Raw genomic sequence first — 134,542 nt, 5'->3', positions numbered from 1 at the left:
AAGGAAATGTGAGTAGTTGGTGTTAATTTCTTCTGTTGCGATGGTGTGTAATTGATGTTCTTGATCCTTTTTATTGCCATATTTGGTGAGGGAGATATTGATTTTTGGCTCTTCTTTGGTCCAAGGTTCGATTCCGAAGTGCTTGTTTGTTTTATGTTTGAGGTTTCCAATGTAGAGTTGTTCTATAAGTTCGCTCACTAATTTCCCTGTAGGGGTTAGGTGTTGCAGTTTATTGCTAAATGGTTTGTCACATTTTTCTATCGCTATTCTAGTGGGGTGGGAATTTGAGTGGGATGTTAATCTGGCTGCGTATCTTAGAATCAGTTCTTGTCGTCGGAGACAGAGCGGGAGTTCTCCGGTTAGTACTAGGAGTTCTTCATTGAGATGTTGATGGTAGCGCGCCAGTGATTGTAATGAGGGCTTTTCTTTGTATAATGTCTAGTTTTTTTAGATGCTGTTTAGGTGCTGAGTTGTATATTTGGCATCCGTAGTCTAGGTTGGATCCAATCAGTGCCCTGTATAGGGTTAGCAGTGTTTCTTGATTGGATCCCCAGTCGGTTCCTTTAAGTTTTTTGAGGAGGTTGAGGTCCCTATTACATCTTTTAATTAATTCTTTGATGTGGTGTCCCCAGCTTAAGTGCTCATCGTAATACATTCCCATGAATCGTGCAAATTTTTCGTACTTAATTTCATGATTTTGTATTGCCAGTGAAGGGAGATGCTTGTTTATTTTACGTTTTGGGGTAAATATTACGGCTGTAGTTTTTCGTGTGTAAGTTTGAAAGCCCGTTTGTCAGCCCACTTTCCTATGTTGTTTAAGCTATCTTGTAAGTCTTTAATTATTTTGTGGTTGGAGGGGTTTCCTGCTCTACATATTCCACTATCGTCCGCAAATTGCGATATTTCAGTTAGGTTTGATGCCAAGTTTTTATCTAGGCCATTGATCATGCGGTTGAACAGAGTGGGACTGAGTACACTCCCTTGTGGAGTTCCGTTTTCTAAGGGTTGTAAATCAGAGCGAGTGTCACCGACTTTGGTTATTATCTTGCGGTTCGTTAGGAAGTATTCGATGAAGTTTTACATTCGGCCTGTTATGGCGTAGTGATTTAATTTGACTAATAAGCATTTAGTCCACACTAGGTCGAATGCCTTTTCAAAGTCTATGAATACCGCTTGAGGTTCCTGTCTGATTTCCTTTTGGAATGTTGAATAAGTAATTATTAGTAGAAAAAAGTGAGTGTTTCTTTCAGGTCCGAGCGTTTTTCTATTTTTTTTATTTTTGTGGTAATCATATAGGTAATGTAAGATTTGGGTCTTAGGGGATGTTTTCCTTCACGTCCGTGCTGCAAGTTTATATACGGAAATAATCGTCAGTCTGGCTATCCATTGTCGACGAGACATCAGAGAAGAATGAGAAGTAGAATAAGCAAACTGTTCGAACTCCAGATGCACCTGTAATATGCCAGGCGCCTCCTAAATGAACTGGCAGCGGAGGCCATTGTAGAAGAAGGAAGAATGAAAGAGGAGGAGGGGCAGAGAAGAAAGAAAGAAGAGGAGGAAAAGAAGAGAGGGATCAGGTCTCACCCTATGATGAGACCTAAGTGTGAGGTGAAACCTGAGGCGAGGACGCCTCCACAAATAACAGTAACAGTACCACAACGTCAACCGCAGCCACAGACTCTTCCACCAGTGGTACAATTACCTGTGGTTCGCCCAACTGAAAGCTGGGAAGAAGAAATAAGGAGGCAACAACATCCTAGACTGCGACATAGAAGAAGAGAGAGGGAAGTTTATATTATCCCAGAGACAGTAGATTGGGGTGCTGAGGCTAATCATCAAGCCTCCGCACTCCCATCTACTACAGTCAACTGGGATAATTACTGGAGCAGAAGACGTGTTGTGGAGCAAGACATGGAAGGTGCCATCACTAACAGGTGTATGTGGAGTTCCAAAACACAGCCCTTTTCAGGGCTAACCAAAAACTCAAAAAAAGAAACACTATTCAATTTGCCAATGTGAGAATGTGAAATAGTGTTTATATAAACACTCCCTCCTTTCCTGGTGTAATTGTGTGTGTTTATGTGTTTGTAAGCGCTCACGTACGTTTGTGTGGATGATAGATTATTGGGTTTTGTAAGCGCTGAAGTAAGTTTGTGTAGATAGTAGAGAGTATGGTTTTTTAAACCTTCACGTGTGTGGATAGTATATAATGGTTATGTTTCTGCTTTTCATTGTGTGGATAGTAGATTGTGGTTAAGTTTTCAGCTTCTCCCTTGTGTGGATGGTAGATTTTGGGGTTTGATTTGGCATCTCTGCGTGTGTGGGTAGTAAATGGTGGGTTTGTCTCTGCTTCTTGGCGTGTGTGAATGGTAGATTGTATGGTTTGATTTGGCATCTCTGCGTGTGTGGATAGTAAATGGTGGGTTTGTTTCTGCTTCTTGACGTGTGTGAATGTTAAATTTTGGGTTTGATTTGCCTTCTTCTCGTGTGTGGATAGTAGATTGTGGTTATGTTTTGGCTTTTCTGCGTGTGTGGATAGTAGATTGTATTTAAGTTTTGGCTTCTCAGCGTGTGTGCGTAGTATATTATGGTTATGTTTCTGCTTCTTCGTGTGTGGATAGTAGATTATTGGGGTTTGTAAGCGCTCACGTAGGTTTGTGTGAATAGTAGAGTGTGTGGTTGTTTAACTTTCCTTTTGTGTTAATATTATAATTGGGTTTTGTTTTGCTTTCCGGTGTGTGTGAATAGTATAGTTAGGGTTTAATTTAGCTTCTCCCCGTGTGTGGATAGTATAGTTTGGGTTTGATTTGACTTATCCGCGTATGTGGATAGTAGATTTTGTGTTTAATTTGGCATCTCTGTGTGTGTGGACAGTAAAGGATGTGTTTGTTTCTGCTTCTTGACGTGTTTTGTGAATGGTAAATGTTGGACTTGATTTGGCTTCTCAGCGTGTGTGGACAGTATATCATGGTTATGTTTCTGCTTCTCAGCGTGTGTGGATAGTAGATTGTGGTCATGTTGTTAGGTTCTCCCGTGTGTGGATGGTAAATTTTGGGGTTTGATTTGGCATCTCTGCGTGTGTGGATAGTAAATGGTGGGTTTGTTTCTGCTTCTTGCGTGTGTGGGTGGTAGATTTGGGGGTTTGATTTGGCATTTCTGCGTGTGTATAGTATATAATGTGGTTAGTTTTTTGTTTCATTACCTTTGTGTGAATAGTAGATAATATGAGAAGACAAAACTAGGGGGTGTTTTCCTTCACGTCCATGCTTTAGATATAAATGTAAAAAGGGACCGTCATTCGCGCCATTCTACGGAATAAGCGAAAAGAAGATGGTAGCAGTATCTGACTTGTTTAACCAGTTGAAGGAGAGTTGATATTGGATGATAGATCCGGAGTATGTAGTGGAAAGACTTGAAAGAGAATGGAAGTTCCCAGGCAGATTGGACTTTGCAAACAATCTGAAAATAGCCAGGGAGAACACTGAAGGGATGTTAGAAGAAGAGGTAAAAAAGTTGAGAGGTTTCATCTCGCCTAAATATGTAAGAGTCGGAACATTGAAGCAGTCTCTTGAAATTATTATCAAAGTCAGGTGATTCTTGGATGATATATTCAATTTGACAGAGTGGGCTTTTGTCAAAAGGGGACGGGGCCAAGTCCATAAACCAGAAGAAATTATGAAAAGGGTCTTGGAAGAAGAAGTCAAGAACGTTAAAGACACATGGGCAAAGATAGCCGCGGCCGCGTTATGGGCTGTCAGAACTGCATTAGGAATGACTTATTTAAAAAATGCTCGACTGGTATTTGGTTTTCTTGCAAATGTTTTTGATAGAGCTAGAAGTCATAACTTAAAGATCCGATAGTCCGGATGATACCTGTTTATCATAACAAGAAATAATGTCAGTCAGCATCATCTTGGCTTGACACAATAAATGCCACAAATTGAAAGTCCAACCTTAATATAGACACAATTTGTTTTATAGGAATTAACATCTATCCAGGATGTTACTTTTGTAATTAAAAAAAAAAACGTCTTCGGTGTTTGTGTTTAAGATAAGATTTATCATTACATACAAGTAATGAATTCTGAACGCGGTGATGAAGTTCCGGATTTTTTTTATAGAACATTTCGCAGCGGATGCTAACACTAATTGGGGTTTTGCTCCACGTGTCGACGAACATCTTTGTCAGAGTGGTGTTACCAGACCTTCGTGTATTATCATATATAATCTTGAAAACAGGCAAATATAAATCAATAATTGGAACCACCTTAACGTGCCAATACCAACTTCTGCAGTCGCCTATTTCTTTGTCTGTGAGGTGATAGTCCGTTCGATGGAACTGAAAGTGAAAGAGAAACTTCTTGAGTTTGTGATAACCGTTACATCACTGGTGCGTATGGAGGAGACGCACACAGCGGATGCAATATACAGCAATGAAATTTTATTTAAATAAAATAATTTTTTTTTAAGTACTTCATAACCTGCATAGGTATGATGGCCACCTGGTTATGCAAGCTGTGACATCAGCGTCAAAGGCACCAATAAGTGGTAGTACACACAATATGGTCAAATACATGACGGTTATACTTGGACAGTTAGAGTTTATCAAATTGTTACTCTTTCTCAATTCGTCTTTGGACAAATTAAAGAGAAATCTAGCGGCAGAAAACCTCGAAACCACTACTCGATATTGTGCTACCAATACAGATTTGTTGACAAGATAATGGGTGTATCTATACGAGTACATGAAATATTGGCACAAATTTGCCGAAACTCATTTGCTACATATCGAAGTGTTTTATTCATTGCTTTCGTATGAAGGTATCTCCTTCAACGACTATGCGCACGCAAACAAAGGTATGCTCCGTCTTACATTGTGAAAATATAGGTGACTACCGTGATTTGTATTTACGCATCGATGTGTTATAACCCATTGATAAGCTTGAAAAATTTCGTGATACTGCCATGCACGTCTAAAGGACACGATATCTGCCGTATGTAATTGTTAAAATTCGAACGGATCCCAGTGATGCCGTCGTGAACGCTTTCCATGGCTCTCGCTCTCACCAAAGTAGTCGCTATAGGAAATGATATCGTGTTGCTCACAGCGGCACAACAAAAAGAGCTATACGATACCGGCATGCGGATACCAAGTGGTGGTAACGTGCGGACACGAGTACGATCACCGTTTTAAAAAAAAGATCCCTAGTTTAGACGCATCGTGGAAAGTTACAAGTTGGCGAATCCGCGAGACAGTTTGTACGAAGGACGGACGAATGCCACCTGTTTTCGTACGAAACCGACGAAGAAAAAGGTGAAGAAATCAAATATTTGGAAGTGTGTTCGCTGTATTCTTACGTGTGCAAATAGTGTCGCTATCCCACAGGGCACCCGCAAATGATAACGGAACACATCGACCTGGACAACTTTTGATAATACGAAGGGTTGATCAAGTGCAAAGTCTTGCCTCCCATGGACTTGTACCATCCTGTCTTACCTCACCATTGCCAAGGCAGACTGATGTTTCCCTTGTGCCGTACTTGTGCCGAAACGTGCAATCAAGACCAGTCTTGTCAGCACACCCAATAAGAACGCGCCTTGACGGGAACATGTGTTAGCGTGGAATTGTTTCAAGTTCTCGACTTGGGTTACCAACTGTTAGAAGTTTATGAAATTTATCACTTTCCCAAAACAGAAAAATACCACAAGGGTGACTAAACTCAGAAAGGCATTTTCGCAGACGACTTGGATGTCTTTTTGAAAGTGAAACAAGAAGCCATTGGCTATCCTTGCTAGTGCCACACTCCCGAAGACCAACAGAAATTCAAAGACAAATACTGGGAGCAGGAAGGTATCACTTTAGACCACGTGCAAGAAAACGATTGAAGGCGATCGTTTCCTAAAGCGATGTTAAATCGCTTGTAGGGCAAAATGTCACAACGAGGTTGTTTACCCAAGACAGAGTATTTTACAGAACCCTCCTACTACTTCCAGATGATTCACAGGAAAACTAAAATGCATGAAACACGTTGATGTCCTTGGTGAGGATTTGATCTTAGTCAAAACCGATGAGGAACTGGATTTTGTAGAAGCAGATGAATTTGGAAATGTCATCATTGCAGCCTACGTTGCAGTCCATGCTAGCTTAAAATTGTACAAAGTTTTAGAACTGTTAGGAGATCATGTGCTATATTTTGACACGGACAGTTGCATCTACATCGATCTCCTGGGTCACTCTTACACTAAAATCGAAGGAGACTGTTTAAGAGCATGGATGGACGAGCACCCCGACGACGAGGTTTTAAGTTGTGCTAGTGGTTGACCTAATACGAATACCGGAACAAAAAAGGAGAAGTGCATTCTGAGTGTAAAGTATCACATTGAAAACTTTGGCATTCTCATTGAAAATCACACCTCATTGGAAGTCAACACTTGAGACCAAATACTGCTTCTGATTTGCCCTAATTTGAATTTCTGTCCTATAAGCGGTATACTTGTGTAAAGAATTGATTCAGGATATGGAGATCACTCTCTGAACCAACAACTACCATATCTAAAAATAAACGTTTTGTACCATTCCATTACACAAACAATGAAGATTTCCTGACCTAAGTAAATCTTTTTGGTAACTAATAACTAGAGGTCTGGTTCCATGATGTCATTTCTAAATAGAACAAAATGAAGAAGAATAATATCCCAGCAACTTGATAAACTTAATTTACGATCAATTCCGAATCAAGAGAGCAAGAGTATATATAAAGCCATGTTAACTAGAGCAAAAAAATTGTATAGGCTTGAATACAAGCTATTTGAAACAATAATATTGTATAGGCTACTAGCCAGCTGTTATTACATGCTTAATGTAAAGGTTCTTTCAGATTATAAATTTGGTTGAAAAATAGGCAAATCAAGGATAATCAGAACTGAGGTAAGCCATCTTATTTCTGTTTAATGGAAAATCTGCCTAAATGCTGATTCAGCTGCTTCATATACGATTTTAAGAATATATTAAGATATGGTTTGATTTGGTAAGGATTAACTCCATTTCTCAGCACATGTCAGCCAATACGTTTCTCGGGGCCGAGAAGCTACTGACGTACTGGAAGCCACTAGTAAGTTCTCTCACATTCCCAAATTGGACGAACCAAGACTAAAAAAATATAAACCCATTTAGATAAATGTGTGATTTGATTTATCAATGATGGTGAACCATACCATTAGACCATTGAGTGCCCCCATAAAAAGTTCCAATGGTGTGACATGCCGATTTGTACTATGTGCAGATAGATTTTATATTTTCAACATATGCATGTCAATTTTATACAGTTACATTTGTTGTAATGTTCATCTGCTTTATTTTATGATCTGCTGATTTTACTTGAATAATCTTTGCTGAATTTAATGCCATGTGAACATTAATGTGTCCAATGAGTCAATGAATGAATGAGTTATGTGACAGTGAACATTATTTTCAACTGAAGAGTGAGACATGATAGTTCCTTTGTATATCCTGAGGCTGATAGCTTGCTTCTTCTCAATTGTAAATGAGACTGAATAACCCTTATTTATATATCAGATAACTCTGAAAATCAAGTTCGATTGTAGACAAACAGTAATGTCATATTTACCAGAGAGATGAGTTAGAAATATTTTCAATTCTAAGCATATTTTCTGTAAACCAAAGATTTCAAAAGATTCTAGTGACATGGAGGGATGATCTGTAAAATATGACACTGAGAGGAAGAAATTTTTGTTGAAGTCAGATTTCTCTGCTGCCACAATTACCCAAATATAACAAAGAAACTAGATGTGCCATTTTTCATATATACTTTAAATTTCCAACAAACATTTTAAACCCGATTGTTGATGATACAACTTTTCAAAAATCTTAAATTTCCTCAACACTATGCTCGGAACACTTGATTACAACTGTCCTTAAGTTATCTCCCCTGAAATCTTGAACATTTCTAAACAGATTTTGATAGAGTTTTCACTACTGTTCATATCAAGATGTCACTTTTTTCATTATTTCTAGATTTCAGTGTAACTTTCTTGAAACTAAGCAAATTTTCACCCTTAAATCTTAAACATGAAAGTTGATGTGCTAACAAAAATGTGAAACAGAGTTAATAGGTCATTATTTAAGGACCCATCCCACATCATGAACTATAGTTGATAAGTCGATAGTTAAAGGATGGGACCCATCCCACATCATGAAATATAGTTGATAAGTCAATAGTTAAAGGATGGGACCCATCCCACATCATGAACTATAGTTGATAAGTCGATAGTTAAAGGATGGGACCCATCCCACATCATGAAATATAGTTGATAAGTCGATAGTTAAAGGATGGGACCAATCCCATATCATGAAATATAGTTGATAAGTCAATAGTTATGCATCCATCGAATGTCAACATTTTGTAAGGATGTATAGGTTAGAAAGAGATCAGAAGATTATAAATGTCCTACGTGAGTTGAGGTCATGGATGGCTATCAATTAAAGTCTACATTTATCAAAAGCTGCAGCCATGGATTTTGTACTCTTAAGTGATTAAAGTTATGAAAATGCATTTTGTAAGATAGATGCATGCAGCAGGCAGACAGATGTAAAGAGAGATGAATATACATCTAGTCATATATACAATATAAGGAGCAATTCATTGTTTCAAAGACTCATAAAATACTGCATTATTGTTGATGACATGCTCAAATTACAACATTATTGTTGATGACAGATGAAATGCTCTAATTACTACATTATTGTTGATGACATGCTGTAACTACTACATTAATGTTGATGACATGATCTAATTACTACATTATTTTGGATGACATGCTCTAATTATTACATTAATGTTGATGACATGATCTAATTACTACATTATTTTGGATGACATGCTCTAATTATTACATTATTGATGACATGCTCTAATTACTACATTATTTTGGATGACATGCTCTAATTATTACATTATTGTTGATGACATGCTCTAATTATTACATTGTTGATGACATGCTCTAATTACTACATTTTTGTGGATGACATGCTCCAACTACTACATTACTGTTGATGACATGCTCTAGTTACTACATTATTGTTGATGACAGGCTCTAAATATTACATTATTGTTGATGACATGCTCTAATTATTACATTATTGTTGATGACATGCTCTAACTACTACATTGTTGATGACCATGCTCTAATTACTACATTATTGTTGATGACAGGATCTAATTATTACATTATTGTTGATGACATGCTCTAACTACTATATTGTTGATGACATGCTCTAATTACTACATTATTTTGGATGACATGCTCTAATTACTACATTATTGTTGATGACATGCTCTAATTACTACATTATTATTGATGACATGGTCTAATTACTACACTGTTATTGATGACATGCTCTAATTACTATGTTATTGTTGATGAGATGTTCTAATTACTAAATTATTGTTGACAAAATGCTTTAATTACTACAGGTCTAATGTAGTTTACTTCAAATACCATGTTAATCGCACATGGTCTGACTCTCCCTGTACGATGGACACCATTTAGTATAATCCACATCTAACAGATATCACACTTTCTAAGCATTCCATGTGTATGCCAATACTGATAAAACATGTGTTTGGAATAACAGATTTTAGCCTCCACTGGGATTTAAACCTTTGACCTTTTTGACCAGAGGCCAGTGTATTAACCACTAGGCCACCACCTTATATTTTTTTTTGTTGGAATGGAGTCAAGACTTATAGTTTAATGACAGTCATTGGTGTAGGCATACAAATGATACCATCTGTTAGAAAATGTAACTATCTCCTGATGTTTACAAGGACACCTTTAATGCAAATTCCTGCAGAATATGAACAGTGGAAATAGCAGTTCTAACAAATGAATATAATCTACTTTCTATTTTAGTCATTTTAATCATTTTAACACCAAGTTAAACAGTTTTAAAGACTGTCAGTCTAATCTGTTTTACTGTGTTTTTAAATGGACTGAATCTGGCATGCACTACAGAAATTGATCTTGGTGAATGGCCAACATCACAATACTTTGATAACATCATCCACTGCTTGAAGACAAAAAATTACCATTTATAATATCTTGGTATAGCTAATATAAAAAACAACCTTATAAATAAACAAGTTTTCAAATTGGCAAGAATGTGAAAAGTGAAGCATGCAGTACAAAATAATAGGTAAAAGAGACAGAACATTTGATAAAATTTTATTTGATCAAGTACAAAATGTTTATTTTTTAACAAAAATCATAAGTACATACTCTAGTATTGTCTTAAAGGACTAGTAAATATTTTGATCATGTATCTCAACACAGATATAAATACAATAAACCAATGACTAGCATGTAAATTAAAACAAATCTATCATGGAAGACAGTGTGTTGACTTTTAATGACACTACCATGATGAAGCTTACTGCTTCCATAGGTAAGACATTAATATTAGTAGACACTGATATGATCACAAAGTTTTCACTTTAATGCAGCAAATGGAATGGAAGACATTATTCAAAATCTTGGTACCAGCTTTCTGCTTACTGAGGCAAGACAGGAATTCTTAGCATATCAGATACAAATCTCTGTACCACAGCAATACTATCCCAAAGTTTAAGTTAAAAGGTATTAGAATTATGATAGGAAAATCATACAAAGCACCATACAATTTTTGTATGATGAAAACGATGCTGTCACCTATGGGACTCATTCAAAACAGTAACTTAAAAATGTTAACGATAAGACTTGAAATGGACACAGTATCTTAACATCTTTAATAATAAGGCTGGAAATGGACACAGTATCTTATCAATTTTAACAATAGGACTGGAAATGGACACAGTACCTTATCAATTTTAACAATAAGACTGGAAATGGACACAGTACCTTATCAAAGTTAACCATAAGACTTGAAATGGACACAGTATCTTAACAATTTTAATGATAAGGCTGGAAATGGACACAGCACCTTATCAATTTTACCAATAAGACTGGAAATGGACACTACTTGGGCATATTTTGTGATAAGGCTGATGCCATGATCAATGGAAAAAGTGACTTTTAAGGTTGGACATAACAAAAATAGCTTATGTTTTATTTTTGCATCAATATACTTACTGTTATGAAATTGAAATTAATTATACAACTTGAAGAAAATCTGTTTCTATATCAGTCTTATCAAAACATTATAATAGGAAAGATCACTGAATAAATCAGATAGTGAGATTACTGAAAATCATATTAACTCCAGATTCAATATATTAAATAGGTTCCAGACTTACATAACTAACTCTATGACTTTGAGTGCGATTTTGTTATTTAAACTATAGTTTAACACATTGATACCAGTGAACCAATGACTAATTCAATTCCCTTTCAAGATATAATTTATTACATAGTTACATAACATCTAGTAGGTTTTAGATGATTGGAGAAGAGCCAGAAAGTAATCAATTTCCGAGTAGACCTCTTTTCATAATTATATAAGAACTGGTATGATTTGGATGACTGGACAAGAGTCAGCAATTAATCCAATCCGAGTAAGAAATGATTCATTACATGATAACATCCTGCTTGTAAGGTTTGGATAACTGGACAAGAGTCAGTGAATAGTCCAGTTCCTAGTAAGACATGGTTCATTACATAACTACATCAGAGCTGGTGGGATTACGATGACTGGACAGGAAGTGGGCAATCCAGTTCCCAGTAAGACATGGTTCATTACATAACTACATCAGAGCTGGTGGGATTACGATGACTGGACAGGAAGTGGGTAATACATTTCCCAGTAAGACATACTTTTTTTACATAATTACATCTGAACTGGTAGTGTTTGGATGACTGGACAAGAGTCAGTGGGTAATCCAGTTCACAATAAGATATGATTTCTTACATAATTACATCAGAACTGGTAGTGTTTGGATGACTGGACAAGAGTCAGTGGGTAATCCAGTTCACAATAAGATATGATTTCTTACATAATTACATCAGAACTGGTAGTGCTTGGATGACGAGAGAAAATATCCTTGTACATGTAGTATGAAACTAAACAATTCTAAATCCTAACAACTTCAATATTATTGAAAATATTCACCCTATACATAAAAAGGCATATGTCAATAGCAAGGGAGTTTTTAATACAATACATAAATCTGATTCACTAAGAAAGTTAATTAGCACCTAATCAAGTCAGTAGGAAAGAAAATTTTGATGTGATAGTTACAATATATTGTGTACATTTGCAATCTGATTCCAAATTTTTCCAATATATTTACTAATATTACATTATCTTCAAGAAAATATCCCAGACAAGTTAAAAATCAAAGTGAAATTCTGAAATACTGGTATATCATGGAGGAGGGAATAGTAGTTTGCAAGTATTTGTACATGATGTATTCAGCTAGGAAAGCAAGAGAAAATAATTTAATATTGCAAGAGAGTATAAACAATAAAGTAGAAAATAATAACAATTAGTGTAACAACAGATCATGCACAAGTTTGAAACAGCAGAAAAATTAATAACAAGTGTAAATACAACCCTTAAGTAACAATATTGAACAATATCTCTTGATAACTATATCACAGTCAATAAGTTTGCATCTGGTTAGATAGCTTAAATTTTATTGTGAAGTGTTGGCCCCAAATAATTTTATCATATAACAATCAGAACAGTATATGTTAAAATAATATTTAAACATCCAGTACAATCTGACAAAAAATGTGAAGTATAAAGTTTCAAGTCCTAATGACCTTTGAAATTCATGATCCAATTATTATCAGATAAAGCAGATTCCATTATCATGGAGAAATATCATTAGAAAGGATACAAACCAAATGAAGATCATATTTTCATGAATGTGAAAACAATGCATGTATTTTGATTTCTAAACTGGAAGGTATGTAGAATATGACGCAGATCAGGTTTCCATGCATCTCAATGTTCTGTGTGTATGCAGTATTAATGATGACATATCTAACTATTGTGTTTACACAGTATTAACAATGGCATATCTCATAGTTCTGTGTACACAGTATTAACAGTGACATATCTAATTGTTGTGTGTACACAGTATTACCTATGATGCATCACATTGTTCTGTGTGTACACATTATTACCAATGACATATCTCATTGTTCTGTGTGTACACAGTATTACCAATGACATATCTCATTGTTCTGTGTGTACACATTATTACCAATGACATATCTCATTGTTATTTGTGTACACAGTATTACCCATGACATATATCATTGTTCTGTATGTACGCATTATTAACAATGGCATATCTCATAGTTCTGTGTACACAGTATTAACAGTGACATATCTAATTGTTGTGTGTACACAGTATTACCTATGATGCATCACATTGTTCTGTGTGTACACATTATTACCAATGACATATCTCATTGTTCTGTGTGTACACAGTATTACCAATGACATATCTCATTGTTCTGTGTGTACACATTATTACCAATGACATATCTCATTGTTATTTGTGTACACAGTATTACCCATGACATATATCATTGTTCTGTATGTACGCATTATTAACAATGGCATATCTCATTGTTCTGTATGTACACAGTATTAACAATGGCATATCTCATTGTTCTGTGTACACAGTATTAACAGTGACATATCTAACTATTGTGTGTACACAGTATTACCCTTTGATGCATCACATTGTTCTAAGTGTACACAGTATTACTAGTGACATATCTAATTGTTATGTGTGTACACAATATTAACAGTGGCATATCTAACTGCTGTGTACACACATTATTACCAATTATGCATCACACTGTGCTGTGTATACACAGTATTAACAGTGGCATATCTAATTATTGTGTCTACACAGTACTATCAATGATGCATCACATTGTTCTGTGTGTACACATTATTACCAAAGATACATTTCATTGCTCTGTGTGTACACAGTATTACCAATGATATATTTCATTGTTATGTGTGTACACAGTATTACCAATGATGCATCACATTGTTCTGTGTATACACAGTATTAACAATGAGATATCTCATTGTTCTGTGTTCACAGTATTACCAATGAGATATTTTATTGTTTTGTGTGTACAGAGTATTACCCATGATGCATCAGATTGTTCTGTGTGTACATAGTATTACCAATGAGGCATCACATTGTTCTGTGTGTACACAGTATTACCAGTTACATATATCATTGTTCTGTGTGTACACAGTATTACCAATGATGCATCTCATTGTTCGGTGTATACACAGTATTACCAATGATGCATCATATTGTTCTGTGTGTACACATTATTACCAATGATGCATAACATTGTTCTGTGTGTATACATTATTACCAGTGACATATCTCATTGTTTTGTGTGTGTAAACAGTATTACCAATGATGCATCACATTGTTCTGTGTATACACAGTATTAACTATCAGATATATCATTGTTCTGTGTGTACACAGTATTACCAATAATGAATCACAATGTTATGTGTGCACACATTATTACCAATGAGATATCTCATTGTTCTGTGTGTAAACAGTATTACCAATGATGTGTCACATTGTTCTGTGTGTACACAGTATTACCAATGACATATCTCATTGTTTTGTTGGTACACAGTATTATCAATGACATATCTCACTGTTCTGTGTCGACACAGTATTATCAATGACATAGCTCACTGTTCTGTGTGTACACATTATTACCAATGACACATTACACTGTTATGTGTATACATATTATTACCAATGACACATCTCACTGTTCTGTGTGTACATATTATTACCAATGACACATCTCACTGTTCTGTGTGTACACAGTATTACCAATGAAAAACCATGATTATCATCATTAGATTATTTACAGAATATCACCCATTACAAAATACACTGAAATAGCAAGCTAGAATGATTACTCAAGTAACAGATAAAAAAACAACCCTTTTTCAGTCACCTACTAGAATGAGTCAAAATGTGCTTTTTGATTGGCTGAACATCTGTGATGATGTCATAGTAAAATTTCAGCTATATATATCCCTCTGTATTATATGCAAGGGGGATAATAAAGTGGATTTTCATAATCTCTTGGATGGTATCTCATAAACACTGCTTTATGATGTAAGATATGTAACAAAAATATAAAGTCGATTCTCATTTATCTGATAATATTGCTGCCTTTAACCTTTTTTGCAAGGCTTTTGGATAAACAAATATTGCAGTAGAGCTAATGGACCTTCATTGACCGTTCTGTACATTGACATTCACAAGTTCGTTAGAATAGCCACTAATTGGATTTCATTATTAATATGACCATTCTGTACAATGACATTCACAAGCTCACAAGTTCATTAGAAAGGCCACTAATTGGATCTCATTATAAATAGGACCATTCTGTACAATGACATTCACAATCTCACAAGTTAATCAGAAAGGCCACTAATTGGGTCTCATTAATAGGACCATTCTGTACAATGACATTCACAAGCTCACAAGTCAATCAGAAAGGCCATTAAATGGATCTCATTATTAATAGAGCCATTCTGAACACTGACATTCACAAGCTCACAAGTTAATCAGAAAGGCCACTAATTGGATTGCATTATTAATAGCATAGCCATGGAAACCATTTGACTATAGCACTGGATGAAATCAAATTTTTCGTTTTTGATTACTATGCATATCATTCAAACTTAATTGGCCTTACATTATTGGACACAATGAAAATGTAATGCAAACATTTAAAGCACTTCATAGTCAAATATGCCAGAGTTGGAACACAAACTTATTGGTTTCAACTAGTCATTTTAAGAAAGGAATACGTGTTTAATACCATTTTATCAAATAAATGCAATAGCCACATAAAATGGAGTTTTCATAGTCCAGCAAAAATGTCTGTGTTAAAACTCAAGACTGTTGGTTAAAATAGTAGTTGTCAGTCAAGACAACCATTTAATAATGTTAAATCAATCAATGTTACAGCCCATTAAATGGTTGTAATTCAAGACAACTATTTAATAACGTTATATCAATCAATGTTACAGCCCATTAAATGGCTGTAGCTCAAGGCAACTATTTAACAACTTTATATCAATCAATGTTATAGCCCATTAAATGGTTGTAATTCAAGACAACCATTTAATAATGTTAAATCAATCAATGTTACAGCCCATTAAATGGCTGTAGCTCAAGGCAACTATTTAATAACTTTATATCAATCAATGTTACAGCCCATTAAATGGTTGTAATTCAAGACAACTATTTAATAACGTTATATCAATCAAGGTTATAGCCCATTAAATGGTTGTAATTCAAGACAACTATTTAATAACGTTATATCAATCAATGTTACAGCCCATTAAATGGTTGTAATTCAAGACAACTATTTAATAACATTATATCAATCAAGGTTATAGCCCATTAAATGGTTGTAATTCAAGACAACTATTTAATAACGTTATATCAATCAATGTTATAGCCCATTCAATAGCTGTAAGTCAAGACAACCATTCAATAATGTTATTCCAATCAATTTTATAGCCAATTAAATGGAGGCTGAATGAAGTCAAGCACACATTATAAATTACTATTTGAACAAGATGTAGTTTACAAGTTAAAAATTTGTAGGTGGGGTTCAGAGTGGTCAGGATTGAGTTTTATTCTTAAATGATGACACCACCCAATCAATGTTTAATTTCTTGTGGCAACTTAAAACACCAAGACTAGTCTGTTTTACACCCACCATGCATTTCCTATGTATTAATTCAGATAAAGGGATAAATGGTTGTAAATAAAAAGTATACTTAAATAAGAAACAGAGACATATAGGTAGATATTGTTTTAAAGATCAAATATTGCAATAAAAAATGTTGATATACATCTGTCTAAAAAAGACAAAATTGCATTTCAATACATGTTCAAGCACCCATTCTGAAATCAAATGCATGTGCAATATGCAAGCATAAAATTCACACAAAAAAAATCAATAGTACACAATCGTTTGAAAATAAAATGATATTGTTTGTTACAAGTAAAGCATTAATTAAATTAAATAGTAGTTTGTAAAAATAATGAGACTGTTTGGGACAAGCAAACATTTAAAAGGACAAAATATAGATTGAACATTTTGACTGTTTTAAAAGAGCATATATTTGGCTTACAGTAAAGATTTCACATTTTAAACTGCAAAATGAGGTTAAAAATGCAGAAATATTGACTACATTTTTAAATCAACCTATTTGAAAAATTGTGGAAAACTGAAATTATAGACAGCATAAAAACAAGCATGAGAAGTGATATTCCAATACAAATGTTGTAGCTCTCCCTCTCTATAATACCCCCAGAACTGTATCTCTCACTCATTATAACACATTCATGACATACAACCCTCCTTCAATACAACACACCTCCAGATATACAGCTTATTATAACCTGCTTCCAGATATGTATTTTAACACAGACATACAACTCTCCCTCACTATAACACATTTCCAAATATACAGCTCCCTCATTATATCAAATTTCCATATAAAATCTCATCCTCATTATACCACTTCATATATTTTTCTCTCATTATAATACACTACAAGATAAAATGTTCACTCTTATAATACACATACAGATACACATATATCCCTCATTATAACACAGCCTTATATATACATATCTCCCTCATAATAATACTTCGAGACATACATCTCTAGCATTATAACTCACTCCCTAGATACAGTTATGCTTATTATAACACTTATATGTACAAGATCTCCCTCATTATAACATAAGTCATGTATACATCCATCAGTATAACACTTCCATATAAACAGCATGCCATCATTATAACATGCCTATGTATAGTGCTCTCCCTCATTATAGCACACTTGCATATATAGTTATCCCTGATTATAATATTTCCAGATTTACATTTCTCCTGCATTATAACATACTTTCAGATATAATAAGGTACCACTGTGAGCCCCCATCTCTATAACCACACTAATGTTACAGATTTTAGGTTAAAATGACATTCTCCTGCATGCAAATATGTTTTGATGACTTCTTTCAATGGCTGTAGATATATATGTATACATAAGTTATAATAATTTATCTATTATTGTATGTTATGTAAGGGCTTCACTGAAGATGTAATGACAGGGTCATGGAATAGTACAAAAACATGTATTGAAAATATGGTAATTCTGAGGTATTTCTTTGCTTTGGCATTCTATTTATTTCTATTCAAAGCATTAGTTATATATTCACAATAAAACTTGTCTAGAGAGCAAATGATATTAGAGATCATTTGTCTTGAGAGACAATTGCAATGATACATCATTTGTCTTGAGGGACAACTGCTATGAGAGATCATTTGCTTTTTTTTTTTTTTTTTTTTTTTTTTTTTATTAACCCCGTAATAGGTTGACCACTGGGTTGGGGAACCATCCCAGGATCACCTTACAATCAAACATTTCTGGTTATCAGATAATCTAGGGATAATAAATATAATCTACAGAGAAAGTAAAAAAGAAAAACACACACACACACACGCATATACACATGCATATGGCCAAAATCTAGGTGACATGGCTTTTGTGATATTACAGTATTTTGTTCCTGTTTACCCTCAAGTCAGAGACAAGTTAAATGTTCATTGTTGAGGTCCATTTTTGAAGAAATTGGTCCTCTTTTTTATTTACCTTGGCAGTGTAATTTTCAATGTTCTTATGCATTGCAACTATTTGCTTAAAAGCAAAAATAGAAGGATTTTTCATATTGAATCTGCAAGTATAAATATAATATTTTGCCAAAATAAGCAGAAAATTACCCAAACTGTCCAGTTGTTCACTTCCTAAAAATGTTTCTTTTTTGGACAGATGTACAATATTTGGGCAAAAAGGTGCAAAAACTTCATTAAAACGGTACCAAAACTGTGAAGTAATACTGCAGTCATAAAAGAGATGCTCAATACTTTCAATTTCACTCTTACAGAAAGTACATTTGTTGTCATCAAATATGTTAATTCTTTTAAGAAAATCATTAGTAGCGATTATTCTATGGATTAATTTAAAGTTAAAAGAGATCAACTTGGTATCCTTGGTACAGCATTTTGCCCGGCTATATATATCAGACCACTCCTCACTACTTATATTTTTATTTAATACTTGCATCCAAGTTTCTTGCTTCGCAGTGTGTTGCCTTTTAGCTTCCTGTAAAAGATCTTTGTAAATAAACTTGAGTGAATCTTGTTTTCGCAAGTTCGTTATTTTATCCTCCTGCTTATCAAAATTATTATGTACTAGGTGGTTTTTTATGGCATCTTTCCATGCTTTAGGAATTCTGGATATTAAGGAGAAGTATTTCAAGAAATCATCGCTTCCAGTTTTTTGTTTTATTATCTCAAAAGGTATTAAATTACCGTGAACATCTACTAGATCGTTCAGAATTTCAAAACCAGCTTCTGTCCAGGATTTGTATTGATAGATCATTTTAGGGGGGACAAAATTTAAAATACTCATGGATAGATACTCGTTAGGATTTTGCGGTTCTTCTTTCCATTTAGATACTGCCAAAATTACATCTCTCCAAAAACTGTTTTTAATGAACTTACAAAATTCTTCTAATTTTCTTCTCCCTAAATTCCAAATATCCTTTTTATTTCTGAGTATAGTTGTATTGACTAAGTTCTGCCACGTTCCATTTTCCTTTTCCAGCAATCTTTTAACCCATCTTATCTTAATATACCTAATGAATGAAAATATGTGTATCATATTTAGTCCTCCCTCGTTTTCTGGGGAAACTAGTATATCACATTTTATCCTCTCTACTTTTCCACCCCATACAAATTTAAATAACATGCGATTTAGTTCTGCTTCAACTTTTGCTGATGGGTTAGGAAGTGCTGAAAAAAGATGTATGAATATGGGCAGAACAAGAGTCTTTACAACAATTACTTTACCAACTATTGATAGATGTCTTTGACTCCAGCTTGCCAGTATTCGTTTTGCCTTTGTTAGTTTCTTCATATAATTGATTTCCACCATCTGTTGTAAATCTGGAGAAAATTCTATGCCAAGGAGTGTAAAGTTAGAAGAGGACCAAATTAGGCCCATTTCGGGACATATTCTTTCATTAGAAAATTTCCTGTTTCCAATCCAAATAGCTTTTGTTTTTGTTATGTTACATTTAAGTCCCGATAATAGAGAAAAACCTTGCAAGATATTCATAGTTGCTTCAAGAGAAAAACTAGATCCATCAAGAAGAATAAAAGCGTCATCGGCATACTGACCCAATTTATATTCACTGGCGTCAAAGATTACTCCCCGTACATCCACGTTTTGCTTTAAAGTTATAGCTAAAATCTCAACTCCAATGATAAACAAATAAAGTGCAAGGGGATCTCCTTGATGACATCCTCTTTCAAGTCTGAAAAAAGATGACATATGTCCATTATTTATAACACAACTATTAGAGTCATTACAAAACAGTTTAAACCACTTACAAACGGAATCACCAAAATTAAAAGATTGTAGAGCTTCTTCTACAAAGATCCAGTTAATTGAGTCAAAGGCTTTTTCGAAATCTATTAACAATAATAAACCATATCTGTTTTCATTCTCAAGTTGGTCCATGATATCATATAATAGTCTGGTGTTTTCTCCAATGAATCTACCCTTCATATATCCTTTCTGAGTATCGCTGATTATTGATGGAAGAACCTTTTTAATCCTAGCTGCAATTGCTCCCGAAGCAATCTTATAATCAGTATTTAAAAGTGATATAGGTCTCCAGTTTTTAAAATATCTTCTGTCTTTTTCCTCCTTTGGTAGACAGGTGATGACTCCTTGAGTCTGAAAATCTGAAAGTTTTCCTACAGTATATCCGTAATTTATTGATCTACATATAAATCCCCCCAGAGACTTCCAAAATAATTTATAGAACTCTACAGTGAATCCATCCGAGCCAGGACTTTTTCCATTTTCCATCTGTTTTAGAGACATACCAAATTCATTAATTGTAAGCAGACCCTCGCATGATTCTCTTTCCTCTCGACTAAGTTTAATATTGTGATTAAAAAATCTATTTCGAGTTTCATGAATGGCCTCATCATCAAGCTGAGCAATTCTACTTTTGAACAATTCCATATAAAACTGTTTTTGTGCTTCTAAAATATCTATTTGGTCAGATATATTTGTCCCATCATCTAAAATAATTTCCTTTATTGTCTTATTAACATAGTTTCTTTTTTCAAGATTTAAAAAGTACTTTGTGCTTTTTTCCCCAAATTCATACCATCTAGCTTTAGATCTTAATATAACACCTTCTATGTATTTTTTCCTAGATTCCTCTAATTCTGCTTTTTTTCTCTCTAAATTTTCCAGAATTTCCCCATTTATGTTATTCGACAGTCCCCCTTGAATTTCTATTATTTCCTGCTCAATTTTCTTTAATTTTTCCTGTTTCTCTTTTGATTTCCTAATAGAATAACCTATAGTTTCAGATCTTATTTTCATTTTCAAAATTTCAAAGAACATTTGGTCGTTACAGGAAAGAGAAACATGGAGAGAGTCATCTTTATTTCCCCCTACATAATATTCATTTACAGTGTCAGTTATACATTTTTTGACCAAATCAGTATACTCAATGTTCCTCAACAGTTGGTTATTAAATTTCCAATATCCTTTTCCCCTTGGAAACGTTGAAAACGCCACACTCAAAACAATAGCTGAATGATCAGTCTTGTACCCTGGTAAGATACATGCATCTGCTGTATTCATATGAATGTCATCTGATACAAGAAAGTAATCTAGTCTACTTTGTTTCAAGGGAGATTTTTGCCTCCAGGTATACATCTTTAAGTCTTGGTTGGAATTTCGCCAGGGATCAATTAATTCCAATTTGTTTTTCAGGTCTTGAATCGCTGCCCTAGACTGTTGGTGTTTGTCATGTAAAATATTATAAGTATCCAAATCTAAGTCTTGAACAGTATTCCAGTCTCCGCACATTATAATTGATGAGTTCTCAAAACATAAAGTCTCCTCCTTTAACTTTCTAAAAAAGCTAGGATTATCATCATTATAACCATACAAATTCACGAGGGTTATTCTGTTGCCATTAATTGTAATATCTAAAATAATAAATCTCCCTTGACTGTCACATCTTTCTCTATGAATTATAAATTCAAAAGTATTTCTAAAAAATATTGCAACCCCAGCACTCTTAGTAGAGCAGTGGCTAAATATACATTTGTATCCCCATTCAGCTGCCCAATATATTTCATCGTTCTTTGTACTATGAGTTTCTTGCAAGCATATTATAGATACATTCTTTTGTTTTACCCAGTGAAAAATATCCCTTCGTTTTAAGACTGAACCTTGCAGGCCTCTAACATTAATAGATATAATTTTTATTTTATTATCCATGAAAACAGCAGAAATTTTACACATACATATTCTTGTACAGGAATGTATGAAGTAATTATCACCTTGAGTTTATCATATGCATGGCTTTCACACTCACACTCACACAGAATACAAACATCCATAATAAAATCATCCATGGTGTTACAGTAAAGGCTGTAGCTTTGGCTGCTTTTGACATTGATACAGTATACTATGGACAACAAGTGAAACAACTCCATTTGTGATAACTCTTATGCACCTCTGACAGACCTTTCTGGAGCTAGAGATAGTTTTGTAAACCAAACGGCACAGATTAAAAAGGATATAAATTACAACTTAATGAATGAAAAAAAGGGGTAAAAGGGAAGAAAAAGAAAGAGTGAAAGAGCGCATACAAGGAAGTGGTGGGTAATTGAATGTATGAGCAAAAAATGTGAGACTGAGAGATTTATCATGGAAGAGTAATGTTGAGAAAAGTGAGTAAACAACTTAGTAAATGTGTATATGAGAGTATAAGAGTGAAAGATGATTTATAAACTAGTGAGAGAATTTATTAGGGAGAGATATAACAGTGGACCAGTGAATCATCAGACATATAAATTATGGATAAAATTGGTGAGGGAAAGAAGTGTCTTATACACAAAATATTAAAACAAACTAGAGTAGAAAAAGGAGTATAAAAACGAAAGTTCACATACCTATTCGGTCAATTTCATAAGTTCACAGAATTGCTTATTACACTTATAATCTAATTTTCTCATCAATTTCATCATAAATGTCAAATTTTATCCTTTTTCCTGATTTGGTTTTACCATACACAGATCCATTAAAGTACCATGCCCTGTCAATTTCTTGATGCCTAGATAATTTATTTATAAGTTCAGTATTCAGCCTGGTTACATCCTCTACCAGTCTAATTCCTTTGTACTGCAGAAAATCCTTCCGCTTCTTGATAATTGGAAGTTTACAATCCAGACTCCAGAATTTGACAATCACTGGCCTTGGTTGTCCCTGTCGACCTGGAATCCTATGCACAGCCACTATGTCCCTGTTATCTAAATTAATTTTTGTGACTTCCTTCACCAACTTCGGAATTCTTTCTCTCAGATTTTCATTTTCCTCCTCCTCCAGCCCTAAAACTTTTATGTTCAGCTTCCTTGAATATTGTTCAAACTGGTTTGAAGCTGCACTTGCTTGCTCTGATCTCCTCTCATAATCTTTCATATCAATCCTCATTTTATCATTTTCCTTCTTTGCTTCTTGTAATTTTTCTAACAGTTGGTGGTTTTCAAATTCCAGTGAATCCACCCTGTCCATCAACTCTCCTGTCCTCTCCTTTATTACCCTCTCACTTTCTGCTACTATCTCCTTTCTCAGATCTTCCTTCACATTCTCTAACAGTTTCCTCACAACAGTTGTAACAATTTCTGCTAGGTCATCCTTTTTCACCAAGTCAGCAATAGCAGATGTAAAATCTGCTTTTGAAATGCTCCCTCTGAGACTTTGCTTTATTTCATCCAAGTCCAGCTGAATTGTACTCAAGGTTGATTCACTCATACTTGTGTCAGATGTCTCCATTAGGGTGCCACTTTGTAATCTGGTTTTTATTTGTTGCTTGCCTTGATCTTTCTTTCCACTCATACTTGTAGATAATCTTGTTTGGACTAATTTTTTCTCACTACTCAGTTGTGACACTGACATTTATTACTCACCATGTGCCAAACAATTCTTACAGTTGAAGGCAAACTACACTGAAGTAAGTAAATGAGTCAAACAGATCAGGTAGGGAATGTCTCAAAACTGCACCACTAAACTTCCATCTCTATTCCATCATATTTGAATTTTGAATGGAAAAACATATTTTTTTTTCAAAACTGATTAAGATCTACCAATAATGTTGTATGTCCTGCATTCCTTGAATATTCACACATAATCCCAACAAGTATGAACCATTTCACTGTAAAAATAACCACTTATAACTGCCAAAATCTACAGAGCCCACTTTACTAGCTTCCACCTATAGCCGCCATTACTGCAGAACCTCCGAGATCATTTGCTTTTGGAGACCAGCTTCTCCATGCATAGATTCATTGATTATATAGTACTATAACTTGTCATAAGAATTCACCTGTCTTAAGAGAATGTTATCTTTGGAAGAAGTAGTGTTCTTTCAAGACAGGTTCTAGTATATGATCATAGGCCATCTGTAGTGCATATTGGGAATTTTGAGTGTGTGCATGTGATTTGGATTTTTACGTAGCTTTAAAAAAAATTCAGTCATATCTCTATGATGTCTGCAGTGTGGCAGTTTATAGTGATGTCTAGCACTGGGGCATCAAGCCAAAGACATATAGCATGATGTCCCACCCAGTCATATTATCTTGACACCAGACCAACCAGTCCTAACACTAACCCCTTAATGCTGAGCACCAAGCAAGGCAGATGTTAGTACTATTTTTTAAGTCTTTGGTATGATTCGGCCAGGGATCGAACCCACGCCCTCCCACATCCAAAGTGGATGCTCTAACCACCAGGCCGCTGGAGCAGTTAGGGTATTTTTACAATATATGTGTATATCATCATGCACTGCCCAAGTTTATGTTGCCATGGAGATTTTATTGCATCATATGTATAATAAACATCCTATATTGAACAATGAATAGATACAATTATCTTGGAAAACATTTATTGTTATGCATAAAAAACAACCTGACTGTATTGAGCGTTCAGTAGATATAATTTTCATGGAATGCATCTATTGCTAAAAACAGTTATAGAACTTTCTTAAGATAAACACTGATAGCTTACTTTTGTGCTGGAACAAATGTAAGGGATTTAATGTTACAACTTCCAAGACTGTTACCCAGAGAACATCCTTATGTTATATCCCCAAATATTACATTAAATAACCCTGCACAAATTTAAGCTTTCAGTGCTTATCAAGTGAAAAATCTATAACTGTCCTACTACATGGTCACTAAATAAATTAAACAAGAAATAATAAATTTAGCTTGCAACACATTCTGACTTTTCCCCTAGAATTGAACATGAAACACAAACTGTAACCGATGTCAGTGAAGCACAAAATAAGGTCAGTAGTGACTAGTTTAGAAACATCATCCTCTATAATATAGATTCAGCCTGTAATATATCAGACACTGCCTGTCATATATCAGACCTAGCCTGCTGTATATCAGACCCTTCCTGTAATATATCAGACCCAGCCTGTAATATATCAGGCTCAGCTTGCTGTATATCAGACCCTTCCTGTAATATATCAGACCCGGCCTGTTGTATATCATCACACTCAGTGCCTAACATACTACTGTTAAAATCAGACCACAAGCCATTTGAGGACAGAGCAGGTTCCACTCCTTCAAGGTACAGTATGGAGTCTGCTAGAGCTGTAGAAAAAGATTAAAATTAACCATGTCAATGGCAGAAGTGAGCACTGTCACACATCAGCTGTGAGAACAAGCACAAAATCAGTGAAAAGAAATATAACAGGTATGAGGACAAACACAGCAATTTTCAAACAATTAAGCCAAGTGTTCCATAGAATGAGATCTGAAAAAGGTGTTATTATAATATCATAAGCTGTATGCTAACATGGATGAGACAGAAAGTCTTAGTGCATCAGAATAGAAGTGTCATCTACAAATAAAACAGTAACCATGACATAAAATAACTAAATTATTATTTCTATAGTAAAACACTGATTAACCTCAGTCAATACAGAATTTGTAGGGACATACACATTTGTATCACTATGTGTTTGTATCATTACACATTTGTATGATATCCCCATGTATTAACATACCAGTGGACTAAAGTGTGATGATATACTAATAATCTTCCAATTAATCACAGTAATATAATCCAATATGTCCTTGTCTGAATTCAATATAATACAAAAGTAATACTTCACTTTAATATTTTAGATTTGAGTGGAATTATTTATTCAAATTATTATGTCTCAAATTACAAAGTGCTCAATAATTATTGTGGAAAATGTGATGTGTGTTGTGATGTGATTTAGATTTTTAACACAACTTTAACAATATTTCAGTCATATCGCTATGACGTCTGCAATGTGGCAGTTTATAGTGATGTCAACTGTGGCATCATGCCACAGACATGTAGAATGATGTCCCGCCCAGTAACATTATCCTGACACCAGTCCGACTAGTCCTAACACTAACCTCTTAATGCCAAGTGCCAAGCAAGGAAGCTATTAGTATCATTTTTGTAAGTCTTTAATACGACTTGGGCCAGGGTTCGAACCCACTACCTCCTGCATATGAGGCAGACGCTCTAACCACTAGGCCACCAGAGCAGTTTTTGTGGACAAAGACATTTACTTGATATAATAGTGAATTCAAACCAGGACATCTGGATTATATTACTGTGATTCATCAAAAGACTGTTAGCATTTCATCACACTTCAGGCTGCTTGTACATCAGTACATTCAAGACTATTGACACATCAACACCTTGGATCTTTATTGAACATCACTGGAATTTAATTAGAACTTTATTCATTATGATTGGTGATATAAATATTTTGATTTATATGGGATTTAATTACAATTTTCTGTGAAACATAAATTATGATATTTTCAAATATCTTTCAAAATTTTATTCTCTGGACAGCATCAGAACTTGAAGGTATTCTTACTAAAATCATTTGTGTCAAGTATCTTGTATGTGAGCCTGTTGTAACCCATTTTTAAAAATTATTGCAGAGAGTTCCTATCACTGTAATCATTACCTCCATCATGAACTATCAGACATTCAAATACAGAGACAGATTCATCTTGCTAGTCCTGTACTGGATGGTATTCATTCTCTCTGTGAGGAATATGGTTCACTTGATTTTCAGTCCTTTGGCTTAATGGAATGGGGGTTGAAGCTTTGGTTGGAGACAATTAATTTCAAACTGGTCTTTCATACAATTTGTTGACAAGTGTTGATAAAAGAATTTACCAATACTGAACATTATGGCTCTTTTACATGAATTGTTTTTGTGTGGTGAGTTTTTGTGCCAGAATATTGTTCATCCATGGATTGATAAATTAATGCATTATGTATTTATCCACATTGGAAGTGTAGATTCTCATCCAAGAATTTCTTGCTTTTAAGACTTTTGTTTGAGTCAGCTGTGACTGCAGTGCTCTGTATCTTATGTTGGATGCATAGAAAGCCTAATGTGAATGCAACAGAAGCGTCAGCCATAGTTGATTTTGTTTCTTGTACAATCCTGCCAAGTTGCACCATTTTCAGGAGGAAATTTCAAATTTAGTATTGAATGTGCCTATATTCTTATTACCAGCTCTTATATCATGTCAAAAATCCAGAAAATTAATTTGACGTGTCAGATTTGAAAAATGAGACTAGATTCACTGAGATAATGAAGAAGTGTCCATTTTGTTTTATTGCCCCTGGTATGAGCATGCAAGTATGATATTTCCTTGTAACCAGAGATTAAGCTAATAAACACAGGTTTACACTTTATGCACAGTCTAAATTTATCGCAGGTAGCACCTAGAACCAGTATATGTTCCTCAGGACGGGTGCATATCTAATAGTATTTTTAGGAGCTGGTAAACAGCTCCTACCATGGTGGCCATTTTTATACTGATGGTCTCATTTAAAACAAAGGGTCAATACCTTTAATGAAGACAAGTCAAACATTTTTTTAAAAAATATGTAAGAAAGGCATCTGCTTTTGGCCAGTATTCTCCCTTTAATTGGTAGTGAAATGTAAATACATAAAGATGGTAACCATGGATACTGACAGGCACTAACTTCTTTTCTGCATAGAGTCATATCATACATTAAGCTGAGGTAACTGTGCTTTTATGGGAGAGCTGTATTCTGCTTGTGCCTGAAGAAAAAGCTCCATTTCTCCTCATTCACTTTAATGGTAGGGGGTCTCCCTAATTGAGAAAAATTTGTCCAACACGTGTTCGAAAGAACTGTTTCATTCTAAGAGATTGTGTAATATAAACCTAGCAGGCACAGCCACATCTCTTAGTCCATCTGTATTTAGGAATGTTTTAGCAGACGTGGAGAATGCAGAGTCTTCTGGTAATCTCTTCTGCTTTTTGAGTCCAAAATTCATGAGTTCATAGATTTATGATTGCTTTCTACCAGATGGGAGCATTCAAAACTTTCCAAATCAAAGGGATTGAGAGAAAAGAGTATGCATCAGGACCATTCTTGAGTTGGTGTTGAATTTACAGGCTTTCAGATCTGGGATTGGCAAAAAAAAAAAGTCTGGAGACTGGCATTCTTTTCTTAAATATGTCCCCAAGCAAATGACTTCAGCAGGTGTATGTTCAATTGAAGACCAATGGATGAAATGAAAGAACCACTCAGAATGAATTAGCTGATTCCACTGGAAAATACAGCCCACTTGGACAATGAGGCTATCTGGAATGTTGCAGATTTCAATTTATATTTGTTGATGATTACACCACCTATGAAGACCTCATGCCTGAAGGAAAAGGTCTGGAACATTGGTGATCCATTGCCTTCTTATGAAACTAACAACAACTGAGTCAACAGACAGAAAGAGAATGAGTTTTTCAGACAGCATATTCTGCCCATGACTGAAAATGCATTTACTGTGGCCTCCATCTACAGAAGATTGATTAGTAATGAGTTCTCTTGAAGGTTCCAAACCCCACCAACTTCTTGAACAAAGTGCAAGAGGATAATGATCTCAAGTAGTTTATATTGCAGTGTGATACCTGCTCTAAGCTAAATAGGGTCCTCCCATTCGCAGATGACAGAACACATGTAGTCCAAAATTCTGATTATTTTATGAAGAATGCACCATTTTGGCTACAAATGGGATCAAATGATCATCTGCAGAGATCTCACAAACAGCCAGTCCAGGACAAGGGGATCCTGTGCTATACTTTAGAAGGCCCAAGAGGAAAAGAAATTCACAGGCTGAAATTTGATTCTGTAAGAACGATTAACTCTACCAATATGATTTTCAAAGTACATTCAGAAAAATAGACTCAGTTCCTGAGAGTTCAGAACTCCATACCTTGGTGGAAGAAATGCAGCAATAGAGTGATGTCAGATTTGTTGACAAGGCATGACAAAGATGGGCAACAAGCAGGCCATACTGTACATCAGATCTGCATCATTTTTATTCAGTGTGAACCAGACATACTGTACATCATCAAATCTACATCATTTTCATTCAGTATGAACCAGACATGGTAAGAATTCCTTTGGTGAAACTCTACATAGCTATGTCATTCATTTCATTTAGGACATGAAATAAAGCTCAGGTGGCCATCTTGGAGGTCTGACTGACACCATTTTCATCTAGTACTAAAGGGATAAAACAGATTTTTCAGTGACAATCCTGTGTAGATGTGACAATATATTCAGGAGGATAAGCAATAGGGAGATTTTAGAGAGGTCCACCAAGCCATCCATGCTAGATGTCAGATAGTGTGTGAATTTCATTTAGGTCCAACTAGACTTTACATTAACCATGGGGTTAAAGTTCAGTAAAGTTTGATGGCAATCCTCTCAATAGTTCAGGTGGATTAGCTATAACATCCTTGGTATTATGGATGCCCAATGCCAGACTGGATGAGAGTCCATTACACAAATTTTTGTCTATGATTACCAAAGTGACAGTGCATATGTAGAACCATCTCTCCATCTCTATTCAATTAATTATAGGATCAGCTCTGAATAGATAATATGAATTAATTTTATTTCTCACTATCACATTTTCATGGTAACCTGAGACCTCTGTGTCCTTCACTTAATGCTCACCTATTCCTAGACTGCTTCAAACATTCTTGAAAAATTATTACGGTGGGTCCTACAAGCATGCATTGATAATGAGTCTCTACCAGCCAGATGTATGATGATGATAATCAAAAACTGAAAATCAAAATCAATCTCATTCAACCAGGCTCCTTGTGTAGATACATGAGATCTCTGGCAAATGGATTGAGATTTCACAAATTGTCATTTAAATGGAAATGTATGAGAATTTTTTTAAGGTCAGAATTTACAGGTACCCAATTACATTGTTTTACTTTTTCAAGGAAATTTATTTTATTTTGCAAGCACTATAATTAACTTTGTAAAAACGTTGAAAGAATGGTGATTTTGGTATGTATATTCCACATAATTTTCAAATTACTTGTTTAAACAAATAACTCTTGAATATTTATTGTTCAAATGGACCTAGAAAAGACACTGAAGTAGAGTGGACTCTGGGGCACGAGATTATAGGTGATGTCATCTTATCTACATCAGTTTGGGAGTTAGCAGTCTCATTATAATGAGTTTCAATCTCTTGGAGTTTTTACAACTTTAAGCAAAAAATATTCTCAATCCATTCCCATTGTCAATATGTCATTCTGTTTTTGCTTTTCATTCTTGCCATGACTTCAGAGCAGTTTCACTCACTGACATAGCCGAGGTTATCATATCTCAGTTCCTAGTTATACTGATGGTAGTTTTTTTTAAGAGCTAAAGTCAAATGCATTGACATTTTCAGCAGAGTTGTCAGATCCTGTTCATCTACAGTTTGTGCTGTTTCTTTATTTCTTCATTAAGTGAAATGAGTAAAAAGTGTTACTATAAACAGTTACCTACTCATCTCAGGCCACAATTGTACCATTTTGCGACTCTTTTGATTGAGGGTATAGTCCCCATCATCAGTAAAACTTGGGGACTTTCAGGGCTAAAGTAACCTGTGTCACCACTGATCCAATGTCTTCCGACAAACACAAGACACAATAATTAGTTTATCACTTGGCCTTACCCATAATATATACAAGCTTAGTGCTTATGGCATTATTCTTTGAAAATAGCCTCCCATCACTATAAACAATATCCTACTCATCAAGGGCCCCAAACATGTCCCATTTTAGGACTTTTTTGATTATGGGGAAGTTGATGGCATTTTCCAAACGGGAAAACTTGGGGACTTGAAAGGCTAAAGTAACCTAAGCCACCATTGATCTAACATCCTCTAACAAATAAAAGACACAGCATTTAATTTACCAATATGATTTACCCATAGTATATATATGTTTAGTAACATGGTATTCTTGTTTGAAAATACACATCCCATCATGAAATACTTGACTGAGTTTTGATCATCAGCACTAATGAACTGAACAGACATGATTGTTTCATTTTACAATATCAAACTCCTGTGCTCAGTTTATCATCTTAATCGTTGAGAGGGCTCTGGTGTGCTTTTATCAAATTCGTCACAATTATACATCATTTATCAGACTGAAAATCAGCCTCAACTTTTGGCTTTGAAGGGCAACATTTAGGAAAGAATCACTGAAATTTCTTAGTAAACAGCAGAGACACGTTCAGAATGGACAACATGAAAAGATATTTGAAAAACTGAACTTGCCAAATTACTGAAATAGTGGACGAAGTTTAGGTTTTAAGTCTTCAAAATAAGAAAAAGCTCCAGTTCACTTGCTGTGCAGGACAAGTGGCTACATTAACCTTTTCAAGCCCTGGGATAAAATAACCTATGGGAAATTGGTTTCTTTATTAGATATCCCCACCCCTCCCATTATACATATACAACTGTCACCTCCCATCAAGATACTGTAACACACTGCATGGATGAATCAAAATTCTCTTAAAGCTGAGCAATCAAAAGACAAATGCCAATCATATCCCAAAGTCTATAGTATATATCTTTGTTGATGGATGATTTGAGTCACAGTACCAAGATGCATTCTGGTAGGCAGCATTGCATAATCATGATCTTTGTTTTCAACATGTGGGTACAATAATTAGAGTGACTTGACCATATACCTATAAAAGGTAATTATTACTTACTATCCACTGCACCACTGCGATGTCCCACATCTTCACTGTGATTCTCACTACTGAATATGACTTTAACATTGGTCTGATGTCTTTCTGATTCATCAGACACTTCATGCGGGTCTGTAGCATTGCCATCGCTCTCAAAGAAGCTACTCGGTGATCTGGTACAACTGATAGACGAATTCATGTTGGGCTCTGGAAAAATAATTAAAATGATTTACATGATGTGATAGGTCATACATAATAAACCTTAATTCTGAATCTTACCATAAAAGCTGTTTTGAAGAAGACCATCCACACATAATGGTCTCTCATGACAGGTGGCTTTTCTCAACAGGTCTGTGCAGGAAGTTGAGTTTTCATGGTCAAAATTCCACTGGGTTTATTTCTGGCCACAAAAGGGTATAGAATTATCATCTGGAGGGATCTCACAAACAAGCAGTGCATGTCAAGGAGATACCCTGCTGCAATGAAAAGACCCAAGAGGAAAAAAATGTCTGCCTGCAATTTGATTCTCTGAGAGAATGGTCAACTCTACCAAGATGATTTTCAAAGCACATTTTGAATGACAGACTCAAATCAAGAGTATCAGAACTTCATGCCTTGGTGGAGGAGAGTATAGAACTCCATGCCTTGGTGAATGAGAGTCCAGAACTATATGCTGTTGTGGATGAGAGTCCATAACTCCATCCTTTGGTGGATGAGATGCAGGGGTGGAGTGATATCAGATTTGTTGACAAGGATTTTAAGGCAGTGCAAGAGCATATTAGGAGGTTTTCTTGGTACAAAAATATTGCACACCTGGTGTTTTTGAAATATTGTCCAAGTAGTCTAATATCTTGACTATGTCCATGATACTTTTGGATACCACAGGATTGAGATTTCGCCTGAAAGGATGTACCCTTAACTATTACTAAGGGTCTTTTGTATGCACCTCATGAATTTCTGGGAAGACCTATTAATATCAAAGATTACATGCATCATGGAAGTCCTAGTCAATCTCTATTGTTGTGAGCAATTTCTACTGCTCTTTTCAGAAGAAGAGTGCATATTTCTTGCTGCAGAAAGCTGGCTTTGTATAGGTCTCTTGGAACATCTGTAGCAACAAGAACCCTTAATACTGGCAGGGGGGAAATGAACATGATCTGGGGGACCATTGAAATGACACACAGAAACAAAAGACCTTAGGGGTATTTCCAAATTTGTTGCAAGGTATTTCAGTCTTCCCCTACTTAGGAAATAAGCGTGAGAGGGTTATATACATGGGTGGGGGTGGGGTATAGGGATGCACTGCTTTTTAGTAAGTTCATCATAGAGAGAACTCCATTGTGTTAATTAATTACTCCTCATAGCCAGGACTCTAGTGAGTCAATTAATTACTCCTCATAGTCAGGACTTCAAAGTGTTAATTAATTACTCATCACAATGAGAATGCCAGTGTGTTAATTAATTACTCATCACAATGAGAATGCCAGTGTGTTAATTAATTACTCATCATAATGAGAATGCCAGTGTGCTTTTATCAAGTTCATCACCAATATAGATCAATTATCAAACTCAAAATCATCCTCAGCTGTCTATGATTTTGATGGGCACAGTTAGGAAAGAATCATTTAAAGTTCTTAATCAATCAAGAAAACATTCAGAGTGTTGAATTTGAAAAGACATTTGAGAAGCGGAACTTGCCATATCATTGAAAATAGTGGATGAAGTTTAGGATTTAGTCTTCAAAATTATAGACCAAGGAAAAGTTCCATTTTGCTTGCTTTGTAGGACAAGTGGCTACATGAAACATTTCAAGCCCTGAAATAAAAATAACTGTCGGAAATTATTCCCATCCATTCCATTATGTTAACAAAATAGCTGTAAAATACAGTTCAATTAGAAGTCCTTCATCATAGATAGACCTACCCCTCCCATTATACATGTACAAATGTCACCTTCCACCAACATACCACACACTGCATGGATGAATCAAAATTCTCAGCTGAGCAATCAAAAGACCACTCACAATCATATTCCAAAGTCTAAAGTCTATCTCCTTAATGTTGCTGGAGGATTTGTGTGACCATACAAACACACATTATGGCAAGCAAAATCACATAATCCCAATCTTTTCTTTTAGAATGGGGGTTTAATTAAAGAGACTGACCATACACCTATAACAGGCAAGTATTACTTACTATCCACTCCACTGCTGTGATGTTCCTCCTCTTTACTGAGGTTTGCACTATTGACCACACTTTTAACATGGGTCTGATTTGTTCCTGATTGTTCAGACACTTCCTGTTGGACAGTAGTATTGTCACAGATCCGAAACAAGCTACTTGAAAATGTGGAAAAATTGTCAGACAAACTCATGTGGGGCACTGGAAGAAAAAAATTATAAGTATTTACATGATGTGTTAAATCATTCTTAATAAACCTTAATTTTGGATAATACGGTACACTAAAGCTATTTTTTGAGTGAATACAACACATTCTGTCAAGACATTTTGGTGTCTCATGACAGGTGGAGTTTCTTAAAATGTTGGTGCAGGAAGACAAGTTTTGAATGTCAAAATTCAACCTGGATTTTTACTAAATATATTTTATTTAAGTATAATTGGCTGGTGTTAATAAACATTTTCTCAGCTTCCTTTTATCATAAATATGTTAACACTTCAATCAACTGCATGCTTCTAGCTACAGCTTTAAAACAATGGCTACAGAAGCTTCAAACACTGACCAAGTCAGAATACTGATGGTGACACCAGAAGCTGGAAATAAATGTAACCCATTTTACTTGACACCAGATGCAGAAAATTAATGTAACCCATTCTACCTGACAGCAGAACCTGAAAATTAATGTAACCCATTCTACCAGACACCAGAAGCTGAAAATTAATATAACCCACTCTACTTGACACCAGAAGCTGAAAATAATGTAACCCATTCTACCAGACACCAGAAGCTGAAAAATAATGTAACCCATTCTACTGGACACCAGAAGCTGAAAATAATGTAACCCATTCTACTTGACACCAGAGCTGGAGAATCAGTAGATCATGTTGTTATTATTGTTTTGGGGTTTAATACAAGAACAGTGGGGAAAACTGAGGCAAGGACCACTGACCCACAGAAAGCAACTGGCAGATTTAGCACCCACAATGGCTGTGACTTCAACCCATGCTGAGAGAGGTGAAATGGCTGTGAACAGTAAAGGTGATTGCTTTAGATCACTTAACCACCTGGGACCCCATCAATAGAACTAGTCCTCATCCGAAGATAAAGAATCAATCATCCACATTAAATAAATAAAATGTGAATAAATCCAGAGACTTAAATTGAAAGGAGAACAAAATAAATAAACATAATTTATACAAATACTGGAAATGGTTCCTTAGTTGATTTGGTAAGTATGAATGAGAAAAATAAGGAAGAAAGGTAGTGAAAGTGAGTCAAACTGATCTTTCATACATTGATAGGTAGTGAGATTGAGTCAAACTGATCTTTGATGCATTGTATCGGTCAGCTAGGTCTCTTTCATTTAAACAGTGCACGTTTATCCACTCTCAATTATTTTATCCTGTATCAGGAATTTAATGAAATACAGGCAAATCAAAATGAATATATATCCTTTTTTTGAGGAATTATCCAAGACTGAAGGCTGCAGTACCCTGGCTACAGTCATGATGCACACAGTGCACTTTCAAATTTATCAATCACCACTGAGAGTAACACAAAATAATAACCTTGTGTGGAATGTTTCGGGCTAATCTTTCCATAATGGTATCTTCAATTTTCTTTAGATTTCATCAACTTTTCCTAATATAAATATTCTGCTGAGTTTCTCCTGCTACATGAAATTCCATCCTATTTAATTGGTACCCTACATATAATATATATATTTCTGATAGAGTGACAGCTGTAAAATGGAGTTGTTTGCATTTGTAACAGGCACACTGGAGAAAATGTTGGCATACCTTTAAGTTATTTTCATGCAGTGTGGCTGAAATTTATTTACTTGTTGTGCTTCTATAAACTATAAATTATATAAGCACATAACTGACCAAAATGGCTGCCCCCTTGAGCTAAACAAAATCAGCCTGAACTAGGTCAAAGGACACTAAATTAATTTGCCAGTGTAGGTAATAGCAGCCTATGAAAGTGCACTGAATGAATCATGAAACATATTTTATAAAATGTTAAAGGTTACTGGTTTGCATTTTTAATTAAGAACATTAATTTCATTGAATCGTGAATGAGAGTCACCCTGTGAATGCCAGTATGTAGCATAAATCCCTGTGCAGTGTTCTGGTCTGACAATCAACATAGAAAATATTCAATAAAACATTTAAATAATATTTTGCTTCATTTGTGTTATTTCTATAATATAGCATAACAAATAGTGTGCTTGTGTGTAGGCGGATAATACAAAAAGTTTTTTGACTGAGTATTGAAAAATAGTTGGCCCTCATTCATGTGGTGTAGAATGCCCTTGCAAACTCCTTAGCCATCTACCCTCATTCATGTGGTGTAGAATGCCCTTGCAAACTCCTCAGCCATCTGCCCTCATTCATGTGGTGTAGAATGCCCTTGCAAACTCCTTAGCCATCTGCTCTCATTCATGTGGTGTAGAATGTTCTTGCAAACTCCTTAGCCATTTGCCCTCAGGATCAATGTTTTTCAATATTCAGTTATTAGTCTAAACTTTATTTTTTGTTTTTACTGTTTGCTTTTATGACACAGCAACACATAAATGTTATATTGTGACAGGGCAAGTAAAATGACTTGCCCGAGGACACACAACAAAACTAACCTGGGTTACTGCAACAGTATGACCTAAATCCATGCCCTTCTGGTCACATGTTTTGTCAAGTAACAGTTACCATTATAGCTGTAAATGGATTTGCAGTCAATCCAACAGCAAGGTCTGAATCCTTGACTGTCTGATCATGTTTCTGGCCCTGAGCCCCAAAATTTTAGTTTGTACCTAAATTTAGGAACCGTATAGCACAAACAGGTTTTCTTCCAAGAGTGCTAATAGTAGATTTTCTGGACACACATTATTAAAACAAATTGTGGCACTTATATCCATACACTACTGTCACGGAATGGTGTAAATGTTTTTCATTAAATACATGTACTCGAGTTTCGTTTTTTTTGCTGTAAAACGATACCCGAGGGTGATTATGTATATGGTCTATTGTATTTCGAAATCGTGAGTATGATTCATCCTATGCCACATGTGCAAGGTGCTTTCGATACGGCAAAACAAAAAAGTCTAAACGTATAAATACTTTACTGTATGTAAAGGGTCTTTACAATGCTAATGGTTTTGTCAGCAAGCGGCCTGCTTAAAGGATTCACACAACTCCAGCTGTTGGGGTAGGTAATCTTTTGGTTTTAAGTGATAACTAGTGTATTACCATATTTACCTTTGCATGTTTGTTATATAGTTTTCTTTATACAGCATAATGTGTGCATTTTTTTTATTCTTGTTGCAATGTAGTACAGGATTTATATTGGTAATGTAAAGCTACATTTTTTTTAAAGAATTGTTTACTACAGTCTTATTGAGCAGGGTTAGGTTTACTATTGAACCTGTCATTTTGTAATTGCCATAATAATATAATCTTTATAACTTACCATGTATGATGTTCTTACGTTATTATGTCTGTATCAAGTTTAGTACACTGTATCGGGTATATTTTCAGCTGTCTGAGGGTAGGAATATCCAGAGTGCCCGGCGCTGTCTGAGGGTAGGAATATCCGGGGTGCCCAGTGTTGTCTGAGGGTAGGAATATCTGGAGTGTCCGGTGTTGTCTGAAGGTAGGAATATCCGTGGTGTCCGGTGTTGTCTGAGGGCAGGAATATCCGGGGTGTCCAGTGTTGTCTGAGTGTAGAAACATCCGTTTGTCCGGAGCGTTTAAGGTGCCAGAGTGTCTAATGTCTAGTGTCCGGAGTGTCTAATGTCAAGAGTGACTAAGGTGACCCAGCTGTAGAGCCGTCAAAGGACCAGGGTGTCCGGAGGGTCTAATATTTGGAGTGTCCGGAGGGTCTAATGTTCCGAGTGATCATAGTATTCCGAGAGTCTGGAGTCTGTAGCAGTTGTGAAATTGATTCGTAGGAGCTGTGGAGCGGATATGCTGCACGGGTAACGGAGTGTATCTCCATACATGTATTTTATTAGCTGTTGGCTAATTTTGGGTTAGTAAGACCCAGTGTATCATTCAGGACTGGAAAGATAGATGGTATATCCGTTCTTGTGTTTAGCAACATAATTTTGCTACCTAAGCGAATACATTTTTACTATGAGTAAAAAGCTTACATCGTTTACTATTTGAGTGAACTATATTCATCTTTCCATTACTGAATCATTTGTGAATCATTTATCCTGTGTTTTTTTTGTGTTACTTAACTAATTTATTCGTATTTTTTTCCATCTTTGAATCTGTGCATTTTATGTTAAATAAATCCAATATCTGGATTATAAATACGCACACATCTTCATAATCTACTGCTCATATAAATCACCACATTAAACCATATATACCTGTGTCGTCAAAATGTGTTCTGTTGTCAATCCGAAATATCCCACCCGGTTATCTTGTTACAACTACATACAGACCATGTGATTGTGCAGACCAATAATGTATTCTTAAAAAATATTTCTGTGATCTTTGTTCGTAGCTAGAGATTTAAATATTGCACCTTTGTTTACTTTTTGCTTTCTATATTTCATCTTAAATTTAATTTTGCATGGAAATTTCTTTAAATTAATAGAAAAGGGTTAAGAAGAAACCATTCACAATGTTTTTCAAATTTTAGTAATAATGGGCATAATTGATGGAAGACCAGAACTTTTTCTATAAACTTAAAAGTTTTCCTGCCAGAACACTCTATGCAAAAATCGGGTTGAAATCGGTGCAGGAAATTTTGAGAAGTTGAAAACAACAAATATTGACAAGCAATGAAAAATGGATATCAGACCATACCATAAGTTCAATTTTGCCTTACAGCCTGGAAACATAACAAAATCTCAGCACAAAATAATGTTAAAGTCTGAAAAGCTAATAAAACTTCAAACAAAATAGTCACGTTAATATCAGTGGTATCACTTTATGGATGGCAAAGTGAAGGCCATGTCAAACCTATTATTTCCTCATATTTAGGTAGACGTGTTATGTATATTTGATTTAATTTATATTTTATTTAATTTAATTGTTTGTAAGTTTTAAAATCTCTTCATTTTTAATTTCATTACATGTTGAATAATGTAGTTTTGTTTACTAGGAACTCAATATTTTTTCAGAAAATAGTTTGACCTTGACTCTTCAGTTGTAAACACCTAAAGCTTTTTTTTTATTCTCGGAAAAAAATTATTGGTTTTTATCAAGGTTATACTGGGGCTATGTGATTTTTGATATGTTAACAGTCTCCATTTTGCAATTCAGGGATTCCCAAAATTGCACATTAGTTACTTTTAATAGCGATGCTAAGAGAGAGATCTCTCAGCCTGGGCTTAAGAGACTTGATGTCAAGTTGTTCTTCTGTTGTAGCCAGTTTTCAAGTTGTATGTTAATTTTTCTTCAAATTATTTGGATTCTAAAAGATTAATTCATTTCTCTGGAAATATTTGAGTGCTCATACAGACTTCCTGAACAAAGACATTTCATAAAAATTTTATTCGGATTTCCAACAAAGCAGTGTTATTTCCTGTGTTTCTAAAAGGAACTGTATAGTACAGCACTGTATAGGATACAGTCAGGACTCGAACTTAAATTGATTGGAACAATTCATTATTAGGACTTCTAAAATTTTATTCATGCAGTATTCTTGGAGTATTTTTGGATTTGATTCATAAAATCATAAGTTCTTAAGTTTTTTCATTTTTACAGTGTTTTTTCCCCCAGGGAAATAAATTATTTGTTAAATTTTTCAAAGTGTGTTGTTTTTACTCATTCTTTTGCTACTGTTTATTTGAGCCTAAACAAGTAACATAAGAGACTCATGTTCCTGAGTGAAAGGGAAGAGACAAGCTAGAATATTTTCCAGAAGAAAGTATAAAAATCTGTTTGAAAGCATCATCAACAAACAGTAAATTTATGAACAATATGCAGCCATGAATCCAAGAAAACTAATGTAAATTTTGACCAAACACTGTACATGGAGATAAATGTGAGAGACAGACTGTAACTTCAGATGCTGCTAAAAGCCTTACCTTCAAATGAATTAGGTTCTGTTTCTGCACTATTCTGATCCTGTGGCAGAGCTGTAAAAGTGAAGAGAAATATGGTCACACTTCAAGGAAAAAACATTTGTCCTGGATGCATCAAGGATATTCTTATCTCATGTATTCTACTCATGAGAAAGTACATTCGTTAGCAAATTGTATTTCTCTAAGAATACTTACCCAATCACATTAATGCAAGGAAATAGGCTCCAATATCTCACATATCCAGCCCCCCCCCCCCCCGAAAAAAAAATAAGATGTAAAACTTTCATATCTCTATGCAATATAAACAATAGGAAGAAACTCTTACCCCTTACCTCACTTAGGATGAACTAGATGTTGTTGTTGTTTGGGACTGAACACCATTTCTCAGTGCAAGATAGGTTACACATGGTGGCCAGTATAACTGGTGGAGGAGGATCCCAGTAAAACCTTGGAAAGAACCACTGACCCACAGGAAACCACTGACACGCTTTCTCACATACCCACATTAAAGAAGCCTGAGACTCGAACCTACATGGACTGAGGTGAGATGGCATTGATCAGTAAAGGTAAGTACTTTAGACCAATTGATCACCTATGCCCCACATCAACTATATGTTTAGCAGTTTAGCTGCATGATATAAAAAGGAAATATGGCTGGAAACCCAATGTGAAAAATGGCTGAAGTCCCTGTATGGAATATGGCTGAAGTCCCTATATGAATTATGGCTGGAGTCATTATATGAAATATGGCTTGAGTCCCTGTATGAAATATGTACGACGTCCCTATGAGACATATGGCTGGAGTCCCTATATGAAATATGGCTGGAGTACATATATGAAAGAAACTGCTCTCTTCACATGAAGGTAGCACAACTGAGAGTCATGTAACATACGATATTAATACATGCAGAATATGAAACAAAATTACATATTTTTACAGGGGAATATATCCAGGTGAATCCAGCAAAAGCCCAAGATCTATGCCCATGAGGAGGCTGTACTTACATCCTCTGGGTTTGGTGATTGTCTTGACTACAGTTGTTGGATCCACCAGACAGAATTCTATTTTTTATATAATGCTAGCAGTGGAAATTTAGACCATCCATTGGATACTGGCCTGTGAAAAGTTGAGACGGTTGATCAGCCAAAAGATTTAATAATATCTTGAATCAAACAAGTGATTTTATCTGATCGTGTTTACTGACCTGATGAATATTACCCTTCTGCAAATTTGATTCTTCTATAAAATAAATGCATTTTGTTATGAATATTTAATTTAATTTAATTTGTTTGTTAGCTGTTTAATACTTTTTATTTTATTTCTTTTATTTTTGGGTAATGAAACATTGTATCTAGTTGCTGACCTTGTTCCAAAATCAGTGATAGTTTTGGTAAACAACATTTGTAAAAAAAATGTATTTTTCTCAGAGTAAGAATCATTAGGTTGAGTCAAGTTCATGCCTGGACTAAGTGATATTTATCATGTGTCAATTAGCAACAAACTTCTATTGGTCCAGAAGAATGAACTTATGACCCTAATCTGGGAATCTGTTTTGCATTTTAATTAATTGTTTAACTGATGTTTTGATAAAGGTTTGTCAGTTGGCTTAAAATACTTAACACTTTAAATTGCATTATGTTGTGTCCAGTTTGGGCTGAATTTTATTTTCTTCAAATTATTGAATTCAACTGATTATTTTCCCTGGAAATACTAAAGTGCTCTGATATAATTCTTGGACAAAGACATTCAATGGAATTGATACTTAATTCACTGGAATAATATTTCTGTGATTCAACAAGAAACTGTTGACACATCAGTACTTCGCTGACCACAACAGACACATCATTGCTTTCAATTTTGGATCTCTTCAGGACTTGAACTGATTTTTATTCTGAACTTTTTATTGCAAGGACTTGTGTCTTTAATTCTTGGATTATAATTTAGATTTAATTAGCAATACTGTAAGTTCCTTTTTTCCCATTTTTCACTTTATATTCTAGGGAAATAAATTATTTGTTAAATTTTACAAACATTGTTGTCTTCACTCTTTTCTGTTACTTATTTTATGAGCATAGACTTGTAACAATTTACCACTGTCTTGAAAGATGACATGAAATATCTCCTCCAGGTCCCTAGTTAAAACAATTGTGCTCTATCCATTTTGAACTTTGGCATTGTATTGTAACTGTTTTGCTGCCTGAGATCTATAGATCTACAGATGATAAAAAATTTAACAGAATACTCAAGTTCAGTTTCTGAGTTTTCACATTTAAATGCCCACATGTGAAGTGAAGACCTGATCTTCATTAAACATTCTACCTTCTCTGAATTAGATGAAAGATCCATCATAAAAGGGGAAGATGCAAAGAAGGAAGCTGAATATATACAAAATCCATAACCCATATATACAAAATCCATAGTGCATTATATAAAATCCATAACCCATATATACAAAATCCATTGTGCATTATACAAAATCCATAACCCATATATACAAAATCCATAGTGCATTATATAAAATCCATAACCCATATATACAAAATCCATAGTGCATTATACAAAATCCATAACCCATATATACAAAATCCGTAGTGCATTATACAAAATCCATAACCCATACATACAAAATCCATAGTGCATTATATAAAATCCATAACCCATATATACAAAATCCATAGTGCATTATACAAAATCCATAACCCATATATACAAAATCCATAGTGCATTATACAAAATCCATTGTCCATTATACATAATCCATAGTGCATTATACAAAATCTATAGCCCATCTATACAAAATCCATAGTGCATTATACAAAATCTATAGCCCATTATACAAAGTACATAGCGCATTATACACAATCCATAGCCCACTAACCAAAATCCATAGCAATTATACAAAATCCATAGTGCATTATTTAAAATCCATAATCCATTATACAAAATCCATAGTGCATTATATAAAATCCATAACCCATTATACAAAGTACATAGCGCATTATACACAATCCATAGCCAACTAACCAAAATCCATAGCAATTATACAAAATCCAGAGCAATTATACAAAATCCAAAGCCCTTTATACAAAATCCATAGTGCATTATAGAAAATCCATAGCGCATTATAGAAAATCCAAAGCTCATTATACAAAATCCATAGTGTATTATACAAAATCCAAAGCCCATATATACAAAATCCATAGCCCATTATACAAAATCCATAGCGCATTATACACAATCCACAGCCCACTAACCAAAATCCATAGCACATTATAAAAAAATCCATAGTGCATTAAACAAAATCCATAGCCCATTATACAAAATCCATAGCGCATTATACACAATCCATAGCCCATTATACAAAATGCATAGTCCATTATACAGAATCCATAGTGCATTATACAAATTCCATAGCCCATTATACAAAATCCATAGCACATTATACACAATCCATAGCCCACTAACCAAACTCCATAGCACATTATAAAAAAATCCATAGTGCATTATACAAAATCCAAAGCCCATATATACAAAATCCATAGCCCATCTAAGACAACTTGACTCACCTATTCATTTTGTATAATTAGGTTGATCCCAATAGATCCCCTACTGGCAGGCTGTTTGCCAGGCAAAATGGGTGCCAAGTCAAAAGTTATTGTTGGAAGGCTTGTAGACAGAAACTGTGCATACTATTCATTCTATTAAACTGCTTTCAAAACTGTGGTGCAAGCTGCTGACTGAAATTAGAATGAGGTCAAAAATACTGTGGATCTGCATTGTTAAGACGTAACTCTTTATTTCTTTAATTATCTCTCTATTGTGGACAAGATGGATTTTGCCAGAACATCATGATGAGGTGGTAAAGAAAGAGTCAGTTCTTGTAATATGCAGATCTACTTACCACCTTGGCAAAGTGGGCCATTACTCTTCCACATGTTGTAACTGACCTTTTCTGAGGCAAGGTAAAACAATCAGAAGTAAAACTAATTCAAGCATTGATGAAGTGACCACCACATTCGACACTAATTTGGAGTGGCATCAAAAATGGTGGTCCACGTTAACATGTAAAACAGCAAGGCTAAGAATGTTGACCATTACAATGCTTTTACAAGCTTTCATCCACACATCGTAGACTGGCATTGTAATTGTGAATATAAGCCTGCCTATGCAGTGATGACAGGATGAGAATGATGTTGGTAACTTTAGGTCCTGGATATTGTAGGAAAGATGGCCAGAGTTCTCATGAATCTTATCTGACTGTAACAGTATATGTGGGTGGACTTTGATCACTGAACTGCAATATAATGGGATTGAAATCTTCCATCAACTCCTAGCCTATATTTAAAAGAGGCATTTCTTGCACTGCCTCCTTCCACATATCTTTAATGCAGCTGCCAACATTAATCCAGACAAACTCACAGCCAGCAACAATGTCAGATGTTCAGACACAGATAAACCAAACACCAGCCAAAATAAAATGTAAAATGACCATGCAAAAAATAACTGATGCCCAAAATAATCCTGCATTGCAAACAAAAGTATCCTTTCTCAGTCACATGTGTCACACCTACAACAGCAATAATTAGTACAAACATGGCCCTCAAGTCAAACAAGTCTGTTGCCTGCACCAGCAACTGCTTTTCCCAACTTGCTCAACTTGATTAATTTAGCTAATGCAATTGATACACCAATTTTAGCACCCATTTCTCCAAGAGACATGTCTGAAATACGAACCAGAACCAAACACTGGTAATAACAAGCCAGACAAGCTAAGACATTTATAATCTGAATTTTATAATTGGCTCCTTCTAGGATGGCAAACATTGTACCAATGAGACTTTTAAAACCAGATGCACAGGCTCTTAGACGTGCAAATGTCAAAAAAATCATGGACAAAATAGTGAATACAGACCTGACTAAATACAACCAAATTCTCATTTTAGTAGGTGGAAATGATATCAGTGATGGAAGGACACTAAATCAAATAAGAACAGATTCTGAAAGTTTACTGTATGCTGCCAGATACATGTAAAATAATGATATCAGGACAACCTCCTCATGTGGACACAAGGGTAAAACAAATCAATGATCTGATAATTGACTTATGTGAATACTTCAAATTACAGTACATATTAATACCTTTCTTACTTCAGAACCAGGACATTAAACTAAGACTGTACCACAAAGACAAAATTCATTTAAGTAAAAAATGAACCACTCAACTACTGAGGAATATTAACATTTGTGCCACCATTTTCAAGCATTACAATGAAGGGTACTGACACTGCTGTGGTGAGACTGGTCATGTGACAGAAGTATGCCCTCATGGAACAAATAGTGAGTGCTTCAGATGCCATATATTTGGACGCAAACATAACCTCTGTGATTATATGTATTATGCATACAAGGAAGCTGGCAAAGAGGAGAATGCCAGTGCTTCATTTATAACAAATACTCCAAGTCTAAATGTACCTAGTGAGACTATTGACTCTACTGATTCAATGAACAGTATGGTAAATGCAAAAATTAAAACAATTTCAGGGTCTGTATCTGATATACATGAACATGTAACTATGGAAACATGATGTAACAATGATAAAAGTAGTATGGAGACGATCTCACTGAGTAACTCTGTTGCATGATGACATTCATAGAACTGTCAAGGCTACAATAAACCAATAGGCAGGGGCAGATAATTCATATGTGGAGGTCTTGCTGAATACATTAGAGAAGATGCAAGTGCAGAAATATTAAGGCAACCTGAAATGAAGTTTGAGAGAATTTGGGTGGAAATTTCTCAATACAACACAAAATCATTCCTAGTTAGTTTCATTTACATGTCACCTTTCTTCAAAGCAATTTGGAATCATAATAACTTTCTGAAATAAATGGAAAATGTTTTTGTGGAGGAGAAAGAAACATATATACTAGGCAATGTAAACGAGGACTTACTCAATACTCAATTAAGGAACAACTGGATGAGATATACTGAATCATATCTAGCTGGTAAATGAACCCACAAGAGTAACAGAAAAATCATGCACTCCTATTGATCACATTTATACCAACCTACCAGACAATGTGGCTAAGTGTGTTAATGTACCGAATGTTGATCTTAGTGACCAATATCCTAATTTTTAATTTTAACGAAGAACTATTTCTGGATGACTTATATGAAGTTCCATGAAATAAAATCCAAAATACTGATGAAATAGATGAAGTTCTGAAGGTGTGGACTGACTTATTTACAATTTTGGTCTCTATAAATAAACATGTACCACTGAAAGTACATCAAGTACAGTTTGTATGAAATTCAACCTAATTAGCTTACTACAGAAATTTCAGACACCTGGTGAAAAATGAGACTAATACAGAAAGTTTTCAATGAACTCATTGGAGGAAAATAAAAAGATCAGACAAATAAAATTCACTCAGCTAGGGTAAATGACATCATAGTCACTAATGACACTGACATTGCAAATGTTTCCAATGATTTTGTCATCAACATTACAACACAATTAAAGAAACTTGAGATGGCAAACAATGCTGATGAACTGAGAGGTTTTGCATGAGCAAAGTCCCTAGGGAGGTATGCTTCTCTATCCCACCAGTATTAAAAATCTTTGTCAAGAAATGTATCATTTATATTGATACAAAGAAAGCTTTAGGACTTGATCAGATTGGTCCAAGAGTGATACAAACATCTGCCTCAGCTATTTCAGATAGCATTCATTATAAATTTAAGTATTGCAACCTCATCTGTCTCCAAAATATGGAAAACTGCAAAAGTAATGCCCTTTCACAAACTGGTTTCTAAGGCTAAAGCTGATAATTACTGGTAAATCTCAATGCTACCAAACTTGTCAAAATTGATTTGAAAAACATGTCCATGACTTGTTCATGTCATATTTGAACAAACACTTGCCGTTACACTCTAACCAATCAGGCATTAGACATAAACATTCATGTGAGACTGCACTGATCTTGCTAACTGATAAATGGCTTCAAGCACTTGGTCAAGGTAGAATAATATGATCTGTATTAGCAGATTTCAGGAAAGCTTTTGACATGGTGGATCATAAAATACTTTTGAAGAAACTGAAAATTTACCGATGTGATAAAAACACAATTAGATAGTTTACTTCATACTTAAATGAGAGAATACAACATGTTTATATAAATAATGTGCTGTCTGAACCTGGAACAATTAGACATGGAGTCCCACAAGGCTCAATTCTAGGTCCATTGCTATTTACATTTTTTTTTATATAAATGACCTACCATTTTTTACTGGGTGACTCAATTTTATCTACAGATCTCTATGCAGATGACAAAACATTATCGGAAAGCCAAAACAATCAATGAACTGGACAAATCTTTGCAGAATGCCCTAACTAAGCTGGACAACTGGTGCATATGTAAATTATAACATGGCAGTAAATTACTGGTAAATCTAAAATGTTACTTATATCAACAAGGCAAAAAGAACAAATCTTGATAGTAATAAACTATGACTAACATAGCAGTAAAAAATTTAATTTGATTTATGGCTTCTCAGCAGGATAGGACATTTTCTCCCAGAAAGGCATATAAATCTATTTTATAACACTTACATACAACTCTGTATAGATTACTGTAATACAGGATGGGGTAATTCAAACTATAAAAACCTAGCAAAGCCAGCATATCTTCATAAAAGAGTATTTGGGCTAATATCAATCAAAACAGAAGCAGGCATAAATTAGCTGGTAACTTTAACATATTACCTTTTACAGACCAAATCCAGCTGAGAAAAGCCAAGTTAATGCACAAGATATCCAATAATAGTGCTCCTGAATATTTACAATCACTATTCCAGTATAGGCTACCTGGTAATATTACCCACCTGCGATCCATACATACGAAATAGTATAAAATTCCCAAACCAAAGAAAGGAACTATTAAAAAAGAGTTTCTAGAACTATGCGCTGGAGTAGTATTCCAGTTGAAATTAGAAATACCCACTCTATTTCCTTATTCCAAATCCAATGGCTTCAGAGATGCATGGACAGATCTGTCACTAAGATCCATGTAAATCCTTGTAACTTTGTGACATTTCTATCAAAAATGCCCCAATGTTGGAATGATTGGATGGCTGGTTGCAGCAGGCCTGTATTACAAAATGGATTCAATTTCAATGGATGCGGTACGAACCCTATGCATCCTGACTTACAGACCAGAAGGCCATGCACAGACATACGGGGGACCTTACGACTACTTGGCAGCCTTAAATTGGGGTCACACTCCAACGATGAGTGAGAAAAAGGTGCAGAAGCAAGTGAGGGAAATAATCTGGCCTGATGTTAATAATTGTGTCTTCATTTCCTGATGTTAATAATTGTGTCTTCATTTCCTGAACCAGATGACACATCTGTCTGAAGGCAGGCAGTTGCACCATATCAACATTAATTTCCTCCACTGTCACTGATGTTACTAAGGCATGCGGTTGCAAGCAACAAACTTTAGGTGGGGGGGGAATCATGGTGGTCCAAATTTAACACTAAGATGGCTTGGATTGTTTGAGCTATAATGTATATGTTATAAGTACAGCAGCGAAGCTTAAAAACTAGTGACACCTTTTCCAGGCAAGGGTAGGTAATGGGCAAGACTTATTGCCCTTTGTTTATATGAGATAGAAAAAGATGAATTTTTGTCTTTTAGTAGGGCTAGATTCAAAAGGTGTCAGGCTTATACCCCTAATGTTAATAAAATTGAGGAACGTATTTGAAAAAGAAAAGACAAAATATTAAGTTTTCTAGGATGGCTGGATTTGAGTGATATCTGAGCATATTTCCTGACATTAACGTAACTGGGAAATATATATGACAGAGCAATCTCTCTCTGCAGGCAACACGAAAATGACTGTGGTATATGTATCTATATTCTTGAAAGTTAGTGTTCTGTAAAGAGGTGGTGCCTCACGTACTTGCTTATGTCAAGTCCACATTCATACGCATATGAAAACAACATTATTAAATTGAAATCTGCCTTCTGAATACATGTAGGTCTATGTCCACCCTGTTCAGACTAACCCACACCCATGTGTAAAGAATGTACATTCATATCTGACTTTTGAATACACCAGTTCGTACTCTTCACACCAACCCACACCCATGTGTAAAGAATGTACATTCATATCTGACTTTTGAATACACCAGTTTGTACTCTTCACACCAACCCACACCCATGTGTAAAGAATGTACATTCATATCTGACTTTTGAATATACCAGTTCGTACTCTTCACACCAACCCACACCCATGTGTAAAGAATGTACTTTCATATCTGACTTTTGAATACACCAGTTCGTACTCTTCACACCAACCCACACCCATGTGTAAAGAATGTACATTCATATCTGACTTTTGAATACACCAGTTCGTACTCTTCACACCAACCCACACCCATGTGTAAAGAATGTACATTCATATCTGACTTTTGAATACACCAGTTCGTACTCTTCACACCAACCCACACCCATGTGTAAAGAATGTACATTCATATCTGACTTTTGAATACACCAGTTCGTACTCTTCACACCAACCCACACCCATGTGTAAAGAATGTACATTCATATCTGACTTTTGAATACACCAGTTCGTACTCTTCACACTAACCCACACCCATGTGTAAAGAATGTACATTCATATCTGACTTTTGAATACACCAGTTCGTACTCTTCACACTAACCCACACCCATATATAAATGATGTACATTTAGATCTGCCTTTTGAATACATGCATTCATCTTGTTCACACTAACCCACACCCATTCTTACCACCTGATACAATTGCTTGTGCCTCCTCCTCATGTCCAGCTGGTTCACTTTGACCACTCTCTTCAGAGTCTAAAAAATTAAATATTATTTAAAGAAACTGTTTGAAACTCACTACTACAAAATGTATCATGTTACTTTTAAAGCATGTATATAAATTAATTTAATTTCTTACTTAAAGTATGGTCCCAAAAGCTGGAAACTCAAGGATGCTCATTAAATGGGTTTTACTGATTGACTGAGTAACTGATTTTAAATTGAATTATTATATAACCTAAAAGGATGATTTTATTTACCATGTCAAAACTTTGTCGTGTGCTTTGTTATTACATGTCCATTCATCACCATATAAGGTGCATATTTTACAGAACTGAATTGGGTAATATCAAATAATTTCAAAGTTAAATCTACAGATTAATGTTTTTGAATGATCCCCATTACTGGATTGCTTTTGCAAGCCACACAAATTCTCCCTCACCAACATGCACCATCATACATTGGAAATTAATTCAATTTATTGACTTTACAAATGTCACTTATTTAATTAATGGTATTCAAGTATTGGGAAAGGAATCACATTGTTTCTTTGTATTATTTATTTCTTATTTAAATTCATAGATTTGGGAAGGAAAACATTATTTCCACAAATGTATATTCATTTGGCATTTCAATTCAAGGACAAGAAAAGGAATCCCATTGTTTCCACAAATATATTACTTAATTGGCATTACAATCATGGATCGGGAAAGGAAACACATTGTTTCCATGAATGTATATTCATTTAGTATTTAAATTCATGGATTCTGAAAGGAATCCCAGCAGCAGAGGGGGCGAATCGGACATTTTGTCCAGTCGTTATTTTGCTTAATTATTACTTTCTGCACTCAACGATCTAGTGTCGTCAGCGCCTGGTAAAAAAAAAACGACGACGTCGTTGGGGGATCGTCCAAACGTCATTTGGTTTAATTAACACCTTCTGCGCGTCGATCCCCAGCGTCGTCAGCGTCCGGTAAGCACATCGACGACCGCGTCGATGTCATCGCCCCCTCTGCTGCTATGATCTTACAAACAGAGTGATCACTAACTCCTCCTCTTGCAGATCAATTAGGTTATTTGACTGATCGGTAAGTCTGAAATTAATTCTCGTTAAAAACCGATCATGGCATCGCATATAGACCGGATTAATCGGACTCTCAATGATCAAAAATCCCGGAGGGGCTGTTGGTGAAAACGAATAAAGGATATACCCCTGTTGAGCTTGATTTGATTGCTTGGTATCCACCTGATAACTCCCTTCGATAACATCACACACTAGATTGATCGCTATCACTGATGCGATATTTACGCTGTATGGAGCAATATGCCTACCACCATCTCCGTTATCGTGTCTGAGGATAGTTGATGGGGGGGTGTCCGCGGGTGGATTCTCAGGCCATCCTAGTATGGTTCTTATTGAACTGTTATAAATATCAACCATATACCCCGGTGTGCTTATTTCAATCGTCGACGATAACGTCGGTTCATGAACCGTAATAGCGATTTTTGATTCCTTTCCTGTGATCGATTTTATCCTGCGTTGAAATTCTTTATTGATTTGCTCTATTTGGTATGACCCAGTTGGTATTGTAACCTCCTCCCAGTCTGGGGTCCCATCGGGTTTATTTGTCCGTGCAAAAACCAGCGAGTTATTTGGTTGTTGTCCGTTAAATGCGTCCGCTCGGATATTAGGCCAACTGTGATATACTCGCAATTTTGCCAGCGCTATTTCCTTTACTGGAACCGGTGATGGAAAGTTTACACTGAATTCGGGTTTCGTTGATGTTATCGATATCATATTTGTTTGTACCGGAGTGGTATTCTCCGCGATCCGCTGAAGTAATTGAGACCCTTCGGGGTTCAGCGACATTATTATTATTCGTTGTTTTTAGTGTCTAATTTTAACAACCAGGTGGTTTCGGCTTCCAGTTGAAAATCCTCGATTTTTGACATCGCGGAGCTATATAACTGGACCATCGTGGAGAATTCAACATCGGATACGAACAAATTATCAATCGATAACGAGATCAACCCGGATAATTTCGAGTATGCGTCGGATACTATTTGATGTTTTACTGTATACTCGTTGAGTTTTTTCTGAAAACACGATGATATCTTCCTAGTGATTGCGTTGGCAACTCCAGCAACTGTTGTCATTGCGGAGACAGCGATTGGAACAGCGATCGGGGCTATCGTGGTCACCGTGGATAAAATAACACCGGTACCGGCCACTATACCCGACACCGAGTACACGACCGCGTCGATGGCGGTTATTTTTCGGCGGTATTTTTTTATTTTTGCACGGTATTGTTCGGAAAGCGTTTTCAAGTTCGCGGAAAATTCTTTTGCGGTATCGAATCGATATTGATGTGACGTCGGTGATACCTCTGATTCAATTTCCTTGGTGGTCATTTTTATTTTAAAAGAGCTAGTGTTTTTAATTACTTAGATTCGCTACAAATTCCACATACCATGTAATGTTTGCCCCGGCTAGATTTCTATCAACGGCATAAATTGTGAACGGTTCAGTTGCGTCCTTGTCTATAATTGTTGATATTGTATTGTTAAACCCGGATGAACTCGACGATAATATATTAAACTGCATCATTGAAACCAGTGTCAATCGATAAATACCCTTAACAGTTGCGGTGATATTTACTGTATTCTGTGTAGGAGTCCAAGCGAATGATCCATGCCGAATCGTGTATACTGTGTTGACGGTGTTCTCGTGAGGGATTTTTATTTTTTCGAGTTGCTTTGTCATTTTAGGTAGTCTGTCTTTAATCGCCGCAACATCAGTTTTAATCGTTCCTATTTCCTGTATATGCGTGTCCACATCTTTTTTGTTCGCTGCAACCCTAGTAATGAGTGTATTTATTTCCTGTATATGCGTGTCTATACTTTTTTTGTTCGCTATAACACTAATTTTGAGTACTTCTATTTCCCCTTCATGCACGTCTATACTTTTTTTGCTCGCTATAGCATTAACGTTGATTGTTTCTATTCTCTGTCCATGCGCGTCCACATTATTTATGATCGTTGTAACATTAGTAATGAGTGTATTTATTTCCCGTTCATGCACGTCTATACTCCTTTTGTTCGTTGCAACATTAGTGTTGATTGTTTTTATTTCCTGTCCATACGCAGTGATATCATTTATAGTTATTGTAATCTCATCCGGTTTGACATTTTTTTTACCAAAGAATTTATCAACGGCGTTATCGATCCCGTTAACATTTTTTCGTAACGAGGTAAATTGGCCCGACAGCGTCGTAAACTCCAAAATAGTATTTTTTATTGTTGCAAGATTCGGTTCGGTTACCGTCGGGGTTCCAAAAAAACTAGCGGTAGTGAGTTGTATATCGGTCACCGATCTATCTAACCTTGTAAAACCGTCTTGGACTAATGTTACCCTATCCGTCACCGTCGACAGATGTTCACCCGGTTTGAGTCGTCCGTCGACGGTATACAACGCGATAGTGCCCTCGCCGGCATCACGCTGTCGTGTTAAAACATCATTCAGTGACACATTACCGGATTTCAATTTACCCTGGCGGTCTTGAAATACAACTATTTCGCCCGGGTCAACACTTGTTAGATTCAACATATCAGCGATTTCATCCTCAATTAGTTTTTTTATGTCGGCGGCGGTCGTTTCCGTGGATTCTTTCAGCGCCGAAACCGGTCGCCCCCAGATATCAATCATTATTATTGTAAATGTTATTCTCTAAAATCCGTTGAGCTTCTACGACCCCACTAGTGTATTCGTTTACAACCACATGAGGTGGTTTTCGCGATGATGAAATCGCCGCAAGTACGTTCAATACCTCACGGCCACATATCGGTGGGTCACTTAATCGCTGTGTTGGCAGCGTGGAATAAAAAACCCGGGCTGAACACGCCCGGATATACCGCATGAACTCTTTCGGCGGGGCTAACCCGTATGAATCAAAATAGACGATCGCACGCGGATCAATCGCGTATGCAACCCAATGAGTTCCCGCTCCGGAGGACCCATCGAGGTTAATTATACCGGTTTCAATATTCCTTGGTACCGCCGGTAATTGATTCCTCATAAAAACACCTCTGAAGTTTTTTATCGCTAGCGCGTTTGCGGCGTCTATTAAATCAAAATTAGACATTGGAGTCATAGACTCAGGAGTCATAGACTCCCGAGTCAATAAACGGTTCCCGGTAGTCTTAGACCCTTTCCCGAGTACCATGAATACGGGGTTCCCGGTAGTCTTAGACCCTTTCCGGCCACGGGTCGTTTTTTTTTGTAGCCTTTCCCGGTTGCCTTCTTCAATGCCATCCCCGCCGCGGTACCAACGGCTCCTAACGCCGCCGCCTTAGCCACTGCTGGTGCGGCCGCGGCAATCAATGCCGGAATCGCAGCTAACAGCGGAAATATCCCACCGGTCTTTTCCATGTTTTTAATTGCTGCGGCTGAAAAATCTATTTGAACACCCTTTTTATTCTTCATCGCATCATTGAAATGTTTTATTTGACGCGCCGTCAACGATATCTTATGATTACCACCTGCCATCTGCGACGGCTTCAGCGTTATTGTGGTCCCGCATTGTTTAGCCGACTTTGATCGTAATTTCTTGACTTGACCATCAGTCAACTCTACACTGACGACACTATACGACATTTTATTGTAAACGCGTTTTGTGCTTTCAATTACATGTTTTCCACTGGCGCATCAACGATTCTCATTCGTCCACCAACACCTTCTAGCAGCATTGATTTATCGCTGAGAATGACAGCAACCGCTCTGTAATTAACACCACCCGGGGCTATACGAGCTCTGAAGTGTATATCAACGACGGATTGTCTCGTTAAATCAAGATGTTCCAACGAAAAGTAATAAATCGGATACAGGTTTTTAAAATCAAGTTGTGATATTTGCAAACCAGTGTCGACGTTTTGATCACGACCCATATATGACAGCAATCGATGATACACACGTGCGATATGGTTGTTGTCGTAATTAAGCTGTATATCCTCGGATGGTTCCTGTTGTCCGTTTATTCTCAGCGAAACATCCCTGACTCCTAATTGATCAAATATCATATGGCTGCGTTCTTGACTGCCCAATCGTTCCCTATTCTGTAGCGCTATGAATATATGACGCGGGGCTGAAACACCTTGTTTTGATGCCAGGTGCCATGTAAACGTATCGGCGACGTTATCCTCTTTAGCATCAGTTGTTACCGCTAACCAACTCAACAACGATTTTCCCCCCTGTTCCATAAATGCTAACAATCGTGCTTCCGTGGTAACTGATGGAGTTAACACCGGCATCCACAATGCCATTTTAGTTAAAATGACTTTACCGGCAGCGACGCCAGCAGCACGCCATATTGCATTGTTATCATCGCCCCTTCGCGTCAGCGCGATTGTATGCTTAGCCCCATAGATAACTTTTCTGACATTTCTGCAGAATCCAAATATGTGATGGAGTGGAATCGCGCATGAAAACTGTCGGCGTGGTCCTTGCAACATTCCTACTCGTGCTGCGAATCCTAGATTGTAATCATTGTTGGTGCTTTTTATAATATTGAAATTAGCGCCTGGTCTTGCTCTGCGGTCTGGATTGGCTGCTTCAGCCTGTGGGTCAACTGCGGTATCTCTTTCCGCCAGCACGTTAACGTACTGAAGATGGTCAGCGTTATTGGTGGTGTCCTTCGAAAACATCATAGATGGGCCCGCCGATCTTGTATAATCATCCGAGTATCTCGCCAACCCAATTATCGTTGTTGCAACATCAACCTCGCGTTCTATTGATTCAATTTCTCGCCCGTCAATAAGATATCTGGCGCTCTCAAATAACGCCATGATACCGTTGTTGACGAAGCCAACTCGAACACGATGGTCATCTGCGTATGGTGCATTATCGGCGGCATTTGTCACGAGTTCTCCCTCGATTTCGATAAACGCTTCACACGGCAGAAAATATTTACTGGTATCTTGGACTTGAAGTTCAATTCGCGATCGTAGGTCAGGTTGCGCTGCATAATAAGAATAATATTGATAATCACGGACAGAATCATCCCTGTGCACTGGGGCGTCCATATCAAACGCGGGATCAGCGGTACGCGCAAACATTTTATTATTTATCATGTTGATGTTTTCAATTGCGATTTTTTCGTCGTAAATTCTTTGAATTTAAACCACTTCCCGCTATCGCGTTCATGAGCGCGTTGGTTGCCGCATCGGCGGATGGCTCAGCCATTGATGGCTTCGTCGCCAACGACTGAGTCGTCGCCAACGACTCTAATTTTTCTTCCACGGCGTTATTTATTACTTTACTGACATTTGCAGGCATCACTGTCGTTGATGGCATTACCGGTGGTTTCTGTTTTTTTCTCTTGGATTTCACCAATGACATTAGTTTGTCCCGCGCGGCTGAAAGCGCCTTTCCGGCAACATCTCCAATAGCACTAATTCCCTTATCACGAATAACATCAATAGCCTTCATTCCTAATTGTTTGGCTAACGGCGCTACTTTTGGAGCCATTCTTGTAAATAACCCCGCAATGGTGCTACCGAGACCATCTCCATAGTACGCGCGGTAAACAGGCAATCGCGAGTTTACCACGTAGACGAGTACTGGTTTATCATGGTTGTAGTGTATGATCATCCTTATTAAAAACACCAGTTTTCCAATTAATCATCCACGAGTTCGTCTATGAGCGTTCGATATGCATTAATGTCCATAATACCGCCTGCAAATAACCGCTTGCAAATATCAGCGGCTTCATTGATTATTTCCGGAGAGTTATTTCCGGCTCGTTTTCCTCCAATTAGTACCTCTAGCCGTGATATATCACTGAGAACACTACCAGGACAGGTAACGCCGTAGGATTCTTTACCAACAGGGTATCCTTTTCCTTTTTTTGGTGTTATACTCTTAACTTCCTTGTGGAATTCATCGTAATCGGGATCACCACGATGTGGTAATGCTTCTTTATGTTTACTCGCTAAATACACTATTCTTGCCCAGTCCTTTAACGACTTTATATTTTTCTCGTAACCGCTATTGATATGCTTCTTATCTCGTATGCTCTTAGCAAAATTGTTGGCAGCAAAATTAATTAATTCTTCCCTGCTGCTGAAGCCTCTAATTTCATCTATTGTGCTCTTCTTGAGTACAATACGGGGTATATTCCCCTCTTTTTCTTCCGGTATTTCTTCTTCTGGTGTTTCTTCGGGTATTTCTTCTTCTGGTTCTTTCGCAGTAGCACCTAATTCTTCCTCGTCGGCCATTGTAACATAGGGTTCTTGTGGTTCGGTTATAGCGAGTGGTGGCGGCCTCCGTGTTGTAGCAGCCGCTATTTTTGCAGGAAGTGTTTCTAAAGACCTTTTTGTTTGTTCGGTCTGAGCCGCTATCTTTTCAAGCGCACCAAGAACGGGTACAGTTACCGCCGTAACATCTTTGGTCGCTTTAGTTACCGGGGCAAAGAGTTGTTCGCTTCCAACAGTAAAATCGGTTTGTAGTTGCTGCCGCGTTTGAAGTTGTTCTCGGACCCTGTCTCGTAACGGTATAAACTTTTTAAGCGCTGCTAGCCGCTCTCTGGCTAGCCGAGTAGTACGTGATTCGCCTACCATTATTGCAATTGCGAAGCAATTTCTAATTTCTCGTCGGAGTTTTCGTCTATAATTCTTCTAATGTTTTTGATTTTACTAGAAATCTCCCTGCGTCGTTCATAAACACGTCCAAGTTTTTTTCGTATTATTTCAACGGCAGTGAATAGTCCAATGAATGCATTTGCGTCATTGTGGTACAAGTTTTCATTAATCGTATGTTGTAATCGTTTTATAAAAAAGTACTCGCGGGCCAGGGTAAAACGCCCCCGTTTCGACTGTTCGTTAATAATCTCATAATCGGATAATATTTTTTCACTGTCGAGACCATCAGATAATTCAATTCCTTGATTTTTTAATTTTGAAATCTCAGTTAATATATTATTGATGTCTTCGATATTCATTATTCTTATAAAACATCTTGTTTTTAAATAAAAAAAAATGAAAACCCCGTGTATCAATTCCGAGGTGTTCATACTTTGTTTTCTTCCGGAACGGACAATTTATTGTCAGCGCCGGTGGCCTTGTCAGCGCCATAGGCGCCGGTGACTTCGTCACTCGCTGATATTTACATATGAAAATCGAATTCTGTGTCCGGTCCTTTTTGAGATCGCTGTTTGATATACTCGTTCTGCAACAAATCGTACTGAGGCCCTACAAATGTCGAAATATTTTCCTGCCGCATGCATGGAGTGAAATGTTTTTTCCTCGTGCGTTGATGTATTAAACGATTTGACACCTCTTGCTTGATTTGAACACTTACCAGTTTGGCCTTTTTTAATATTTTCGCTCTGAGAGATAGCTTGCAGATTACACAGTCTGTTATCTTGACAATTAGAATTAATGTGATCAATAACGAGGCCATCTTTGATCAATCCGTTAAACGCTTCATATACCACCCTGTGAACAAAATACGTCTTCTTTCCAGCACTAAATTGCAAATACCCCCGATTATTCACGGTACCAACCGGCTTCTTCAGTTTGCGGTTTCTAACAATGCCGTCGCGAGATGCCTCGTAACTGACGAGCACAGGATGCGGCTGAAATTCTTGGTCCATTTGTATAATAATACTATTTGTCTAATTTATTATTTGGTTTAATTATGAATCTTTCAACATAGTCTTGGGGGGTTTTGATGACGAAGTCGGCGGTGGGGTCAATGACGGCGTTTTTAATTCGCTTGTCATAATAGCGTTTTAGTTCCCTGTATCGCTTTCCGCCACAATTAATACACAACTGCGATTTTCCTCTTACACCGACGTGACAAACCAAGCACGGGAGGGGGCCAAGAGAACCATTACGAACGCTTTGTAAATGATACCCGCAGAATTCGCCTCTACATGATTTATTGCACGGGGTTGTCGACCCAATCATCAACCATTTGCAGTGATTCATTATACTATATTCTTTCATTTAAATACTTGTTTTAATTATATGGATGAGTTTGAGAGATTAGCAGTAATTAAGCCCTGGAAAAATATTAAGTTCAATCTTGATAGAGTCCTCAAGGACACACCAAAAGCGTTAATAAACGATAAAACCCTGTTGAATAAAATACGCGATTGTATCAATGAATTCAAGCGTGATGGCGCATCTCACAGTTGGTCAACATTTCGAATTGATGGTGTTGTTGATGCTACCATGAACGACAACCGCGCAGCAACGATAATATCACAACTTGACGGTAAAAGGTATTTCTTCAGAGTAAAATTCATTGTCCGGGTGGAATCAGGCGATTGGATCATACGTGATAAATTTGAACCAGTTCTCAGCGACAAGAAAACAGTCATTGTCAGCCGCGACTCCAAGCCGGGGTTGTTAACCGGAATTGACAGACCATACTATGAACGAGCGTATCCTGAAACAGCAGTTGTTTATGGAATATACCCGTTAAATAAGAAACCTGATATCGGAAAACTGAAACCAATGAAACAGTCAACTGGGATAAATTGTGTAGCAGAACGAATAATAGAGCATTTTACAAATGCGTGTCGAGGAAACAAATTGACTGATTTACGACGTAGCAAAATCAACCAGTGGGAACTAACCGTAAAAGAGCGTGGAGCGACCATCAGCGACATAGCGAGATTAGAAACATCGCTGAGATTTCCAATAACCGTTACAACGATAACCGGTGAAGTATTATACGAATCGAAGTATAAATCGAAGGGAGCCCCAATCAAAATTATTGATCATAACGAACACGCATGGACGCCCGCGATCACAATATTTCCACGGGATAGAACAGTAAAGTATATACCCGAAGAATTCCTGGGAGAACAATTCTCCCGGGATGGTTTTCTCGCGGAGAGGAAACTATTTGATGCTATTGCCTACTTGTGTAAAAACGACCCTGTATCAGTGTGGTTACTTCGCAGCGCTGAAAACGATGCGGATACCTTTGATCAGTTTGTAAGACCAAACGGCGAATTATATCGCACTGAAGCATTTCACAACAGGATGAAAAAAACCGCCATAGAATTTGAGGAGCATGATGAACAACTGCTAACAAATTGTTTTACGATTCCATCGGTTGTAGCTCATGTTGCAGCAAGGAAAAATGCGTGGAGACCAACGCGCAAGGAATTTTTACCAGATGTACAATCCAGTTGTTTGGAATACTATCACGGTGGACTATGGAACACTGAATACAACCGCGACGCTATGATCTCGGTTGATATGGTTGCCTGTTATCCAGCGAGTTTTCTCGGGTATGGATCCGCCGCTGAGTACTTTAGACGATTTGGACACCCCAGTCATGAAATGACTCGTGTTGCTATTAATGGACCACTGCCTGATTTTGATTTAACCGGATTCGCTCGCATAGTATCATTTGAATTCGCGGCAGGACTCCATCGCTGTTGCTATATTTGGATCGGTAGACACATGTCTGAAAAGAAGTGGCTGCCAATAGCGCTGCTACGGTATATGATTGATTGTAGCATGCTAGTTTCGTTGATTGTCAGTGACGCGATTATATCATACCGGGCGCAGACTGAAGTCTGGTTACCAGAACCGGAGCGTCTAGATAGCATAATTGACGAGTCCAGAAAAAACATTGATGCCGACGAGGAATATATCATCGAATGGTCCAGGAGGATATTTAACCAACGAAACCGCGAGGCAAAAGATCTCGGTAGAAGAATAATTGGTAAGTTCACACAAGGTGGAAAAAACTGCGATTACAAACGATATTGCTCACGGCTGATTATAGATGACGCAGAATATGATTTCGTAATCAAGGACGCAGTGGCGAAAAATAGATACGTGAACTGCAAAACAGCTTTCTTATCCAATGGAACAAGGTTGGGTACAGTTGTTTCCTACAGCGATGGAGACAGCCCCGCGTATCCACATTTGAGGGCGTCTATGCTGGGTTACGCCGCTATCAATTTATTCTCGATGATAAATAGATTCCCCGATACCGCGGTTAGAGTAGCCGTTGATTCATTTTATATTGACGTAAAGTATAAGAAAAACGTAACCGAGTTTACTAGTCCGGACGAGAGTTGGGGTACATGGAGAATTAAAGAAGAAATACGACGCGATTATTCCCCGTCAGCAAATGTCATCGTTGAGAACAATTACCTACGCGGTAATAATTTATCAGAATGGTCTAATGCACCATCGTGTTCTGATCCAATTTGTAGACACAAAACAGTTTATTTAAGCGGCTGTGGCGGGTCAGGAAAGACGACTCGGGCAATTGAATTATTTCGAACGCGGGCAAGTATAATCGTGCTTACACCGACCCATAGACTAGCGCGAGAGATAAAACAACGAAATGTTGACGCCGTTACTTATCACAGCTTTTTTCGATACAGCGGCGGTGAGTGGACTCCTGATCGAATGGGTGAAAAATTTATTCCCGACATTATCATCTGGGATGAGATATGTACTGTTTCGTTAGATACTTTACAAATGTTTCTTGAGTGGTTGCTGCGTGCGAATACAGCGGTAATCATGTGTGGGGATCATGGCCAACCACCACCATTTGTCGGCGAGGGTCCACATGATTGGTTAAAGGGTTTTGTGGACTGTTATGAAGAAACCGATACTGATTACCGAGCACTTGATGAACAACTGCGCGAGGTTAAAAAACTAATCAGATTACAGCCGGATAGAATTCAATGTGAAATAATCCGCGAGGTGATTCCGGAAACGCCGTTAAATGAATTCTGGGAAACATGGAGACCAAACGATTTAATTGTAGCGAGCAGAAAGATAGTCAGAGACACACTTCAGCGGAGGTTGTTTGCGTTGCATAAGGAAAAGTTTCCAACGCGTCCAGTGCCGTTATGTTATAGACCCGCGGACACACGGCGGCAGAACATTGAAGTTGAAATCCCGGACCCGACAGCGTCAGGGACAAAAAAACAAATTCTTGTGCTGAATGATATTGTGCTCGTTGATATCAGCGTCGTCGAGGACGCGCTACGTGCTGATAAATCCCCGTGGACGCTAGGATACGCAACAACAATACATTCCTCGCAGGGACTAACCATCACGGACACAATTGTTTGGATGGTTGATAATCGCATCGAATGGTCGAATCTAGTCTATCTTGCAGTGTCCCGAGTACGAAGGATAAATCAGCTTCGAAGAATTGTTGTTGACGGAGCCGGTGACGGAGTCACTGACGAAGCCGGCGACAAAGTCACCATCGATGCAAGCGTCATTGATAGAAAACTCTCGGGTTACCGCCAACAGGATAAAAAAAAACAGCGGCGTTTTGATATTGATGCCGAATTAATAATCTCGCTACGACAACAACAGAATAATCACTGCGCGAGTTGCAATTGTATAATGAGTTGGCGTTATTCGGATAAAGACACTCGCCAATTTACCGTGGATAGGATCGATAACAGTCTCGGTCATGTCAAAAACAATGTGAGGTTGACCTGTCTTGAGTGCAATAGACGCAACGGCGCTAGTTAAGACCACGTGGGGGTAATTGAGTATCGTTAGGTATCACTTGTAGTTGCTCGCGTGTAAATCCGCGCTGAGGAGCAGTTGAATCCAGTCTGTAGATCGGTGGTCTACCAGTTGATCGTGTTATCGTTGATATGTTATGTGTGGTAACACTCCAAATAGGATCAGTAGCTCTTTTTTTACCGCCTTCAAGCTCTCCTGGTTCATATAGATATCTAACGGTGACATCGCCAAGAATCGGCTTGGAAACGCTATCTATTTTTGATCTTCCGGGTATATACTCGTATTTAATCGCGTCGCTGGGCTTCATGTTGATTGCTCGGGTAATCTCGTTATTTAACGCTGCAATTACACCTGGCAACCTTTTAACCCATTCACGAGATCGTTTTTCTTGGATGAATTCCTTCGCGTATTGATATCCAAATAACCGTTCAGCGAGAGTCCGATTGAATCGTTCAACAATTGCCTGATCACGATGTAGCGCAGTATGACCTCGTCGTATCGCGACGCTATGATGTTTCAGCGTTGATAAAACAGCGCCGCGAAATTCACTACCGGGATCAACTTGTAATAGATTTGGCCAGCGCAGAGGGCCTCTTCGATAAATTCTTTCAAACGCAGCGGCTACTTCAGTTGCCGACTTTGTTTTTAACGGCTCCGCTTGTTTGTATCGACTCGCAACATCAACTACGGTTAGCGCGTATTTGTAACCGTTGTCATGCGGCAGAAATAGTATATCAGCCTGATGAACTTCATTAGGTACGCTGACATCAAAGCGCGAGAAGTTGATTTGTTTAGGCGGTGGTAGATAGATTTGCCATATAGCCTGTTTGGATAACCAATTAGCCGCAGTGGTCTTTGTTACCTTTGCAGCGCTTGCAAGCTTACCAATTGCGGCCTTCCCCTTCCAGTATCCTCTCGGAGAATAATAGATGGAATCCATCGTTTTTCTTGGATGATTGTTATTAATTACCAGCGCCAATCATTAATTTACCTTTCATAGCCGATTTTACCAACCATGAGGCCAATTTTTCTTTGACGGATTTATCAGGAATAGCATTTAGCGCGTGAATTAATTTTACGTCCGCGATATGACGCTGTTGAAGATCGCTACTTTTGTAAGCAACATCATGAGCATGACACGCCTTATCGATAGCGTTTATTGGGTACTCACCGGGTTTGGGCTGATTTTGATCATCGAGTCTGATATCTAATCGTGTTCCGGGGCCACAGTAGCTATATCCTGGAAGGTGCTTTTCTCCTGGATACTTTGCCCACGGGGTTCCGGGGAGTTTTGATAACTTGGCTGCAATATCACCTCCTCGCTTTTTTTTAAAACATCTCCGGGTCTAATAGAAATAAATCTAAATTTCTTTGTACCGCATTGTACACACTTACCAGTAAGCGCCGATCTGTTATTTCTTGTCGTAACGGTTGTCATATCATTTGTGCCAGTACGCACTCTACACTTCACACAATATAGATCCATAATTTATGTATAGAGATATGAATATAATTGATTTTTCGGCGACTAAAACAAGAGAACCAGTTAAGCATGTTGCAGCGTTACCAAACTCGATCCGGATGATTATCATCGGACCATCTGGATCCGGCAAGACGCAATTGTTACTCAATTTAATAATGAGATGGATGAAGTGGGATAAGTTGTATTTGGTTGCTCCTAGCGTAGATGATCAACGATGCTACGAGGTGTTGAAAGATTTCAACGAGAATGCATCAGCGATCGCTAAAAAGAATGTTATTGAGTTTATTACGGATATCAATGATGCACCGGGTATTGATGATATTGATGGCGACGTTAACAATCTAGTCGTGTACGATGATGTTATGTTAGACAATCAAAAGAACCCAGCTAGGATATTTTCCAGAGGCAGGCATAAAAACACTGACGTGATATATGTCACTCAACGATACACTCAGATTCCAAAAGTAATCAGAGATAACTGCAATATTCTTGCTGTATTCAACGGCGTTGATACACACACGCTACGAAATATTTGGCAGACATGGTGCGGCGGTGACATGGACTTTAATGTTTTTCGAAACTTTTTTAGTCATGCTCAGTCGACCCCACATGGATTCATAACGATAAATTTACATGATCCTCGGACACGATATCGTATCGGACTTGACCAAATATTCGGTTAGTTGTAAATAATTTTCATTGTAAATAACCACTTAGCAGCAGAGGGGGCGATGACATCGACGCGGTCGTCGATGTGCTTACCGGACGCTGACGACGCTGGGGATCGGCGCGCAGAAGGTGTTAATTAAACCAAATGACGACGCGACGATCCCCCAACGACGTCGTCGTTTTTTTTTTACCAGGCGCTGACGACACTAGATCGTTGAGTGCAGAAAGTAATAATTAAGCAAAATAACGATTGGACAAAATGTCCGATTCGCCCCCTCTGCTGCTATCCCATTGTTTCCAAAGATGTATTATGTAATTATTATTTAAATTTATGGATTATAACAGTCATGAAATCCATGAAAACTGAAACCAGTGAAAAATATTTTATATGGAAGAAAATTGTGAAAATATATTATTCACAAAAATGAATTCTTATCTCTGACAAAAAAAGGTTGCAATTCAACAATGTATGCAGTTGATTCAATCCAACAAATCACTATAGAATTTACACGCTGAAAATGTGTTCAAAATGTGTTGGAATCCATTACTTAAATTCAACTGTTACTTTTTCAAGGTCTGTACATCAAATATGTTATTATATGTACATCCTCACTTCTTGTACAGTATATAGTACAGCCTCAATTATTGTACAGTATGTAGTACAGGCTCAATTCTTGTACAGTATATAGTACATCCTCAATTATTGTACAGTATGTAGTACATGCTCAATTCTTGTACAGTATATAGTACATCCTCAATTATTGTACAGTATATAGTACAGCCTCAGTTCTTGTAAAGTATATAGTACAGCCAGTTCTTGTAGAGTATATAGTACTGCCTCGGTTCTTGTACAGTATATAGTACAGCCTCAATTATTGTACAGTATTCACAGTTCTTGTACAGTATATAGTACTGCCTCAGTTCTTGTACAGTATATAGTACAACCTCAGTTCTTGTACAGTATATAGTACAGAGTCAATTCTTATACAGTATATAGTACATCCACCATCTAGGTGGAATTAGGAACTTAGTCACTGGCATCTATTATATGAAAGGAGGAATCTGGACTAATAGTTTATTTTCTAACCAACATCTAGGTGGAATGAAGAACTTAGTCATTTACATCTGTTAAAGAAGGCATAATTAGGACTTGGCTTTAACCACTCTGGTGGCCTAGTGGTTAGAGCGTCCGCCTCGGATGCGGGAGGTCGTGGGTTTGATCCTCGGCCGAGTCATACCAAAGACTTACAAAAACGGTACTAACTCAGCATTAAGAGGTTAGTGTTAGGACTGGTCGGCCCGGTGTCAGGATAATGTGACTGGGTGGGACATCATGCTACATGTCTGCAGCATGATGCCCCATTGCAAGACATCACTATAAACTGCCACATTGCAGACATCATAGCGATATGACTGAAAAATTGTTAAAGCTACGTTAAAAATCCAAATCACATCACACACATGACTTGGCTTTTGTGTCTGTGAAGTTAAATGAACGAAAATATAGTGATATTTTGTGATTGTAATATCACTGACAGTTCAATGAAAATATCAATAAGATATAATAAAATTTATTGTTTCTGGAGCAATTTGAATGATTTTCAGCAGCATTTATATTTCCTGTTTCTGATAGCTGTAAATTTTTTTGTTTATTTTGGACACAATTTATAACTTCTTTCCACAGCTTTCCTTGTTAAATTTCTTTTTCAAATTTGTTGTTGTTGTATTTTTATTTAACTTCAATTGGATTTAACTGCCCTTGAACAAGTTTTCATCTTGTTTTCCATTTTAAAACATAATTTCGCTTTTCTCCTGACCTGAATTTCCTCGATATGGACCCATTTTTTAATATCATCTCCGAAACTTTGTTTTAAATAATGCTCTATCCGGTCCCATATTCCACAACGAGCTTTCAAATAAGTATTTGTTACATATTGTTTAACAGAGGATCGCTGTATAAAGCTTTCTGATTGGTCAACATTTTGTAATTGCCCAATGAATCGTTGCGTAACAGAAACTGATGGGAAAGAGCATGTTTACTAAACATGGCGATTCGAATTTTCAAGCGGGACGAGAGATTGAATAACCATTTGAAAAATGTGCTGCAATGAGAATACCCTGAATGCAAATTTGATGGGAACATAACTGGTCAAACTGTATGAAAAATGAACGCCAGGACAAGCATTTTGCTTTTTGTGCCATAAAGAGCTTTACAGTAGCAGCTAACGTGCTAAATATGACAAGGAATTGAATCGGGATGATTTTGAAGTAATATACAACTCCAAACTGATTAACTTCAGAATTTAAGGAGGGACAACGTGTAGATCACTGGTGGGAATTGTTGCCAGATATCCATCTCTATCAAAGATAATCATATCTTTGCGGAATTTTCTTGGCCGAAAAGTAGAATCTACTTTCAATCTCATGAGGCATTATTGTGTATATTATCAAAATATTCTTGGTGTGTTGGAATTCAGTGTAAAATAGGAGTTATTATATCACGGTAAACGTTTGTCGTGGCTGCTTTTGGAACAAGGACTAATTCGAGAGACCACAACAGCATCATAGTTTGTGCAATCAAAAATCCAGTCTACAGTACAAGTGACATAAGGCAGGCTCCTAGCTTTTCTTCTTCTCATAATCAAATTGTCTCAAATGGATGCTTTTCTGTAATTTTGCATTATTTTCACAGCTGAATTTTTCTATACAGATTAATATTTTATATTTTATATATGTTAAATGTGTTCACAGATGCCTGTGCATATGTTCCAGGCTCGATACTTTGATTTTTAAAACCACTTAATTATTTAGTGTCAGATACTTCATATCATGTTCTATATACTGTATATGTTGTACATCACAGATAGAAGGCCTCAAGTAGATTAGTTATATAACTAATTGAATTACCTTCTCTAAATGAAGTCATTATTATTATTAGTATTTTTATTAGTATTAACTCCCATTTCTCTTGCCTTGGATGTCATATAATTACAACATCAGTATAATTGTTTTCATGCACACTTAAATATCACCTTGGTTAATAAAGTCCTGTTTAATTCATATCCATTATTTCATTGAAACCTGCTGAAATGTCTGAAACACTATAAAAAACTTCAGTAAAATACTATATAATGAACAAAATTTTAGTGAAATGTTACAAAAGTTTTAGTCAATTTTTGTGTGAAACCTCACAAATATTTCAAAGAAATTTGAGTGAGACATGAACATAATTTCAATGGAAGTTTTGGTCAAAATATGTGTGAAATCTCACCAAACTTTAAAGTGAAATGAAAATTACTAAGTGATGCCATGTTGGATTAGATTTTGTATGCAAGAAAGAAAATGGCATTGCCCCGTAGGACAAGTAAAACCTAAATCTTATTTGATAATGTCTGTCAAAATAAAATTTATGATGCATTTTAAATACTACTGTGAATATTTATCACTGATTCCCAATATCTAAAAATCATTAGGCAGTTTAATACATAATAGAAATCTGAAGTATATTTTTTATGGTTTAGGCAGAAAATGCTTAAAAAGCCCGTCTGAAATCGGCCTTTACATTTTCATTATTGGATGGGGTTTCTGCAGGTATTTCCATGTAATTAGGCAGAAATAAAGATTCCGCCTAGTAACAGTAATTTCAAGCAATATTCCACCCTGAATCTGCCTAAAAGTGATAATAAGGGGAATCTAGGCTAAATAAGCGGAACAAACAGATTCCGCCTAGTAGACAGAATAAACAAATTCCGCCTAGTAATAGACGGACTAATTTACATATTTCGGGCTGTATTCCACCCTGAACCCACCTAAAATTTATAATAAGTGGAATCTAGGCTTTAAGTGAAATCCGATTTAAAATTCCACCTGGAATCTGGTTAAAGTTAGGCGGAAGTTTTCATACAGGAAGATTCTTACCCTCTGGAGAAAATGGCTGTGCATCTACTTCAGGTCCAACTGATTCATCCTGCGCACTCCCTACAGATTGAAAAATGATTTTATACAAATGATATGGAATTCACTACTAAGCTACTATGATAACTTTCTTGTATAAAGTAGATTATTAAGAACTGGAACCTCAAAGTTTTACTCACTGGCAGTTTGAGTCATCAAGTACATATTGTTTTAATTATTATGAGATTTAGTGAGTTGCCTCCCTTTTCCTGGTTCAGACCCTGTCAAAGAGTGTGCCATTTTATCTACATGTCCATTTACACCAACAGGTAAATATAACATGTCTGTAATGACAACATACCCTCATGAAATTCAAATAATGTTACAAATACAACTGGGTCTTTGCAATCATAATACCTGATACTGTCAACCTCACATGTGAATATAAAGGTGATGCAAGATTTCACTGGATCACTTTATGGCTTGTTAGTATTCTATTCAGATTATGCAATAGTAATTGAGTGTTAATCATTATCACTTGACAGTAATGAGATGTCTTTTATATCGGTCTACCTATCTGTCATACCTTTCATCTGTTCCCACTTTCTTGAATTTTTGCAAAAGAAATTACTGTGGGAATATTTTTTACAACATCTTTTTGACATGGTTCCAATCATTAAATGCACAAAAGTATCTTTTGACTTACATGGTTCTAGTCATTCAATATAAACAGATATCATTTTGACTTACATGGTTCCAGTCATTCAATTTACACAGATCATTCTGACTTACATGGTTCCAGTCATTCAATTTACACAGATCATTCTGACTTACATGGTTCCAGTCATTCAATTTACACAGATCATTCTGACTTACATGGTTCCAGTCATTCAATTCACACAGATCATTCTGACTTACATGGTTCCAGTCATTCAATTTACACAGATATCATTTTGACTTGCATGGTTCTAATCATTAAATTCACACAGATCATTCTGACTTACATGGTTCCAGTCATTCAATTTACACAGATATCATTTTGACTTACATGGTTCTAATCATTAAATTCACACAGATCATTCTGACTTACATGGTTCCAGTCATTCAATTCACACAGATATCATTTTGACTTACATGGTTCTAATCATTAAATTTACACATGCATCTTAATGACTTACATAGTTCCAATCATTAAGTAAACATAAGTGTCTTATATACTGAACTTAATAAACTAATTCTTTTTTAACAATTGCTGGTCTATTTTTATGTTAGGAATACAATTAAAACTTCTAACTTCATCTTAATAATTGGCAAGATCAAAATGAGATTAAAAGTTATACAGTAAAACAAGAGTCCCTCAAAGTGACTGATCAGATGTTCAACTGGTCAAAATGAATTGATAAGAATGAAAGATAAGACCGTTTCATTTTTGTTTCTACTGACAAATTGATGTTCTTGAGTAATAATAAAGATAATTAAGATAGTTGCTATGGTTACTATATAGGATCTAAGATCTGTACCAATTTCATTTTCAACTTACTAGACATCATGAATGGTTTTTTGGTGAAAACCCTATCTTAATATGGATTCCTGGAAATTCTTTACAGTGCTATGGCAGATGCAATAATAAAGGGACATGATCTAGCTTGAAAAATATGAATATTAGGATAATTTCCAGCTACTAGGAAGATCTTTCATGGCTTTGTGCATGCTGTTTAACAGTGTATCACTTTAACTTTATTTGGCTTGAAAGGAGTTCATGCTAGGACTGTCACATCTGATCTGACATGGCAAGGCAGTTCTGGAAAGTCAACCTATGATAGTATCTTTTCTTATATTTTAGTAACAACACCTAAGCTAGTAGGTTTTTAACCTGATAACTATAGAGGCTGATTACTACAGAGGCTGATTACTACATAGGCTGATTACTACATAGGCTGATTACTATAGAGGCTGATTACTATTACTATAGAGGCTGATTGCTATAGAGGCTGATTGCTACAGAAGCTGATTACTACAGAGGCTGATTACTATAGAGGCTGATTGCTATAGAGGCTGATTGCTATAGAGGCTGATTACTACAGAGGCTGATTACTACAGAGGCTGATTACTATAGAGGCTGATTGCTATAGAGGCTGATTACTATAGAGGCTGATTACTATAGAAGCTGATTACTACATAGGCTGATTACTATAGAGGCTGATTACTACATATGCTGATTACTATAGAGGCTGATTACTATAGAGGCTGATTACTACAGAGGCTGATTACTACAGAGGCTGATTACTACAGAAGCTGATTACTACAGAGGCTGATTACTATAGAGGCTGATTGCTATAGAGGCTGATTACTATAGAGGCTGATTACTACAGAGGCTGATTACTATAGAGACTGATTACTACAGAGGCTGATTACTATAGAGGCTGATTGCTATAGAGGCTGATTACTATAGAGGCTGATTACTACAGAGGCTGATTACTATAGAAGCTGATTACTACATAGGCTGATTACTATAGAGGCTGATTACTATAGAGGCTGATTACTACATATGCTGATTACTATAGAGGCTGATTACTATAGAGGCTGATTACTACAGAGGCTGATTACTACAGAGGCTGATTGCTATAGAGGCTGATTACTACAGAGGCTGATTACTATAGAGGCTGATTGCTATAGAGGCTGATTACTATAGAGGCTGATTACTACAGAGGCTGATTACTATAGAGACTGATTACTACATGTGCTGATTCTTATAGAGGCTGATTAATACAGAGGCTGATTACTATAGAGGCTGATTACTATAGAGGTTGATTACTAAAGTGGCTGATTACTACAGAGGCTGATTACTATAGAGGCTGATTACTACATATGCTGATTCTTATAGAGGCTGATTAATACAGAGGCTGATTACTATAGAGGCTGATTACTATAGAGGTTGATTACTAAAGTGGCTGATTACTACAGAGGCTGATTACTATAGAGGCTGATTACTATAGAGGCTGATTACTATTGAGGCTGATTACTACAGAGGCTGATTACTACAGAGTCTGATTAATACAGAGGCTGATTACTACATATGTTGATTACTATAGACGCTGGTTACTATATAGGTTGATTACTATAGAGGCTGATTACTACAGAGGCTGATTAATACAGAGGCTGATTACTACAGAGGCTGATTACTATAGAGGCTGATTACTATAGAGGTTGATTACTATAAAGGCTGATTACTACAGAGGCCGATTACTATATAGGCTGATTACTATATAGGCTGATTATTATAGAAGCTGATTACTATAAAGGCTGATTACTGCAGAGGCTGATTAATACAGTGGCTGATTACTATAGAGGCTGATTACTACACATGCTGATTACTATAGAGACTGATTGCTATAGAGGCTGATTACTATAGAGGCTGATTACTTCAGAGGCTGATTACTACATATGCTGATTACTATAGAGGCTGATTACTATAGAGGCTGATTGCTATAGAGGCTGATTGCTACAGAAGCTGATTACTACAGAGGCTGATTACTACAGAGGCTGATTACTATACAGGCTGATTGCTATAGAGGCTGATTGATATAGAGGCTGATTACTACAGAGGCTGATTACTATAGAGGCTGATTACTACATATGCTGATTACTATAGAGGCTGATTACTATAGAGGCTGATTACTATAGAGGCTGATTACTACATATGCTGATTGCTATAGAGGCTGAACCATTTCTAACTAAATCTGATATAGCATGCCCTAAGAAACAATAATATCAAGTTGAATCGAAATTTAATAATCCATTGTAAAGATGCTAAAAAAAGATGCTAAAGATGCTAAAATTATTTTCCATTTGTTTCCCATGAAAGTCAAACATGTGTTTCCTGTTAGCACAAATACTGGCAACTAAATTAGTCTTTGTGAGTAGAAAGCAAAATCTCAGGTGTAGACCTGCCGGTGTGAAAGTCTGGGGTCAGTTATTGCTGAGTACATATAAAATAAAAGGTAAAACACCGTAGGTTTCTGTAGGCAAAGGGATGATACAGATCAATAAATTTTGGGTTAATAGTAAACTGGATTCATACAGACCTGTCCAGTTTATTATCTGTTTTTTTTAATCGTCTGGATTACCTTACAGTACAAAATCTGTATTTTGGAATGTTAAGCTGTCCAGCCACATTAAATGTGCATGTCTTCACTTTGTTTGGAATAATCACATGTATGTAACCATTACTTTTCTCATTTCTTTCATTACTTTTTTAGTAAAACACATGAATTCTGGATATATGTTACCATACACATAACTTGCTTTCACTATAAAATCCATTATCACTATTATCCGAGTAGAATTTGGAAAAATCCAATGTTGGTTTTGACCATACAGTTATTTACATATGCTTTTGCAGGTGCATCTTACGACGCACAGAAATGATCTTGTTAAAGCCACTGATTAATATGCCTGTCACACAGTTGCAGCTCTTGAGAACCCCAGGTCTGCCAATACTGTTAAATATCTATCTGAGACATTATTTTGTAGCTGGGTTGAATCAGTCCTAGTACAAGCAGAAGGCCAAGCAATCTCAACAACTTGAGACTGACTAGTTGGTACACGACCCTCATTCAGTATACCAATAGTTGACATAGACTGCAATGCTTCTGTTTGCTACAGTGGCTGGTTTGGTTAGGAGTGCAGATACATCCATGTTTGATTTGTTTTAGGTTTGCTGCAGCATAAGAGTCTTTACATGTCAATGTCATTTGAGACGGCATTAGCAGTGTGGTTGCTGAAAGGTGTAAGGTTGGCCTTGGTGGCAATTAGTTGGGACTGCATTAATAAGTCTGGTTGGGGCTGCAGTAATAAGTCTGGTTGGGACTGCATTAATAGTCTGGTTGGGACTGCATTAATAGTCTGGTTGGTACAGCATTAATAGTGTGGTTCAGACTGCATTAATAAGTCTGGTTGGTACTACACTAATAGTGTGGTTGGGACTGCATTAGTAGTCTGGTTGGGACTGCATTAATAGTCTGGTTGGTACAGCATTAATAGTGTGGTTCAGACTGCATTAATAAGTCTGGTTGGTACTACACTAATAGTGTGGTTGGGACTGCATTAGTAGTCTGGTTGGGACTGCATTAATAGTCTGGTTGGTACAGCATTAATAGTGTGGTTGAGACTGCATTAATAAGTCTGGTTGGTACTACAATAATAGTGTGGTTGGGACTGCATTAGTAGTCTGGTTGTTGAAAGGTGCAAGTTCGGCCTTGGTGGCATTGTTGGTGAGGTCAAGTGTACTTATTACTTCAGCCCAAATGCGAGATGCCCACAAATGAAATATTAGAAAAACCGAGTATGCCCACTGAGCCATTATTCATGGTTAGACTATACCAAAAATGAGGGATCCCCTATCAATTAACATCTTTAAAAAAATAAAGCAGTATTCCACAATGTGTCTATTGCTTGGTTGAGCTCATGGCAGCCATAAACTGGACCATCAGCCTTTTTCTTCAGATTTGGTGCAAGGAATGGTCAAGCAGCAGTGCCCTGTGGGCAGTGTCCCCCTGTCCTATGAAGATACAAAATTACTTCAGGAAGAGGTGTAATAGAATAGGAAGGCAATCTTCGTTCCAAGTCAATATTGTAGAGACACAACGGGTGTATGGATAGAAATCCCCCAAAGCAAGCAAGGACAATGTCATTTCCTGTACAAGTGTTTCCATTTGAGACTCTGGCAGTATCTGATGTGAATGCGGCATCAATAACTTAAAAGTGCACTGATCTCTCCAATTCAAATAGATAGGATGTAACTGTCACTGCAGGCATGGTTTACAATGGAGGGGGTGGGGACATTAGGGCATGCCTGACTACACTATCTTTTAATGAAGGTATTCTGGTCAAGGATCAAGATGTCACTTTTGGTAGACTGTATCCATCCCTCTTTAATCTGTCAAGCAGAACTGTGACCACATTCCCTCTGACCACAATAGCACATTCCCTACACAGTGAAGCAGAATTACACTTAGTGCAAGTGAGACATGTACATAATAACATGTAAGCAGGAATGTACTATTCAGGTCAAATAAATTCTTACCCCATGATAAAATGGGTTGTGCCTCCTCTTCATGTTCAGCAGGTTCAACTTGGCCAGTCACTACCGAGTCTAAAGTTTGAAAAATTGTTTAAAGAAATTATCTGGAATTCACTACCTAACAAATAACCTTACTTTTAAGGCATGCATGTAAACTTTATTATAAATTTCTTTAATTGAAATACTGCCACAAACACTGGAACTTCAAAGGGATGCAATAAAACAGTTATATTGACTCTTCAAGTAACTGAGTTTAAATGTCATCAGAGTACAACATAGAAGCCTAGGTTACCTTTCTTTTCCTAGTCCAGTGCTGTGTCCTCAGCATACCCATTCACCCCAAACCAGACTATGTCAAGTGCTGTGTCCTTAGCATACCCATTCACCCCAAACAGATTCTGTCAAGTGATGTGTCCTTAGCATACCCATTCAGCCCAACCAGACTATGTCAAGTGCTGTGTCCTTAGCATACCCATTCACCCCAACCAGACTATGTCAAGTGCTGTGTTCTTAGCGTACCCATTCACTCCAAATTAACTAACAGGTAAATATGATTAGTCTGGACTGAAATCAGACCTCTCATCACCTCCATATGATGTTACAAATACAACAGAGACTATTCAGTCATTATATAATGCAATCAACCTCACATAGAATTAAAAATGGCATCTAAAGTTCTATTATCTTGCATTACTTGATAAAATCTATATATATTTTGAATTATAATGTTGTTTGGGATTTAACACCACTTTTTAGCACAAGATAGACTATACATGGCAGACAGTGTAGCTGGTGGAGGAAAATCCCAGTAAAAACCACCAACCCACAAAAAGCTAAAAGTGAGTTTTCTCACATAACCACACTCCAGGCCATGCAGAGATATGTGAGATGGCAGTGATCAGTAAAGGCAAACACTTTAAACTACTCGACCATCTGGGGCCCCTATTGTATTTTAAAATTAAATATCTCACAACACATATAACACAGACACAGTATCTAGAGCTCCAAACAACATGGTGAATTAGTTTTAGATTAATAAGTCTCATAAAAACTGTTTATTTATATGACTGAGAAATTTATGTTCCTCGTCTATGACACAACCACGCACTTTTCTCAAAGCAAGTCAACTCAGCCAAATTTACACCAATAAATGATTATAACATGTTTAAAGTGAATTCTCAAATGATCTTCACATGCTATAAAGAAAACAGGGAAATTTATTATTATTCATAAACAATATTTCAGTTTACAAGTTTTACAGATTCACATATGTATGAATGATCTATGTACATGACCCTTAAAAAATAAAGTAAAATCAGGCCAATTTAATTCTTACCCCCTGGTAACAGTTCTTGTGCCTCCAGTTCAATTCCAGCTGGTTCACCTTGATCACTCTTTTGAGAGTCTAAAAGATTGAAAAAATGTTTAAAGAAATTGTTTGTAGTTCACTATCTAACAAATGATCTTAATTTTAAAGCATGTATATAAACTGTAGTAATAATTTCCCAATTAAAATATGACCTCAACTGCTAGACTGAAAAAGACTCTTTAAATGAGTTCTACTCATCCAATAAGTAATTGAAATTGAATTGTTATATGACCTAGAAGGTTACCATTGTTTTCCTGGTCCAGACTATGTCATGTTTTGTCTAGACTATGTCATGTTTTGTCCAGGCTATGTCATGTTTTGTCCAGAATGTGTCATGTTTTGTCCAGACTATGTCATGTTTTGTCCAGACTATGTCATGTTTTGTCCAGACTATGTCATGTTTTGTCCAGACTATGTCATGTTTTGTCCAGGCTATGTCATGTTTTGTCCAGAATGTGTCATGTTTTGTCCAGGCTATGTCATGTTTTGTCCAAAATGTGTCATGTTTTGTCCAGAATGTGTCATGTTTTGTCCAGAATGTGTCATGTTTTGTCCAGACTGTGTCATGGTTTTTGTTCTCAGCATGCCCATTCATCATCAATAGGTATCAGATATTGACTGAAAACAGACCTATCATGACATTCACATGATGTTAAAATACAACATAGTCTTTTCAGTCATTACCTGACATTGTCAAAGGTGAGTATAAAGGTGATGTGAGATTCTACTGGATCACCTTATGTTCAGAATATACAGGTGTGGTCAAGTATGCATCATTTTCACTTGACAGTAATAAGATACCTTGTTATGTCTCTCACCTACTGCTTTTTCATCTGTCTCTCTGTCTGCCAACCTGTCACTTTATTCATCCGTTCCAACTTTTATAAATGTTTGCACAAAAATATTAATTAATTAAGTTTTTATTAAGATATATTTTTTCCCCCGATTTATATGATTCACTAAATTTATATAATATTTACTGAACATTAAAAACTTACTCAGTCACAATATTGCTTAATTATTTGTTTTAAAAGTTAACTTAATACTGCTTAAGCAATAAAAAACACCAAACTAAACTTTATCATTAATGCAAAAAGAAATCAGGAGATTAAAAGCAACAGACCTTAAGTCATTTTTATTGATGGAAGGATTTATCAACCCCAGAAAAAGTATATCCACCTCCAACAGTGGTGTAACTTTATACAAGTTTTGCAAATGGCTACTTTTCTCTGAGACTGGTATACATCTGATGCAGACTGATTCCTCAGCTTATTTTCATTATGAAAAAATGCTTCATACTTGATCTATGTTCTTTTCATAGTTTGAAGCGGAGGTACGTCAAATCATACTCTACCATTGAGTTTTGCAATATCAGATATCTTTCTGCTCTCAAACATTCAACATGATAAAGTATTGGATCAATTTATAATTAGCATTATCAGATCCCTTAAAATTACTGACAAGAAACAAGATGTCGAAATAATCCTTGTATCACTCATCTGGCACATATTGGTCTAAAATGGAAATACACAAATAACTCCGGTACTATCGGTTGAAAGGCATCCATATCAGGATAATTTCCAGCAATTTGGTAGAAATTGGCTGTATTTTACCAGTTGTTTAACTCTGTTTCTACTCTGGGCAACCTCACCTGGACTAGATGGTTCAATGGCCTCTTTTGTTAAATTTGAAAAGTGTTAATGTTAGGACTTGACATTTGGTCTGAAATGGTATGGCAGTTTTGCACTGGAACTTGTTCCATGATAGTTTCTTTTCTTACACATTTACAAGAATAGATATAGACAGATGTATCATTTGTTGAACTTCCACTCAGTTACTGGAAGTTATACCGTTTCCTAGAGAAGCACATTAAAAACAAATTCATACCATGTCTCACTGAAATCAAATTTATACCATGTATGATTGAAATCAACTTTATACCATGTCTGATTGAAATCAAAATTTATACCATGTCTGATTGAAATCAAATGTATACCATGTCTGATTGAAATCAAACTTATACCATGTCTGATTGAAATCAAATTTATACCATGTATGATTGAAATCAAAATTTATACCATGTATGATTGAAATCAACTTTATACCATGTCTGATTGAAATCAAAATGTATACCATGTCTGATTGAAATCAAACTTATACCATGTCTGATTGAAATCAAATTTATACCATGTCTGATTGAAATCAAATTTATACCATGTCTGATTGAAATCAAAATTTATACCATGTATGATTGAAATCAACTTTATACCATGTCTGATTGAAATAAAAATTTATACCATGTCAGAGTGAAATCAAATTTATACCATGTCTGATTGAAATCAAATTTATACCATGTCTGATTAAAATCAGCTATGCATCATTTTCATTCAGGTCAAGCTAAGCCTTACAGGTAGACAAGTATATTCTGCAATAAGACATTCTGATCAAGTAGACATGTATACTATATGATAAGATATTCTGTTCAGGTAGACAAGTATACGATGCAATAAGACATTATGGTCAGGTAGACAAGTATACTATGCGATAAGACATTCTGTTCAGGTAGATGAGTATACTATGCGATAAGACATTCTGTTCAGGTAGACAAGTATACTATGCAATAAGACATTCTGTTCAGGTAGACAAGTATACTATGCAATAAGACATTCTGTTCAGGTAGACAAGGATACTATGCAATAAGATATTCTGTTCAGTAGATGAGTATACCATGCAATAAGACTTTATGTTCAGGTAGACAAGTATACTACGTGATAAGACATCATGTTCAGGTAGACAAGGATACTATGCAATAAGACATTCTGTTCAGGCAGACAAGTATACTATGTGATAAGACATTATGTTCAGGTAGACAAGTATACTATGCAATAAGACATTCTGTTCAGCTAGACAAGTATACTATGCAATAAGACATTCTGTTCAGGTGGACAAGTATACTATGCGATAAGACATTCTGTTCAGGTAGATGAGTATACTATGCGATAAGACATTCTGTTCAGGTAGACAAGTATACTATGCAATAAGACATTCTGTTCAGGTAGACAAGTATTATATGCAATAAGACATTCTGTTCAGGTAGACAAGGATACTATGCAATAAGATATTCTGTTCAGTAGATGAGTATACTATGCAATAAGACTTTATGTTCAGGTAGACAAGTATACTACGTGATAAGACATCATGTTCAGGTAGACAAGGATACTATGCAATAAGACATTCTGTTCAGGCAGACAAGTATACTACGTGATAAGACATTATGTTCAGGTAGACAAGTATACTATGTGATAAGACATTCTGTTCAAGTAGACAAGTATGCTATGCAATAAGATATTATGTTCAGGTAGACAAGTATACTATGTGATAAGACATTCTGTTCAGGTAGACAAGGATACTATGCAATAAGATATTCTGTTCAGGTAGACAAGTATTATATGCGATAAGACATTCTGTTCAGGTAGACAAGTATACTATGTGATAAGACATTCTGTTCAGGTAGACAAGTATTCTACATGATAAGACATTATGTTCAGGTAGACAAGTATACTATGTGATAAGACATTCTGTTCAGGCAGACAAGTATACTATGCAATAAGATGTTATGTTCAGGTAGACAAGTATACTATGTGATAAGACATTCTGTTCAGGTAGACAAGTATACTATGTGATAACATATTCTGTTCAGGTAGACGAGTATGCTATGCGATAAGATATTATGTTCCGGTAGACAAGTATACTATGTGATAAGACATTCTGTTCAAGTAGACAAGTATGCTATGTGATAAGACATTCTGTTCAGGTAGACAAGTATACTATGTGATAAGATATTCTGTTCAGGTAGACAAGTATACTATGCAATAAGATATTATGTTCAGGTAGACAAGTATACTATGTGATAAGACATTATGTTCAGGTAGACAAGTATACTATGTGATAACATATTCTGTTCAGGTAGACGAGTATACTATGTGATAAGACATTCTGGTTAGGTAGACAAGTCTTCTGTACCAACCAGACACCAAAACAAGCCTTGCAGTGAAAATCTCATATCAACACAACTTCTCATTTAGAGGTAGCAATAAAGGAAATTTTAAAGAGAGCTGACATGATGCCTATATTTAATGTCAGATCAGCACCATTTTCATTTAGGATTAACCAGATCACTAAAAATGTCTTTTGGTGGAAAATCCATGCTGATATGACCATTTGTCCAAGGTAACAGTAATAACAAGTTTGTCAAGATGTCATCAAGCTGACACACTGCTGGTCAAACCTTTGTATGAAGTTCTATTGAGAAGAAGCTGTTAAGGACAAGATTTTAAAGATGACTGTCATGATGGCCATACTGAATTTAGGATCAACCATCAAGGGAGTTGACATTATAAAAAGTCTTTCAGTGAAAACCCAATGTCAATATGTGTGCTAAAGGACCAACAACATACACCAGGCCATCCAATGTAGAAATATAAAACTATTAAACTTTCTGACCTAATGGCCCCAGAATATATTCCAAGAGCAGGTTGGAGCAGTACTAGGTGAAATATAAGAATGTGAACTCATGTTTAAAATATGCAATGATATCTTAAATCAATGGCAGCACCCAAGGACATAATCATTGAGCAATGGTGGGATTGGAGAAAGAAGTGCAGGATCAAATAATATACCAATTATGAAGCGAATCTAATGTGGAGTTATTTAAATATCTGAAGGAACAAATTAACTAAATTGTGTTTTACTTCTTAGCCCCATTCATGGATATAATGCTGATGCCAACACAGTATCTCATGGCCCCATTTATGGATATAACACTGAGGACAATACAGTATCACATAACCCCATTAATGGATTGAACCCTGAGGACAATACAATATAACATAAACCCATTCATGAATATAACCCTGACGACAATACAGTATCACATACACCCATTCATGGATATAACACTGAGGACAATATAGTATCACATACACCCATTCATGGATATAACACTGAGGACAATATAGTATCACATACACCCATTCATGAATATAACCCTGAGGACAATACAATATAACATAAGCCCATTCATGACTATAACACTGAGGACAACAAAGTACCACATACACCCATTCATGGATATAACACTGAGGACAATACAGTATCACATACACCCATTCATGGATACAACACTGAGGACAATACAGTATCTCATGGCCCCGTTTATGGATATAACACTGAGGACAATACAGTATCACATAACCCCAAATTTAATGGATTGAACCCTAAGGACAATACAATATAACATAACCCCATTCATGAATATAACCCTGACGACAATACAGTATCACATACACCCATTCATGGATATAACACTGAGGACAATACAGCATCACATACACCCATTCATGAATATAACACTGAGGACAATATAGTATCACATACACCCATTCATGAATATAACCCTGAGGACAATACAATATCACATAAGCCCATTCATGACTATAACACTGAGGACAACAAAGTATCACATACACCCATTCATGGATATAACACTGAGGACAATACAGTATCACATACACCCATTCATGGATATAACACTGAGGACAATACAGTATCACATACACCCATTCATGGATATAACACTGAGGACAATACAGTATCACATACACCCATTCATGGATATAACACTGAGGACAACAAAATATAAAGCAAAAGTAAAATTCTGAATTAAATAATATTCTGAATCTGTTGTCTATTGGGTAAAATTGTCACAAGGTGCTTATACTGACAAATATGTATATCTCTGCCAAAATTAGGAGATCTGAATAAGTCATGAAATAAACAGTCTGATAAATTATAAGAAAATTCCAGAATTACACAAACCAAAAATGGCATAGTTGAGTTATTTTAAAAAAATACATTCTGACATTATGAGTTTTTAAATGAGGTTAATCTAGGGGTACTGACAGCTGTGTGTGCTGATGGACATGTTGTTGTAACGCCATTTTTCAGTACATGATAGGCTATACATGGCGGCCAGTATTAATAGTGGATGAAGAATCCAGGAAAATTCAGGAAAAAACCACCGACCCATGAGAAGCTACTGGCAAGCTTTCTCACATACCCACATTAGCCGAATTCGACACTCGATCCCAAACAGACAGAGGTGAGATGGAAGTGATCCGTAATAGAGAGCGCTTTAGATCACTCGGCCACTTAGGGCCCCTCTGATGGACATATATGGATACCAATGTGATCACCATGTCAAGCCGGACAAAAAATCTTAAGATAACTGACATGAAATAAGTAGCATTTGCCTGTCTAAGATTTCTTACCTCCTCTTTGCATCTTGTCTTTTTTTCGTCTACAGTAGATGCATATAAATACAATGACTATGACCACAAGGACAAGGAAGGCACATCCAATGGATACAGGTATTTTCCTGAAGAAAAAAGTGAAACCATTTTGCTATTCTCAAACTTGCAAAACATAGGCACAGGTCAAATGTCAAGCCCCTGACCCTGAGCTATTTTAAATCTAAGAGGGTTGGATAAAAAGTTGAACAATGAGGTCAATCAAGGGTGTGGATGAATGAAAAACAAACAGAGATAAATGGGCAACAAATGGATGCCACAGTGATTGCTGTGTTCAGCTTCCACCATTATCAGTCTTGATAGAAAAGAAAACATTGTTTCTTTTTAAGATGTGACACAAAAACACTAACAGTTAAACATTAAGGATTTATATATAGCCAACAAACAACACACAATATTCATTCATCAAATTCAATATTTATACACCTGAATAGCATATTCTTTACAGCCAAGACCAAAATGATTGAATGAGTCAGAACTTGGACATGACACAATCACAATAATGAGTGACTTCATTAACAAGAGGCCCATGTAAGCATGATGTTGCCCCTCTGGCATTTTACTGCATTGACGACGTTGCCAACTACTCTTTGTTTTCTGTTTTAAAAAACTGATGTGGGGATAATAACATTGTAACATGCTAAGCTTTTCAGATATCAGATTTTCCATACATATATATATATATATATATATATATATATATATATATATATATATATATATATATATATATATATATATATATATATATATACACACACCATAGTCCTATCATGAAAAGGTATATCTGGTACAAGGAAGGTCATGATTCTTAATATACACAATCTACCTCCAATGAAGTAGTATCCAGTAAAGGCATATTATTATTTGTTTTAAATTTTGCCTGAAAGAAAGAACCAGTATTATAAATTAAGAAGTTTTTGGGCACTGGGTTTTTACAATATTACATACCAACATATGTTATTGTTATTGTTGTTGTTGTTGTAGGGTTTAACGCCATTTTTCAGCACACGATAGGCTATACATGGTGGCCAGCATTAATGGTGGAGGAAGAACCCGGGAAAACCCTGGAAAGAACCACTGACCCACGAGAAGCTACTGGAAAGCTTTCTCACATACCCACATTGGCTGAATCCGAGACTCAAACCCACGCAGACAGTGGTGAGATGGCAGTGATCCGTAACAGAGAGCGATTTAGACCACTCAGCCGCACGGGGCCCCACCAACATATGAAGGAAATTTAGTATGAATACATGAGGTAACATTGCAAAGTAGCACAGCAATCCCATTAGAATCCTGGATGCAGTGGATTTGAGATGAAGAAGACATGAGATTCAGTCCAGGCATAGTTAATGCTGTCTTGCTGTTGAAAAAAAACTAAAAGGCTTAACTTAATTTTTCATATGACACTAAGGTTTTAGTCTGCAAAAGGCTGGAATTCAGTCTACAGGAACTGAACTATGGTTACTTTATTCCAATGAAAGAGGAAATAATAGGAGACACTGCAAGGCTTCCATTAACTTAAACCTTTCATCTTAAAAATAAGCTGAAGCCGATTGGTAAGCTGTATTTTTTATTACCATTTATTTTGTTTGTCAGTTCCATTTTCTGTAGTAGTATCCTTATCAATAATCTTGGTGGAGCCTGAAAATTAAACAAATTATGTTTCATTTATAGTCATATTGTATAGCTCATAAGGAGATAGTATCCTTTTCATATGCATCACTCTAATTCACCCCAACCCCACTGATAATGAAGCTGTATTATGGATCCAAACCTCACCTAAAACAACACACCAAATATTATCCTACTCACTCATTAGGTGTAGATGGACCTAAAGTTGCAATATGTATATGGCAGCCATTCATTTCAATTTCTGGGAATATGTATCATCATTGTGGTATATTTTATTTCATATGCAGCATTGCTTACAAGAGTCCCTTGAATGGACTGATGCTCTACTGGACAAAAATGAATGTCGAAAAACTGATGATAAGAAAAATGCTGGAATAGCTCTTCATTATTTTAAAAAAAGGTAGATAAATGAGTTGTTTTAAATCTGGTAGGTCACATTAGCACAATTTCACTTAAAACTATCAAAATATAATGAGAAATGTCTTACTGAAAATCCCATATCAATACATGTATAGAAATGTCTTAGTGAAAATTACATATCAATACAAGTATAGAAATGTCTTAGTGAAAATCCCATATTAATACATGTACAGAATATTCTTAGTGAAAATCCCATATCAATACAAGTATAGAAATGTCTTAGTGAAAATCCCATATCAATACATGTATAGCTCCATGGGATAATATATCATATATAGCAGTATTAATTTACTAGTTCTCACTAAAGAATACTTATGTCTTTGTGTCATTTAATTAAAAAACATCCTTTATGGTCATCATGCTGTCAAGTTTGGAAGAGGTTACACTGAATGATTTATTAAATGAAAATGGTCTGATAAGATCTCCAATGTGACCACAGCAGTAACCATCTTGAAAATCTTGTGATGGCTACATCTCTTGAATAGATGACCAAATACTTTGGTATGGTGATATCAAATGGTATTGCCATCTATATTGTATGGCCATATACATCCAAGAAAAATAACGACATCAATATTTTCAATATGGAAACCGTGTAGTTCTAATCAGGATCATTTACACTTCTGATCAAATCAGATATTATAATTAGTCTGTAGGTAAAAATACCAATTCAGATGGCCATACCAATGTACATGGCCATACCAATATAGATGGTCACGCCAATGTATATGACCATACAAATATAGATGGCCATACCAATGTATTTGACCATACCAATGTAGCTGGACATACCAATGTAGTTGGCCATACCGATGTATATGGCCATACCAATATAGATGGCCATACAAATTTAGATGGCCATACCAATGTATTTGGCCACACCAATGTAGATGGACATACCAATGTATATGGCCATACAATATAGATGGCAATACCATTTGATATCACCATACAATATAGATGGCAATACCATTTGATATCACCATACCAAAGTATTTGGTCATCTATTCAAGAGATGTAGCCATCACAAGATTTTCAAGATGGTTACTGCTGTGGTCACATTGGAGATCTTATCAGACCATTTTCATTTAATAAATCATTCAGTGTAACCTCTTCCAAACTTGACAGTATGATGACCATAAGGGATGTTTTTTAATTAAATGACACAAAGACATAAGTATTCTTTAGTGAGAACTAGTAAATTAATACTGCTATATATGATATATTATCCCATGCATCTACAGGATTATTGTGATAGCTTCCAATTCATCCAATTTTAAATTACCAGATTTCAGGTGTTGACTGCAACAATTACCAAGTTTTGTGGCTATCCATCAAGGTACAAAGGCAGCATAGACATTCATGGTGGTAATCTATCAAGGGATAAAGGCAGCATAGATATTCATGGTGGCAATCCATCAAGGATAGAGGAGAATGGATGTGCATAGTGGCAATCCATCAAGGGATAGAGGAGAATGGATGTGCGTAGTGACAATCCACCAAGGGATAGAGGTAGCATGGATGGGCATGGTGGCAATCCATCAAGGGATAGAGGTAGTATGGATGTGCATGGTGGCAATCCATCAAGGCATAGAGGGAGTATGGATGTGCATAGAGGCAATATGGATGTGCATGGTGGCAATCCATCAAGGGACAGAGGGAGTATGGATGTTAATGGAGGAAATCCATCAAGCGATAGAGGGAGTATGGATGTGCATGGTGGCAATCCATCAAGGGATAGAAGGAGTATGGATGAGCATGGTGGCAATGCATCAAGGGATAGAGGGAGTATGGATGTTAATGGAGGAAATCCATCAAGCGATAGAGGGAGTATGGATGTGCATGGTGGCAATCCATCAAGGGATAGAAGGAGTATGGATGAGCATGGTGGCAATCCATCAAGGGATAGAAGGAGTATGGATATGCACGGTGGCAATCCATCTAGGGATAGAGGGAGTATGGAAGTGCATGGTGGCAATCCATCAAGGGATAGAGGTAAAATGATGTGCATAGCGGCAATCCATCAAAGAGTAGAGGCAGTATGGATGTGCATGGTGGCAATCCATCAAGGGATAGAGGTAAAATGATGTGCATAGCGGCATTCCATCAAAGAGTAGAGGCAGTATGGATGTGCATGGTGGCAATCCATCAAGGGATAGAGGTAAAATGATGTGCATAGCGGCAATCCATCAAAGAGTAGAGGCAGTATGGATGTGCATGGTGGCAATCCATCAAGGGATAGAGGTAAAATGATGTGCATAGCGGCAATCCATTAAAGAGTAGAGGCAGTATGGATGTGCATGGTGGCAATCCATCAAGGGATAGAGGTAAAATGATGTGCATAGTGGCAATCCATCAAGAGATAGAGGGGGATTGGATGTGCATGGTGGTAATCCATCAAGAGATAGATGTATATATGTGTATAGTGGCAATACATCAAGGGATAGAGAGAGTATGGATTTGCATGGAGATAAAATTTTATTCTCCAGTTTAAGTAAGACAGCAACCTCTTGGAAGGTTTGGGATGATTATGACAAAACATTTGTTTACCAACATGACTTCCAACTGCTGTGACCTAGCCAAAGGTGCAGCCAAATGATTGTAATGCATCAAGATGATCATGTGATGCTTGCTGTTTTTACAAGCTAAATAAAACACAATTTCCACAAGATTATTTTCATGACAATACAAAAAATATTTAAGAAACCTACCTATTTTTGATGACAATGTTTCCACGGTAACCTACCTATTTTTGATGACAATGTTTCCACGGTAACCTACCTATTTTTGATGACAATGTTTCCACTGTAATAAATGAAGCCAATGTACATGAAGACTATGTTGCATCTTAGTTTACAGAGATGAGATAAGAAGTAAATAATTAAAAAAATTCAACTTGCACAAATGTTTTATCAAAAAGGCTAAATCAAACTGATTAATAAAGAACTAATATATGAATCATCCAAAATAAAAATTATAACAAAATTCAGTTTGAATCATCAGTTTTATCTGAATCTTGTTTCAAAATGATTAAAGCAAATGTTTACTGTGATCACAAGTTATTTCACAACATTTAATTCTGTGGACACAAACAATTTACATTATGTAAGCAATCTTTACTATAGACAACCTGTTTTACAACTGTTAATGCAATGTTTAATAGAAATGAGCTGTTTTACAATATTTAATGCAATCTTTACTACACACAAGCTGTTTTACAATATTTAATGCAATCTTTACAACAGACAAGTTGTTTTACAATATTTAATGCAATCTTTACTATAGACAAGCTGTTTTACAACTGTTGATGCAATGTTTAATAGAGATGAGATTTTTTACAATATTTAATGCAATCTTTACTACAGACAAGCTGGTTATAAAATATTTAATGTAATATTTACTACAAACAAGCTGATTTACAATATTAAATACAATCTTTACTACAGACAAGCTGTTTTACAAACTGTAATGCAATCTTTACTACAGACAAGCTGTTTTACAACTATTAATGCAATGTTTACTACAAACAAGCTGATTTACAATATGTAATGCAATATTTACTACAGACAAGCTGTTATACAATATTTAATGCAATCTTTACTATTGACAAGCTATTTTGCAACTGTTAATGCAGTGTCTACTGCAGACAAGCTGTTATACAATATTTAATGCAATCTTTACTATTGACAAGCTATTTTGCAACTGTTAATGCAGTGTCTACTGCAGACAAGCTGTTTTACAATATTTAATGCAATGTTTACTACAGACAAGATGTTTTACAACATTTAATGTAATCTTACTACAGACAAGCTGTTTCACAATATTTAATGCAATGTTTAGTACAGGAAAGCTGAGTTACAACATTTAATTCGTTCTTTACTACAGACAAGCTGTTTTACAACATTTAATTTGATCTTTACTACAGACAAGCTGTTTTACAATGTTTAATACAATGTTTACTACAGACAAGCTGTTTTACAATGTTTAATACAATGTTTACTACATACAAGCTGTTTTACAATATTTAGTGTAATGTTTACAATAGACAAGCTGTTTTACAATATTTAATGCAATGTTTACCACATACAAACTGTTTTACAATATTTTATGCAATGTTTACTACAGACAATCTGTTTCAAAATATGTAATGCAAGGCTTACTACAAGCAAGCTGTTTTACAATATATAATGCAATGTTTACTACAGACAAACTGTTTTACAATATTTAATGTCATGTTTACTACAGACAACAAGCTGTTTTACAATATATAATGCAATGTTTGCTACAGGCAAGCTGTTTTACAATATGCAATGCCACTAGGTACAGTGTACACAAGCTGCAAAACTAAAAATGATATGGATAACAGTTTTGTAACTGAGGATGTTAATGAAGGGTTTAATTCTAGAAAATATACTTTTGATACACAGGCAAAGCCAGTCAAACATGTTTTTTGTTACAGCAAAACCACCATTAATATCCTAAAAATCTTAACAAAATTATGTTATCTTCATTACAACCCACTCTGGACTATTTTATCAAAAAACAGCAGAAAATGTGAAAATCTCTGCAGCATGACATCACAGAGATTCATTACACCAAATGTCTAGCCTGGGACACCTAATGTCAGGATACATCTAGACATCTATAAAACAAAATGTATATCTATATTAAATCGATTAATTAAATGCCCCCATATTTATATAATCTTCCTCATCTTTCATAAGGAGAGTTAAATTTCTTCCCTAAATTTAGGTTTTAGAAATTAAGCAGATTTGTATTCTTGTACCAGTCTGCACATACCAGTCCAAGATTCATTTGTCAGTGTTGGTACAGAAGACTCTGTTGTAAACTCTGGGCTGATTGGCTTCACAGTGTTTGAGCTGCTGAAGTAAAAATGTCAAACACGAAGTTAATTCTTGATGGAACATGCACTTTTTGGTAAGCATTGAACAGTATCATTACAAAAACTATACATTCAATTACAATATGCATGTCATTACAATATGCATGTCATTACAATATACATGTCATTACAATATACATGTCATTACAATATGCATGTTATTACAATATACATGTCATTACAATATACATGTCATTACAATATGCATGTTATTACAATATACATGTCATTACAATATACATGCCATTACAATATACATGCCATTACAATATACATGTCATTACAATATACATATAATTAAAATATACATGTCATTACAATATACATGTCATTACAATATACATGTCATTACAATATACATATAATTACAATATACATGTCATTACAATATACATGTCATTACAATATACATGTCATTACAATATACATGTCACTACAATATGTATGTTATTACAATATACACGTCATTACAATATGCATATCATTATAATATACATGTCTTTACAATATGCAAATATTTACAATATTCATGTCATACCAATATACAGATCATTACAATATGCATGTAATTACAATATGCATGTAATTACAATATGCATATAATTACAATATATGTTCATTACATTTAACATGTTATTAAAATTCAGTGAAATTTCCTAGTAAAAGGCACTTAAGGGTTAAGGGACCATATCAATTTCTCATTTGTGAAACTTAAGAACAAATGTCTACAGTATGACAGATCATTACCTACATAAGGATGGGTTTTAATTTAGCTGTTTATGGGCAGGTATTCTTTATACACATATTTTTGTACTAAGAAAGATTTTACTGCACACCGTCTTTATTTTTGTTTTTAATCCTCCACCAGTTATACTGGTCACCATGCATATCCTGCCTTGTACTGAAAAACTGCATTAAACCCAAACAGCAGTACACACAGACACAGACACACACACACACAGCCATACAGGATCAATGACTATGATATTATCACTAAGAAACATATTATATACAATCTAATACTCTATTGAAGTTTTATATGGTTGGTAAAGTGCTAGAAATTTGTATGCAAGCTGTTCCTGATAGGTAATATACTAGTATTATCATGAGGGTTACTTTACGTGGATATTAGTGTGCTAGTAATACCAAAGAAGTAATTTTACCTGGCTGGTAATGTGCTAGTAATATCTGGAGGTGCACAAGAACAGTCTGGTAGAACCTTTGATGGACAAATAATCTTATCAATATCACTGCAGTCAAAAGGGTCCAGTCCACATTTTCCATGCTTTAAACTGCAGATGCAAACTGGCCAGCAGTACTTATCAATGCACTTAAAATCCTTACTGATTCCTGCAATAATAAAACCAATTACAAATGATGCATGGGGCAACTTCACCTGGAATTTCAATTGCCCGATAGTAACTGTCTCAAACATTTATGTTCTTTGGCATTTAAAGAGAAATTACTAGCAACACTAAAGACATACGTACATTTGAGTACACTTATGTGGTTTACATCTGACTAATTTCCAAATACCAGAGCAGCTGATCAAGAAATCTGGGTCAGTAAGGTGATTTCAAAATGATTATCATTACTTATATTGCTGTTTCAAAGCCTCTCAGGCATTCATATTTTCATCTAATGGCACATCAACATCATTTGTTCATCGCTGAAAGGCTTTTATGTATTCATATGGTGGAAATTTCTAACAGTGGATTAACATCATTTGTAAAACGGGAAATGTCTTCACGCTAGAAGCTGTCTATAAAGTTTAGTCAAATTCTTTTCAGCTGGTTTTGTAAGGTTTCTATTTTTAGAAATAGCAGCAACAGTTGATGGCAGACTGGCATCTTTTGAACAAGAATGTACATATGCATAATGTATGTATTCACATATATGTGTGTGTGTGTGTGTGTGTGTTTGTATGACATGGGTTGAAAAAACTTTATCATAATCCTGGTCATGCATAGACAATTCAAATTAGATATTTAGGTATATCACCAACAGGAACACAAAGCTAAGACAAAGCTAAAAACAAGCCTCTTGAACGAAACTGGAGCTCTACTAGCAGAAAAGAATTATAGGAATCCAAAATAAGTCTGCTGATTTTTGAACATTTTATTTTAACTACTGAGTATTGAAAACATTCTGTGATATTCTTCAGAAACTCTCACATACCAAATTTGGAAATAAAAATATTTTCTTTCATGTCAGAATCAATACATTGACCCAATGCATGTAAGTGATGTACACAATTGTTTATAATTGCCCATGACCTTGAACTTATATCCTGGATATAAAATTATTGAACTTGTCTCAGACAATTTAAGATATAGCCACAAACTAAGTTTGCTTTATATCTATAACATTTTTCTAAACACATTTTTTTAAGTGGCCCCATTCAAGGTAATCATCAGATATATACACAAAATGGATTTAATAAAATTCTGTCCATACTTATTTCTGTTATTATGCTCTCGTTCCCAGTGAGTATAGATAAAACCTGAGTCAAGATCTTAGCCTTAAAATCTGATGTCAGAATGCAAACTATCAGTTGAATGCATCTAAACAAAGTCTGGCTACAATATTCATTTCTATACGTACAATACTGTTTTCATAATCTCAATGAAGAACAGTCACAAATGACCTTCACATGACCCCGACATCAACCAGGTCTGGGTTTCAAAACTTCTACGTAAAACTAGTTTTAATTATGCTTGCTTACCTGCTGCAGTTGCACTACTGCCCTTTTCCAGGATGATGAGTCCCCAGTCTGAGCTAAATATAATACTAATGAATAATTTAAGGATGAGGAAAGAAAGAACACAATCTCAGTCTGACAGATATGTTTGTGGTCAGATCTGTTCAATTTTCATTCAGAAACAATTCAAATGTGGATTGAGGATTGGGTGGGGTGGGGTGGGCAGGGTAAAGGTTATTTTAACTATGTAATACTTACCTCCTATTATGGTAATGCAACCCTCTTCCATGATGCTAAGTCTCCAGTCCAAGCTAAATATTCCCAATCAATTAGTACTTGAAGGGTCCGAAAAGAAAGAGCATGAACCCAGTCTTAGATATATTTAACATGAGGAATATTCCCTTCTTTTGACTTGGACCAAAACTGCAGGACAGGAGAAGAGGGTACAAGGACAGAATATTTGTAACAAGAGCAAGCAAGAAAATTTTAATCACAGAAATACATTAACTGATACTATTGCACTGCTGTTTTTACCAGACATGAGGGAAAATAATGACCTCAAAACATCAAGTCAGTGCAAGAAAATGCACTTACCCTTACTGTAGGATTATTGACGATATATGCTGTGACAAGAGAGGCTGCCAAAAAGAGACTGGCATATGAGGCTGCCAAAAAGAGACTGGCATATGAGGCTGCCAAAAAGAGACTGTCATATGAGGCAGTCAAAAAGAGACTGGTATATGAGGCTGCCAAAAAGAGACTGGCATATGAGGCTGCCAAAAAGAGACTGGCATATGAGGCAGCCAAAAAGAGACTGGCATATGAGGCTGCCAAAAAGAGACTGGCATATGAGGCAGCCAAAAAGAGACTGGCATATGAGGCTGCCAAAAAGAGACTGTCATATGAGGCTGTCAAAAAGAGACTGGCATATGAGGCAGCCAAAAAGAGACTGTCATATGAGGCAGCCAAAAAGAGACTGTCATATGAGGCTGCCAAAAAGAGACTGGCATATGAGGCAGCCAAAAAGAGACTGTCATATGAGGCTGCCAAAAAGAGACTGTCATATGAGGCTGCCAAAAAGAGACTGTCATATGAGGCAGCCAAAAAGAGACTGTCATATGAGGCTACCAAAAAGAGACTGTCATATGAGGCTGCCAAAAAGAGACTGTCAAATAAGGATGGCAAAAAAGAGACTGGCATATGAGGCTATTGAGAAAAAGAGAATCAACATGTTCTCATCTTAGGACACAGCTGAGGGGGAAGAAGGTGGTACACTTCATTTGCTGCCTTATCAGAAGTCCAGACTTCCTCCTCCATCACCTGACACAAAGGGGGTTATAAAAAAGAGGAACCTATTAGAAAGGAAGGACCTGCCACTACCAATTCTTCTATTAACTAATTTTCATCTACCAGGATTGAAAGGGCATCACTGTCTTGACATTGCTATCAAGGCAAGACACAATGATTCTTCCAGATCTCCATCTCTGGAGAAGGAACCATACAAATAATGGTTTCATTGTCCAAAACCACTTACAAGGCACAACAGCCCTCTAACTACAAATTTTCCTCCTTGGAGAATGAAACTGATGGTTGCTTCTCAACAATCTAGAAAGAGAGTGGTGACCAATCTCCATTTTTACTAAACAAGGAGGTGACAGAGAAGATATATGGCCAGCCCTATGTAATGTACCTTGAAACTAAGAAGAGACATTATCACATCATGTGGGCAGATAGGACAATTCCCTACTAGGTAGTGGGTGTTCCCAAATCCTGATGGGATTAAAAGGAAACACAGGTAAATGAGGCATGGGGATTCAGTCCCCTTCACTTGCTGCCTGTGTAGAGCCAGATTCCTTATCATCATATATATTGAATGGTGACATACTGAAAGGGGAGATAGGTTGACCTGATGCTGTCCCCAGACAGTCAATCAAAACCTGGTGCCCAGTTGCTCTAAGAGCATTGCCCAGTGACCACTGATGAAAAATGGATGCCCAGTTTATGATGACTGACCAGTGCCAACTGATTAATCCCAGTGGCTAGTGATCATATGACCAGTCACCAGTCTGTCCTGTGATGATTATTTAATAGAAGAACTTCTGTTTTGAGAACTCAAGTCAACAACATCTATATCATAGTAATAGTGGGAACACAACTCTTCCATGCCTATAGGATGGTGAGACTAGATCTTATAGGCACCAACACTTTCCCTCCCTTGCAAGAGGCCATGGATCTCTCCTTAACAGGAGCCTTTAGCATTAGTTCAAGTAACCAGAGACCTTTAGTTGCTTTCCAAGACATAGAAAGTACTGCTGATTCTTCCATGACTGGTGGTGTTGACTTTCTTAAGACAGGAAGTGAAATGTACCCTACCTTGGAAAAGATTGGGTGATCTTGAGTTGAAGAGGTGAAATGGAACCAATCTTCTTTCCTCTGTGAATGTGGTGGTTTTTTGCCAGGTCCCACAATGTATCTTCTCAATGCCAACAAATAGGACAACCATTGTTATGTATACAATAAATAATGATAAATGGGAGGGTGAGTGCCATAGTACATGCAGTACATGATCAATGGGTAGGGTCAGTGCCACAGTACACTCAGTACATGATCAATGGGTAGGGTCAGTGCCACAGTACACTCAGTACATGACAAATGGGTGGTAAGTCCAATGGTACCTTCTTATGGCCTCACTTACCCACACATTTTAACATAATATCTGCTGAAAGAGAAACATCTACAAAAGAAATATAACCAGGAGCCAAAAATGGGTTGGAGATACTTGCTATGATATTGGTAATAAAGAAGAGGTCAAAATGTAATGAAACACCTCTTTGCAAAGGGACACAGAGAAACAAAAGTAAAGCAAGAACTGGGGAGTAACATTTTAAAACAACATTGAAACTTATGTTTGGCAAATAGAAGCCTTAAATCAACAATGACAGTGAAATTTCCTAAAACACATCTATGGGCATAACTATAATACAAGGACAAGGAGGAATATCCTCCATATTTTGAGTATGACTATGTAATCAGACTGGGATCAGATTCTTTTCTGGCCCTCCATTTACAAACTGGTAATGGGGATATTTAGCTTGGTCTGGGGGCTTTCCATCATGGAAGACTTATGTAGTGATTTCATTGTAGCAGGTGATGTATTACTGATATCATATAATGCAAGAAGTGTTTTACTGTATGTCAGTGCCACCTCTCAGTGCATGAGGAGCATTGATAATGCTTCGTGAGATGGGCAATAGAGCAAGCTGGAAGTCAGATGAATACCATTTTCATTCAGAACAAGCTACATATTGCTATAGGAGTTCTACAGTGAATGTCAATATAACCATGCATCTGTTCAGGAAATGTGGTCACATAAACATGTTTAGTATGCCTATCAAGACAGATATTTGTGTGGGGTTAGATCGGCATCATTCTAATATAGGAATAACTACATAATGCATCAAAGTGCTTCCATTGATCATTTATTGTTTGTTTTCTTTTTAAATTTAGTATGACCATCCATTTATAATTAGTTATTATGAAATATTTCAAATTCCAGGATGTCACATTGGTACTTTTGTTTAGGACCGACCACAAAAAGTGGGAAGTGCTTCATTCAAAATTCTATGTACATGGGTGTCATCTCATCAACATAAGTAGATCTAACATTTTTATGATAGCTAACTTTGATCAGAGCAACTAGATAATGTATGAAGTCTTTCAGTGAAAACACAATGTTTACATGGTCATCTAGCTATACAATGTTTACATGGTCATCTAGCTATACAATGTTTACATGGTCATCTAGCTATACAATGTTTACATGGTCATCTAGCTATACAATGTTTACATGGTCATCTAGCTATACACTGTTTACATGGTCATCTAGCTATACACTGTTTACATGGTCATCTAGCTATACACTGTTTACATGGTCATCTAGCTATACACTGTTTACATGGTCATCTAGCTATACACTGTTTACATGGTCATCTAGCTATACACTGTTTACATGGTCATCTAGCTATACACTGTTTACATGGTCATCTAGCTACACACTGTTTACATGGTCATCTAGGTACACACTGTTTACATGGTCATCTAGCTATACACTGTTTACATGGTCATCTAGCTATACACTGTTTACATGGTCATCTAGCTATACACTGTTTACATGGTCATCTAGCTATACAATGTTTACATGGTCATCTAGCTATACACTGTTTACATGGTCATCTAGCTATACACTGTTTACATGGCCATCTAGCTATACACTGTTTACATGGTCATCTAGCTATACACAGTTTACATGGTCATCTAGCTATACAATGTTTACATGGGCATCTAGCTATACAATGTTTACATGGTCATCTAGCTATACACTGTTTACATGGTCATCTAGCTATACACTGTTTACATGGTCATCTAGCTATACACTGTTTACATGGTCATCTAGCTATACACTGTTTACATGGTCATCTAGCTATATAATGTTTACATGGTGATCTAGCTATACACTGTTTACATGGTCATCTAGCTATACACTGTTTACATGGTCATCTAGCTATACACTGTTTACATGGTCATTTAGCTATACACTGTTTACATGGTCATTTAGCTATACAATGTTTACATGGTCATTTAGCTACACACTGTTTACATGGTCATCTAGCTATACACTGTTTACATGGTCATATAGCTATACCATGTTTACATGGTCATTTAGCTATACACTGTTTACATGGTCATCTAGCTATACACTGTTTACATGGTCATCTAGCTATACACTGTTTACATGGTCATCTAGCTATACCATGTTTACATGGTCATCTAGCTATACCATGTTTACATGGTCATCTAGCTATACACTGTTTACATGGTCATCTAGCTATATAATGTTTACATGGTCATCTAGCTATACACTGTTTACATGGTCATCTAGCTATATAATGTTTACATGGTCATCTAGCTATACACTGTTTACATGGTCATCTAGCTATACACTGTTTACATGGTCATTTAGCTATACACTGTTTACATGGTCATTTAGCTATACAATGTTTACATGGCCATTTAGCTACACACTGTTTACATGGTCATCTAGCTATACACTGTTTACATGGTCATATAGCTATACCATGTTTACATGGTCATTTAGCTATACACTGTTTACATGGTCATCTAGCTATACACTGTTTACATGGTCATCTAGCTATACACTGTTTACATGGTCATCTAGCTATACCATGTTTACATGGTCATCTAGCTATACCATGTTTACATGGTCATCTAGCTATACACTGTTTACATGGTCATCTAGCTATATAATGTTTACATGGTCATCTAGCTATACACTGTTTACATGGTCATCTAGCTATATAATGTTTACATGGTCATCTAGCTATACCATGTTTACATGGTCATCTAGCTATACACTGTTTACATGGTCATCTAGCTATACACTGTTTACATGGTCATCTAGCTATATAATGTTTACATGGTCATCTAGCTATACACTGTTTACATGGTCATCTAGCTATACACTGTTTACATGGTCATCTAGCTATACAATGTTTACATGGTCATCTAGCTATACACTGTTTACATGGTCATCTGCTATACAATGTTTACATGGTCATCTAGCTATACAAATATTTTAAAGATGGCTTCCACGATGGCCATTCTGTAGGTCTAATCAGCACTATTGTCATATTGGACCAGTTTTATATCATGAGAAGACATTAAAGAAAAACCAATTGCTGCCATGCCAGTCAATCCAGGTGATAAGAAGATTTTCAAGACAGTCACACATGACTATGAAAATGAAGCACTGTTTTCACGTATTATCAGATAACACAGGTCTTTTAAAGAAAATATATCAGTGCTTTTTTATCATCCATTTCACAAGAGCAGAAATAATAAGACTTTCAAGAAGGGAACCAAATTGGTCAACATACTATATGCCAGATCAGCACCATTTTCACTGGGTCCCAAACAGACCATGTCTTAAGTCTTTTAACAAAACCCAAATTTTGACAATTTGCTCAGGATAGGAAGCAAAACCAAAATTGAAATAACAGGTAAAATTCTTGTGTGGTTTTGTAAATAGGTTGCATACATATTTCTCTTATTACTTGTAATAGGAGTCATGTGCCATAATGCTTTCCTTCAAAAACAATGTCACAATCTAATTTAGTTTCATAGGTTCAACTGAAAGTCACAAGAAGCCTTTGTTGTTGTTGTTATAGGGTTTTAATGCCACGTTTCAGCACAAGATAGGGTGTACATGGCGGCCAGTATAAATCATGGAGGAAGAACCCATGATACACCCTGGAAAGAATCACCTACCCATGAGAAGCTACTGGCAAGCTTTCTCACATACCCATATTTGCCAAGCCTGAGATTTGAAGACACACAGACAGAGGTGAGATGGCAGTGATCCGTGATGGTGAGTGCTTTAGACTACTCCAGGCCACTCTGGGCCCCGAAGAAGCCTTTAGTGAAACCATTATGTTAAAGTCACCATATATTAGAAAGTAGTGATATCAAGATTTTCAAGGTGGCTTTCATGGTGGCCATATCAGATGTCAGATCAGTTACATTTTCAAGTGGACCAACTAGACATCACAAGAAATCTTTTGGTGAAAACTCCATGTCGATATCATGATCCCTGATCCATTAAAGAAGAGAAGTGATAACAACATTTTCAAAATGGCCACTGTGGTAACCATACTGGACGTCACATTGTTGCCATTTTCATTTAGAACCAAACAGTCTTGGTGGAAAACTCATGTCAATATAACCATCCATTCACTGACAGGAGGAGTGGCAAAGGCTAATGAATAACAGTTCCTTTTACAGTTTCTTGTAAGAAGAAGTCATTCAAAAGTATTTCAGTCTCCTGACAACAGTTTTTATTTCCCAATTAAGCGAAATAAGGACCCAGAACAAGACTGATACAGAAGCTAAAATCTATATCAACACAGGAGATACAACTTAATGATTAGGGATCAGCGATTATGCAGTATACAACAACCAAATAAGATTTTAATATCTCTTTGGTCCTGGCCATCTGTAACAATTTCTCATTTCATGGAAAACTAAAGAGAATTACTGTAAAGAAATATATTTAAAATTTGGATGAAACTTGACCAAAAAAATATTTGTGTTCATGGTTTTTGCATCCTGTCCATTTTACATCCAGGATACAAATTTTTGAATTACTGTGACCTCTGTGCTATATGTATCCTTTTTATAGCAGACTTACTTTTGTATACATACACAAGTATGAAGTGCACATATTCAATAATTTCTCAGTGCCACTGTGTGAACTTTGAAGAAAGTATTATGTCAGATTGACATGTGTTAAAAATTGATTAGTACCTTCATCTGTGCACTGTGGATCCACAATGCATTGGGGCATATGACGTGAAGATGTCTGATCTGGCTGGTGTGTACCATTCTGACACTTCTGAACACCATCCTCTGTACCGTCCTCTTTACAAGGTACTGCTTCATATCCTGGGCAGGAAATCAAAGTATTGAGAATACTGATGACCACTGATGATTAAAATGATACTGTTGTACATCATAAGATCAAACTGAATAATGTAACTCCAGAGATATTGCTATTCATCATCATTTACTGTATTATAAAAAAATTCTTCTAAATAATCTTATAATGTTATACAAAATTCTCTTTTATTATATGCCAATAGAGAATTATATCTAAATTATAAATATAGGTTTACAATTTCCTTGGTGATTCCTTTTAAATATTTTCTAATGCTGTTTCAAGTGTTACAATAAGTGGAATCATATTGGAAATAAATAGTGCCTCCCTTGTTTATTTACTTATATATATATATACATCGTCTGCCTGCTCCAGTGGGTGTCTGGAGCTCAGTGTGTTGTTCAGCATGACAAGCAGACGGTAATTCCACACCAGACAAAAGAAACAAGAAACCAATAAAGAAGACTCCAGCTCTTCGATTTGCAAGCTGGAATGTGCGCACCATGTGTACAGGCATCTCCGACGACCTCAGAGAAGTGGACGACACCAGAAAGACGGCCATCATCGATAGAGAACTCACCAGACTAAATATCAGCATAGCTGCCCTCCAGGAAACCAGGCTCGCCTCTAGTGGCTCCCTCAGAGAGGAAAACTACACCTTCTTCTGGAAGGGTCGAGAACCTGAGGAGCCCCGTCAGCACGGAGTGGGCTTTGCCATCAAAAACAATCTCCTGGCCTCGGTTGAACCTCCAACAAGGGGCACTGAGCGTCTCTTGTCCATCCGCCTCACCACTACTTCAGGTCCTGTCAACATCATCAGTGTCTACGCCCCAACCCTCATGTCATCAGAAGACGTGAAGGATCAGTTCTATGGGCAGCTGGACGAACAGATCAAAGGATGCCCCAAAAATGAACCACTATTCCTCCTCGGCGACTTTAATGCCAGAGTAGGTGCGGACCACGAGTCCTGGCCTACCTGCCTCAGATATCATGGCACTGGAAAGACCAACGAAAACGGCCAGAGACTGCTGGAGCTATGCACCTACCATGGCCTGTGCATCACAAACACCTTCTTCAAGTGTAAGCCACAACACAAAGTGTCATGGAAACACCCCAGATCTCATCACTGGCACCAACTCGACTTGGTCATCACCAGGCGCTCTGCCCTTAACAGCGTCCTCTCCACCAGAACCTACCACAGTGCAGACTGTGACTCCGACCATGCCCTTTTGAGCAGCAGAGTGCGACTACAGCCACATGTGCTACACCGCACAAAACCAAAAGGATGTCTTCGCATAAACACTGCACAGATGTCAGTCCCTGCCAAGGTGGAGGAGTATGTGTCTGCCCTGAACAAGGCTCTCCAGGACCTGCCTGAGTATGACGCTACAGCCAAGTGGAACGCCATGAAGGGTGCCATCTACAGTACAGCTATGTCAATGTTTGGCAAGAAGGAACGACCCAGCCAGGACTGGTTCAATGCACACCTATCAAGGATGGAACCACAAATCGAGGAGAAACGAAAAGCCTTCATAGCTTACAAAAAATGCCCTAATGAACGGACGCTTGCTGCTCTCAGAAGTGCCCGAAGTAACACCCAACGCATTGCTAGACAGTGTGCAAACGAGTACTGGCAACAACTGTGTGAAGGGATCCAGCGAAGTGCCGAGTCCGGACACATCCAAGGCATGTACAGTGGCATCAAGAAGGCTCTAGGCCCTACAGTGAAAGGGGTCGCTCCCCTGAAATCCCTGACGGGAGAGAAGATCACAGACCGTGGGCAACAGATGGCCAGATGGGTGGAGCACTACTCAGAACTATACTCCCGAGAAACGTCAGTCACTGATGCAGCCCTCAGCAGCATAAAGAATCTGCCCACCATGGAAGAGCTCGACAAAGTGCCAACCTTAGAGGAGCTCAGCAAAGCAATCGACTGCCTTCCAAACAACAAAGCACCAGGTAGTGACAGCATCCCACCCGAAGCTATCAAACGTGGAAAACCAGCATTGATTAAACCACTGCACGAGCTACTTTGCCGCTGCTGGGAGGAAGGAGTAGTCCCCCAAGACATGCGTGATGCCACAATTGTGACCCTTTACAAAAACAAGGGCGACCGCAGTGACTGTAATAATTACAGAGGGATCTCGCTCTTGAGTATTGTTGGTAAAGTGTACGCCCGCATCATACTCAACAGGCTGCAGTTGCTGGCAGACCGTGTGTACCCGGAATCACAGTGCGGCTTCAGAGCAGGCAGGTCGACGACAGACATGATCTTCTCCCTACGACAACTCCAAGAGAAGAGCAGAGAGCAAGGTCAACCACTCTACATGATGTTCATCGACCTCACCAAGGCCTTTGACTTGGTCAGCAGGAAGGGCCTTTTTGAACTTCTGAGTAAGATCGGTTGCCCCCCAAAACTCCTCAGCATGATAATCTCTTTCCATGCAGATATGAAGGGAACAGTCATGTACGATGGATCATCCTCAACTTCCTTCCCAATTAACAGTGGTGTGAAGCAGGGCTGCGTGCTGGCACCAACACTTTTTGGGATCTTCTTCTCCCTGCTCCTGTCCTACGCCTTCGACACGTCCACGGATGGCATATATCTACACACCAGGTCTGATGGGAGCCTGTTCAACCTGGCACGACTGCGCTCAAAGACCAAAGTGAGAGCTGTGCTCATCAGGGAGATGCTTTTTGCAGATGACGCAGCTCTTGTGGCCCACACCAAGGAAGCCCTCCAGAGACTGGGAGACCGTTTTGCTGTTGCCTGCACGCACTTTGGTCTCACAATCAGCTTGGAAAAAACAAATGTCAGCGTGCAAGATACCACCATTGCCCCTTCAATCAAAATCAACGGTGTCACCCTGGAAGCAGTCAACAACTTTACCTACCTAGGGTCAACCATCAGCAACACTCTCTCGATTGATATGGAGCTGGACAGAAGGCTTGGAAAGGCAAACACCATCATGGCTCGATTAACAAAGAGGGTTTGGGAAAACAACGCGCTGACAGAGTACACCAAGGTCCGAGTCTACCAGGCCTGCGTTCTCAGCACCCTTCTATATGGAAGTGAGACGTGGAGTACCTACATGAGGCAAGAACGCCGGCTCAACTCCTTCCATATACGGTGCCTAAAACGCATCCTGAAAATCAGCTGGCAAGACCGTGTTCCACACAGCGAGATCCTGCAGCGTGCAAGAACCCCCAGCATGTACTCCCTGCTAATTAAACGCCGCCTTCGATGGCTGGGTCACGTCCGACGCATGGAGGATCGAAGGCTGCCAAAGGACATCTTATATGGACAGCTGGCCACTGGCATGAGAAGAGTCGGACGCCCCTCACTCCGTTTCAAAGATGTGTGCAAGAGGGACATGAAGGCATGCAACATTTCACCCGATGGCTGGGAAGAGCTGGCTGAGGACCGAGGCACCTGGAGACTGATGGTAAACAATGGCATATCAGTCGCTGATGCGAGGAGAGGCCAGTTGGTGGCAGAGAAACGTAGGAGAAAGAAGAACGCAACAGCAACCACAGTAATGCAGACTTCCCAGTATGTCTGCACCAACTGCAGTAGGGACTGTCACTCACGTATAGGCCTGCACAGCCACAGCAGACGTTGCCAACAGAGACAGGCAACACCCCAAGGGCGCTATTCGCATGGTCTTTCGAGACCGAGTCGCCAATGATGATGATGATATATATATATATATATAGACTTTGTAACTAGTTTTAGTAAGACCACACAGTCTGTTAATAATATAAACTACATTTGGTAATAAGGGGTCCTAGGTGGTCAAGTGGTCCAAAACACCTGCCTTTACCATTCTCTTCCATTTCACCTTTGTCCATTTGCGTTTCAGTCTCGGACTCGGCCAGTCTGTGGGTATGCAAGAAAGTTTGCCAGTGCTATGAGTTGGTGGTTTTTACAGGAAGTTTCCTGGGTTCATCCTCATCAGTTACACTGGCTGCCATGTATAGCCTATCATGTGCTGTAAAATGGTGTTAAACCCACAACAACATATATCTGGTAATGGAGAATGGATACTATGCCATAAGTATTGATGTATGGACGAAAAAGCAGGAGTGTTACAGTCATGGTATTGAGTAAGAGAAGGACATGTCATGATTAGAATGAATCAGAATACCATAGCAATTATAAACCAGTGCCCTACTTTTTAACCCTTTGACTCCATCTATGGATAGAACCTAATGGATAACACAACACAGTGAGAAAGCAGAATTTGAGAGCAATTAAATGTACAGTGGGTGGGGTGGGTCCACCAATCGGGGCATTTAATTCTACTAAAAACAAATGAAGAATACTGACAATGAAAGTCAGGCAAGGTGTTATCAAAATCAAGCTGCACCCCAAATTTGGTTCAAATCCAATAATAGAAAATTAATTATTTTACAGAAGTTAAAGTGAATGGGTCCACCAATCAAGGGCTACAACTCCACTAAATGATGTCAGAATCCTGACCATTGAAATCAGTCAGGATTCTGACATCATTTAGTGGAGTTGTAGCCCTTGTGGATCTGACAACCAGGGGTTATAACTCCACAACATAATGACAGAGAATGCTTTCAATCAAACTTTGCCAGGATCTCATCAATATCAAGCTGCATAATCTAATAATAATTAAGGGGCATGTAACTCTCTTAAATGATGAAATAAATTGCTGACAATCAAATTTAGGCATCAAGCTGCAAGAATCAAATAAAGATTCATGGAGATATTGTGAGGATACAAAAATTGTCTGGGTTGTGACAATCAAGGGCTACAACTCTGGCAAATGAAGACACAGAATGGTGACAATTGAAACCATATGTACTCAAGAGCGGGGTTCTGATAATCAAGAGCCATGATGTTATCTGGTGACAGAACAGGACAACTGAACTCAGCTACTGTCTCATCAATTTCATGCTGCATATCAAATTCAGAATTTGTGCAAAATAAAAGAGTTATAAATGAGTGGTTGTAAGGAATGATAGTCAACAATCAATTTACCCCATTTTCCATAAAAATCAAGGGAGAAAACAGTGATTTTACCCATGAATTTTGTCGGATTCACAGTTGGGTGATATGTAAGATGTTAGCAATTTGACTGAAATGTTAAAATTAGGTAATTTTAATAATTTTTGCTGTTGTTGTTATTATTATGGAATATAGAAATAACAGAAAACATACGAATGTGCAATCTAAGTATTAAAATATTAAGTTGACTGCATCATTTTGTTTTAAAAATCAATGAAAAGAGGCCCAGTTCATTCCAAGATCAATCACATGACTGAAATCTGCCTAACAGCTAAAAATGCAACAGAAGCTAGCCTGGACATCTGGGTCAGTAAGATGCTTTTTGTAGACGTTTATCCAGTACTGTTGATTATGTTATTATTGTGTGTTGTAGACATTTATCCAGTACTGTTGATTATGTTATTTTTGTACACACTTATCCAGTACTGTTGATTATGTCATTATTTTGTATTTTGTAGACCTTTATCCAGTACTGTTGATTATGTTATTATTGTTTTTGCAGACAATTATCCAGTAATGTTGATTATGTCATTATTTTGTATTTTGTAGACCTTTATCCAGTACTGTTGATTATGTTATTATTGTGTGTTGTATACATTTATCCAGTACTGTTGATTAAGTTAAAATTATTTTGTTTTAGACATTTATCCAGTACTGTTGTGTTATTGTTTTGCCAGACATTTATCCAGTACTGTTGATTATGTTATTATTGGGTTTTTTTCAGACACATATCCAGTACTGTTGATTATGTCATTATTTTGTATTTTGTAGACCTTTATCCAGTACTGTTGATTATGTTATTATTGTGTGTTGTAGACATTTATCCAGTACTGTTGATTATGTTATTATTGTTTTTTGCAGACATTTATCCAGTACTGTTGATTATGTTAAAATTATTGTTTCTGCATACATTTATCCAGTACTGTTGATTGTTATTATTGTTTTTTGCAGACATTTATCCAGTACTGTTGATTATGTCACCACTGCATTTTGTAGACGTTTATCCAGTACTGTTGATTATGTTATTATTGTTTGTTTTATACATTTATCCAGTACTGTTGAAAATGTTATTATTGTATTTTGCAGACATTTATCCATTACTGTTGATCATGTTATTATTGTTTATTGTAGATATTTATTCAGTAGTGTTGATTATGTTATTATTGTTTGTTTAATACATTTATCTAGTACTGTTGAATATGTTATTATTGTCTTTTGTAGACATTTATCCAGTACTGTTCATTATGTCATTGTTGTTTGTTGTATACATTTATCCAGTACTGTTCATTATGTTATTATAACTTAAAACATTATTTAGCTATTGTATCTTCATATGTACCTGATAGCATATTATATTCATTTGTCAAATACTGGAAGGCCTCTATGCAACAGTATCAAGTTTGACAAAAGTCTGCTAAATCTTTTCTTAAAATGAAGTTTTTCAAATTGTTTACTAGTTTTAATAGTGTCTGTTATGTAAGATCATAACAAAAATGTCAAAATCCTTCAAGCTAAGACACTTTGCATCAAATCTGGTCAAATTCTGTTCACTGACTTTTGAAATGATGTTACTGGTATGAAAAACTTCTGAATGTTTTTAAACGCAGTAATACTCAATGGCTGAATAAAATCATTTATATAAACTCATAAATCCTTAATGCGAGGATGCTTTCCATCAAATGAGGCCAAATTCTGCTGATTAGTTTGTATTGAGAAGAAACCATTTGAGTGTACTATTTATACTAACAACAGCCATAACTGATGGCAAATTGGCATCATCTGTACAGGCTTTAATATCATATAGCTGTCAAATCTGGTCAAATTCTTACATGGTTTTGTAAATAGGTTGCATACATTTTTCTCCTATTCTTTGTAATGGGAGCTACAAGCTATAATGCTTTCCTTAAAAAAAACAACTTTTTTAAGAGGTACTTTTGAGAAAAGTGATTTACAAGTTTTTCTGTTTTTAGTAACAGTGGCCATTCTTAATGGGGATCAACATAACTTGCAATAAAAATTTAAATCACTCTATGCAAGGATGCTTTCTGTCGAATTTTGATAATTGATGTTTGAGAAGACATATAAAGGCTTTACTACTTTTTGCACTGCTGGTCATATCAAATAATGGCTGGGCAATCATACCACAGATTTTAATAGCCTTATGGCAGGATGTTCCCTGTAAAGGCATAATGTCAGGATTCTCCCTGTAAAATGAAATGCAAACTTTTTGTAAAGTTGTAGAGAACATGTGTGAAAGGACAATGATGTATGTCACATGACAGCTGCTCTGCACAATGGATTAAGCGCCATACCATAAGCTTATTCAATGTTATGGTCAGGTAAGGTAACAAAGGAAAGTTTGAAATAATATTTGTAAACTAGATGAATGATGAGCAATCTGTTTACATATATACATTCCAACCTCTCCAGAATTTGTGATGGAGATGAATCTCTAGTAAACAAATGCATAATACTTATGAAAATAGTATAATTACACATATCTTAATGCAATAAATCTTACAGCATTCCAATGAAAATGGCAAACTTAGGTGTATACACCAAAAAACTCATATATTGCATCACACTATACATCAGATAGGGCAAAAACACAAAAACTGCAGCTTGCTGTGCATCACAAAAGACAATAGCTCTTGCTGAACTTGCAGGTTCAAATGATTTCTCAGTATGTGCAGACAATGTCCACCTGGATATTCCTACTGCCAGACATCCATGCACAGAAACAGGTGTGTATATGTCCTAACAACCTGAGATACACTATTACTGTTGTGTTGTCTGAGGCAACAATAATGTGATGATGCCTTAAAAAGTTGACACACCAAAAGATCATTGCCAGCATTTCTATGTTGTCTATATGAAGGTTTGCTTCTTCCCATGACCAGGATCCTTGACGAATTATGCCCTCTGGTTCCAAATGAGTGCCCCAATGACTTGGTGTACAAAATTTTGCATGTGTGTGTGTGTGTGTGCATATGTGTGTGTGCATGTGAACCGGTCCCAACTAACTACTAATTAATATAATGCAGGTGGTGGTGAAAATCAATTACAGACAGATCCAACCTAATAAGAGGAAGCTTACACAGTCTCCAGTTTGTCAAAAGCAGGAAATGAAGAGGGCACAAGTCCTTGAGAGAAACCAAGTTCCAATGTCAAGTTCAAAGCCCCCAGGAGAAACGTGTGAAAGTGAGCCACAAGTGGGGTCTTTCCAGAAGAGCATGTATGTACTGGCAGATCAAGATCCCTATAGACCTTAAGTGAACAGTGACTAATTCTATCACCATGGTAAAAGCTCCAGGTGAACATAAGTGTTTGAAATTGACACACCTCCTGCTCAAGATAAATTAGAGGTATTTTCCATGAAGAGGAAAAACGGCAATGAAAGAATGCATACTGAAGATTTATAGAAACTACCCAGTCACAGGGTCTTATGGTGTTCTTGTTGGATAGTAATCTCCAGCTTGAATCATTCTTCCTGAAGAAATCTTTTTAAGGCAAAAAGGGTGATTATAAGCTGCAACTTTCATTGTTTCTTTACACCAGCGTAATTCAAAAATAAAAAGTTGTAGTCCAGTCATTTTTCACCCTCCTGACTGTGCCCTTCTGCAAAATAGTGTCTAACTTTTCACTTAAATGAGCCAAATTTTGATTTAAAATTGTATTTGCCATTCATATTGACTTTTTCTTAAATTACAGATGTCTACATGAATGGAGAAAGATATGGTCTGAAGTAGTTCAGGTCTGAGCAGCTTAAATAATTCCGACCTAAATTTCAGATCAAATGTGGGATACAGTTTAAAATGGCTCAGGTCCTAACAAATGTATACAAAAAATGTCCACATTTGCTATAGGACTTTATTATTTGTATGAACTATAATAAAAATATTTGATGTGTTAATAGACAATACCTGGCATATGTCAGTTCATTGGCACATGCCAAATTTGACCTCTTCCAGAATTTGGAGTCTAAGTCTAGCAAAGATCTCAAAAGGACCTCTGAAAACTAAGCTATGATGAGCATGTTAGGTACTTTACCTCTTTTTACTGGCACAGGTATACAACACAGGCCTCTATTGTTATCCAGGTTGAAATGTAGCACTCGTTCAGGTGGACAATCTCCTATTGCAGCTGTGTCCAAGAAACCAAACTGGGAAAGGACCCGATAATAAAACATGCAACATAAGTACCATTACACACCCATCTTATGTTTAATAATCCTCTAAGTAGGTAACTGAAATGTTTTCTCAGAAAACTTTAATCTTCTATAACTCACAAAAGCGTTGACCTTTATAATTTTGACCTTAAAACTGACATACTCTTTTCTTACCGTAAGTGCAAGCCATCCACAAACTCAGCTCCATGCTTACTGTGTGGAAACTATTTCTCTTCTTTCAGTTACAGTGACCTTGATAACTGTCCTTTTGACCCCCAAAAATGTAGGTTACCCCAAGCAGAATCATCCATAGAATTTGGAAAATGATGATGATAGAAAACCCATGTTATTGGACAGAAACAATTTTTATTCAAACAGTTACTTACAGTGGCCTTGACCTTGGATAGAAAAATAAATGGAATGTTTCCTTGACCCATGTACAAGCCATCTACAGACTTTGACCACTCCAGTAGCCTAGAAGCTTAGGCATCAAACTCAGATGCAGGAGGTTGTGGGTTTGAATCCCAGCCAAGTCATACCAAAGACATAAAAATGGTATAAACAGATGCCTCACTAGGTACTCATCACTAAAATGTTAATGTTAGGACTGGTAGGCCTGGTGTCAGGATAATGTGACTGGTTGGGAGGTCATGCTACATGTGGGGATGATACTCCAGTGCTAGACATCACCATAAACTGTCATAATTTGCAGACATTGTAGGGATATAACTGGGAAATTGTTAAAGCTATGTTAAAAACCCAAAGCACACACACTCAACAAAGTTTAAGAACAGCACATGAATCCAAACTACTGTACAGAAAAAAACTTTTATCAGACATAGTGATCTTCAGCCTTGACCTTAAGACTGACCCCAAGTGCAAGCTATCCACACATTTTGGAAAATGCCAATGGATGATAATCGGAGTGTTTGTCTGGGCACCATTTTTCTTGTGACCTTGAGCTTGCTACTTTTCAACTTAAAAGGCAAGTATTCTACCTTACCCAAAGTGCAATCTATCCAGAAATGTTGGCAACTGAAGAAAATGGACAACATACATTATTGTACAAAAAATAAATTAGAAACAGACAGTGATGTACGGAAAGATGAACAGTGAAATATGATCAACAGTAATGGTTATTTCTCACATCACATCCCTTAAAAAGTTTATAATTAATCAATAATTACACTGTGGGCTTACCAATAATCTTCACTACCACAAGTACAACAGTGACATTGAACCTGATCAAATAAGAAGCTTGTCACTTCCACCAGGAGTATGACCAATTAACAGACAGTCAAGTGAAATCATTGTCTGATGACACTCACCTCCTCAAAACACACTTGTGGCATAATTACCTCAATTCATTCTCACATATTCCATCTTCCAGTTTGAATTTCTAGCCATTATTGAAGATTTAGCATATTGTTTTATAAAGGTCTTAAATACCAATCATATTAATTAGTGACACTAAATTATCTTCCCAAAGTAATATATCAAAGTTGACATATATGTCAATTATTGGACAATCCCTCTTAACATAGTGGTTCTCAGACTGTGAAAAAGCAAAAGGCATGCCTGATGGGATATTACAAGGACTTGAAAGTATGGGACTACCCTTGTTAGTACATGTAAACTTTGAGAGAGCTCCATATGTAATCCAAGTCCCTGATCGGCAGATAAAGTGGTGTTTTGTTCGTTTCATTCAGTGTAACACCTACAAGTCAAAATTTGAAGAGACTATCCAGTCAATATACGGATTTTTCAATTGTTCATCTTTTAAAAGGGGCTGGGTGGCAATGTTTGTGTATGGGGATTCGAAGTTAGTATGGTAGGTTGCCAATGAACTGTTGTAGTAGTGAAGATAAGCCTTCAACCCACAACCCCTCAAATGGAATATGAACCTCTAGGAAAGGCAAGGGCCAATGATGTGGATAAAACTAGGTCACTACATCATGACATAAAAAGTGTTAGATTTATCAAGTATTTAAGTATGAAAGATCTTTCTAGTGATCATCACAATGCCATTCCAAACCAAAGATTTAATAATTATCAATTTCCATCAAGTCATTGATATGACAGTAACTATATATAGCCATTAAAATAAATTACAGCTAAACTTCCAAGTTGTCTATATTACTAAGAGTAATACTATATTTTACAATGCCGCTCTTGATATTATAACAAAAATTTAGTAATAAAATTAAAAGTGTAAGAAATGTGTTTACTTATAAACAGGAATAGCCTTGCCAAAAGGTGCATACATAGAGTTGTTGACATATCTTTGAGTGTTGTTCAGTATTCTTAACGTTCTTGTTTTCATACACATACTTACATGCTAAAACTGGGCAATTTTACTCTGATTTACAACAGTGCTCATAAACAATGTGGATCTGTACCCTGATTACTTTCAATTTTTTATCACTTTAAGAAAATCAAAAATAAATTGACATTTATCTGAAAAAATCAAAAATAATAGTCAATTATGAAGAGTACAAAATAGGAAATATATTTTCTACCCTAGTAAAGCTTTAATACTAATTTAACAGAACAGGAAGCAATGATGTATCTTTTGTAATTTCATGCAAACTGCAAATGGTACTAACATCTTAAAATAATCAAAGAAAATGTTTCATGTGAGAATATAAATAAATTCCTAACATAATGTCTGAAGTTTTTGCTCAATAGATTAAGAATACATGATAAATGGACAAATTGTATGTAGATATTAACTATACAGAGGCTGATGCTGCTTTTATTCATTATGTAGTTGTAATAGATTTATGTTAATTATTTTCCATATAAGGAAAGAAATCATCAGTTAAATATCTAATTTGTCCATCAAGTTATGTGAATTACAAGGTAATGACAGCAAGGATAAAACAAGCAGTATTTTTAAATGAATACTGACAGTTGTATTCCAATTGTTACTGAAGATCAGGGATACTTCTAACAACATTGATCCATAACTATTTTGATGTGAAAATGAAGCATTTAGAATTTAGGGTATTTGTCTCACAGGATTGGCTTAAGAGCACATTTTGATGAATGTACCCCACCCCCACACCTATAAACCTTTATGTGGCATCATGTTACCTCCATACCATTGGTGTAATCAATTCAACTCCTCAGGACATGCCTCATATGCATGCTGTATGTAATTCAATGTATAATTACTCTCATGTTCTGGATGATAATTAAATAATAATTATTCCATCAGACATTGTTCTATGTTTATTACTTACAAGGTACAAAATGATCAGTTCCATGACATATTTGAAGACACAGTTCTTCAAGGTTCAGGAGAATTGTTACTCTGTAGAAAAAGCAAAACAATATGCATTTATTTAACGAAGGCTTTCAAAATTACTCCTAGCTTGAATATAACTAAGAAGCTATTCCATTTAACTCAGTTATTTCACATTATATCCCCTCCCAAAATTCTGCTGTCAATGTTTCAAACTATGCAAGTTCAATTATTTACAAAAAACTATTATTATTACCTACTAAGTAATACCTTTGCAATAATCAAGAAATATTAGAATAGTTTTTAATAGCAACCAGTTTTCTTTCCTCAAGCTGAACAGTTTGAACGATTTTAATAGTCTCACTGTTCACATGTCCTTCTGTACAACAGTTATCTATATAAAAATCTAACTACCTACCCACCTTGCTCCCTACATATGTACCTACCTACCTACCTACCTATCAACCCACCCTTCCATCTATATGCCTGCCTCACTTGTTCAGCTGTAACTATGGACAATACACCATAAAATGATCCCCTTATGTCACTTTCACTAAGTGAAATGATGAAATTAAACTTAAGCTGATAGTATAATCTCACAAATCTCAGAATTCTTCGGTCATTAACAATTCAGACCTGAGATGTAATTTTTGTATGGAAACTCTGATAGCCATAATGGGTTACAGATATGTGTGGTGTAAACTGTAACATTTCTCAGTCAAAGGAATAATTTTATTTACTGAATGAAGACCAAAATGGCAGCCATTATTGTGTGGTGATGTTTGCTACATGCATGGCTGTATGTAAAATATAACACTACATCTTGTTTACGCTTTCTGTGGCACAATATTTACAGTGCTATTATTTAAATTATGTCTCGTTCCTGTTATCGGCAAGTAAAATGCAAGGTCAAATCACCTACTTTGCTCTTAAAAATATTTTTTCCACAAAAGTTGTACCTGTAGATTCCACTGACAGTATTTTTTAAGTAAATAATGTAGCATTTTCCACTTATTATGTTCTTTATACATTTCAATATATATCACACCTACCCTCCATATGAAGATTGTTCCCATTACCAATAGTCGTTAGATCTCCACTTTCACAGGATGCTGCATATTGCATAAAAGTAAAAGAAATTTGCAGCTTCTTCCATAGCTTTGTTTTTCTCTATTCTATCATTCTGGAGAAATTCTTTATTTCTGACATTTACCACTAGTCAGAAAAGAGGCAGATAAGAACTTGTTGGTCTATAGATAAGCTCTGCAATTACTGTATACTAAGATAAATGTTTTTAAAATTATTATTTTAAACCCCTGTCTAACTTGTCAAGTTTATCTCATTCAGATGGGTTTGGGAAAATATGGATGACTCTCATTAGCAAACAAGAAAGTCCATTAAAAGTGTACTACAGCATAATATGAAAAATATAAAATTCCTGGCAACACAAAAGGAGTGCCTTCCTTGTGAACCATTACCATAAGGTACAATATATGTCAAACATTTCGGCATAGATAATCCAAGTCAAACGTCCAAATTTTAAAAAAGGTGACATCGGTTTTGATTTATATAAACAACACATGGGAATAATGTTTACATATTTCAATAACTGTTACCTTAGAAGCTCGTGATTCCATGTAAACATCAAGATCATCGAAGACACATCCTAGAGGAAAAAATGTGTTTTGTGGAGAATCTGCCTGTACAGACAGGATTCATTTGATCAAGTAAATGGTTCCCATCCTGTGGGTCATGGAATTAGACATACAGGTATATCCAAAATACAGCATGTACCATGGTACCCAAAGTCAGAACATGGAAACAGTGGAGATCCACACATTGTTCTGATATGAAGGTGGACATTACTATATTTGTTTGTAGTTGTAACTTGCAAACTTTTACATAAAGTAATAGACTAAAGCTGTATATCCTGATACGATGTTGTCACATGGCATTTTCACGGACGTATCTGTTAGGCCAGGTCTCAATTATCAGGTCAATAATTTTCATGGACGTACTGTTAGGCCAGGTCTCAATTCTCATTTCAGTAATTTTCACGGACGTATCTGTTAGGCCAGGTCTCAATTATCAGGTCAATAATTTACATGGACATACTGTTAGGCCAGGTCTCAATTCTCAGGTCAATAATTTTCATGGACGTACGTACTTTTAGGCCAGGTCTCAATTCTCAGGCCAATAATTTTCATGGACATATCTGTTAGGCAAGGTCTCAGTTCTCAGGTCAATAATTTTCATGGACGTATCTGTTAGGCCTGGTCTCAATTCTCAGGTCAATAATTTTCATGGATGTATCTGTTAGGCCTGGTCTCAATTCCCAGGTCAATAATTTTCATGGACGTATCTGTTAGGCCAGGTCTCAATTCTCAGGTCAATAATTTTCATGGACGTATCTGTTAGGCCAGGTCTCAATTCTCAGGTCAATTATTTTCAAGGACGTATCAGTGTTAGGCCAGGTCTCAGTTCTCAGGTCAATACCATTTTTGTGATTCCAAATTGTCACACAGAATGTTTTGTTAAAGATCATAGAATACAATGTTTGTTTTCTCTATAAAGTCATAGGTAGAAGGTGTATCAAATATCATGTGTACCATTCAGCACAGGATATTGTAATTACATACATTGTGTGCATTTTCTGGATAGCTTTTAAATTAATGAAAATATTTCAATAAAACTTTAACCAGTTATAGACCATAATTAAAAATACAATAGCCCTGATACTTAAGGTCATAGCTAGTGAAAATATCAGTCAGCATCCTCTGTCCGTGTACAGTTATAATATTTTGAACCAGTAAAGACATTTTCATGGAACTTTTGCCTGCTGTATATCTGGTCTTGATAGTGTCTCAAGTATTCATGGACTTAACCTCTGCCACAAAGGTTAAGGTCAAACACAAAATAAGTCAATGACCAGTAGGCTGTCACTTGTTAACTGATTTATATATATTGATGAAATTGTATACAGTTCCACACATTATGATGCAGCTGGTAAGTTTATATTTCTAACAGCAAGCTCATTGGTAGAGTAAAAGGCATATAACATGCTGTGTTTTACTCTTGTTTTTTAAAGCCTCATACTGCTTTGGTGGCCTTGGTAATAGAGCATCAATCTCAGATGCAAAAGGTCATCGGTTCAAAGCCCGGCAGAGCAATACCAAAGTCTTATAAAAATGGTACAAACAGCTGCCTTGCTTGGCACTCAGCATTAAGAGTTTAGTGTTTAAGGACTGGTCAGCCTGGTGTCAGGATAATGTGACTGGGTGGGCAACATGTCTGCAGTATGATGCCCCAGTGTTTGACATCACTGTAAAATGCCACACTGCAGACATCATAGTGATATGACTGATTTTTTTTAAAGCAGTATTAAAAATCAAAATCACACACACACACACATACACACACACACACACACACACACACACACACACACACACACACACTTAAAGCCTCTGGGTTGTGTCACATCTCATTGTTTTGGTTTTATCATCTAGATCAAAGTTGTAGACTTTGAGAAGGTTTCTGTACATCCTTTTTTGTCAACAACCCATGTGATAGTAATGTGGAATAGTGGGTGCTTATTTGCTCAACTTAGTCATCTTTGTCATGGAATTTTCATCAATTTTCTATGCATGGAACTATATCAATATAGGGCTAATAAAAAATAATATCATGCAGACATGATGCTTTGTCTGAAGATTTCTTACTTAACATAACATTTCATTAATTTCAAAGGCACAGATGTTGGTATCAAATAACTCTTCTCATGCAAACATTGGTGAAAAAGGCTTTATACTAAGAGGGTGTTCCAGTTGCTGGAGCATCAGGTCAAAAAAACAACAACATGTATGTTTCCAATTGCACTGATTTTATAGGGTACGTAGGTCATTTAAATAAAAATTTAAACATGATATATATTATAATCATTAGTATATATAAAGTATTAAGCATTTCAATTACTGGACAAAGCTGGTTTAATTAGATGCATAGAGTAACCCTTTGGGGAAAAGTACAAGGTATGGCAACTAAATACGTTGGGTGTTTGGCCAACTGGAAACACATATTTTGTTTTTGGCTTCATTGACAGTCAGATGTGATAAATACATTATCATACATTTTTCATTTATCATCTGTCTTGCATGAGCTTAATGAGTTACAACATTTCTGTTCACATAACAATCAGGTCAAAAGTACACTTTCACATCTAAGAAATAACTATATTTTTTCAAATATTCAAGAAGTATTTTTAGGCAAGTTCTATTTTTTATGGCATTCATTGCAACCACTGAAACTCCATAGCAATTCAGTAGAAAATAAATGTCACATCTCCCCCAATACACACTAGTAAAAAGTTTTATCAAAGTATTGGAAGAAATATTTTTTGTATCATAACAAGAAAATATGTACTGTCTCATAGACCCCAATACAGCAAGATGAGAAGCAACATTCACATCTTCAAAAACAATTTATTGTTGCGAAACTTTCAAGAAATGTTCAATGTGACATATTTTAGTTAATATCGGTTTGTACAACCTCTTAGTTAATATTGGTTTGTATCTTTTAGTTAATATTGATTTGTATAACCTTTCAGTTAATATTGGTTTGTACAACTTTTTAGTTAATATTGGTTTGTACAACTTTTTAGTTAATATTGGTTTGTATCTTTTAGTTAATATTGGTTTGTATAACCTTTTAGTTAATATTGGTTTGTATAACCTCCACAGTAAGCTATAACCTCCACAGTAAGCATCATTGACATTAGCCAGGTAGAAATTTGTTTTAATAGTTTTACAACTATAATGGAAATTATAGTCAAACTTTAGAAATAGAAGAAATAGCTTTTTACATTTTCTACAATTGATTTATGTGTGGAGAACAACACACTGTTAACTCTGGGACCATTTATTTTGTGTGTACATGTGACTTTGGATTTAATTTCAGTCTTAGTTAATTATTTTCATCCAATATAACCGGATGTTTTTGTTTGGTTTTTTTTCCCATAAAAGCGAAATATTTTTAAGCTATATGAAAACTGGACAGTTATAGATTTCTTGTTAAAATATTCCATCCCCTCCCCTCTGGACTATTCCAGTGGCCTAGTGGTTAGAAAGTCCACCTCGGATGCGGGAGGTCGCAGGTTCCAACCCTGTTTGAGTTATACCAAAGACTTATAAAAATGGTACTATCAGCTGCTTCGTTAGGCACTCAGCATCATGAGGTTAGTGTTAGGACTGGTCGGCCTGGTGTCAGGAGAAAGTGACTGGGTGGGACATGATGCTACATGTCTCTGGCATGACGCCCCAGTGCTAGACATACCATATAGATAAGAGACAGAGGACTCATCCTCTTATACTTTTGTGAGAGAGAGAGAGAGAGAGAGATGATAAGTAAACTTTCAGTCGGTAACAATTTGAGATGACCAATTTATCCATTACACAACAAATTACTTGTTTTATCCATTACTCTAAAACTTCACATCAAAACTCCTTTAGTTTAAGAAGCCTACATTTTAACTAGTTCATCCCATCGACGACACCATTGCATGGTCTTTTATTATCAAATAAATTCATTTGAAAACATCAACATCCTCTGTTATGCCTTTTAGAACACACGGTACAAATGGTGTGGGGAAAATGGGAACCAGCCTGGAAATGGGTGCAGAGTATAAATGAGTTTGGCTAATCAGGATTGGTTAATAATCTACGTTATGTTTTAGGGAAAATAATATTTTGAGAGCTTATCCTAGTTGTAAGTGGAAAAACAATATAGAGACATTGTTTTATTGATTGAATGAGTTTCAGTCCTTTAACCGTCTTGAGTTTGGAACACTCATTACTAACATTAGCACCTGACTCTTTGGTGCGGAATTGAAACCACATGTTTCAAACACGTACATGTCCAGAAAATGCCGTGGTTCATATCCTTTCCTCAACACAGAAGCTGACATCCAGGTTTCATCTATACTGATAAATATAGGCTCGATTATGAGCACTCAACAATTTTAAGTTATTGAATATTTAATATCATGGCGTTTGCATAGGTTCACTACGTGAGTCCTTTACGTCTTAGATTTCTTGGTGTAGTCAGGCTCTATTTTTAGACGATGAAATCCGCAAGTACGTCGAAATTTGATCGTCTTTAAATGCGGTTTTCAGTACATAAGCTTAATTACAAAAGTTTTTGACATTTGCTTAATCAACCATAGAAAATGAAAACGAAGTAAACATTTTGATAATTTGTGCAGTATTTCGTCCAGAAGCTGGAGATCTCGCTCCACACCAATATCGCCATATCAGGTTATGCCCTACTTACCTGTGGACAGCCTGATGAGACTTGAGCGGAGTTTAACTCTGTACCTGGAATTTCCTTGATAGTCACTGCCAAACAACTTTTCTAATAGAAATAAATCCTCTTGTTGTGTCATATGAGTTGTAATGTGTATCCTGAGCAGAACAGCCATACGCATAAGGACCGAGAATGGCCAATGATAGCAGGAAATCACTTGGAGCGATTTTAAATCGTATTGCTATTTATAGGCCCCTAGTCGGGTCGATTGGAGGACCGCTCTGTTTTTGAGTCGAGTCAAGAACACAGGTGCTCGATATTGAGAAGAAGAAGAAAGAAAAAATAACAGTAATCTGGTGGGGGAAAAAACATAGAGTGACAAAAATACTTTTGATTATCACCCTCCCCCCCCCCCCGACCCGTTCTGACACAGAACCTTTTCTGTCATACTATATATATATATATATATATATATATATATATATATATATATATATATATATATATATATATATATATATATTGCCCACTGAACTTAGACACAAAGACACATTGATCACATTCAAGAGTGCTCTCAAAACTCACTTATTTCGACTACAAGAACAAACTTAAACACCTAATAATGTTTCCTACCTTAAATATTCTCAGCATGTGTTGTTTTTTTTTTTTCTAATTTCATGGTGTTTGTGTTTGTAATCATATCATTATATGTTTTTATCTTATAAGTGGTGTCTAATGTTGTAAAGCGTTTAGAGCTTCTAAAGATTAGGCGCTATACAAAGTCCTCTATAATTATTATTATTATATATAGTATGATAGAGTGGGTCCTGTGTCAGAACAGGTCATGGGGGTAATCTAAATTTTTGTATTTTTGCTTGGAAGAAAGTTAGGGCCCTTTTGAAATTTCGGAAAACACCCACCCCCAACACTTGACCGATCCAGCCCTGATCATTGTGTTGCTGGCCAAAGGATATAGTAAAGACCAAGCCCAGAAGAACTCTTAATGTTTTGGTCGGTTATTAAAAATACTATGTGATGCTTGCAGATGTTTTCACTTCCTCTCATTTTCAAGGAACTGATTTATGGTTAAACACATCATGTTAATTTTAATTATTCCTATTATGCCAGGCCATCTTCTATATTTATTGTAATCAGACCAGGCCACTTAATATTGTTTATATCTGACACAAAAAAGAATAACAGAAAGATTAAAGTATCGTGTATTAAGTAAATTTAAATAAATGAAGGCACATATTTTAGTTCTGTATGATAAAATAGATAACCTTTCAAGAACTAAAATGTGTGTATATATATATATATATATATATATATATATATATATATATATATATATATATATATATATATATATATATATATAATAAGCGCAGTATTACCTTTAATACTGTGTAATTCCCTTACTTATTTAAGAAACCAAAACACTTGATATTTTCTTTTAATATCAAACTTCTAAACTTAAACCCACTTGTCTTTTTATACGGGGGTGGGGGGTACCATAAAAGGAAATACGATATCTTTATCTGGAATAGCATTACTAAATTTGCCATGTTTGGGTTAGAAAATGTTGGTCTCCAGAAAACACATTATTCCAGGTCAAACATACCAATTAATAACAATTAAGTTTGATGTTGTAACAGTGCACATGTAACAACAATTCAACCAGATATCATTATTGTAAGATTAATTACCAGATTTATATGCGATAATGTGTTTTGAGTATGGGCGTGTTTAGTACGGGTATGGATTTTGGTTTAACTTTTTAGACCACATACTGATGGTCACTTCTTACGAACACGACCGCAAAGGTGCAGGTTAGTATCCTACCATAAAACTCCTCTGGGTCAGGTTTGTAGCCTTCATTTGTAGTATCTGCACTGTTTTTGACGTATGTGATGGCTGGAAACTGAAGGGCCATCACTTGACGCAGGAGGGAGTGAAGGCCCCCTCTTCGCATGTACGTGTCAGCCAGTCCAATATACTGAACGTGTCGCCACATGGCCTGCGACCAGTGGAAGGCACAGCCATTAAGTTCGACGCCGGGAAAGGCCTCTCTGATGGCGAGCCATGCACCTGAAAATATGCAAAGAACAATCCCTTAATATATTGTTTGTGTATGAAGCCATTCTCTGTGAAAGGTAATATGGTTGTCCTAATGATATTGCGTGATGTGATTAATTTTTGCAGGCATGCACTGTTAGCGTTGTTGACTAATGTTCAAATATAAATTAACATACATGCTATTTATAAACAGCTTACCTTTATCGAAGTCCAGTACGAATCCTTCTAACAATACATGTCCCAACCTTGACTGTAGAGAACGAAACACCTGTAATCAATGAATCGAACTAAGATCAATGTTCGTATTGCGTTGACCATAATCCATTCTACAGCGGTGACATAACGTCATTTACCTTACATTCATCAATGACTCGTCATTTAATTCTTGGAAAGAAATACACATGCTGGAAAAACTGTTGAACATTTAAGAGACATATGGCTCAAGTTTAAGATATCACGACATGGTCTCATCACGGAGAGCATTTATTTTGTTACTGTTTCTTCTATATATCCTTCATCTATCCAATAAACATGTTGTAATCGCCAATGAATTTTGTATCGGATAGAGAAAAAGAAGGCTTTAACATAATAGCTTACAGCCATGTAGTTTGACTTCGTCTGCCGGCTCATTAGATAAAACATAAGCGGCAACTGCTTCTGTGGGCCATTCCCTTCGATGAAGGCATTAATGGACATGAGCTGACACTTGTCTGAATGGCTTACCAAGGACCTGGAAGTAGTGAAGGGGGACACTTTACGTATAATGGGAATTAGCATTAAAAACACCCTTGGGACACTTTACGTATAATGGAAATTTAACATGGAGAAAAATCGTGGGACACTTTACGTACAAGGGGAATTTAACATGGAGAAAAATCGTGGGACACTTTACGTACAAGGGGAATTTAACATGGGAATAAATCGTGGGACACTATACGTACAAGGGGAATTTAACATGGGATTTTTTTTTTTTTTAAAAAAAAGTTTTTTTAAATTTAAATTTAAATTTAAATTTTAAAAAGGGGTAGGCAATTCAAAGACTATCTCTTTTCGAGAAATATGGCTGGCCCTGAAAAGGGCCTTTGGGTTTTATGTTAATGTATTCATTAACATAAATGGCACCGCATTGGTCTTCTTCTTGTCCTTAGGCTGCGTCTTACTGTTGGTCCGTACATCAGCACTCTTTTCAGGCATCCTTGTCTTTCGACGTAGATCCTACGTATCCACAGGCTGGTGTTGGTCCTGTGGACAACGGTCCACTTGGATCGGACATACATGAGCAAGTCTGTCCGAAACATCATGGAAGACACAAGGGTGGATGACTCAACTGTAGTCCACATCTTGAAGCGACGAGAACAGGTGAATCAATGCATTGAACGGCGCTTATTTATAGGGACAGAAAGGATTGAAACGGATTGAGTTCATTCACCAATCCGAACACGCGTTACAGAATTCAGTCAGCCCGCATCCAATCCGAAGAGAGCAGTCTGTGACGTCACGTAGTCAATATAGATCTGCTAGCGCTTGTGTGCAGTCAATCTATGCGACAGTCATTCAACATGACGGAAACTCAGAAAACGATTCATTGGGGTGCACCAGCAGGGGAGACTGCCCAAGGGAACTCGGACTTACTTTCAGAAGAGGTGAATTGGGATTTTGTGGATTTTCTCTCTTCGCAAGAATTTGTTCCGGAACCTGCGTTACCTTCTTCATTACCGCAAGTGGAAAATTTTAGACAGAGACAGAAAGAAGAATTGGAGAAATTTATACAACGACAAAAGGAAGCGGAACAAGCTTTTCTCCTACAGCAACAGCAACAAGAAGAAGAGGTAAGAAAAAAACAACAGCAGCAACAGCAAGAAGAAGTAGCAGCAAAGAAACAAGAGGGTGAAAATCGAACGGTCACGGTACTGTTGGACATTTTAGCTGAGTTAAGAAGTCTGAAACAAATGTATCAGACTTCTTTATCACGACCGAAGAGAATACGACCTTCCCGAGCCAAACACGTTAACCCTGTGACTAAGCCTACCGTACCACCCTTAGTGATTTCAACCCAATCATTATCATCATCATCATCAACATTACGCAGTCCAGAAGTAGGCCTTGGCCGTGGCAAAGGCATAAGGCAGTTAAAGCTGATTGCTTAAACTCACCCCTGCACCATAAAGAAAAAGGCCCTTTTCAGGGCCACCCACATTTCTCGAAAAGAAATACAATTTCAATTTGCCAATAACTCAAAAAATTAACCTCACCCATTTTACCCTTATAGTACGTGTCTGTGTATGAGTGCGTGAGTGTAGCTTCTTATTTTAAAATCAGAACTCAAAGACACTTACCTTATATCATTCATTTATTCTTTTCTCCATCTTTTACAATTCAATTCACAACACAACACTTTAATAAAAAGTTCATTGACTTCTTCTCTCTCCTTGTTTAGTCTCTCGGTTTTTTGAATTTTTTCACCGTCACACTCTTTTCCTCTTCTTCCTCCTCACTTTCTTCCCTTCTTCTTTTCTTCTCCTGTTTCTTTTTCTTCACCTGTCTGCTTTCTTCCTCAGAAGAATCCCTCTCTTCTTTCAAAGAATCCCTTTCTTCTGAAGAATCCCTCTTTTCTTCTGACTCCTCTTGTTTCTTTTTTGGGCAATCTGGAGACCAATGTCCTTTTTCTTTACAATAATAACAGGTATCTTGACTTTTGTCTTTTTTATCCCCTGTTTTTTTTCGTTTTTCACGGTCTGGACACTCTGAAGACCAATGCCCTTTCTTCTGACAGATATAGCAAGTATCTTGACTTTTATCTCTAAAGGAAGGAGAGTAGTCCGTAGGCTGGTCTGAAGAGAATTTTCTAATAACCCCTCGCAAAGCTCTGACGAAACGTTCCATCTGGTTAGTCTCTTCCATCGTTGTGCTCTGCTTGAGAGTGAAATGAATAGTGAAAGGACAAGACACACACCCTTTTATATACGCTGGTCTGCTATGACTATAAAGTAGTTTATGGTGTTTGAACTTGAGTCATTTGACTTTTTGCTTTCAAGATGAAACGATCCCATTCATTTGAGAAGAAAGAAGAAGAAAGAAGTAAGAGGCAGAAACGTGATCTATCGCCTCGTACCAGGGCTGAAATCTTGGCACAAATTCATGCCAGTGATTTTGAAGAGGACATGAGTGAACCAGAATCCAAACCCTCTAAACCAAGTTCACCACCCTTAGTCAACCCTGAAAAGTACTATTCCATTCGAGAGACGGAAAAGCGCTCCTCTAGAAATTTAGAACCACGGCTTACAAATACACAGTGAAGTTTAAAGATTTCAAGTCCGAAGTACCGTTAGAGAAAGCAGAAGGGTTCATCACCGGAGTGTGGGATTCTTTGCTCACCTCACTCAAGCGACAATGTCAACCCAAAGAAGACGATCGCTTGAGACTTTCCATACAACACGACGGTTTGAAATCCCCTGTTTGGATCGAGTTTAGCACCCCTGCAGAATTGACTGCTTCCAAAGTCATGGACAAGATTCAACACGTACAACAATCTAATGATCAGTTTGACATCACCGATGGTAAAGCCACACTGGACATGACCCACGTCTCTCCTCCTCAAGGGACAGGACGCAAAAAGATGTTATTGGTGGACGACCTTCGCAACACCAAAAAGAGTCTCGTCCGAATTAACAACTCTCATGACCAGATGTGTTTAGCCCGTGCCATCGTGGTGGGACGAACCTATGCCGACAAGAACGACACGGTAGAATGGAAAAGAACCTGGAACACTATTCAACGTTCCCATCTAGCCAAACAACGAAACGAAGCAGAACTCCTGTTGCAACAAGCTGGCCTGTCCAAAGACACACCCTGTGGCATTCCTGAGATTCAAAAATTGCAAGATGCCCTAGCTCCACGCTACACCTTGAAAGTGCACCCTCAAGAAGTACGCGGACCTCTGTTGTTTCGAGGCCAAGACTTTAAGGACGGAAAATACATTCATCTTTATCATCACGATGAACATTTTGATACCATTACCAGTATCACCGGATTCCTGAAATACGGTTATTACTGTGAGAAATGTGACCATGGTTATAACAATCGAGAGCAACACAAGCATTGTGGATCGAAATGCACAGGATGTTTGGCCTCTTCACCCTGTCTGAGCGAAGAACCAGTGCCTTGTTCCACTTGTCTGCGCACGTTTGTCAGCCCTACCTGTTACCAACAACATCTGAAAACGCAAGGTTCACAGCAGAAATGCGCTTGTCAACTGCTGAGATTGTGCTCTACGTGTGAACAAGTCATACGTACCAATAATACCAAGGCACACGTATGTCGAGGAAAGAAAAAATGTCACATTTGTCACCACATCGTGGACTTGGAACACCAATGTTACGTGCAAAAATACCAACCCCCACCAGAGAAAGAGGACGGTCACAAGAAGAAAAGCAATTTCATCTTTTTCGATTTCGAATGCATGCAAGAAACCGGCATTCACATTCCTAATTTCTGCGTGGCTCATTGAGCGTGCGAGAAGTGCATTCAAGAACCTATCTTCAGTCATTGCCCTCACTGCAGCAAGATACCCGGAGGGCGTGAAAAAATCTTTCGGGGACCCAACACGTTAGCCGATTTTGCCCAATGGGTCTTAGACCCCGTCGACAAGACGTGGAGCCAAGAGGACATCGAACGTTACGGAGATTGTCATCGCCATGCCACAGTGATGGCTCACAATTTCTCCGGATACGATGGACAGTTTCTTTTGAGGTACTATACGGAACAAGGCACCGAGCGTCCTAAAGTGACTTTGAACGGAGCCAAAATCATTTTCATGCAAGTAGGACAAGTACAGTTTAAAGATTCGATGAGTTACTTGGCCATGCCTTTGAGTCGAATGCCTAAAACGTTTGGAATGACAGAAATGGCTAAAGGGTACTTTCCACACTTTTTCAATACGGAAGCCAATCAACACGCCGTTCTACCCCATTTACCTCAGGCTCACTATTACGACCCCGACAACATGCGTACCGAACAGCGAGAAGCTTTCTACGCTTGGTACCAGGCTCACGCCTCGGACCCCTTCGATTTTCAGGAAGAAATGCTAAAGTATTGTCGTTCCGACGTGGACATTTTACGACGTTGCTGTGGAAAATTTCGAGAACTGTTCATGGAACACGGAGGGGTCGATCCTTTGAAAGAAGCTTGCACCATTGCCAAAGCGTGTTCCTTAGTGTATCGACAACGATTCATGCCTGAAAACACCGTGGCTGTCATCAGCCCTCAAACGACCCACTATGTCAAACGTCAATACTCGGTCAAAGCCCTACGTTGGTTACATTACTTGTGCGACAAGGAAGACAAATGGATTCAGCATGCCCGCAACGGAGGGGGTGAAAAGACCATCGGAACGTATTCGGTCGACGGCTGGGACTTAGAAAACCCCAATATCGTGTACGAGTTTAACGGTTGCTTATTTCACGGATGTCCCGTCTGTTACCCTGACCGTGGCACTAAAAATCAGTTTTTGCAACGAACCGTGGAAGACTTGTACCAGGACACTTGTCAGCGACGCCTAAAGTTAGAACAGCAAGGATACCAAGTGGTGGAAATGTGGGAACACGAGTACGATCACCGTATGAAAACCGATCCCGAGTTTAAACGCCTCGTGGAAAGTTACCAGTTCATGGACCCGCTGAACCCGAGGGATAGTTTGTACGGAGGAAGGACCAATGCCACCTGTTTGCTGTACCAAGCCGACGAAGAGATCGGAGAAGAAATCAAATACTTGGACGTGTGTTCGCTGTATCCCTACGTGTGCAAATATTGTCGCTTTCCTGTAGGGCACCCGCAATTGCTGACGGAACACATCGACCTGGTCAACATTCGACAATACGAAGGCTTGATCAAGTGCAAAGTTTTGCCTCCCACGAACCTATACCATCCCGTCTTACCTCACCATTGTCAAGGCAAACTGATGTTTCCCTTGTGCCGTACTTCTGCCGAAACGTGCAACCAAGACCAACCTTGTCATCACAGCCAGGAAGAACGGGCCTTGACGGGAACTTGGGTCAGCGTAGAATTGTTCAAAGCTCTGGACATGGGATACCAACTGTTAGAAGTGTACGAAATTTGCCACTTTCCCAAGACACAACAGTACCGCAAGGGTGACCCCACGCAGAAAGGCATTTTCGCAGACTACGTGGATGCCTTTTTGAAACTGAAGCAAGAAGCCAGCGGCTATCCTTCCTGGTGTCACACTCCCGAAGACCAAATACAATTCAAAGAGAAATACTACGAACAAGAAGGCATCACTTTAGACCACATCGAGAAAAACGAAGGCAGGCGATCGTTTGCCAAAGTGATGTTAAATTGCTTGTGGGGTAAAATGGCACAACGACCGTGTTTACCCAAGACGGAATATTTGACAGAACCTTCCCGCTACTTCCAGATGATTCACGACAAAACCAAATACATGAAACACGTGGACGTCGTTCGAGAGAATTTGATCTTGGTCAATTACGAAGAAGATCTGGACTTTGTACAAGACGACCCTTTTGGAAATGTCATCATTGCGGCTTACGTGACAGCCCATGCTCGCTTAAAATTGTACGAAGCTTTAGAACTGTTAGGGGAACGCGTCCTGTACTTTGACACGGACAGTTGCATTTACATCCATCACCCGATTCAACATCACCCTAACATCGAAGGAGACCGTTTAGGAGCCTGGACAGACGAACATCCCGACGACAAGATTCTAAGTTTCGTCAGTGGCGGTCCCAAAAATTACGGTTACGAATACCGGGACAAACAAGGAGAAGTGCACACGACGTGCAAAGTGAAAGGACTGACTCTGAATTATCGTACCAGTCGAGTGGTCAACTTTGGGGTATTGAAAGAAGCCTTGCAATCGGGAGAGGATGGAAACTTTAAAGTGACCACTCACCAACCGAACAAGATTGTACGTTTACCCACTCACCACATCGTCAGTCGACCTTTGGAAAAAGTTTATCAAATCGTGTACCAGAAGCGAGTTCGACTTCCCAATCATTTCACCTTACCGTATGGACACGTTGGTATAAAACATTGGTTGTAAGAGGATAGTTACCCCGCCAGAAAGATGACTTCGCCACAGCAAGAATCGAGTGAGAAACCCGATGAGAACTCCAAGTTCAAACCCTACCATTTTCCAGTCTTCTTACCTGACTATTGTGATTGTGCCCGTCGATTGGACACGTTTCAGAAATGGCCTACGGATAGGGAAGGATTACCTTCTTCGCATGTTTTAGCTAGAACAGGATTTGTCTACTTGGGACCTGAGTCAGGATTGGGATACGAGGTACAGTGTTTCGCTTGCGGACTGAAGTTACGAATGGATCTATGTATCTATAAAGATTCAGCTATTCTGGAACATACTCGATGGTCTCCGCACTGCCCTTACCTTTCTATGGCCTTTCCACCCATCACACTACGGTACAATGTTGACGGTACCTTAGTGACGGTACCTTCCAGAACAGGACATAAAAAACGTAAAAAAGGAAAGATGTACAAGCTGGAGACTGCATTGCGACTAGTATAAAAAGGGGCTATGGTCAAGATCGATAGTTCATTGTGACTACCAAGACCGAGCAAACAAGATGAATACTTTCAGAGAAACACAGAACAAGTTGTTTACAAGGGCACAATTCAAGTGTGAGGCTTCGGAAGTGGAATGCGATTGTGAGCCTTGCGATGGGACCGATGCTGTACCTTGTGACCTGAGCGATGCCGTAAAGCATCATGGGAACTTTAGTGCCCCTACCCCTATCATGGAAAGTGATGCTGTGCGTGTCAAACCTGAGGGATGCGAAAGCGATGCTGCTCGTCCTCTTGGACATTTTACTGGGTTTCGTTTTAAAGGGGAATGTCGACCTTCACGTTTACCTCCCTACGGATGTCATCCAGCCCTGAGCAAACTCCTGCCCATTTCACTCAACCCTCATCGAAACGAACCTGTGAAAAACGAATATTCGTTTCCTGTGCGTTCGTCGGAATACTGCGACTTTGAAAATCGTCTTCAATCGTTCAAAGGAAAATGGCCTAAGTATCTGGGAGGACCGACCCCCGAAGAATTAGCCAGAGCCGGATTTTTCTACTTGGGCGAAGGAGATAAAGTCAAGTGCTTCAGTTGCGGTGTGTCACTTCACCACTGGGAACCGCAAGATTCGGCCTACGTAGAACATGCTCGATGGTCACCGAATTGTCATTACTTACCCTTAGTGGGACCGAGACATTGAAGTAACTTCTTACCATAATCATCTGTTCATGGATACTTTACAAGAGAACATTCGTGCTTTGCCTGTGGAGTTGAGAGAACGCATTTATCGAGAACTGGTCAAAATACAAGTGAAACGTAAAGAACAATTGCATCCGATACGTCACCGGTGTTTGAACCACTGGTACCTGAAGGCTATACAAGGACTGATTCAATTGAAAGTGTTCCATTGGACAGACATTGATCAACGATCCTCTAGTTTTAAAAAGGATTGGTTTGGTATGGACGATTGTAGTTACATCATTGTAAACGTACTGCATCGAATTCCAGAGGAAGAGTTAACGAATTACCAACATCTTGAACACAATGTCAACTTGGTGAAAGAGGAAACTTCTGAACGAATTGTAATGTGTAGATTAGTGACTCAACGATTTAAATTTGACACTGAAGTGAAACCATGTTTGTGCAAAGAGTACATTTCTTGTGTCAGACCAAAGAGGATTTAGTATGACCTATTCATGGATACTTTGCTAGAGAACATTCGTGCTTTGCCCGTGGAGTTGAGAGAACGCATTTATCGAGAGCTGGTGAAAATACAAGTCAAACGTAAAGAACAATTGCATCCGTTACGTCACCAGATCTTTAACCACTGGTACCTGAATGGTATAAGAGAACTGATTCGTCAGAAATTGTTTCAGTGGTCAGACCTTGTTCAACACTTTGAGTTAGTGAATGATCGAAATGTTCATTATTTTGGTTACTTCGAGATTCACCTACAGCAATACATTGAGGAAGACAAGTTAAAGGATTATCAACATATTTTACGTGGAATCTACTTAGAGGAAGAGGAAACTTCTAAACGAACTCTGAAGTTTCGGTTACAGTATGCAAGATTTAGATTCCCTACTGGAGAACGAAGATCTCTGGCTAGAAAGTACGTGTATTGTTTCCGAAACAAAGAGACTATAAAAACAGGCTGCCATGCCACGACTTATGTCACATGTCATCCAACAGATTCCGTGGAAGGAACTCAATGACCATATTCAAACCGTGGATCATTACCATCGATTATTACAAGAACTGTATCCATTCAATTTGGGACGACAAGTGGTGTGTGTCTTAGTGACTTGTTTTTTGGGATTTCGTTTACCAGCCGATTCTTTGTGGACTCTTTACGATCAGTACTTACCACCTCCATGGCCTTAAATGGTCACGAAAAACTCCTTTTGCTCAAAGCCTTGCGTTTTCATCTGGATACTTCTCGACCTCTACGGGAAAAAAAGATTCGTCAACTTTTAGCTACCCAAGACGTGTATGACGATGTGTGTGTAGCTTGTGACTTACATCCCCATTGGACAGATGTCCGTGCCTGGAAAGAATGGGATTTTGAGGCTTGGACCCAAGAAGTGGCCCAGTATGCACGAGAGTTGTTCAAGGAAAAAAGTTACTTTTCAACCCGTGTTAGTGACGGTGCCAGAAGAACCCGTCACCCAGGACAGGACTGTCGTGAACAGACCTGAAAGACCCTTTCGGGAGGACACTTGTGTGACCTTACCCCCTGTTGAATTGGTTAGAACATTACCCAAAACATGTGGTTGTTGTACAGACACTTGTGTTTATTCCACGTTCATCGTTATCATGTGCCTTTTATCCTTGTACTTAAGCCTTTGGCTTTTATGTATTTTTGTCTTTCGTATTCATGTTTGAAAAAAAAACATTCAATAAACGTGTTCTGAAAAAGTATATAAACTCTTGTCTTGTTTGTTTTTCGTGTCACAAGTGACATTTCTCACACCATGGCTACCTCTACTGTCTCTGCTCCCTCTTCCTCTACTGTCAAAGTCATCGACGAACACTTAGATCGTGCCAGTTGGGAGGCTTTGTATCTTCGCCATCCCTTTAACATGCTCATTGCTGGACCTAGCGGTTCAGGCAAAACCGAATTCGTCAAACGTTTGATCGAACATAAACATCATTTGATCGATCGACCCCCTCAACGGATCGTGTGGTGTTACAAAGAGTGGCAATCGGCGTACAGCCTCTTGCGAGAAAGTCAAGGCGATTCCATCGTGTTTGTGGAAGGCATTCCTAAAGAAGACGACGGCATCGTCTCTGACTCCCGTCTAACCCATTTGGTCATTTTCGACGACATGTTAGGAGAAGACGAAGAAGAAATTAAATTGTGGTTCACGCGCAAAGGGCATCACCGTAATGCCAGTGTCGTTTACATCACCCAAAATTTGTTTCAACAAAGTAAAGCCCATCGCACCATCAGTCTCAATGCGCATTACGTGGTCTTGTTTAAAAGTCCTCGAGATAAATCGCAAGTGCAAGTCTTAGCCAAACAGTTAGGAACGCCTTGGCTGACTCAGGCGTACGACGATGCCACTCAAACGCCACACGCCTATTTACTCGTCGATTTGAAACCTACGACCCCCGAGGATTTGCGATTTCGTACCCACTTGTTTCACCACTGGTGCCAAGACGGAGGGCCTGTCCTGTACACGTCTCCGTCCTCGACTTCATTTCACTCCCCATGAAAAAAATCTATAAAAACCTCAGACCCTTTTTCGTCTGTCTCACACAGTGTGAACATGACGTCCCTTCAGTCTCATCTTCCCGTCAAATTGATTCGTGCCTTGTATGGCATCAGCCGAGAAAAAGATCCACAAACACGAGCCCGTGTCTTAGAAGCTAGTCTCAAAGAAGTCTTACGATGGTTCACGGTGACGGCACGTCAATTACTCCAAGGAATCATTCAGATTCCTCATCAAACCCAACGCTTTTTCGATCGAAACAAAGTCGCTTTGGTCCAACTGGCCGATCCCCGCATCGACACTCAAACCAAAAAACAAATCATTTTGAAACCTGGAGGGAGCGGTACTCTAGGAGGGGTCATCATTCGCTCACTCTTAAGATGGGATCCTAATACCCCCAAAGTTATCCCCAAGACAAAAGTTCAACGAAGCCCCAAGAAGAAAAAGAAAAAGACCAAGTCCCCAAGAAGAATAACTTCTCCAGTGGCGGGACCCTCCTCTTACCAGACACCACCACCATCACCCCGGAAAAAGAAAAGAAGCCCCCAGAAAAAGAAACAGAGAAAAAGTCCCCAGAAAAAGAAAAGCCCACAGAAGAAGAATAAAACTAGTCGCAAGAGAGGCACTTCGGCCAGGACGCAACCTTACACTCGCAAGCCACGACCTGCCACAGCGTCTCCGGCAGCCTCACGTTTGTCCACTTCTCCGTTGATGTCACCAGGAACTGAAGAGTACTTGGAGACGTTGATTACACCAAGAACTTCTCCGTTGATGACCCCCAAAAGAACTTCCCCAGTGGCAGGACCTTCCAATTTAGCGGCAGTGGCTGCTGCTCACAAAGTACCTTCTCCCAAAATCAAAGTTCAAGAAAGATCGGGCATGTTACAAAGTTTACTGGATTTGTCCAAGCAAGAACTGGCTCGATTTAGTCCGTTACGTACCCCTGCACGACGTGTCATGCCTGTCCTCAAACTGATAAAACGTAAAGACAATCAGTGGCGACGCGTTCCAGTATAAAAAAGGCCTGTGACCGAGTAGGGTATCAGTGTTTTTAGGTGCTCCTAAAGACTCAAAGATGTCACCCTCCAGAAAACCCCAAGGAAAGAAAAGGAAAGGACTACCACCACGTTTAGCCAAACATGGGGACCTGTTATCTGTCCTGTCCAAAGCTTCTCCACCCCTACGAAAAAAACTCATTCAAACGGCCTCCAAAGAGGTCATCGATACCGTGTGCGAATGTTGTTTGAACGTTTTGAAAGGCACGATCCCTTTGTCCAAACACCAGAAACAATGCTTAGGCAAACATCGTCACGTTCTTCGGAAAATGGTTCAAAAGAAAATTCCCATTCGTCAAAAAAAGAAGATGTTGGTCCAACGTGGAGGTATTTTACCTCTCTTGTTAGGCCCCATACTGAAAGGAGTCTTGGGAACCATGTTGGGAGGACTGGTGGGAGCAAGATAAAAAGGCCTTCGGAAGTCCCAAGATCTCAGAATTCACCCCTGACAACACCATGGAAGGACGAAAACTAGCTTTAGTGCCTTACAAACGATGGATGGAATACCATCGGTGGCAAGAACAACGCACCCCGCATTTACCTCCCAATCCCAATTTGAGCGAGATGTCCCAGTTACAACACGAATTGCAATCCTTGCTGGATCGCCAAGATTTGTCCGAAACAGAAAAATCGCAAAAGTACGGTCAACTCTTGCAACGAGTGCAACTCTTTCACCAGAAAGCTTTAGACGAAACAGCTTTACCCACTCTGAAAGATTTTAAGACCTTGATGAAAAGTCCAGCACCATCATCATCATTACCCCCACCACCACTACCATCCCCAAGGGTCACCAGAGATGCTACCCCACAAAGACCTGAGGAAGAAGAGATGCGCGAAGTGTTTCAAACACCGTCAGCAGCTCCCATTTCGAGTAAGATTGCAGCATCCTTGTTGACCCCGTCCCCCACACCCCAACGAGAAGAAATGAAAGCTTGGGTTAAAAAGATGATGTCCACGCCTCCTTCGACAGAAGTGAAAAAGAAAGAAGGGAAACCAGAAGCGAAAAAAGAAAAGAAAACCAAAGCCATTCCATTGCCACCTCCACCACCACCACCACTACCTTCGACTTCTACTCCCGTAGCCCATCGGACACGTAAATCCGTTTCCAAACCACCCTTTCGACCCACCCAAAGTAGCATCACCGAAGAGTGGGTGACTTATTAACACAGCAAAAAATGGAAAAAGTCTTAGCTAGCATTTACTACGATCCCTCGCATCCTGCAGGTTACGCAGGAGTTCAAAAATTGTATCGTGCTGCCAAAACGCGACTGAAAAGTCTCCGTTTACCTCAAGTGCAACGATGGTTACAAGAACAAGCTACCTACACTTTACACAAACCCATTCGACGCAAGTTTGCCAGAAGTCGCACCCGAGTGGAAGGTATCGATCATCAATGGCAAGCCGATTTAGCCGATGTCTCTCATTTGGCCAGCTACAATCGTGGTTACAAATATTTGTTTTGTGTCATCGACGTCTTTTCCAAATTTGCCTGGGTCGTGCCTTTGACTTCCAAATCCAGCAGCGAGTTAGTGCGAGCCCTGCAACGGGTGTTGAAACAAAGCGGTCGTCGCCCTCTTCGATGGCAAACGGACAAAGGCACCGAATTTCTGAACCAAGCTTTCCAAAAAGAATTAAAGAAACGTGACATTCATTTTTTTACCACCGAGAATCCCGAAACCAAAGCCAGCATCGTGGAACGTTTTCAACGCACTTTGAAAGAACGCATGTGGAAATATTTTACGCATCACCACACTCTGAAGTACATCGACATCTTACCGCACCTGGTGCAAGCGTACAACCAATCTTACCATCGAAGCATCGGACGTGCCCCGCAAGACGTGACTCCCGACAATGAAGTGTTGGTGTTTGAGCGTCTGTTCGGTACGTCCCCGACGAGGGCTGTCCCCAAGAAAAGTGGAGAGTTGACCGTAGGAGATTGGGTGCGCATTGGCAAAACCAAACGCACTTTCGACAAAGGTTACTTACCTAACTGGACGACC

The 134,542-nt window shown here is 37.2% G+C and overlaps 1 protein-coding gene across 1 annotated transcript; it reads right to left on the bottom strand.

Moving 5' to 3' along the window:
- Nucleotides 1-25,582: 25,582 nt before the first annotated feature.
- Nucleotides 25,583-109,112, bottom strand: LOC149782374 (uncharacterized). Its single transcript, XM_089935119.1, has 14 exons — nt 108,974-109,112; nt 99,756-99,893; nt 90,838-91,024; nt 89,572-89,654; nt 84,297-84,360; nt 82,678-82,784; nt 76,316-76,384; nt 74,983-75,051; nt 68,922-68,981; nt 50,297-50,362; nt 40,479-40,529; nt 34,456-34,641; nt 32,282-32,467; nt 25,583-25,824 (listed from the first exon to the last, which is right to left on the bottom strand). The coding sequence occupies exons 1-14, from the start codon at nt 109,110-109,112 to the stop codon at nt 25,586-25,588; spliced, it is 1,644 nt and encodes a 547-aa protein (XP_089791245.1). The 3' UTR covers nt 25,583-25,585.
- Between the last annotated feature and the right edge of the window lie 25,430 nt (nt 109,113-134,542).

Source organism: Sinohyriopsis cumingii, chromosome 15 (genome assembly GCF_028554795.1).
Source record: "Sinohyriopsis cumingii isolate HCF-2022 chromosome 15, ASM2855479v2, whole genome shotgun sequence".
Classification (NCBI taxonomy): Eukaryota; Metazoa; Mollusca; class Bivalvia; order Unionida; family Unionidae; genus Sinohyriopsis; species Sinohyriopsis cumingii.
Note: the sequence above shows the minus strand (reverse complement) of the source record. Positions and strands in the feature narration are given on the sequence as shown.

Coding starts and splice junctions, on each gene's coding strand:
- LOC149782374 (XM_089935119.1), bottom strand. CDS start 109,112: ATGTTTTATTATCGGGTCCTTTCCCAGTTTGGTTTCTTGGACACAGCT. Junction 91,025..99,755: donor TCCACAGTGCACAGATGAAG/GTACTAATCAAT, acceptor TTATTATTGCAG/GAATCAGTAAGGATTTTAAG. Junction 75,052..76,315: donor ACAAGAACTGTTACCAGGGG/GTAAGAATTAAA, acceptor TTCAAACTTTAG/ACTCGGTAGTGACTGGCCAA.